Here is a 144,179-nt window from a genome sequence, read left to right on the forward strand (position 1 = left end):
TGAGTTCTTCCTGAATCTCGTCGTCTGTTAGGGGAGGATCAATCCCTCTGATGATAACCGAGAGAGCCGTCGTTTCACGGGGTGGCGGTGCTTGCCTAAATGCCATAGGTTCGAGACGCTTCATATTGGCGTGCTTAACAAAGATTTTAAATCTGCCTGATCTGCGTCCACAGAGCAGTGATAATTTGAATATAGACTTCGCACTTTGATGCCTTGCTGGGAAAGCCAAGGACGGATAAGAATGTAACACCAAAGACATGGCCTTCCGAGTATATCAGAAGTAATTAGTAATTGTTAGTGATAATTTCTAATTGAATTTTATTGTTTGCAACGTGCAAAGCTTTCCGCAGTATATTTGACATTTTTGCCAAGTAAAGAATAACATAACATGTTCTGCTGTAATCGGTCACGAAAATAGTTCTGTAAGTTTATGAACTGTCTGACAACAGTTACATGAGTAGCAGTGCTGGTACCTATTGTTCTTATATCCTAGCAGCGGATGTTACTAAGTTCTTACCATAATTCAGCGGTCATTCGTCGAAAAGTCTCTATAACACCGCCTGGCGGAAAAACGACCACGGCAGCCGCTTTGCTTCCGCTTCGGTGGCTTTCCGCTTGGAACCGAAAGCGGATATATGCTGGCAGTCATTTTTCCTTCACTTCGGCGGCTATCCGTGAAAAGGCGATAGCGGACGGATGATATTTGGCGGCACTTTGCACACGAGGAAGCCTTTCCGGTACTTGATAATGGAAACTGGATAAGATTTCCGTAATACTACTTTTTTTTTTCAGAAATACAAAAATATTGGTACTAATTTTATAAATTCAATGAATTGTTTCCTTGGGTCGGCGATGGGGTTGAGTAACTCAACCATCACTGACAATTAATCTGTAGTGACGAGGGGGTTGTCCTTTTGTAACAATACGGCCAAATCCCAAGCTCAATTTAACATTCTTGGGAACACGTCGAGGTACGTAATTGATTATCACAATTTAATTCAGGCTCTATATATTCAGGTAAAACGTCCAATGGTTTACGATATGGTAAAAGTCATAACGGCTAAAATAAAGGGGCGACACAAAATGTAAGATAGGAAAATGTCAAACGACTCTTAGAATGGTATGCTCTCTCATATCACAAGGTCCCTTATCATGGGGCGGTGACCTCAAAAACTGAAATAATAGTAAGGTGTGCATTTTTTCATCAGTGAAAAGAAATATGCATTTTCAAGTCTACTGTGCAAATTTGTGTGTCCAAACACAAGAGCAGTAATGTTAAGGTCTACACAGAACAAATTGGTTCATTGAGAGATAGACTACATGTGTTTTAATGCGAACAAAATATTCTAGTCTGAATCTTGATAAAGGTAACTTAAACAATAAATGGGATACAATAATTAACTGTCAACAGGAACATCAAGTATGATCAACACAAGTTTATTTTCACACAACTTTATTTCCGGCAGACATATTTATAATTTGAGTGCAACAGCTTACTAAAACTAAACCTGCAACAACTTACTAAAATGTAATCTGAATATTTAAAAATATTTTTAATTAATTAATTAATTACTTATTTTTTTAACGTTCAATTACCAGCAAACGATCTATTTTATTTTTTCTTTATTTTACACAATAATAGGCAGTAATACGGAAAGAACTCCACTATACTTTGTGTAAAGTAACCACTGAACGTATGACCAACTTTTATATCGTAAGGGAAATTCAAGAATGTAGAATTAATCTGTGGATTCTTTAGACAAGTCAATAACCAGTTGCAAAATATGTTGAACACATCACGTTAATGCTGTTTACAAGAGGAATATTGTAACATCAAGTGTACTTTCATAATAGTGGTTCTTATTTGTATTTATTTATTTACGAAATACAAAAATAAGAAACAATTGAAGGGTGCAGCATTTGTTGCTTAAAATATCAAGTTGTTTTGATACAATACTTCAGTACCTCAAGGACGGATGCTATGTGGTGTGAAACGTTACTGTAGATGTTTTAAAATGAGTCTCTGTGGAAGGCGAAAGTTCCCATTGAAAGTGTCAGAATTACTGTATGGTGCATGTTTATATTGTGTGTTTAAACTGGCTTACTGGTTTGTTTTAGATACTGTACTGATATTACGCTTTGATTGAATGAATTCTTATCTAAAGAGAGAATAAGAAAGAAAATGAACTTAGGAAGATATGTAGAAAGGATAGCGAACTCCGATCTGCAAAGCAATAAATGATGGAATTGGAAGTCAATTATGCATTACCCAGTAGAATGTACATTCTTTCGTTCATAAAGACCTCTACAATAAGCACAAACTTGTTATAGGAAAAAAAGAAGGAAGAAAGAAAAAATAACTCTTTATCCAACATTCTCTGTAAAGTACTGCATTTTAACCTATAGAGGGAATCCAGAAATGTAGTTTCTTACTAGGGAAGTACATGAAGTAGTACACGGGGATCTGCATGTGTTATATATCATTGGAAAGGTCACACCGAGTATACTTCACATGTGAAATAACTCCCTTGAATGAAGCCTGTCAGGGGCGTAGCGGCCATTTAAAAATCAGAAGGCTCGCTCCGAAACACCAGAAAACGTGGATAAAATAAGAAGCTATGACGTAATTGTTTTGAGACGTGGTATATATAGGTTTGAAAGGTAGCTGAATACGAATCTGACATCAAATGTTTACAAATCAAAATGGCGGATCCAACATGGCGGACACAAATTACAAAGAAACATGCTATGAATCTGAAATCAAGTATATAGAGATATTTGACGTCGCTGTGTATGAATCGGATGCTAAAGGTGTAAAATTCAATATGGCGGACAAAAGGTTAAACACTATTGGAACTAAAATCAGGTAGGTAGAGGTTTTGGTGGTCGCGGTATGCGAATTCAATGTTGAAAATGCAAAATGCAATATGACGCATCTAATATGGTGGACAAAAGGTGCAAAAGAACAGAATGGACGTATTAGTGTCCAGACGAGCCTGGGCTCCGTCTCGATCTCCTCTCGATTTGGAAAAGCACAAGAGATCGAAATTACTCTCGGTATCAGTACCATCCCTACTACGGAGAATGGACATTTATCATACATATTGCTCACAAGTGTACACGACATAATGTGAGACAGGAAAGACAGTTATGGAAGGATAATGATACCCAGTGCCATTATTTATTACATTCATTATAGCAGCAAATAAACTTTTAATTGCTTGACAATTTGGATTCAAGATCGAGTGACGATCCATGAACGAATTGCGGAAGGCAATGTGGACAATGTTGTTATTTCATGTGTTGCGTTTGTTACTTCTGTTCACGATACTAGTACTACGCATTCTTTAATGTATGAAAGTTCATGTTGTATTGCAAGTTTTATCTTTTTTTAATTAATAAAACTTAACTGGCGTTGATGACATAATTATACAGGCGCATATATCTCCGACAAATATGCACATTATATTTCTGCCTATGCACTATATCGGGAAAGAATGGAAAGAAATATGCTCATTTGTGGATAAATGTGATTTCAAATTATATGGAAAGGTTCTCTCAGAAGATTTAATTACAGAAGGCATTGTGCTATGTATCCATAAATTATTGCATAGTTTGGTCACCAGTATATAGATTATCTTTTATCCGCTTCGATGGAGCGTATAATAATAGCGTCGCAGCCAATTAAGCCAATAGTGGATAGATTTAGAGTATTTAGCCAATAGATCATTTTGTAAAAGGTACACTCCCACTTGAGACAAGCCATTACTCATGCATTACGAGATTTTCCCGTTTTCGATAGATAACTTCGTACTTTCTGTCTACAACTAGATTGGTGACTAAGTAATGCATAGACTATAGTCATCGTCTGACTGTATGTCTGAACCATCCACTTCTTCTCTGTTAGACAGTGATACACCTTCGTCTTTACATCTTTCTGAAGACATAAATTGTGACGAGAAAGTTCTTAACGTTCCCCAAAATGAATATGAGTCAAAATAATCTATATATTAATAGCGATGTCTGTGAATAAAAAACTTCAGATCCAAATGGAAAGTGATTATGTTTGTGACTATTATTCTCTTGAATAATCCGACCAATCTCGATCAAATTTTCGACGTAGATGCAGTTCTGGCCTACGAGTGTTTTTAGCTATTCACTTTGACGGTAGAACTGGATAAGCGGTTAGCGTACGCGCCTTTGCCGTGGTAGAGCCTGTTTCGATTTCCGGCGGTAGCTCATGTGCTTCGGATTCCACGTTAATCAGTAGGTCCACGTCTCGTATAGCCTCGCTGCTGAACGGGGCATTAAACACAAAATCAACTCAACTCATTTGACGGTAGAACTTAGGGGAGGTGGAGGAGAGTTAATTATAAAAAATAAATAAAACTTAATAACTCTGTAACCAAACGGCCAAAATCGATCAAACTTTCAATATAGATAAGGTTCGGACCTCGGATGTTTTCATCATTTTACTTTGACGGCACAATGTAGGGGAGGGGACGGGGATACACATGTAAAAAATAAAAAAATATAAGTGATACGCCTTTGTTTTTACATTCTTCTATAGATACAATGAATGAGGACCTCACCACAAAAGCAAGCACAAACATTCCACATAGTGATGTCGTTATAGACCTAGTTCCAGCGAATTGGCCTTTTAGTATAAATGGCTTTATTAGAGCTACCCTAAAAAAGAGGTCCTAGAGAGCAACTAGCCAAGTTTGACAACTGTCTCAGAGATAATTTCAACCGCTGCTTCACAGGTAACTGTTACAAGTACACATTATGTAATGGCGAAACTGTGTTCAGAAAGTAGTTACTTTATTCAGAAAGTAAGAATGATGTTTTCTATTTTTGTTGCAAATTATTTTCCACAATTATCGTTAAGAGTTAATAGCTATAACAATTGGCTCCATATCTCTGAAGCTTTGGCTAGTCATAGTAAGTCTCCTATTCATCTTGAGTCGGAAAGAAGATAGATTGAGTTTTGGATAAGACTGAAGTGTGGTCTTATAATTGACACAGAACACCAGAAAATGTTAAATGCCGAAACAAAACATTGGAGGAACATAAGAAAAGTAGTTATATTAGTACAGTTTTTAAGTGCACAATGTCTACAGTTACGCGGAACATCAGATAGACTTTACACAAGTAATAATGTTAATTTTCAGAGACTGGTAGAACAGGGATATCTTACTTCTACGTAGCACTTGAACGCCTTCTATCAAAATAAGGTTAACGGGCGCCATGTGAAAATACCGCCCAGGGCAGCAAAACTGATAGCGCCGCCCCTGTCTGAGAGTAAAATATTTTATATTGCACGATGTCTTTTTACATGATTCATTATGAAAATACGCCTTCAAGTGTAAAGTACCTTACATTGTAACGCGTATTTTGCTTTACAATTTTAGGAATATATATTAATTTACATATAAGGTGAGCAAACAGACTGCCACTTTTTTTTTTTTTAAAATTTACGTGTGAATTTTTCTACAATGTAGGTATATGCGCTCGTCATTGTCGGGTCTTAGTTCAGTACCTAGAAGAAAAGACTAAGGACCCGTCGTTGCCAACACCTGACTCAGAACATCAGTTAAAAAAGAAGAAACACACTGGATAAAAATTCTGTAGTTTAAATTGCCAAATATAAATGTAAAATCATTTATCCTTATTTTGTAAGTTGATATACATTTTCATAGATTATATTACAATATTTGCTGATCTTCTTTTACAAATTTACAGGAAATTTATAAGAAAATATATTTTTATTGATGAAAATGTAATTTTACACCATTTCATACTAGTAATTTTACTTTATAGGTGTAAATTGATTTACATAGAGGTGTGGAAAACAGATTGGCACGGGTTTTTATTTGTTTATTTGCTTGTTTTTGTAAATCTACTTACGCTGTTTTTTACAGTGCAATCCTTACTTTCTCCCCGGTATTTATCCTCTGCTGTTATATGAATCCACAGAACCATAGGCAATGCAGGTATAGTGTTACCAGAAAAGCGAGAAACCTACATACATTTTCACCTTCCAATCCGAAAATAGAATAAAGGGCTTTGTGTGGAAATATGCCTACTGAAGATCTGTCTATGCACATGTCTGATGACAGACAGGCAGGTAAACAAATACACACACAGTATTTTATTGTATTTATAATCGTTTTTCTTTGTCCGTTCTCCGTTGTCCTGCCAATGAGTATTTTTTCGGAGACCTGGACTTACCTGGGTAAGACGTTGAAGGACATACCCAAAAACGGATTACAAAATCTTTCCCAAATTGCCCGCCGGTCTCAATAACGAGATGAGCATTAGGCACCGAGAGGTTCGGATGTTTCGTCTCGAAAACGTCACGGACGATCAGTCATTTAGACTACAACGCACACAAACATTATTCATACATACAACAAAAACCCACTGAATTAAATAACACTTCGCTTATTTATTAAAATACTATAAAAATAACGTAGAAGGAAACAATCACAACGCTCGACACTGAATATATATCATTATTTTCACTAATAAGATCACACTTCGCTTTTTATTAAACTGTATCCCTTTATCACTTTTATATATTAGAATGGAAGATTATGATTGGGATTCCACTATAAATATTTTTCTAACACCATTAATGGATTTAGGGGATTAGCACTGTGGGAGTAACATAGGGATGGTCCCGCGAAGTAGTATGATTGCTGCTCCAAAAAAAAAATCCTCGACGGTCGACATTAGTCTTCAGCAAAAATATAGTCACCAAAGTGGAATGATAATGTTGGATGGCGCGTTTATAACTTAGACGCACTAGGTATGTGGACCTGGGGTTTCACTGATTGGGGCCCTAGGTCTTGACTGGCTAATAACGTATGCCCCTTAACACAACATTATACTTGATACCCGACGCAACGTGCGTGTTTGCTGCTCACAGTTCCGGAGTAAGACTCATCGAATTTCGGGGTTCGAGATACGAGCTGCACTGATCGCCTGATCAATGTTGGCAGTTCATTCTTAAAAGCACTCAGGTTAAATCAAATGTATGTACATGCAAATATAATATAAAAAAAGAATTAACGTTAATTTTAATCCACTGGCCAGGGCGCAAAAGACATTGCGATAACTTGATGGTTGGAACATTCAGATAACGAACTGGTAAAGGAATATGGCTGGCGTTCTTCTATCGCTCAGACAGCTCATGTTCTCTGGGTTGCAGTATTCCCATGCATGGTTAGAAGATACGCTTAATTCAGTTCCAAATAATCATGAGAACATAGATTTTGCATATTAATAAGTCAGGGAGAACCACTGAGAACCTTCGTTGCTCACTAAAATGATCTCACCACAAAGCAACATTTTAAATGCATATATGAATAAACGATAAAGACTTTTTTGACCTGTCGTGTGCGAAGAAAAACAGTTCCCATCGAAGAAAGAACTTATTTGCGTCGCAGAATAAAGTATAAATCGAGAAATAATTACTGTCTTCACGAAATATACAGAGCGCTCACAAAAAATACTTCTATAACCTGGTGATGGTTATATATTACTATAGATGAAGTAAGGAGTACATTCACAACATGAGTCCTGTGAACATTTATTTGCACCACTTTGTTCAAATTCGAGCTACTAGATAGCGAGGATACGTTCTTTTGTCACAGGGGAAGCTTACTTCAACTCGCCTCGTGTTCACGTTTATATTGTTGAGAATGGAATCAAACAATTTTGATGCTAAAAATATTTTAAATTTCTTTACAAGGAGCCCAGTTCCGAGAATTTTCTAATGCAATGAAATGCATATTCAATGTTTAAGTTATTATGCTTCAATTATTTATAATATTTATTGTAAATATTTGTAAAATAAGCTTAAATACAATGTAGTGAGCTCCTTCTTCTTTTCCAAAAATGTATAAACGAAACTGTTAGAAAACATATTGTAAGTATAACGAATTATATATTTAAAAATAAAACACTGTAGCTTCCAGAAATGCATTTAAATATTTATAAAATTTTTAAGAAGTATCAAAACGCATTCACCTTGTGAAATAAAATGTATTTTAAAGTCCATCTGCAAAGAGTAAAACAGTCTATTTTAAAACTCTAGGCTAAATCATAAAATCGACTTATTCAATTTATAGCAATTTTAGCAAGTATTACGAATTCGGTTGAAGTGGCATTTGTATGTCTGTCCTTTTGTCTGTTTACATACTTTACGATAACGCCAGTAAAACTTACTCGAAAAGGAATGGAATGATTTTTTTCTAGTTTAGCATGGAACAGTTATAACTCTAATATATATATATTAGTTTAACATCCCATGGTTATAATCCTTAGGCTAAAGCAGATGCATGATTAATGAAAGTGAACTATTATGGAATTATTTTTGTGCTATACCACCGGAGATCGAGCCCGGGACCGCGTGCACCAACACGCGATAGCAATTAGACCAGGTCTAAAACGTTTGGATTTGAACGAAATTCGATATGCATCCTACTCCAACCCTCTGAAATGCGCTTCTTGTTTCAGATTGAAATGCAGTGAGAATAAGCTGACGAAACTGTGTAAATTCATCCCATGTAACATATTTGTACTATACATATATATATATTAGGGTTACCCTTATTACATACAAAGGATGTTCAAAAGGTTTTGCACAGTGATCCCTAATTTTTTTATTTGTTGCAGGAGGAGAATGATTTTTTTTGTGAACATACTTGGAACACATAGCTATAAGTTGGTATATAAAATTATTTTCTTTTATTTACAGGTGAGCCATAATGGACCGTGAAGTATATGTCAGGTTGCGACAACATTCGGTGATCGAGTTCCTCTTCATGGCCGGTGATGACTCTGCCACTTCGATTCACAGGAAGTTGCTCCCTGTTTATGGGGAGGACACATTGGATCGCAGCAGTATCCAGCGGTGGTTGCAGAGGTTTAAAGAAGGTGGTTTCTCTCTGTTGGACAATCCAAGATGCGGTAGACCATAGACGGTAGTGAGTGATATGAATAAGGACACAACTAATCAAATCATCCAAAATGACAGATGTGTGAGGACACGACAGCTTGGTAGTGTGGTATCAGTGGTACAGTCACTAGGGTACAGAAAAATCTGTGCACGTTGGGTGCCTAGGTTATTGACAAGAGAAATTAAAGAGATGAGGAAGGATATGTGCGAGGGTCTCATGACGACCTTTACTGAAGAGTGTAAACATTGTTTTGACGGCGTCATTACTCAGGATGAAACATAGTTGTTTTTGTTAGAACCTGAGAGCAAAACTCGTCAGAATGTTCACCTGCGCGGTAAAACATTTGATAGTGAGAAAGACCTTATTTCCTGCGTCAAGCGATTATGTAAAAGTCAATCCCCAGAATTTTACCGAAGTTTATTTACATCATGGAAAAATCGTTGGACCAGATGCGTCACAGCTGATGGAGGCTACATTGAGTAGTCTCAGTGTATAGCTAAATGTTCACAGTATGTTCCCAAAAAAATCATTCTCCTCTTGCAACAAATAAAAAAAATAGAGACTACTGTGCAAAACGTTTTGAACATCCTTTGTAGTTATATTTTCAAAATTAGTTTACATATCTAGGAACCCACTAATTTTTTTTACTAGTGATAAAACAAGTCTGCTGGGTGCTCAAATGCATATTATATTAAGAATGAAATCCAAACAGTTATTTTTTTAGGTTAGTTTCAATAAAGTGCAACCAGTTGGGAAGTAGTAAGCAGAATATCAACAAATAATGCAATAATAAAAAAAGCTTATATGGGAATCTAGTAGAAGAAGTAAACATTGATTAATTCTTTCAATATGAGAGCTTCAAACTGTCGACAACTTATTTTGTCGTCTGGGTCAGACAACAGCTGTCTGTTAGCTTCGACCACTTTTCTTCTGTATTTGTCATAAGTTTATTGAACTCTTCAAATATTACGACTCCACGCTCAGCTATGCCATTTACAACTTTGAGGTTTTTTTTGGTTATTTTCCCTCTAATGTAATGTGATTGCTGCTGCATTCATCCGAATGTATTTTCAAAAAAAAAAAAAAAACTTGCATTTATTTTTAAATTATCGTACATCTGAACTGATCTTTTTGAAGCAAAACCAGCCAAAACAGCTTGGTTAGTTAAATGAGCTCAGTCTCATCTTATCTTATAATCTACAGACTCACACTTCATCTTATTAGCAATTGCAACCTTGTTCTGATTGGATACTTTATTTGAGAATAAACTTAAACCAACTAGTTCACCCGAAAATTACTAAAGATGAGGTTTGAAGGTATTTCTCACAACCTCACTTACTTCAGGATCAATGTCATGGTATTTTGTCATATCATTCCACAGGGAAAGATCTGACCAAGAAGTATTTGTAGCCACAGGTGCTTCAGTACAATAGTTGACGTACAAAAGAGCTCCAAATTCCACAAAGCGTTCTAACTGAAATTTTTCCATTTGTGTGGTTTTGAAACTGTTTTAATCATGAAACAAGTATATTTTTATAGCGTATAACAGCTCCGCCACCTAACACGCGCATATACTGCACTAGCAGCTCTCTAACGAACTTCGACTGGAGTATGGCCCAGAGCAAGTAAAGATACCTCTATTAACTCAATATAGTCATCTCTAGGTTGGTTCTTGCTTCCTAAGGCAACTAATAAAACATTGACTGCAGAGAGTTGAAAATCATCACATCACTGCCAGGAATATATCCCAAAGGCTTATAATTTTATTGCTGTATATAATTCCATGCCGCCTCGAATCTTTTGAATTAAGATATACATATCAGGGGGACTGGAAGCTCCAAAGCAGAAAGTAAATACTTTACTGAGAACAATTTCTAAAATGTGGTGTCTGCATGCTAGCCATAATAATTCTCTCCCAACTTTGTGTTCCAGCAAAACATAAGCTTTATCTTCAATCTTGTGTTAACTGATGTAGTGTCAAAACGCATGTCTGCTATCTTTTGTACACAAACCACATTCTGTTAGCTTATTATAAACTGCATTCACTAGATTTGCGCCAGTATCATTTATAAGTTTTGCCAAACCAAGCAATTTATCTTTACCATCTGCAGATACTAAGACGGGAAACGATCTACTTTATCATTATCTAAAATTTGACGAAGTATTTTCCCATCTCAATGAACAATGACTGGATCTTCAAAAGAAAAAGATTAATTTATTCCTTCAAACGCGGCTTTCCTTTTGAGTTGAATAGCGCTTCATGATAATGGCAATGAACTTGGGTCATGACCTAGTGTTACTGGAACAGGGAAAATTAATCTTAAGGCTATCGGAAACTATTGCGATCTAATCCACTAGTGACATTTGTAGAAAATAAGGATATATTATTTACAATTGGTTCAGACTGCAAATCTATACACGATTTCCTTTTTTTAGACATGATGATGGCCTACACGTACTATACAGCTTTTCTTCTATTTAACTTTGACCGGATCAGAATTTTCTGATGAATCGTCATCTGAATTTGAAATAGTCACAGTTGGGGATGAGAGGGACGAGAAACTTGGATCTGTACCTTTTTCAAGTCCCTTTCGTTCTTTCAATTTTGTTTCAAGAATCCTTGCTTGTTTTTTGCTGCATTTCTTGTCTTCTGATGAAATAACCCTATTTCTTTCTGTCCTTTGATCATTAAGAACTGTTTTCATCTACTTTGCATATAGTAAGTGCTTCATTGTGATCAGTGTCAAATCTTATCACGCTGATCTTGAAATGATGTTTCACGTTTCTTTTGGTCATCATACAACCTTCCTTTATTGCTTCAACAGCAGCAATTCAGGATGTACTTTTTAAAGCTGATCAGCACAATGTTTTGTAAGTCCAACAGATACAGCGCCCTGTCACTACACTGAAATTAATTCGTTTATAGTGCTCTGTATTGCATTTCTCATAGATTTTTTCATGTAGTAAAAAATGGAGTTTGAGATGAACTTGCCTTAAAGTTGGTAACTGTTAAATCTAGATATTGGTTCTACGTCTCTGATACCTATCAAAAATACATTGTCCGCTTGACGTGTTGAAGTTGAAGACAAAACTATATTTTTACACTCAGTCCATATTCCTCAACAATCACATGTAACACAACTGTTATCACGGCAAAATATTGACAATTCTATTTTTTCTATTTTATACAGTTTTCTTGAAATTCAAACTTGCAACACAACAGTCCTCACGACCAAATATTGACAGTTCTTATTTAAAAAACAATCCTTATACAGTTTCCTTGATATTTATTTCACGAAAACATCATCTGGAAAAAGAAGTATATAATTAGAAATGTATATTTCAAAAATGAACAAAATAACGCAAGTTTCCAAGTTTGTAAGACGTTGAGCACTTCCTTCTACTCCACCTAGGACATGGAAATTCCTGAATTTACTACAATCGATTGCAGTAAAAAATGACATGTTGCCCAGGAGTGTGGGATAGACTTGAATATATATATATATATATGTTGTGCTGCCAAAAAGCAACACACTATAAGCAGATTTCAACTGCTTAATTTTCTCATTTCGTACTTCATTTATTGTTGCAAAATACAGGAAAATATGTGCCACTGGTACAATAACAATTTACCTTTGTTCACTGATGTACCGAATCATTCTTAAATGTTTTAAACCGCAATTCGTGACAACATTTGACAGGTGTTGAGAAAATACGCATCCTATTGCGTCAAAATCAAATTATATGTTATGGAATTTGTACTGGAAAATTAACTTGTAATCGCATTTTATATTCATTAAGTAGGCAAAGGCTTAGTTACTACCTAGTACGTTATGAAGTCTCCTCTGGATGGCCGAACTGCCTCATTCTTCGTGATAACAATGTTACAAGATCCTGAGAAATACACTAAAGCTATTAGCATTTTCTTGGTACCTCTGAAAGTCTTCAATTATATGATATGAACCCTTTTCCTGCAGGGAAATGCAATTTGCCGCTGAAAATGCCAATTGCATGAACGTGTGTTACCACTAACGCATTTCAAGTAGACACCGGCGTTATCACTACTTATCGAGGGATTCAATCTATCCCAACAATATATCATTTATACTATTGCACTTGTACCATCCCTTGCACTTGCTATACGTGATAATCCATGGACTCGCGATTTTTCTCGCCACATTGATTCTAGCACCAACACCAGACACGTAATTGTTATAGTAATGACTAATGTGTTCGATTCCATGTCGACTCAGGTCATAGTAAAGTTCACTTTCCAATGGATAGTGCCTGCCTGCTCAGAGTATGCGCGAACTTGCAACATGGAGTGCATTTTAACTTTATTCTTAATTTATTTCAATCTGAAACAATACAGAGGCTTACTTTCTAAAGTTTGGGAAAGGTACATGATAAAATTAATTAAAAATTGAATGAGTTCTACAACTCTAATCTTGGAACTGACAGACACACACGCCTGGTTGTCTCTAATGGAAGAAGCTCGCTTACCGATCGCTTTATTGCAAAGAACAAAAAAATGCGTCATATGGTTTCAAACTGTTATGAATTTCGAAGTTATTTCCTAAAACACAAAACATTGCGACTAAAGTAAATATAATTTCCATCGAACCAACATGCTGATCAGTTCCCGGGGTAGCATTTACTTCACCAAATTCAAGAATCATCCTGGGGAACCAATTTATAATTGCATATGTATCATTTAAATAAACAACAATATTATGTGAAAGCGGAAGAGAAAAGACGTAGACAAATGCTACATGTAAAAGTGCCATCTCACAATTCGCATGGTGCAAACGAGAACCTCAGTCACGATAGCCGGCAAAGGATATAACCCTGAATTTCCCATTACGAATTAAGAACATTATCCTATAGGTGCATCGTTCGTTCGAATTATTTTGATTCGACTACTAAGGAGTATGAAATATTCTAATCGCTACAGCATTGCAATTAACTTACTGATGTGCTATATGAATTCTGTAAAAGAAAGATAAAGTCAAATAAAATGTTTAGGTTAAACTTAACGTATTAATTTGAAAAATTCACAAAATATCATGCTGATGAGCACACTTGCAAATGAAGTATAATATTGTGTTAAGAAACATCATCAGATGATATCCGTACCACTATTAAACTTTCGTAAAACATAGTCACAACGTGGTTATATACTCACGTTTTCCAAAAGTAATTAAGCAAGAAGGGATATACCTTTCTTGTCCTGCTTGAAGATTTGTTTAAGGCTAGCCAAAGGCTAACGTACTTTTAGAGAGCAACATCCTCTTTTAAGTGACAGAATTCAAAGAATCGTTTGATAGAAGAGTAATGTGTTGGTGGGCTAAAAGTTATATGTTCATTTATTTCATTTGTTTATGTTTCTGTTACTTGAACATTATGATTGTTTCGATCGCAATCATAAATTATGGGTAGGTTGAGCTTTTCGTTGGGTATAATAGTATAAACGAAGACGGCTGAAAGAAAACGATATAAATTAATATCTTGTAGAGATAATAAGGCAAAACATAAGAACAAAGTGAACACAAAAATAAAAAAAATAATTATGTAGTTTGTTTTTTTTGGAGTTTAGTGTTCTTTCAGCAGCGAGATTACGCGAGACGAGAATCTACAGCTTAATGTGAATTCAAACTATATGAGGTCCCGCCGGGAATCGAACCCGCGATTACCACTTTGAAAAAGGGTACTCTATGTAGCAACGATGAAGCTTTATGATACTATAGATAAAGAATGAAACGGCATTACACATATATAGAGTTCTTGATTGTGAAGTAGTGATATTTAAACGATTGACAACCAAGTTGAACGAGAGCATAGTAAATACGATGGATGCAGTGATGTGCGATGTATGGAGAAACAATGGGTACATTAGAAATATAAAGAATTATATATTCTGCTTTGCTGATGAGGACATAAGAAGTCCTATTAGAACAAAAGGTGCAGTAAAAAATGCAGAGAGGTGAGGTAGATGAACATGAAGTTGGCAGTCTTCTAACAAGAGTAAATCTGGATGACTAGGTGGCAGAGTATAACAGTATAAAGTGAAAAGTAGACGCAATGGAGAGTGGGCGTAGCGAGGACAGACAGGGTGGAGTTCATGATAGCCCATAGTGTCCATAAGTAAGGGGTGCTGAGAAATATATCAGAAGTCAATGACTTTCTGCCTAAGAAACTCAATGTGATGTGTGATAAGATAAGTGATGAAATCATGGAGAGCTCAAATCGGACTATTGAGATGAATGCGGTATGCTATGTGGAATATATGACGTTCGATAATGCATAGTTTTCGGTAGATAATAGGGATGTTAAAATCCAGGCGAGAAAGCCGTAAGAATTTGACCCATGATGGCTTTGTATGTCCTTAGAAGTATGTTTGGTTGGAGGCCCTAGATCGTGTCAATGAGGCGCTCCAGAAGGTTCAGGCGTTGAAAGGTTTCGGTAGCGACTTTTTCGATATGTTGTTCTCATGTGTGATGGGTGTATGATGCCAAAGAGTAGGGTGGTGACACTTGGTGCACACTCTTGACCTACTGTGCATGCGCAAACTGTTTCGGTTCAGGTCACTGCTCCGATTCCGTCTCCTGTTCATATTCTGGTTCCGCTTCCTGTTTCGGTTCCGACTTCTATTTCGACTCCGGTTCATATTCCAGTTCCAGCACGAGTTCCGGTTCCGAATACACAGCACAGAAGCAGAATACGCAACGAGTAGCCTTTTTAGGACCTATTGTAGAGATTGCATAAGAAAGGCTACGCAACACATTCAAACTCCCAATCTAGAAAGCCTACGACCACATGCAAAAATGAAGAAGCGGCAGCATTTTTGTAGCCTTTTACGGCCACTTTTTTCAACCACTATAAAAGATTATGATCTATTTTTCATTCCCTAAATAACATAGTACATATTACATAGTCTACCAGTATTGTTCGTTCGCTCTTTTACGACAAAAAGATGATGGCACTTTTATTCGAAAAAGTGAAGTGGATATTAAAAAAAATTAGACCGCGATAAGTTTGTTTATTCAAATAGGTACGAAAATAATTTCTACTACCTCAGTTTCGGCGGCAATCAGATTAAATAACTTTTTGTCTTCTTTTACGATTCTGCAGTGTAAAGAAATAAGTAAAAGCTTGATCAGTACATTCATTTTTTAAAAAATAGACAAATCCTTTATAGTATAATATATTACCAAGCTAATGGTGTATTATACTGTAAAGCATTTGTTTATTTTTGTAAAAAAAATAATGTACTGATCGAGCTTCTACTTATTTCTACTCACTGCAGAATCGTAAAAGAGAACACAAATTACTAAATCCGGTTGCCGCCGAAACTGGGGTAGCATAAATTATTTACGTACATATTTGAATACTACGAATTAAAAATGTGGTCACCTCCAGGTCAAAGGTCAAATATTTAACTATGCGTAACTCGTAAAACGGTGCAACATATTGAAATTCTGTATGAAGATTTCGGTATGCTTAGAAGTTTATGCTAAGAAAGCGCAGCCTTTATAAGAGAATGGCACATTTGTCTAATCCTATTTAACAAAGCAGAGAAGGTGAGTGAGGTCACATGGACGGATTTAATCCTATTAGGGTTCTTTTTCTTCTAGTAGAGGTTACACAATTAAGACTATGACCATTCTAACGACCTATTTAACGTACCAAAATATTATATAACCAATTTAAAAGACTATATGTCTTCTGTTATTTTTAATCCTACAAAATATATTCTCGTAAACGGTACAATATACAAAACTTTTGTCTTCATATTTGGTTTGAGAATATTGAAAAGTGATGACCTTCTATATGTGATGTAAGCCAGACAGTAGGCAAGTTTATAAGAGGCTATTAGAAAGTAGTGACTACGAACCAAAATGCGACTTATGTTTCCTAACATCTCCTAATTGGAAGATGCTTAAATATGAATCCAGTTAGTTATCGCGTAACATTTTCAAATTTAAATATTAAGTACCTTAGAACTTTGTTCTAATGTGTATATTTTTGGACCAAAAAAGTGAAGAATGAATTATTTTGTGTCCTATTTACTTTCGCAGCAAACAGAAAAGAAGCAAAGACATGGCATTTTAACTAACAGGGAATTTTTATACCTTTTGTACTTTTCAAATAAATGAAGGAATAAATTTGAGTGACCTATTCAATTTTGTACCAAGCAGAAAAAAAGTAATTGCCACCTTTATATATCTCAGCATTTTATATATTTTGTGTTATTAAAATAAACGAAGGAGTAAATTTAGGTGGAATATTTATTTTTGAACATACAAAAAAAGAAGGAAATTATCACAGAATGGTGGTGTAATTGGTACTAAGGATCTAACTCTTGGTTCCCCACTAGCATAAGTAATAACTCCAATGTTTGTAAGTAAATTGTTATTGTGTAAGTTTTCCAGTAGTAACCATTGATTAATTGTTTCTGCTGTTGTTTTGTCTTCGCGAAGTAACTCTCTAAGAGAATAAAGTGTAGAAACCTCAGCAGCCATTTATTCTGTGTCTATTACTGCTGTTAGACTATAAAATGTATATTATAATAAACAGTTTAGAAACAGAGAAACTTAGAACATGTAATAGAAATAGACAATTGGAGAATCTTATGCAATGGAATTTATTTTTAAAAATGTTGTTATTACAGTTGTAAAACACGCTATTAATTGGAAAATCTTGCGTAATATAACCTATTTAAAACTACTGCAATTGCTCTTGTAAAACCTACTATTAATTGGTAAATTAACTGCAATATTACAGACTATTATTGGTATGGAAGTATAGTGTAATACCGCCGAAATCCTATTAAAGCCTGCTATTAATGGAAAATCTTGCGCAATATAACCTATTTTAAACGGCCGTTATTTTTCTTGTAAAAACTACTACTAACAGGAAAATTAATTGTACTACTATAGACTATTATTGTTATCGAAGTATAGCGTAATGCCGCCGAAATTCTCTTATGACTGCACCAAGTAAACACCTGTTTATTTAATTAGAAATTTTTAATAGTACATTTTTCTTGCCGTAATGGTTTAATCTGTACGTAATCTAAAATGAATTATTTAGGCTATACTTACCTAATGCAGCATGTTATGTTGCAGTTCCTTTCTTTTGGTTTATGGGTCCTTTTAATATATTCCCAAGCTAATGGTATGTTATTCTATAAAGAATTTGCTTATTTTCTTTTTAAACTAATGTACTGATCGACCTTTTACTAATTTCAACTCAATAAGAATAGTAAAAAGAAAACAAAAAAGTTACTAACCCTGGTTTCCGCAGAAACTTGGGTAGCAGAAATTATTTTCGTACCTATTTGAAAAAAGAAAATGGGCGTAAGAGCTACAAAAATGGCACCGTTGCTAAATTGGTTGTAATGTCTGCATTTCTGCATGTGGTCAAAACCTTTCAATACTGGGAGTTGGAATATATGTTGCGTAGTTTGTTGTTGTTGTGGCGTAGACTTTCTTCAGTAATCGCTACAATAGGTCATAGTCTTAAAAACCGGTCGTAAAAGGCAACTCGTTGCGTAGTCTGTTGCTGGTGTGATCAATCGGAAACGGAACTGGTACTGGAACCGGAGTAGGAACTGTAATTTTTCGGCGCATGCATGTAATTCTACTAAATTGGAACATTAATTTTACTACGCATGCGCTACCAAGTATATGTGTGTGTGTGTGAGAGAGAGAGAGAGAGGTGAATGAACAAATTTATGGCGTTCTTATTTTTTAACCTCCGCTCTACTATCTTGCCACATTAATTTCGTTTTAAAAGAGTGAACGAGTAATACTGGTAGACATTGTAATATGTGGATCACTCGATGTCAAATCACCTAGAGCACTGTGCTTCAATGTCTCAGATTCTCTTCAAAATTTACCATACACAAATACCAATGCAATTAATCTAAATTATTTTTATTTCGGTTTTCTGGATGATAAATGGGCCGGGGAGAATTTTTTTTTTGAAAAATGTGAACTTTGCTTCAATTTCACTTTTTGGCACTCAGCATCATGGAACTATATTACCATAAAATCCTCATTTTTGAAGTTATTGAGCTCATCCAGGTGTCAAATGAATGCTTATTTTTTTTTTTATTTTTAAGAAGATCTTAAGAAACGTTGCAAAAGATTACAGCGTCAAACATTAATGAGCAAAAAAAATAGTTTTTTTTTATATAGAAATTTTGCCATTGCTCAAAAGTTACAGCTATGAAACTTTTGAAACTTTTTAATAGAATCATCTTAGGACATACATGATATGGTTAAAAAATAAAATGGGTGCTTTTTGGTATTTTTGTAGTTATTATTTTTTGGTATTTTACATGTACGGAAATATACAGTTTTAAGTTTTGTTACAGATTGTGCCATTTCTCGTAAATTACAACTGTGAAATTCTTGAGACCTTTTTTATATGATTATTTTACCACATACATGATATGGTTAAAAATTTAAAAAAGTTTTTTTTTTTTGTAATTATTATTTTTGTACGTCAGAATGCAATGCGTCTGGGCCTTCTTCATTCTACTGGCCTGAAAATGAAGACTTTTTTGGACACATTTTAAAAATATCATCTTGGAAGTTGCTGTTCTATCTCTTACAAGCCAATCAGCCCGGACTTACGCAACTGAAGACAAAATTAAAAGAAAACATCATGTCATCAATGAAAAGAATGAGCTGTGAAACATAGGACACAACATTTTGTATGTAAATTTATGTAATTCTAAGAAGTGTTACTGGTATGTGTGTTTATTGTTTTTATCTATGAATATTAGGCTATTATTTCTTATTTCTGTTGAAAGAGTTTGTAATAATCACTCAACCCCTTACACTGTTAGGCCTACATTTTCCATTCACAAAACCGGAAGATTGTCACAAAAAAGGTATTCCTCTTTGTTATTCAATCATTCCTATTAAATAAAAATTAATCCTATAAAAAGTTACAAATGTTTGATAGTTGTAAGCGATGGTACAATTGTGAAAAAAGTTGAAAGTCATAGTTAATGTTCAAAAATATAATATTATGGTAATACCAAAACTACACATTACACCAGTTCTATTTTTATGCATACTTAATATTTGCTAAGATGATTATTTCAAAAAACATTCAAAATGTGACAGTCGTCAATTTAGAGTCGTCAGAGTAGGGATGACCAAAATTTTAAGGAATCGGAAATTTCACTTTTAGGATTTTTTCTAAATTCCAGATTTTTCCCAGATCGGAATTTTTCCGAATTCCGAATTTTTTCCGATTTTACTTTCCAGAATCCGGAAATTAAAAATTCCGGAATTGACCATCACAACTTCAGAGGAAACGCATAATCTATTAACAACAGTAAATCTGAATATTTCTGTACATTTAAAACACAAATAATAATAATAATTGCAAAAATACCAAAAACACTTTTTTTTATTTTTTAACCATATCATGTATTTGATAAAATGATTTTATGAAAGGAAGCTTCAAGAGTGTCATTGTTGTAACTTATGAGTAATGACACAATTTGTAACAAAATTTAAAACTGTATATTTCCGTACATGTAAAACACCAAAAAATAATTACAAAAATACCAAAAGCAAACTTTTTATTTTTTTAACCATATCATGCATGTACTAAGATGATCCTATTAAAAAGTTTCATAATTGCAACTTACAAGCAATAACAAAATTTGCAACAAATCTTAAAGCTGTATATTTCCGTACATAAAAAATAATAATTACAAAAATACAAAAACACCCTCTTTATTATTTAACCATACCATGTAAGTGTTAAGATGAATGTACATATAAAAAAATAAAAGTTTGATAGTTGTAACTTTCGAGCAACGGCACAATTTGTAACCCTAAAAAATTTTTGTATGCCAATTAATGTTTGACAGTGTAACTTTTTGCAAGGTTACGTAAAATCGTCTGAAAGAGCAAATATTAAGCTTTCGTGTGACACCTGGATGAGCCCAATAACTTCAAAAATGAGAAGTTATGGTAATTTTAGTTCCATGGTGCTGAGTGCCGGAAAGGGAAATTGAAGCAAAGTTCACATTTTTCAAAATTTTCTCCCCGGCTCATTTCTCATACAAAAAATCGGAAGAAAATAATTTAGCATAATTTCATTGGTATTTATGCATGGAAAATTTTTGAAGAGAATCTGAGACATTGAAGCATGGTCATGTTTTAAAATTATGTGATTTGACATGGAATGACCCATGTACTACGTTATTTAGGGAATGAAAGAAGTGGTCGTAAAGGGCTACTCATTGCGTAGTCTGTTCCTGTTTTCAATCGGAACCGGAACTGTTGCTGGAACTAGATTTGGAATTGGAACCGGAATGTGAAGTGCACATACACCACTAAGTGCTCCGTAAACCATGTGTATGTGTGTGTGTGATCCAAAATGCAATTTTTAATTCTTACGTCCCGCGAATATGCCGAAAAGGCGGTAATAATGAAAACGTGGGAATAAAACCCATGCACACCCACACGTGAGCTGAGATGTGTAATTGTAACCGGAACTGGCACTGGAACCGGGGTTGGGAGTGAACCACTGAGCCACAGCTGCTTCAGACTTATAGTGTTGTTATTATTTAATTTCTGCTCCACTGTGTTAAATAAGGGTGTCATAGTCTTTTGTACACATCAAAAACTAGTAATGCGGGTATGGATAGTAAGTTATTTAGGATCATAGTCTTATAACGGTAGAGAAGTTGTTCGTCAATGGTTACATTATCCAGCGAAATAAAAGCATCCTGAAGTGTACATACCCAAGAGTCAAATATTTCGCGAATTGGTTGCAGTTTGTCTGGGGACCGATTTTTGCGTCTTGAGGCTGCGTTGTCAAAACGGAGCACTCTGTTTATTGACTGAAACAGGTTACGAGACATTATACGGTTGAACACTGGGCGACCATCTTCAACACTCCACAGCTGGGTGAGTTCTTCATTTTTAGATTTGTAGACACCAATTTGAATCAACACTCCAACATATTTCTCAAATTCGTCCGGAGTTATACATTTCCAGTCAGCGCCATATACAATCTCCCCTTCTTTTTCGTACATTTGCAAATGCTGTCAATCAGAGAATTACGGAAGAAAAGCCTAAAAGCAGAAAGTTCATCATCCAAATTTCTTACTGTATAACGAGTAGGTCCTGATTTTTCAGAAATAACATTTACTTTTTTAGCACGACCGTGACTTGATTTCGGAGGATGCGATTGCCATACTTCCACACCATTTTTCGACACATACTCCAAATTTCTGGTGGGAGGGTCTAACATTTGGCCAGTCTTACACACTGCGACAGGGGAACATCATCAAGTGATTCAGGTTCACTTATAATATCCTCTTCTGCACATAATTTAATTCACCATCATCATCTGATGGCACGTACTCACTGTCGGACACATCATTGTCAGAACTCAACTCATGTAAATATTTTTCAATGTCTTCATTGCGTAGGTTGTGTTTTGATGCTGCCATTTTCACATAGAACATTTTTGTGTGAATGAATGGTACTTGTATGGATTCTAATACACGAAGTGCTGAAAGAAGTTGAATCGTTTCAAAAAAAAAAATGTGTAGCTTCAGAAACACTAACTAAAACTACTGAAGAGAAATTACAACTAAAATGAGCTCTAGCATTTAAGAAAAATACTATTCAATGTACATCTAGTGGCAATCACACTAACTAAATTCAGGTCTGTAAAGTGACAGCGCATGCCATCTATATTTTATGGTAGAAACACAAAATAAGCAAGTATATACAGCACATACATAATGCTATTTGACAATGGGCCCATTGGACCCGAATGGTAGACAATGGGACAGTTGAGGAAATTTGGCAACCCATGAACACGAGTGATGTCTTTCTTTTGTTTTTTATTCAGATTGATCAAAAAGTAAAAGTCACTACATGAGACAGTCATTGCTTAAACAGGAAGAGAATAAAATATTAAAATGTATAATCACGGGTCCAATGGACCCGCTTGGTAGTTCTCGGGTTGATGTGTTTCTAATAGCCAACGTTCAAATGTTTCTCATTTTCTCTCTTTTTAGAGCTCCTGTTTTCTTGTTGACCAGTTCTTCTCCTGTGTCTTATTCTTTGGTGCAGATGTAGTTTTAACGCACCACATTTTTGAAGATTTACAGGTAAAATTCAATACTTTGCATAAAAACACGTATATAAGGAACAAATTTCTCCAAATGACAGAATTAAATATAAATTAACAAAAGTGTACTTTACGTTTACAAGTGTAGGGTTACTAGTTCAAAATCATTACAAGTGCTTTACGACGGATATAATAAGTGTGTGCATATAAGGATGGTGCTGTTAGATGTTATTTCTCGCCGGCGGCTTATTTCTTCATAGTGTACAGAACCGGTACTTTATGTTTACAATTGAGGCGTTACTAGTACGAAAACATGAAAAGTGCTATTGAAACTCGTATCATTACCAAAATCCATTTCTTTCCACTACCCTCGCTTGCAAATAAACTCACCATCGCTGGCACGTCTTATCCATTCTGATGTACTCTCGCTGTAGCGCACGTGGGCCCACCAGATTGTTTGCCCTGACTCGAGTGAATAGCATTCATGCTTTTATATTGGCCATCTAGCACAGGTTGGTTAGTATTTTGCGTTGTAGTATTTACGATAAAAGTCTGAGAGCCATATTTGTAGACAAATCTTGAAAGAATTTTAAATTTTCAATTATTACTTCAGGTGGTCCTCTTGAATTTTATCTATGTAAAGTGAGAGATTTTCATGTCGCCCAGAGGAGGCCTTTTAGGGAACAATAAGAAGGTAATTAGTGAAAGAATTATAATTTTTTAACAACTGTTTTTAGTGGTGCTACAAAGTAAACCTGTACACATTATTTTTCTTGCTGACTCCTTTATTCACCTGTGTCTCAATCATTTGTTTGAATTCTTCCGACTTCCTTTCCTCCTTCACCTTCTCTTTTGTCTTTGCACGTCTTTATTATTCTACTGTCTATTTTTCTGTATTGTTTTTTTTCCTTTTGTTTCTTTTGTTAGTTCATTTTCTACGCTCACCTGTTACAATATTTACTTTCAAATTCCTCTATTATTTCTATTCTGTCCTTTTCTTCTATTATTGTTGACTTCCTAAGTATTCCCAGACTTATATTAAGGTCTTACGTTTCTTTGTCTATGGCTTGTTTCTGCCACTAGTCTATATTAGGATTAAAGTCAATTGATCAATTTTGAAAATTATTTGTGCATACTTCAACCTCTGGTCAATCTTCTCTTTTGTTGTGCAATTTTGATTTCTTTCTTTAGAGGTCTCTACCATTGTTGCAAACAAATAGTTCTGACATGCCTCAAGATCCACCACTGGTGTATTTTTCTTAAAGTTACAGAATATCTATTTGTATTGAAAATTAAGAGTTCTGTTGTTTGTCTACCCTTTGCTCAATAGTTTGTAGTTTGTATTTGTCAAGCAATTAGTGAATAAATGATACGAAGAAAGATGCAAAATCATCAATTTTTCTTTTTTCTTTTAGTTTCTTTCTTTTTTTCTTTTCTTTTTTTGCTATCACCCGAATAAATGTGTGGACAAGTGGAAGTAACGTAATGCGCTTGTCAATGCAAAAAGCTTCTTGACTTTGTCCAGTGCGGTCCAATCAGCCCGAAGAAGTATTTGGTATATCTAGGGGTCAAGAAAAAAACAAAAGAACTCGGTCTTGATTGTAAAGATTGTGATACAAAAAAAAGGGGGTACAAAAAGCACTAAACCATTACTATTACTTGCAATACATGGTAGCAACCTAACAACGATTACGGTGACATGTTGATTTGCTTAGAACCCGCCAACAAATTGTAGAAAAATATGTGCAAAAAGCGCTCAATTATTATTACTACTTGTAAATAAATGCCAGCAATTTCACAATGAGGACAGTGACATGGATGTTGATAAGGATATATTCTGTTCTTTCGTGTTTTGTTCACAGTTTATTCATTCATATTTTGCAGTGTAGTATATTAATGTAAATGTATTTGTGGTTAACAATGATTTGTTTTAAATTACTAAACGTAATTAATCCACAACATATACTTTGCATCATGCACAATCTTGGAAAACGTGACGATGACGGACAAATTGTCGTCGGCACGAGCGGAAACGTGAAAGAGCAGTACACAAGCGGACGAAGATTAAATCGATTGTAACATGAGGTCGCGGTGGGTAAGTGGTAGAGCGTTCACCTCTGGTACATGGAGTCCCTGGTTCGATCCCAGCTCGCGCCAAGTGAAATTTCTGGTGGACAAACACCGTGTGAGTCTGTTTCCTCGGCATTCTCATGTTTAATCCCATTTTCTTCATTCCATTCATTTCTCATCATCATCGTCTCCTTTAGCATACCCGGTATATCGTGGGACGTAGAAATTACATATTTCATTTCACTTCCACTGTAACAAAAGTTTAAGCAAGTCTCAAGAAAAAAATGACTTAAATACATCATTTCTTTCTTATACGAAAGTAATGAGAGCATGCCGTTTGCACAATTTGAATGTTATCAATGCTATGTACTTCAAGTTAATAATTTTATTTGATATTCCTTTAACGACTGTTTCTTGTGGTATTAATTGGACACCAGGAAGTAAATTTTCAAAAGGCACGATTGAAAGGCTGGGTCCGTTGTCCACTAGAACTGTTTATCTGCCTAATTTAATGTTTATAGACTTTGTTCTGTCATTAGAATTGTCTGAAGTTTTACTACTGGGCCTCTTTACAAGTGGCGGTCCTACTCTTATTTGGACGTTAAAACATGTAAAACCACAGTGCCCACGCTATCGGCATATTGCGCAGTGTAGTATTTAATTTCCTTTTGGCGAACTTTGTTGGTGGTTTTGTGGTGTCGCCTGTTTTCTTCTGCACAAGGTCCAGTTGTGATAGTTTTTATTTCGTTGTTTATTCCCTTGATTTATATTTCTGTTTTGGTTACGCAAACTAGTCTGAACAGTCTGAGAGTTTCAATTTTATTGACCCCTGAAGAACAATCGTCATAAACAGAAGTTTTCTGCTGGTGTAAAGATTCTACGAAGTTCAGGTTAGATTTCTGATAATTTTTTTTTCTCTAGTCGTGGTAGTGATATTGAAGTGTGCAATGGCGGTGTGGAACGATTATATTCAGAACTAGGATTTTGTCTAAGTACTGCTGGTTGATATTAACTTTATCCTGTAATCATTTAAGAACCAATTTCTCGACGGTAAGACAGAAAACCGAGAGATCAATGGTGCACATGTAGAAGCCACGATCAAGTTTCGTTGATCACTAATTTTGGATTCCAATGGTCTCATTCTTCTCTCATTAAATTAGCAGATAAAAGTTTATGGGAGCAAATGTATGGCTTTCATGCAGAGATAGAAGTAGAAAAAATACTGTAAGAGTACTATAAATAATTCAAGACACACGGATAAAAGAGTTATCAAAAAGTGGAAGCATACTATTATTGCTACCATTTCTATTAAAATTGACAACATTCCATATTAGCACAAGCTCTTGTTTGTTTCATATGTACTACGACTAAAACTGTAAAACAGACAAATTGATTCTATTTAACAAAAGGTATTATAATGTCCCAGAGAAACAGAAATTTTAATAATGATACAAAATTATGTCGTTCAATAGTATATTAGTCTCTTCATTTGTGCGTCGTTGCCAAATGTTAATGGAAGTATCATAAAAGCGTCCTAACGTTTTAAAATGATCCCTTCCTTGTCAATTTTAAACCTTTCGCTTTTTCCCTTTTATTAGTATATTTTATCATATTTTGCAGAATTTTTGCCCTTTAGTACTTGATTTACGACGTTATGACAAAATATTAAGTTCGATGGTAGAGACAGTGTCTCTCGTTTCAGAGTTTCTCGAACGCGTATACCTAATAGCTGACCTAATAGCTGACCTGTTTCCCGCTGACCTAATAGCTAGTGCGTGACTCTTCGGTTACACGTTCTCATGGAAGCATTAATAAAATCTGAACTATTACGGTGGTTCAGATTGCACCTTAAACTATAGGTCTTCGCCTCATACAGCCTGGGTGCTGAAAGGAAACGCTAACTGTCATCGAACAAACAAACAGATATAATCGCACTTTAGTCTCCCTATTCTATTTCAAAATGAAATTAAATCTTACAGTATAACGTCCCACGATTATGCCTTCTAGATTAACGGTGAGGATGGTTAAGGCAAACGAATCGCGATGGAAGAATTTGTGGAGTTAGAATGTGGAAGGAAATGGGAGTACTCCGATAAAACTCGTGGGAACGGTGTTGTCCGCCACAAACTAACTTGGCTGGGGATTGAATGAATGCGGTATTCCATTTGAAACGGAATAAAAATTCTAGTTTTACGTCCCATGCTTCTACCCTATAGGTTAAAATAGAAGAGTGATTAATGAGGCTGAATGATTATGAAATAATTGCTGGAAGGAAAACATGGAAGAAAGCTGGAGGAGCCAAGAAAGCAAGCGGCACCAATCCATGTGTTTCGTTTGCTACGAAGCTAACTAGTGTTTAAAGCAGTTGCTCTAATCGCGTTGCTCACATTTACTCACTGAACTAGCAATATACACATTTTACACACAATACGCTAGTTTGTTTGTAAGTATATTTGTTTGTTAAAGTTACTCGCTTTGCAAATACTCAATTGGTATGGGTGCTCACTTCTACGCATCCGGTCAAGCTCTCTATATTGCATTCTGATGCCTCTGGGAACGTAGCTCTATCGCCGACGCAACTTTTGGAAACGTATCAGGAAAATAGCTTCAACACTACGAGGTGAGATGTGAAATAAATTACATACTTAAAATCAATTTAACACTTACATTTTGTCAAAATATTCACCATTACACTGTACACACTTTGGCATCACTGCTTCCAAAAGTGGTTTTCGAGGATGCAAGTCTTGTTTTTCAAGTGTTGAAAGTTCATTCTCGTAAGCCACTACAGCTTCTTCAGAGCTGTAAAATATCTTCCCACGCATGTGATCTTTTATCATGGTTAACAGTAAAACATCACACGGGGCCAGGTCCGGGCTATACGGCGGATGAGTCATAAGTTTGACCTACGTAGATTCTAAAAACTGAATTGTGATGTTGGCCGTGTGTGCGGACGCGTTGTTATGATGAAGCAGGATCCCACGCAATCCAGTTCTTGGACGCAGTTCCTAAAGCTTCTGGAACACTTTTGTTAGGCAAACAGTGGTGTACCACTGAGCAGTAACAGTCCTTTGTTCTTCAAGTGGAACAGTTGCAACATGGCCAGATTTGGAGAAGAAAGTTGCGACCATCTTCTTCCCCACACTTCGCGGTCGCTTCACTTTCGTGGGTGGATTTTCGTCTGGAAAGACCCAAATTGTAGACCCGCGTTTATTTTCAGGGTCAGATTGATAGATCCAAGTCTCATCACCAGTAACAATGTCAGAGACGCGTCGAGAATTGCCTCCATCAAATCTTGCAAGCATTTCTTCACACCAATCAAACGCATGTGCTTCTACTGTTCAGTCAAAGTGTGAGGCACCCAACGAGATGAAACCTTCATGAGCCGAAGATGATCATGAAAAATTGTTGTTACTGCTGGCGATCCAATGTGCACTGTAGATTCAATGTCCTTGTAAGTTGTTCGAGGATTTTCTCGAATCATTCGTTCCACAGCGGCAATGTTTTCATCTGACACAGCTGTTGCCGGACGACCAACTCTCTTTTCATCTTTAAGCGATGTCCGGCCTCTTCTGAATTCACCAAACCACCGAAAAATTATAGCACGGGAAGGAGCAAGGTCCTCAAATGCCCTCTGCAAACGGTCAAGGCTTTGTGTCTCGTTCAAACCACCTTTGAAATCGTAAAGGATCATTGCCCGAAAATGTTCCCTTTCGAGCTCCATTCTAGACAGCCAAATACTGCTCACATCAACAAACAAATGAAGGCGATACGGCCACGCCGATAAGCGAGGCGAGTTGAAACTTACTTCGCTTCTTCGCTCTGGATACCACTACCGAAGGCAATTGTTGGAATTCAAATACTGTGCTACAACAATGCGTATCTCAAAGCTTTCGTAGTGACCCTCGTAAAGTAGTTATGAGTGCATACTGGGTTTTCCTATGGCCTAGCTCGCCTACACCTTTTGCAGGGTGCACAAACATGTGTGTGTTAGAGAGAGAGGGAGAGAGAGAGAGGTGAGTGAACAAACTTATGGCGTTCTTATTTTCTTAAATCTCCGCTTCACAAATGAAAATAAGGTTTTCATAGTATTTTCGTTGTAAAAGAGTGAACGAATAATACTGGTAGACATTATAATATGCACTATATTATTTAGGGAATGAAAAATAGGTCATAGTCTCTTAGAATGATTGAAAAAAGTGGTCACAGAAGGCTACAAAAATGCCTCCGCTTCTTCATTTTTGCATGTGGTCATAGCATTTTTAGATTGGGAGAATGAATGTGTGTTGCGTAACCTTTCTTGTGTAATCTCTACAATAGGTGATAGTCTTTTAAAAAGGCTAATCGTTGCGTAGTCTGCTCCTGTGCTAACTTGCTCTGCAACTGGAACATGAACCGGAGTCGGACCCGGAACAGGAATCGTAACCGGAACTGGAACAGGAACCGTAAAAGTTAGATCCAAAAGTGCATCAAATGTCATCACTCTACTCAAGGTAAGTAACAGTGCTACTAGGAAAAATAGGAGCACTGTGAACGGGAAGCGAAAACAACGGCTGGTTCCGGCCTAAATCTGGAGCACATTTGTAGAACATCGAAAAATAATCGACACGCATTTTTTTCTTTTATTTCGGCTATGGTGAGACTTTGTGTAGAAACCCCTCTTTGAACGTTAGGAGTGGTATCGAAGCATAGACAGAAAACAAGCATTTAATGTAGAAAACATACTACCATGGGGATTTTGGGGTAAGTGAATCTGAATCTGACGTCAAAATTGCAAAATTCAAAATATGAATGAAATGCTGTACATTTAACCAAGGACAATCATAGATGGTAGGGATTACTTCGAGGAGGTTGCAGCCTGATTTGAAACCCCTTTCCGTATTTATTTTAACTGATGCTTGATTAAAGTGCGTCTCAGCACCTTTACTATTCGAGATGCGTATTTAAAGTGAGTCGCCTTGCCTACCACTATTCGGGATGCTTATTGAAAGCGAATCCTCCCCCCTCTCACTAGTCAGTCCCTTCTCCTCTTACTATTCCAGGTACTTATTGCAGCGTCTAATGCAAAGCCGATTTTGTTGTTAGATTCGTGGAGTGGTCACAATTCATCAACTTTTGAACCTATTTTAAGAACAAAAGAGTACCTCAATATAGAAATCATTTCTGAATGAATAACTAGTAGGATGCAGCCTCTTGATGTGTTGTTCTTTAGGCGATAGAAAAAAAAAACTTCTTGAGACACTTTTCTGACTTCGCTCTTCTCTACAACTATAACATAAATTTCAGCGGCGGCTGGTACTATATGTTGCATGGTTGTGCAACCGGATATTTTTTTAATACTAAAAATAATTTTAAGTATTAAAGTAGTGTACCAGTAAAAAAATAAACCTTTGCTCTTGAGCGCAAAATAGTAATGATGCATTTCTGGAAAAAAGTCAATTAAAAACGGAAAGAGAGAGATATTTACATTTCCAGTGGCAGGGAACGTTGCCACTGCAAGCAGTAACATTGAGCATATGGCAGCGAGCTCCTATCTCTTAACATGGGGAAGTGGATTTATTCTTGCATCGCTCCTGTCTTCCCGTATTGCTCTCTTGCGGTTGCACTTTCTTCAGCAACTGAATAGCTTCTGTAATAGTTACGAATTCCTTCGCTTAGTAGCGCTTCACTCAATTGATAGGGTGAGGGAGATACAGACGCTTGGAAGGAAGAAGTTATTCACAAAACATAAACTCGCAAAGAACAAATATAAGTCTTTTGGCAGCAGGGACGGATCCAGGCTGAAAGTTTAGGGGTGGTCGTTCGAAGTCAATATATTTTATTTAACATTTATAATACAAAGGTGAAAATTCTTGGGATAAGTTTTATTTTTTAAAAACTCCTCTTCTGGGGGGGTCGATCGAGTCTAGAAGAAGAAAACGTCTTACTGCTGGTCTAATTCCTAGCTCTGTGTATTTCGTACACATGATTCCGTATTCGATTTCCGCCGTAGAACATAAATTAATATCAAATCATTCACTTCCAATACTCATCTGTCTTCTTTAGCCTAATTTGCTGGAATGTTAAACTATTTTTTTTTATTTTCGAAGAAAAACATCTTAGATTTCATGCTTCTTTACAGACAAAAATACTTGGTTTCTAAAATGGACCTTTTGTAACGTATATTTATACAAAGTAATGCTAACAAAATGCATATTGTCGGAGGAAAGTGGTGTTTCTGGACCCTAAAGAAAATCAAGCAGAAAATGTTTGCTTTAGCGATGCTTTCTATTCAGAGAAACTTGGCGAGCAGCATTTCAGATTTCAATAAAGTCATAGAAAAATTTGAAGCCCAAAAGATCGAAGAAAGACCTTTCATTCTAAAATAATGCATAGTTTATATAATTAAATAATTTTGTTTAACTGCGTGCATGCAATTTTCTTGCTTTTTTTCTTCCTTTCGGATTAACGCCATCATTCATGGCTTACAGCACATACTATATATTCGACTTATCTCGTGTTCAATAACATGAGTGTAGAGGTTTTGTATATAAATACTGTATAAACGTACATTGATAGTGGTTGTTTGAAAAAAAGGAAATAGCATATATTAAAACAATATTAGAGAAATAATTTAATCAATAATATACAAATAGAGCTTAAAATACTTTCCTCTTCATATTTCCTGAATACTTTTTGGATAAGACTCAAGAATGCTGGGGGAGGGGAACACTTGCGCGTACCTACATACCTTTGATATTGCAACATTGCAACTGTGCTTGTACAGACTACGGCCCGCTACTGATAAATTTACATCTCCCTAATAATATAATTAAGCTCAAATCAGGAATTCATAATAAGTTTTCTTGTCCCAGATTTGCAAATCTTACTAGGTATTCGTGGTACAAACGTGGTTATTAAAAAAACTGCATTTGAAAATCACACAAAGTTTTGTTTCAAAGATTGTGTAGCATTTTGCGATTTGGGCATATTTATTGCTGTAATAAGTTATGTATGGTGTAAATAATGTTTGTGCATCACACACTTTTTTTTTTTTTTTTTTACGGAATATCATTACTGCAAAACGTTTTCTCAATACATTCATAATTATAACAATTGAGGATATACTATGAAGTTCCGACATAATGAGAGGCGAGGGGACTCACTATACATAAGCCAAATGAAATGAAATCTTTGACGTTTACGTCCCGCAGTTACGCCGGCTAGGGTAAAAGAGACGGTGATGATGAGAAATGAGTAAAATGATGGGATGAAAAAGTGGGAGGAAACGAGAGAACCCCGAGGAAAACCACGCCCACGGTGCCTGTCCACCACAAGGTTCACTTGGCGCGAGCTGGGATCGAATCAGCAACCCTATGCACCAGACGTGAACGCTCTACCACCGAGCCACCGAAGCCCTCACTATACATAACCACTCTAAATATTGAGAGGTGCAGAGACTCACTTTAATCAAACATCATGTTAAAATAACGACAGAAAGGGGTTTCAAATCGATCTGCAACCTCCTCGTAGTAATCCCTGCTAACTATGATTGTTCTTCGTTTAATGTACAGAATTTCATATTAGACAACTTTCTGTAATTGTAATCGCCATATTGTATCCGCCATTTTTAATTTTGTAATTGTAACGTCAGATTCTGATTCAGCTACCCTAAAACCACCATGGTAGTACGTTTTCTTCTACATTAGATCATTGTTTTCTGTCTATGCTTCAATATCACCCCTAACGTTCAAAGGGTGGTTTCTGCACTTAAACCAGCATCATTGCAGAAATAAAAAAAAAAAAAATACGTGTCGGTTATTTTTTGATGATCTACAAATGTGCAAAGTTTCATTTAAATCGATGAGTGACACTTCCGTAAGTCTCCTTGCTAGTGCAGCTTCGAGTTAAACAGATAGTGGCTTCTTGGAGATCCTGATTAACGTGGCAATCAGTCTTTCTTTCAAGATCGAGAAAGAATAGTTGCTTCTGTTACAATATATATATATATATATATATATATATATATATATATATATATATATATTATATGATAAAATAGTTGGTTTTAATATAAAATACCACAACATATATATTTTTAATGGTTTCCTGATCGCTTGGAATTGAAATTCGTGTAGAATTAACATGTAAATTAACTCCCAATTAAAATGCATGCTAAGAAAAAAAGAAAAAAAATAGAAATGTAGATAAAAAATGTTTATCTCTGAGAATATCTAATCATCTCTACTAGATGGAGTTAAAGGCAGTGAAAAAAGAAAAAAATAAGTAAATGTACGCCGTCACCGATTTTTGCACAGAGTTCCTCGATTACCTTCATAGCAAAATATTTGATTTTGATACATGGTGGTGCATGTTTTTCTCGAGGTTTCCCACAGTTACTACTAAGCCAAGGAAATATTATCTATTATTCTATGCATGCGTTTTGCTAACATTTTTATTTATATTTTACCCCTGCATTAGCAAATAAGTCAATTTGAGTTAGCAAATAGCACGAATGTGACCACCAAAGCCTCATCTGCAAAAATAATCCCGAACTTGTAGATGCTAAAACTTATTTCCGCAACTTCAGACACCAATGAACCAAACTTTGGAGATATTGCAGAAGCGATAATATTTGGATTCTTCTGAAATCTGACCTCTAACTTGTCTTTAGCGAAACAATTTTAGTAGTTGCCTCGCAGAAGCAGGCAGTCAACTCTTTTTATTCCTCAGCTTTCTTGTCCCAAGGATTTAATGCCAGCCGTCACATACAGAGTGAGACTTTATGAGCACAAATTGGGAATTTCGAGTGGGAATTGGACATGTCGCATATCAAGGAACACTAGCATGAACTCAGAGATTCAAATGTGTAATGTTTTCTTGTATATTGTACAATTTGCACGTTATAAACGCTTAAACTCTTACAATCATCAACCAATGACATACTTACAGCACATCAGATCTAAAGCATTTATATTGCAACCATTTCGAATTTACACGCAAGAGAGTGCAAATGCGGTATTGCAAATGCCTTGCATCGCTGGGTTTCTCAGCATACGTCAACTGCTTCAGATAATCGTACAGATAGAAATCAGGGGATCAGTTGATCTGAAAAGGCATTTCACGAAACCATAACTATCAATCCACGTCCCTAGGAGTTTTGCATGGAGGCATTGACAAACACGAGGACTATAATGGTTAGGAACAACATCTTGTTGAAAATAGAAATGAAAGTTGTCGTCTCTGTTCAGGAGGGAACATATGTTCCTGAAGGAACGTCAGGTACTGTTAGTGCCGTAAAATGTCAATGAAAACTGGATCAATGGATTGTGGGTATGTTATATACCACATCTTACCATTACCTTTGCTGATGTCTACTCATTACACAGATAAACCAAATTCTTGTTGTCACACAAGTAGAACATTCTGCTGGTCGACCTCCCGTTTAAACAGAAATAGGCACCCTCGTTAAACAGTATGTCATATGTGAACAAGGGATCTTGTTCGTGTAGATTTGTTGCCAAAATGCTAAACTTTACCCGTTGATCTAGGACATCCTTATTCAGTTTACTTTTCATATGCAACTTATAAGAATGTCAATGATTTTGACATCCAACACATATTCAATACGGGAGTGGCTGATATCACTTTGCAACGAGAGACGACGAGTACTTCGTTTGGAACTCTTTACAAAAGATGCTAGAATCTACATTGCTGTCTATTCATTGATGGTAGTCTTCTTATCGTCTACCACGTGCCCTATCTTTAGCAGTGCCAATTTCTGAAAATTTGATAATCAGGTACGTTTCCATGCTGTGCCGTACTAGATGTCCGTCTATATGCCATTTGTCGTAGTTCTCTGCAATGTCTTTGGACCTTGTTTCCCGCATATTATGATGTTTTTATTCTTTTGTTTTCTCTCTGTCATATTATTTCAGCAACCATTCCAGATCACCTGAAACAGTAAGATATTATGTCAGTAACAATTAGATTTTTCAAACTTCCAATGTTCATAACGAAGAAACTATACACTGCATGAAGAAAACAATTACACATTTGAATTTCTAAGATCACACCAATATTACTTATTATCCAGCATGCTTCCCTCCCTACATAGCATTATATATCCTGTAATCAGGGTTGGAAAAAAACATTTTAAAAAAAGAGAACAAAACATGTATTTAAAACATAAAAATATGTTCAAAATGTTTTAAACATGTTTTAAAACACGAACGAAAAAATATATTAAACATTTTGAACACTTTAAAACATATTTCAAAATCGTGTAATAACTTATTTGTTAAGACTTTTTACTATTCACTTGCAACCAGTATTACAAATTGATCCAGTATATACTGATTAGTGTAACATTGATAACAGAAATAAAATCGTTTGACTAAAAATGGCTTTTATATAGTTGTTTGATGAATTTTTATTGGCCACTTGTTGTTCAAGATGATTTTGGAAAAAAAGATTAAATATTTTCGTAGTAGACTGGTGATAATGCACATTAATATATCAAATTTCGTTTTTGTAGCACGAGCGGTTTTGGAAATGACTTTTGAGTGTCCGTATCGGATTCAAAATGCTGACTTTGTATTTCCGTAAGCTGTCACTGATAATGCACTTTGTTTACCTAATTTAATTTGTGTAACACCAGTGGTTTGCAAAATGACTTTCGAATGACCATTGGATTTAATACGGCATTTCTACGGTATTTGGCTCAAATAATTGTATTGTTATTGGAATTCTACACACAAGTACATACTTTTTATTCAATTGATCACCTGAAGGTGGATGAAATTTTAGTTGCTGAGATTTGATTGCTATTGCGGAATTCTGATGCAATAAAATTATTTTAAGATAAGAAATTTTCGAAAAGTGGTGTTTCAAGCATAATTCATGTTGTGCTAACTTTAGAATATATTCTGCAAGCCTGTGTATTGGCTGCTGATTAAATCAATAATTGTACTGAAGAAAAACAATATTTGGGACATTCAGAGCACAATGGATCCAGGTCCATTTTCAATAATGTTCAGTTTTGCTAAGCAAATGAATGCTATTTCAAAACGTAATATCTTGGCAGTAAACAGTACGAAATAAATTAAACTAAAACCACGTGAAAGGGCTTGGGCTAGTTTCATATGACAGCCGTTAGGCAATGGCGTCAGTGCTGGGAGGAGGGCAGCCGCGCCCACCCCCACTCTGAATTTCAGATTTTGGGGGCAATAAGGCAGATTTAGAAACATTTTGATAAGCAAAGTCCGACAGAACAAGTGAGAAGTCCTTACACCGTATAAATACGGAAGAAATATAGATTATGAAAACTGGAAATTTCTTAGGCACAATTTTCAGAATTTTAAGCAGGCCCGATACTCAAAAGCAAAGCCACGTTTGAAATCCTTGGGTCAAAAAGAAAAGAAAATACAAAAGAGGAATATAAGCTTATAACTCCTTGCGGCCAATGGAAATGGATTTTAACTCATCAAACTCCAAATTTATTCGGTCTAAGGACTTCAATTTGTTTTCTGTTGGAATTTGCTCAGCAAAAGGTTGTTAAATCTGCATTGCTGTCCCTAATTTGAAATTAAGGGTAGGCGCTAAGAGGGTGGATGACCTCTAAACGGATGCCTCTCTCTAGCGGTAATCATATAAAACTCTAGATTGTACCTTGTCACGTAGTTATCTTTCTTTCTTTTCGGATTCGTGATTGCGAATATATGACGCTTTCCGTCGATGCATTCTTTTTGACACACCCTGCATTTATTTAATGTAATTATGGATCATTGACTATGAAATTGACTGAGAACCAACATGTACTGTATGTATTAAAGAATGCCTGCGATAATTTAATTTCAGAACCACAATTTAGTAAATAGCCCTTTGTCTTCTGAATACAACACAAAAACTTGTTTGAATGTTTTTTTTTTAAATATTGTTTAATATAATTTCTACAAGTAGTCCAACCTTCGACTACAACATTTTCTCGCAAGTTAACTCATAAGCATTTAAACAATACAATAGACGATAAAGAGAAAAAGGAAAAAGAGACTAAATAAATTGTGGATCACCACATCGACCTGCTGTAGCTACGAGAAATCAAAATATTCACACGGGAACAGTGTTGTCACAGTCGTAGCTCTGGAATGGGTTGAAAATTAATACCAACTCTAAACAGAAAGGGCTGTATTCATTATTTTATCACAGTGTAATACATGGCTCTATAACACGAAACTAAAACAAGTAAAGTTCTAGAACACTCTTCCTCTTTTTTCCAAGAGTCAAAATCAAGAAATTGCTCTTTCTAAAAACATCCAAATAGGAAGACCCGAACAAATGTGGAAGTAGACGAAACTTTTCTCGCACGTAGGAAGTATAAGGTGGACCACAAATTGAAAGAGAAAACAGTTATCATCTTCGATATGTATTGCAAGGAAATCAAATGCGTGTATATTTCAAAGTGACCAGTAAACCAAAACGGTGTTATGGCCATATATGAAAAGATATATAAAACGAGGAAAAAATCAATCAATCATGAGATGTAGGAAAAATCTTACTGACACTTTTGAAAATGTGACATCATCATCATCATCATAGGTATTCTGCCTTTATTGGCAGGTCACTTGCTGCCGCTGAGAAGCTTCCATGCTCCACGGTCCTCCGCTAACCTTTTCGTCTTCGCGTATGATCTTTCTGTTTTAATATCATCCATTAATTGTAGTCTCTTTCGGCCCCTCCCTCTCTTTACCGCCACCACACCCTCTACGACGTCCCTCATGATACAATCTCTTCTTAGGCAATGTCCCAACCAGTTTCTCTTCCTCTCCCTAATAATATCTAAAAGTGTTCTTTTCTCACCCACCATTTCTAACACTCTCTCATTCGTTTTCCGCTCGACCCAAATAATTCTTTCCATTCTTCTCCACACCTACATTTTGAAGGCTTCCAGTCGATTAAATGGTGTTGAATTGGATAGAATTGTACCATCGTACCAACTTTTTTTCTCAAAAGGGGCTGAAAATGCCAGCGTAGTACCAACGGGCCTAAGAATGTCAAAAAGGATGGATTTGGCAATTATACCAAGTGTGGCAACACTGTGCGGGAAGAAAATAGCCTTCTGAAAGGGATCACTTTTTGGTCATTTTCTTTCTTTGGCAGATTTTTTACAAAAAAATAAATAAAATGAAAATAAACATATGTTTAAAACAAGCCTTAAAAATACACGTGTTTAAAACAAAATATTTAAAACGTATATAAAATTTGTTTTTAAAAAAATCAATCGTTTAAAGCAAATTCTAATCATTTGTTTTAAACATTTTGTTTTAAACAAAACAACCCTGCCCGTAATACAAACGGAACATAATATTTTAACAGCTTCCTTTAAATTATTCAACTGACATAATGTAAATGCTTGAAAGTCTCAAAATAAACTTAGAAACCATCACTTCTGCTGAAATCTACTTTGACCAATACAAGAGTACAAAGAAATGTAAATAGTTTCGTTTGAGCTATTTGAGACAAAGTTTGTTAGTTTGGGGTGCAAACCGCAGTATGTTGTTGGTAGCAAAGTGACGTCAGTGAAAGCCTACGAAATATCCCAAGTTCATTAGACATTTGGTAAACAAAGCTATCGTTGTTAGATACAAGAAACCACTGGAATTTCTCCTTAGCGAAATCTGGAACTGAGAAATATACAAAACTTACCAAACAAAGAAAGAAAACCGAGATCTTCGTTGCCAAGTAGTTAACGAATCTGTGTTTGCTTAAACATAATTAGGTTCAATTTCAGGAAGAGTATATGTGATTCGCAGTGATGTCGTTAGGTGGGATTTTCTAGTTGTGCTGGCCCCCTAAGCCTCTCGTGTGCCCCCCCCCCCCAAATAGATTTTGATTTTTTCATTCATAATACGTTCTATTAAGTGTAATAATAATAATAATAATAATAATAATAATAATAATAATAATATCTTTACTGCTTCATTCATAAACAACAATAACGCACTAGCTAAGAATCAACTATAAAAGTGAAAACATATAATATTATATGATTACTTTTTGAAGATTTTACTGCAATTTGTCTCTTTCGTTTCCAATTTCTATTTTTTTTTTTTCAATTTTCATATATTAGAGACCAGTAAATGGCGATAAATAATGAAAAAAGCAATATTTAGACTGGGAATTGAAAAAGGAACTTTCAGAATCAGTAATCACTGAGTCAATAATACAAATTTTGTTTCGTGTTTGACAAATATAGATTAAATCAATACTTATGTTATTTCATCCATTTTCATAGCTCAATTACTTTGATCGCACAAACGAATCAACATATTACCACATTTTCCCAGTATAACTAACATAGGAAGAACACATTTCATGCGTTACATATATTAAATAGTAAGTTAGAGCAGACTAAATATACATAATATCGAGGTGCTAAGGTGTTATTTTCCACGTGCACTGACAGTAACAAGAAAGCAGGGTGTTTAGAAACAGCATTGTCATATTTTATAATGTATCTTTAGCAGGTGTGCACAATACCTCATATTTCGGAAGGTACTTTCCTTACCGATCTCCAATAAACGTCAATATGGTCATTAGAATATATAGGGTTGTTTTCTAGACATTGAAGTATCAAGTAATTGGGATTGTTTTTTCTGAAGCATTTCACCATTTTCAACTTTGTCCATTTTATCTTCTGTTGTAGCAACATTGTTTGCCTATTTATTTTGAAACATTCTGTGAATTCGTATAATTCTAATACATATTTTCGATTCAGACTTTACACATATATTTTTATAAACTCTTCCTAGTTTGTGCAAAACGAGATTTAGTTTGCCACATGTTTGGAGTTGTAATCTCGCTAAACTTGCAACACTAAACGTCATTTTTAGTATTGTATATTTTCTACAGGTATGTAGATTTCACAATTGTAATAACTTTACGCAGTGCTATTTTAAAACAAATACATTGATTTGGCAATACTACTCATTGGGTATAGTTACCTATTATAAACAAAGATGTTTCTCTCCTTCTAGTTTTTTCATTCAAAGTTTTGCTTGTCTCCTCATTGTAACTTCTAATTTATCATGTTTGGACATAATAAATAGTTATATATATATATATATATATATATATATATATATATATATATATATATATATATATATATGTATGTATGTATGTATGTATGTATGTATGTATGTATGTAGTGTATTTTAAAACAACACCGAAGTTTGGAAAGTGAATTCTGACACCAACATCAGGCGAAAAGTATAGACCAACCTGGGTGCATAAATGCTTCGTTTTGAAGTTATAGGCTGCCGAAAACATGAAAAAAAATGAAGATTCAGGGCCCATAGCTCCAAAACCATGCGTCCTACCGTAGTCAGGTCAAGACTTCACTTAGGATCTAACATCTGCCCTATCCACCAATACATGTTTCAGAATACTAAGGTACTATTGAGGAAAATTAGGAAAAGTTATGGTTGTTTAAAGTAACTGGATGGCAACACTGATTTACAGGTATACCTTAATAACTTCTCTTCCAAAGATACCACTTCCACATGTAGCATATCATTGTAAAGGCCATTCCATCATTTTTCACATCCTCTATGTCTCACTTCTGTGGAATAAGTACAGGGTGAGCAATAAGCAACAAGAAATCAAAAATAGTTTACAACCTGTAGCTCTCAAACCAATGAGATTAGGACCAATGTTCATATGTTTTTTTTTCGCTTAGAATCACCCATACTACCACTTTCCTAAGTATTGTCGCTTCCTCCTAGGACGCCCTGTATATATATGCCTGTACACCCTGTATGCGAGATGGGATATATATATATATATATATATATATATATATATATATATATATATATATATATATATATATATATACCAGGTTACCATAAAATAAGTATTGCTGTTCAGAGAACTTTGGAGACGTAACCATTTGACAGAATGCAACCAAACTTGGTACGAGAATATTTGGAACCATGCAGAAGTTATTTGTGTAGAAAATAAAGTTAATTCCAATTTTCGTTACTAGATCTAATTGTAGGGGCTGTACGACACCAAGTGAGTGCACGGTGGAAGGAAAACGACACTAGTGATGCTAAATGATAAGAAAAGCATTAATTACCTCTCCTCTCGGTCTCGGGACATTAACTACCAAAGCCATCAATACCTCGTGGTCAGTGGCGGATTTACAGTGGGAGGGGGTTTTCAGTTGAGTTGGATATCATAAAAAACGAAGTTAAATGTTAGTCTTTCCTGTGCCCCCCCCCCAAAATTTCAGAAAAAAATAGTGTCAAATATCACCTCCAAAGCTATTGTGTTTCTGTTCAGTATTGAGAACGGTAAATGTGGTATGGAAGACAAATGATATGTATATTCAAGGAAAGAAAGGCCATAATTATGTCTCCCGTGAGAGGAGTGGCATTGGTTTGTACTCCTATGAATAACCCCGTGGGTAGTGATGTGTTATGGGCGAGATGGTGATGTGGGGTTCTGCCCAAAGGCAGGTCTTTGACGTGAAGGTCCATGGGCAAGAAAACCCCATGGTAACTAGTACCGTATGATATGGTGATGATGACGTTCTAAGGAGGGACTTACAGGTTAACAAAGGATCCGACTCGCCTGTGTCTTAACCGAAAATCGAACCCGGGACCACTTGATTACCAGGAAAATATGTGAGAAGAAAAAGAAGCATAGTGGAACATAGTGGCGCTCAAACTCGTATCACTGAAACACATACGGACGTGAGTAAGCACCTGGAGATGTAATTACAGTCTTTCTTATTGTTTAGCATCACTAGTAACGATTTTCGTCCAAGTTGCTAATACTCGGCGTTGTATAGCGAAACAAGTATCTCTGCGGGCGAAAACTGGAACTAATTTTGTTTTCTACACCAATCGCTTCTGCATGTTCCCAAATATATGCCTACCAAGTTTGGTTGCATTCCGTCATGTCGTTACGTCTCCAAAGTTCTCTGAACAGCGATACATATTTTATGATAACCTCGTATATATATATATATATATATATATATATATATATATATATATATATATATATATATATATATATATATATATTGTAAGAACCCCCCATCACGACAAAAGCAATGTCAACACAACACGTGTTATTGATTGTAAACAGCGTAGCAGACTAGAAGCCGACACGAAATACACCGAGGAACGCCGAAAGAAGACGGACCTCACGAAAGGACCCAAAGAGAACAGATAAAATCCCAACAACCGAGTGACCTGGCATCTGTCGACCAACTGATCAACTAACCAACACCTGCCCTAAGGTCGCATTGGACTAGGGGTATACCTATCCTTACCCGAGGTCGCATTGGACTAGGGATCCTTACTACAACCAAGCCTCGAAAAGATGCCTTGGGCTGAGGGGGCTATCCTTCAAGACTCACCAGACCCAGCAGTGCCTTGGAGACTGCCTTGAAAAAAAAGGGCACCATGCAAAACACCTATTTCCTCTCATCTGGTCAATAACAAGATAGTCGCTATTATACTGCTTGTAACCAAAGACATTTTGGTATTTTGGTATGCGCGATATGCCGGAAGCGGGGACACGGTGCATCCATTTGTTATAAGCGCCAAAAAAGTTAAGGCAACCCCTTGACAATGGGGCCTACAGTCATTATCATTCGGAACAGGGATACCAAATAGAAACTAGCAAGCACAACAGCATAAACTACGAAATTCCTGTCACCATTAATCTGGAATTGAATTAGTCTCGTCGCAGGGGAAAAGGTAAAGGCTGACGGAGCGATACAGGTCACCTTTAACAATTGAAACAGAATTAGGTCCTCAGAATGAAATAATTGACACCGGTAGCACGATATCGCTCCGCTCAGCCTTTACCTTGTCCCCTGCGACGAGTCTAATTCAATTCCAGATAATGGTGAAAGGAATTTCAGGAAACCATATTTGTTTAAATCAAATAGCACTGATAAAATTTAAAATGCGTCAAACAACATTTACTCATTACTTTCTAATAATTGATAGGACAATACCAATAATTACAGGAATTAACTTTTCCAACGTTCGCATTCCACCATCGATTTAAATAAGAACATAATATCTTACTTTAAACGTCCACGGAAGCCACAACTACCAGCTGAGAGCAAAGAAAATACACCGTCAGCTTTTAAAGTTAGATAATATCGCAGACGGACCAAAAGTATTTGTACGTGACTAAGCAAATAACTTTACCTACACGCTCGCATGCGTGGCAGGAACTTGAAAATAGGTGATGCGGAATTCGTGTATATATCATTGCTTCCTGGAATACTCGAGAAATACAGGTTAAAACCTCTCGACCATAAGACAGAAACAAATAAATTGACAATTTTAGTTTCAAATCCTAATGGAACAGCGTCACTATAAAAGGAATACACCAGTTGCAGTTCTTGAGGAAGGGCAAGAATTTTCTTTTAACCCTTAGAAGAACCAAATTTTCTAGAAAAAGAGTAAGAGTTAAAGACAAAAGAAGAAACTGAAGAACGTCTAAATACACAAAGAAACTTTTCAATAAAGAACTCTTTGACGTCAACTCGAACTTAGACAGAAAGCAAAAACAAGCAGTTTATGATTTATTGTTCAAATATAGAGACTTTTTTACGTATGCCCTTGATAACATCGGATATTTTAGGGGATATGTTCATAAAATTAGGATTTCTAAGTCTGCTGTATTTCACGACCGTTCCCCACCAATTCCATTACACATCACAAACCAGGTAGACAAACAGATTCAAGAATTTATCAAGAAAAAAATAATTAGGCACATAGAAAATAATGAATACTACTCTCCACTTCTGGTGCTCAAGAAACAATACGCAAGAATTCCAGATAGTTCTTAAACTACAGAAGTGTAACAGTTATACCAAGTATTTATCCGTGCCATTTCAATCAACAGAAGACGTTCTAAACTCTATAAAGTGGAAACATTAGTAACAACGATTGACCTTTCGAATTCATACTACCAAATTCTGTTGCATCCTAAGAGCCCCAAACACATGACCTTCGAACTCAACCATAACAGTAAATCATATGAATTTTTCAGGTGCACAATGGGGCACAAGATGAGCTCTCAGTCACAGTGTCACGACGAGTATGATTTTGGATGACGAGTACGAGTATGACTAGCAGAAGGGATTACAAATTTTGCGGATGACCGTGTCAGCAGTGCATATAACTTTCCACAGCACTTGCAGGATTTGAAATTGCTATTTCAGAAGCTTAGCAAACACAATTTTCGGGCATCACCCAAGAAGACACACATAGGTTACCATGAGCTTAACGTATTAGGACACCTTGTTAGTGAGACAGCCATTAAAATCGAAATTTTAAGAGACCGACTACAAAACCGATTCTCAAAGTTTTATCAGACTATGTTTGCAAGTTAAAGTGCATATCAAAGATATTATGTTAAAAATCAAGCTTTAACAGGACTTAGTAACATCTAAATATACATTTAAATGGACAGAGATGCACGATGTTATTTTTGAACAATTGAAATAAAACATATTAAACACCCCATCACTCGCTCATTTTGACGACTAGCTAGAAATCCGTGTCTATAGCGATAGCAGTTTAATGCAAATAGCTGGAATACTCGCTTGCTATGACCTGAAAACTGACACTGAGAAGGTGGTTGCCTACTGTTTACGAAGATTGACGAAAACTGAACAGAAGGCTAGCATATCTCAAAAAGAATTATACACACACATATATTCTTTGCGTAAATTCTTCTATTTTTTTATATTTTTTTTTTTGCTAGATAGAAGATTTAGTCTATACGTAGACGCAAAGTGCATAGTGACGATGAACACACAATCTGATAAAGTCGCTAAATATACCAGGAACAAACTATTGTTGGCGGAATATGATTTCGATATACAGTACCTACCAGAGTCCAAATATCGAGCAGATATAACCAGTAAGCTAGAACCAACCCAAGACATCAAGAAGGAAGAATAAAAAGAAGAAGATAGTGAAGAAAAAGACGAAGATTATCATACCTTCTGGTCAAATAGTCTTCAAGTTAATATTATAGAAGTGCAAAATAACCTCCTCTCAAATATCGCAAGAGAGCAACGTAGGGACGACAATTATAAGGAATAATTTTTGTTTTAGAAGGGAAAGAATAGGAGAAGATCTCTACAATATAATCAGCAAGATTTTCTGTCTTCGAAACGGCAGATTATATAGAAAGCAAAACCATCCTGATTATGATTTATTATATCTTCTATGCATACCAAAATCGCTAGATAGCTTGTGGTTTACAACTTTCCAACGCAAAGCGACCAACCCTCACTTTGGTTTCTCAAAATCGTATAAAACCGCCATAAAGAAATTTTATGCCACATCTCAAAAATTAACGTGCTCACAAAATACGTATGTGCCAGGACTGGCAACGTCTAAATAAACTACCACAAAAGAAACAGGCCGAACTACTACATCACTCGGTGGGAGAGATAACAACAACATGGGTTTATGACGAACTCGGGCCCTTCCCAAGTAAAGAAGGAAAAAATAAATACATATTAGTAGGTACGAAATGAGCTACACATTATGTGGTTGCAAAAACAGTGGACGCAGTAAATGCGGAAAATATGATATCATTGTCAAATTCGGTATAAATGAGGAGATTTTTTTGGAATATGATATCATTCTCAAGTTCGGAGCATTTACAACGCTGTATTGGGACCAAAATCAAGTACATGGGGCGGCTCGTTTGCAACATTTAGCGCAGAAGTATGATTTCACCTATAAATACTCACCCGCATATAATCATGCTTCAATAGGATTAGTAGAAAAACCAACAAAATTATACAAAATTGTCTCAAATTTTTCGTACAGCGGTGGACACTTCTAAATGGTACACCTTAGCCGTAAATCTCCATATGGCTGTACCATTTAGAAGTGTCCACCGCTGTACAAGAACACCATACGGATTGGGAGAGATGGTTACTGCACGTTATTTTTGGCATTAAAACTTCTGTACAAGAAGGGACCAAATATTCAGTAAGCTTTTTGTTATTCGGATACGAACCTAGGATACCGACAGAATGTGCGCTCGATACAAAACAACACTAAATACAAATACCGGATGTGACATAAACATAGAGACCAACCATTAGTGAGCTGGTATATATTTATTAATCACAGTGATGGCACTCCTGCCCACTCTGAGGGAAATGATAGTGACAACTTTGATCCTGCTTAGACGGGACGGAACTATAGTATTATTACCGCTACACATATAAATATCACAAAAAGTTCCATAGTCATTTTACAGTGTATTATAGTGTTTATAGTGTTTTATACTGTCTATACAGTGTCTTCAAATGTATCACTGTTGTGGTGCAGATAACTTTCATTAATAACAATTTTGTATTAATCTAAAAAAAAATAATATTGCAGATTATTTTTTCCTGTGTGTGGGGTGTAAGGATCCTAACATCACGACAAAAGCACATGTCAACACAACACGAGTTATTGATTGTAAACAGCGTAGCAGACGAGAGGCCGACACGAAAGACACCAAGGAACGCCGAAAGAAGACGGGCCTCACGATAAGACCCAAAGAGGACAGATAAAAGCCCAACAACCGAGGGACCTGGCATCAGAGGACCAATTGGTTAACTAACCAACACCTGCCCTAAGGTCGCATTGGACTAGGGGTATACCTATCCTTACCCGAGGTCGCATTGGATTAGGGATCCTTACTATAACCAAGCCTCGAAAAGATGCCTTGGGCTGAGGGGGCTATCCTTCAAGACTCACCAGACCCAGCAGTGCCTTGGAGACTGCCTTGAAAAAAAGGGCACCATGCAAAACACCTATTTCCTCTCATCTGGTCAATAACAAGATAGTCACTATTATATTGGTTGTAAACCAGGAGCGTCATTTCAGATGTTGCTTGGGGGGCAAAACCCCTCGATATAAGTAAACTTTCGCGTTTTTCACTCATTTACTACTACTCTATTGATAAAATCTATATAAACCTAAAACTCAGGAGGGCAAATGCCCCTTCCTGCCCCCTTAAATGACGCCCCCTAAAAGACATTTGTATTTAACATTTTTATAATAAATTGGTGGAGGCGAAAAGACTAGACCAGACCGTCATTTAGCCTCTACCTATAAAATCATTACAATATATATGGATTGGTGATGAATGTGTACGTATGCTACCGTAACTCTGAAACATCGCCAGCAGTTTCCACTAAACCTGGTACACGTATGACTCAGTCTGGAAAACATACTCTGAGATAAGACACTCCTAGCACCCGTCTAGGAGTGGAAAGGTGGTGGCATATGGAAATAATCGAAAACGAATCCTCAGTTTGCTAGTCATTGAGTAACACTTCCGTGGCACTCCGCTTTAAATCCAAGTTCAGCCTTCATTTGCATGAAGAGTTGGACTGAAGTTTGTGTCGAATCCACAATTTTCTGCTTCAAAAATCTGCTCATCCATTTGGAGTGACTTTTAGAACATAGTTATTACCCATCTCAAGCTGGGTGTTTGTCCATCTCTAATGAAGTGTAGGAGACTAATGGGCGCGGAGCTGGGATCGAATGAAGAACACCATGTACCAGAGGGCTGGTACATGGTGTTCTTCATTCGATCCCAGCTCGCGCCAAGTCACCTTCCTGGTGGACAAACACAGTATGCGTGTGTTTTTCTGGGTTTTCCCGTTTCCTCCTACTTTCTTTAATCCACCATTTCATTCATTTTTCATTGTCGCCGTCTCCTTTAGCCTACGTAAAACTGAAAGATTTCATTTTCAAGGAGGGTAAGTGTTTCAAAATGTATGCCAAAAGTAAAGTATCCTATGGATTTTCTTACTGAAGTATTTTTCCATAAACCTAGATTCCCTTACAAAAACATGCATTTCAGCTTGTGTTGTTACTTTTAGAACATTAAATGCTATTAGGAAGCTGAAGATCGAGAAACATGGAAGAAATATTTCCATGCCAAAATCTAAAATTGAAGAAAATAATAAGAGAAGTTATTTGTCCCAGGATCTGCCAAAAGGCAAAATTCTTAATAATAATAATAATAATAATAATAATAATAATAATAATAATAATAATAATAATAATAATAATAATAATAAATGCTATTATTTGTAGTAGTTCAAGAAATAAAATACAAAGAAGAAACGATAGTTTTAAATTAAAACCATCGAAGACTTTTTTTTTATTTACAAAACATAATCATGAAAAAATGAAACATTTGTACAGTATTCTGTTATAGCTTGGAAATTTGTTTGCAGATGCAATTAGATATTCTTATGAAACTCGTTTAACGCTAATCAAGATAACCTTATATGCAGCAGTAAGTGCCACAGATGGACAAAGAATATAAGCCAAATACCTAATATTGGTACTTTCAAAAGCACTACAAGCCCATCAAAGAGGATAATTCAGTGACAAAATTTCAGATTTATAAGTCAGCTTTCGTTTCTAAGGTTCTAATTAAGTCTCTGGTGCGTGTGTATATTGATAGCTATTTTATTACAGAAATGCCGATATAGTATAAAAGTAGTCCTGGCTGATTGGCTGACTATAGTACGGAAGGTATAACGTCGTTGGCTTCCCGCGAAAATTTGTAGTGGCGTTTATGAGTAGTGCCCAGCATTGTTACTCGTGGCCTAGTGAGCGCAGTAGACGGTTGGTGGTGATTGGCTAGCCTCTTACCACACCCCCAGTGACGAGCAGTTTCAAGCGCGGAAAGCCAACGACGTTACACCTTCTGGACTATAACCATACTTAAGCTAGGAAATTGCAACGTGGACAGTACATAAGCTATGTGGCGTAAATTACCACTAAAGATTGACTTTTAAAAACGAAGTAAAATAGGGAAAATGGGGGTTAAAATTATTCTAACTAGGTGTCTACAGCAAAGAATGCCTTAAGGTTACAGTAATGAAACATGATATTTGCACTTTTCACTTAAAGCAATTAAACTCATATTTGAATGTTTTCTGTTTTCTTTTTTTTTAACCTAGAAGGAAGGAAAAAGAAATGGAACAGTTTAAGATTTAGAAAAAATGGAATTCGATCTTTGCGATCTTAATTTAAAATAACTAAACACGTGATTAAACAAATTGTTGGGGTAGAACAGTAGACTTCCATAGGGGTGTTTGAATTTCGTGCGAGACTTTTAAGTTAAGTCCGAGTCGAGAGTTAAGAAGAATTTTATGTGAAAGGTGCAAAGAGAAGAAAGCCGAATATTGCTTGCCAACGGCAACACGCGTGTGTGCGGGGGGGGGGGGCGGTGGTGATATTTACCTTAAATTTGGAATAAAGGCACTAGCAAATTTTATTACATTTCATCTGCAAACACTGTTAGTATATTTCGTTGCCGCAATTGAAGCAGAGTTTACTTCATTTAACATGATTAAACTGGACATAGGATGTAGAAAGCAACTGAGAAGTCTTTTATGAAATATGTGATAAAAAAGTATATTAAACTATCAGAATATCCGTTCTTTGCATGGGGAAAATAGTTTCATTTTCGACATTAATGGGTGAATTTGGCTTTAAACGCCATCGAAAGTGCCATTGTTCATCTCAACGTCCCCGAAAACTGTGGATTTGACACAATATCGATCATCTTTGATCATGTGTATATATATCTTCTATTACTCCTCCTCCTGGGCTGAATTTGGATTTAAACTGCATCGGAACTGTCGCTGTTCATCTCGGCATCGCTGAAAAGTATACATTCGACACTAGAATCGATCATTTTCAATCATTTTTAAATATATCCCCTTCCCGTCAGTTGTACTGTCAAAGTGAACTAACATAAACCATCCCAGGCCCGAATCCCATCTATGTTGAAATTTTGTTTAAGATCGGTCGGGTGATTCAAGAGGTGTTAAGTCACAATCGTAGTCACTTTCATTTTTATATATATTTTTTTTATATATTTTCCCACTCTCCTCTAAGTTGCACCGTCAAAGTGAAATAACAAAAAAAAAAAAAAAACTGTCACAGGCTCGAACCTAATCTATGTTGAAAATTTGTTTAAGATCGGTCGGGTGGTTCAAGGTAGTCATGAACATAGTGACTTTCATATATATATATATATATATATATATATATATATATATATATATATATATATATATATATATATATATATATCGATATAGATAGATAGATAGATAGATAAAAACACGTAGATTAATAATTTCGTATTGAGTTGTACTTTTCAAAATGTGCATATTCAATTTATCTTAATCCTGCAAACCTAACACTGTCTTGCATATCTTAATCTAAATCTGATAGCTACACAATTTCCGTTTGAGAGAAAATGTTTTGAAAAGTACAGAATACCTTCTCCCTCTCCGTACCCCTTCTAATGAAAAGAAAAACAAGGGTGAAAAGAAAACTCGATCGAAGGGGCCAAAAGGCACGGAAACTACTTGATCGCACGTAAAAGGAATCGAATTTGAAAAGCTTAATTGAAAGAGAAAGGTTGAGACTTCAACCCTTTTCCTTCTTCCCATTCTCTAAACGGGGTTTCCTTTTTTTGGCTTCGCAGACTTCGTGATTTCCCTTTTGCCCTCCTTCTCGTTGATCTCTATAATTCTATTTCTGGAGTTCTACAAGCAACCAGCTCTTTAGTGACAGGTTAACCTTTGCCACGCCCTGGCTTTTCTCTTCCCGACAGAATTCTGCTTACTAGTGGGATTTCTCAAGTGGCTTTATTACCCTTTACACCTACCCTGAACGACTTTCACCTGTAAGTGAACGTATTTTTCTTGTTTTTTTATCGTTCCTCTCGAATTCCTTCATTCAATGGAAACAATATTCTTTGGCACAAACTGAGACAAAAGATAGCATATATAACATTTAAGGGGAGTATTATCTATATATGTGAGTGTGTTTTGTGTATAGACAGTAATTTATGAGGTATTTATTTTTAATCTAAGAGCCGAGATAGTGTGGCTGATGATGCGTCTACCTGTCAACACGATTATCCAAATTCCATTCATGATGAGGATGGGAGGTTTCATCTCGTTCTAATCTCATTTCAATATGATTGTGAGGTTTACTCAACCTCTTCCAAATGTGTAACTTGGGAACCTTGAAGAAGTAAAGAAGACCGAAGTGGTGCTGACTAAATTGCCTACAAAGATACCAAAGTAAAAAAAAAATAATAATGTGTGCCCTTTATCAGTACGCATAGCTTTTGTATCGGTATCTCCCCTCGCAAAAGGAGGGCATCCTTTACTTTTTACTTTACATTGTTTTTTTTAATCTGTCTAAAACATGTTGAGACCAAAGAGTCCATCGCTGCTTCCTAACCAAAAAGCTCCTACTAAAACTTAGCTAGGGCCATCATAAGTTACAAAGGGAGGATCTAGTTCTGATACCTCATGAATATTACGAAGATGATAATATGCATTATAATGTCCCAGCCATACTAGTCTACTGATTCATGTGCGATTACCGAAATCAAGTTGTGCTGAAATGGTCAGTACCTCGATGGATGACCATTAGAGAATAGCATATGGTATCCGCAGTGTGAATTTTACCTTAAATCGTGAGGTCAATTGGGTAGCTACATGAAATATAAAGTATTCCACACCTGTCAACAAAACCAGAAGCAACAACTATAGGTCTTGAGATGCCACCGCACATCCTATTATTTCAAATCGAATAAAGCTCAGCTCAAACTCCTCAGAGCTTCGTTTAACAGTGTTGAACGTTTAAATCTTTTCGTTTAGATGTACTTCTGTGCATTATAAATACCACAATGACTGACACAGATAATAGGCAAGTAATGCATAACGAACATCAAAATAATATTCACCCTTTGAATATGCATATAAAGGGTTTCCCACTTGGAGAAGCCCTTTTGAAGAGTTACCACCACGCTCCTGGATCTTCTCTCCCCTAGTTGCGACCCTGTCGGTTACTGTGACGTTAATACTTGTCATGCGTATTTGACTCAATTGTGTGACATTTACCAGTGCGATACCTGAACCTCTTAGCACGTCAATTCATCAATTTTCTTTACAGTAATACGTATATGCTAGTTTGCTGCATGTAAGAGAATAGTGGATAAATAGCTACCAACATGGCGTATATTCGTGACAGGAAAAAATAACCTTATTGCTGACGTCCTCATTAAACCTCAATCAAGCAATCAGTCAACATGAACTACATCTCCTTTAATAGTGTATTTGTTATGCATTCAATAGGGTAGCAGTTTATGTGATATTAATGATGTTGACATCGCAATTTCACAGTCGCTTCTGCTTTATTTGTTATAAAATTCACTATAGCCGAAGCCGTAACATACAGTGTAAAGACAATGTTCTGACTTCACATTGGATGCTCACTTCGTAACCAGAATCGATCCGGAGTACCTCATGTTTGTTGTCAAACATTTAGCATTGCACTAGTAAAGTATTGTATGAGTGACAGAACTTGGTATGCAATGGCCAAGCTCCTTACAAGTTTCGACTACAATGACCATGAATAAAATTTCTATAGCATTCTTGAAGTGTCGATATTCTGCTTGCAGTGCAGAGAAGTACACGAAGCAAAGCTGATTTCTCTGATATGGAACAGATCTAATGATACAAACTACTTCAAGAAAAAAATGACTAGTTAACGCGTAAGCAACATACATCAGGCACAATGAATTGCACTGTTTCCAACATTAGTTAAATCTAAACAGGAAATGCTGCATATTAATCACTTCAAACTTTGCTTAAAGTGTGAATTTGCTAACGCTCTAGATAAATCCAGAAGAGGTTATGCGTGGATATGAAGAAAAAAAATCCTCACTGAACCGAACAACACTAAAAGAGTCTTTATAGTTAATATAATGTACATGGGTTCACACTATGTGCACACCCTGTATCTCAGGAATGTAACATGATATACAAATTATTATCATTCCTTTCAATTACTTTGAGTTAGTAAGGAAGACTATTTCATTCGGAGTACTGAAACAAAACTTAGATTTACTCCCTGGTGTAATGGGCGGTGGCAAGTCTAATAAGCGCACCGCAGTGGCCTCTGATAACAGTAAATACAATATGATGACTGCTTACATTGCTAAAATCTGACATCAAAACTATCGTATCTAACTCTCCGTCTCCAGAGTTATCGCGCGTCCTCTTTCGCAAATAGCACGAATACTAAATCCTGGATATATTTTTTAAAGTTGAAGCAACGATATTCACATTGATAGCATATGAAATGACTTAAGTAGTTAACAAATATATTCCCCAAACACATTTATTCTTAGTTTTGAAAAGCCAACTCACTGTCACAAAGTCTAAATGAGATAGATTGTATGTATCTAAAATATATATGTTCCTTACAGTAAAATGCATGCGTATATACAGATATGCAGAAATATATATGCAGTATTTCTAATTTTGTCAATGATGTTTTTGATGGGTAGTAACTTTTATGTATAATTTTGAATGAAGCTAGGTAGGTTTAAACCCACTTAGTTGCTTAAGAAACAATTTATTATCTATCTCACAAAGTGGCTGTAGTAAACCAATCATAACATGCACTTTTAGTGGAAGTATGATAAGCTTTAAAACGCATTTATGACGCAAGACATTAATGAATTTAACGACTGATGTTTATCTTGTTCATAAACTTTGATCGCTAAAAAAGCTATTTATCAGAATTCTAACTATTGTCATGGTTGGTCTTAAAGAGATCATATATATGACCGTATCAACAAAATGTTATTTGTGAAGAAGCCCTGCAGACTGTTGAAAATGGATTCCCAATAAGATAAAACTCAAAATGTAAAATAATTAACAAATGCTTGCTAGAATTAAAATAGTTTATCAACATCTCACGATTTTTCATCACTGAACGAGTTAATGGATTTTACGCAAACATGTACCTTCCAGTACGGCACAAAAGCTTAGTGTTAGAATGCTTACTTTTCACTAAAAACGTAATTATTTCGATCCCAGATCACGATATTTATGGTGAGTAATATTGTGTCTATGTGTGTGCATCTTTTGTTACAATTTCTTCTGCTCATTCCACCAATTCTGACGATATCATTTGCATCATTCGAATGAAAGTAATTGCAATTGAATTTGTTTATCCTGCAGAGATAATGTTTTCACATGTGATTTTACAAGGTGATATTGATTTAATCAAACTAGCAGCAAACACCTTTAATATCATATTAGTGATAAGCAAATGCAAGACCAATACCAAAACCAAGTCTTCGTCTTGCAGTGTAGCCCTTGGGTTTAGTCTTGATCTTGCTTGTAAGAGTCTAGGTATTAAAAATAGTATGCTTGTAACAGATATTTTCAGCGAATTTAAAAAGTTCGTTATTGAATTATCTATGTCTCTCTGTGTGTAAGTATGTGTGTGTTGGTGTATGTTATTTGCGAATTTTTCAGTTTAGAAAACCCTCCGTTCCATAGAGCATCAAAAGCTATCTGAGAAAGTAATGGAATTTTTCGCGTTACTCTTACCCATCCCGAGATATTGGCCAAAAAATGGCGGATTTCGGGAGATTTAAGGAACAATATCTAGGGATTCTTAAGACATAGAGAGATCATATTGGGGTTAATCAATACCTAGGAGGATGGTGAACATTTTGGCACCAAACTGTAACTGGTGGTCACTGCCTAGCTGACCACTGTTTCCCTGATATAGACCAGAAAAGTTAGAATTTTTAGAGATATAAGGAGCCATATCTCGGGAAAAGTAAGTCAGAAACAGACATTTTGATTTTTTTTAAAATTTTGATACCTCCATTTTTAGCATGTATCTTCGTAAAACAACATATCATAAAAAGTTTTAACAGAACCTTTAAACAAAACATGTGGAAATCAATAAACCAAGTAATCAAGAAATCAACAAATTGTAAATGGATAGATATATTACAAGAATTGTTTAATGAGTATAATAATAAAGTACATAGAACAATTGAAAACTTTTGGGCAAAAACCCGTCAAGTCCAAAAACTGAAAGTGTGAACGAGATAGCTTCACAAGAGTTTCTCATTATCCGATTTTCTTCAAACTTGGCACATATAGAAGAGATTGAAAATAAATCGACACGTATTTTGTCTTTCGTTCGGAAAATAAAGAGGCAAAGGATACCTTTTTTTTTTTTTTTTTTTACAAAAGCCCCCTTCATTAAAAGGAACACATTGAAGAAATGAAACCCTGCCGAAGCAAAGATGACTTATACGGGTTTTGTCGTTTATACGAAAAAGGAATTGTAGGGGGCAATGTCCCCTTCAAAATGACAAATTTGTCGAGATTAGTGCAAGCGTCCACAAATTGTGACTCCGGATCATTGTTTTCGGAAACCGTTTGGTAGATGGGAAAATCGGCGACAATGCATTATATTATGTTTTGGGGCACACGTTTTGAAATAATATTTTGATCCAGAGTACCCCGCAAGGTCCCAGACGGGGTCTAACGCAAAATTTGTAAATACACAAAGAAAAATCCGTTCTCCGGACAGCGGTATATTGTACAAATATACGTTATCCTCTTCCTTACTATAGAAATCAGTACGGAGCATACGTTATCCGTATGCTACATAGGCACTGCCCTTAGATGTTACATCATGCCGTTGCAGGATGTCTGACATCTAACAGTTTTCCGTATATAACATGTATGTACTTATGTTACCTTCGTCAGCTATATGTTATATACGTCCATTTGTATATGAGATCCTGACCGCCTACATTGTTTCATACAGAAAGTACGTATAGATGGAACACTTATACATAAAGTATTATAAAACATGCGTTTTCAGTTATACGTCTGCTGTACGTTAAGTCCAAAAACTGTAGGAATTACGCATGTAACCTATCTTTTTATGTACGCCACCTACATTTTTTGCAGTGTAGAAAGAGGAATGAACTAGCACAGTATTTGAGAGTTGTTAAGTAAGGAAGATGAAGAACATGTGTTTGTGTTCTTCAGAAAAACACAGTAAGAGGGGAGCCAAAAGAATCCTTATCCAGGGACCCCAGAGTTCAGAAATGCCCGATGATGAACAAACGAAGTTCTGTTAATGCAAAGACAACCTACAATATAATGTTAAATATTTTGGTCTCCAAATCATTCCTGTCCACAATATTCGCATCTGTTTTGTGGGCATAACAATATTAGCAGGAAAGGTCATGCCTACATGAAAGGTTTCTATAACCAACATACAGTTGTGTGACAGGGTTGCGTTGGTATTGATGAATATTTGCATTTCCTTGGGACACTGTTTGTGTCTCCTGTCTCCTCCTAGATTTCACTTTTTGAATAGCGCCGGTTTATTCACCGAAGTATTTAATTTTACAGGCTTCAATATCGATTTCGTCATTTCGTCCCCACATAGCACGAAAAGGATTATGTTTTCCCGTAGAAACAACAACCCCTGCCTTCTTCATAATTTCCGGTCACCTGTACTTAGGCACAGTATTGTTTCTCTGTGTCGAACTGTGTTAAATATGGCGTCCATTTTATTCAGCTGCTGGAAGTTATACTCTACCTTAATCTATTTTTCCCTAGACACCAGTTGCATAATTATGACGCGTTTATGTTTTGCGAATATTTTATGTAGTTCTATCTTCTCGTTTACAGATATTGCATGACTAGAAATTTATGCATTTTTTTTTTTCATTCAAAAGAGGCGTTCCTCGTAAACACACACAGAAAAAATGTTAAGTGGTTTTAGGTCGTCTCTACAATACCCTACTTTTGAAAGTATGGAATAGTGTTTTCGTGTTTTGACATCTGTATCAAAATGTGATTATTCAGATCTATAAGAGCAGCCATACAGTTTTCGGCCAAGTTTGTGTTTACACGTTGACCAGCCATTCTATTGCACAGGTATAGAGAGTCGAGTCTTCCTCCAGCTTCTTTCACTTTATAACAACTCGGAAAGGACCCTTTTTTCAAAAAGGAGCCCTTTGACGCCCTTAACCTATTTTCCGACGAAGCAAAAAATACGTGTCGATCTTTTCTCGGTTTAGTATATATGTGCCAAGTTCGATGAAGATCGGGTGAAGAGGATCCATTGTGAAGCTATCTCGTTTACACTTTCAGTTTTTGGACTTCACAGATTTTTGCCCTAAAGTCCTCAATTGTTATAAAGCCTGCAGAAGTTAATAAGAAACATTTATTCTTTTAGAGTTCGTTCTGTCAATGCTCTTAGAGCATTCTCAAGTAGTTTTTACTGAATGTAAGAAATAAATAAGCCAGCGACCATATTATGTCCCTGTCTGAAACAGAAGTGAGGCAAATTTGTTTCTAAATGCCCTTTGCGTAACAACAACAGATTCAGTTCTGTAAAAACTTTTAACAATAAACTCATTTTGCTCCAAAGAGTACACTATTCTCACTGACCCTTATGCAGAGACGTTCTGACGCGTGATTAGTGCCATACTAAAGAGTTCGTCAAACTATGCTTCCTGCAGTAGTCAGGCCTTTAGTATGACGCTAATCATACGTCAAAACGACTCTGCATAAGGCCCATTGTGTCTTGATTATACTCACACAATAGCTCAAAACTGTACAGCACAATTCAATATAACGACCGAGTTTCCTGTTTCTTATTGACATTGGCGAGGTTGCCGTCTAACGAAGAAAACTAAAATCTTCACACCGCACCTCCCCTCATTCCAATTGTAAAGTAGGCTGGCGAATATTTGCTGTTTTCCTTGAGGCGTGGCCGATATTATCTCGGATGAATTTAAACAAATAAACATAGTTCCATAAATCTTTCATCCTTTCTTGATCATTTGCCACAAACCGCATGAAAATCGGACTTCAGTTAGAAATTTTAGACCAAAATGAAATCCGTAAGTTTTAAAAGAATCACCCTGTAGAAGTTTGATACTATATTTTGCTTTAGTTCCAGAAGAATTCCACTAACATGTTTCGTTAGTATATTTTAGTATATTTGTTAGTATATATGTTAGTATATTTTAGTATATATGTTAGTTAGTATATATGTTAGTATATTTTAGTTTATCTTCTGTCTTGAGCAAACAACTATATTTCGTAAGATTTCACACAATCCAATCATGACCTATCGTAAATGAATGAAATGATGGCTAAGTACATCAGACACTGGAGCTGGAGCCATGGACTCCTACAGGGAAGCAATAGCCCAATCGCTCCCTCCCTGGGTTTTCGAAAAAAAAAGTTAACATTTACAGGTCTTCTGGTGAAGAAAGTTTGCTTTTAAAATCAGCATTCAAGTAAATGATTAAGTATAACAGAATTTAGAGAGCCCATTCCCAATATTTTAAGCTACTCCCCTCCCCCGTATGACGTTTTATATTTTTCTTTCAGTAATGATTATATTCAACCTTATGAATGCAATGGCAATGTACTTTAAATGATTGTATCCGTCAGTTCAGTTAAAAAGATAACTTCGCTCTTTGTTGTTGCTTTTGCACATGTGGTGCTGATAATGAACTTTTCTTTGTTGGGTTTTATTCTAGCAATTACAAAGTTAGAAAACTGACATCTAAGTTAAACATTCAAGAATACCATTTTCAAATATAAGACTTCATTCCTCAGGACCGAATAATAATAATAATAATAATAATAATAATAATAATAATAATAATAATAATAATAATAATAATAATAATGGGCATAACTAGGCCTTGAGAGACGTTGACTTCCATATACAGCCCCTACCGATTGGAAACCAGGGGGGCTTAGGGGGTGTTTACCGGGATATGTAAAAGTAGTAGAAAATGGCCGATATAAGTGTCAAATTCATAATTTTCGCGGTCGCTGAAATCAATGGTGAAACTCCGATTTCATTACCTTCCAAATTTGCTCCATTCGGCTGCGGGCTGGGGTCATCCGGGAGGGATAGCGAGAAATGTAAAAAATAATCCAAAATGACCGATATTAGTGTCAAATCCATAGTTTTCGTGGTCGCTGATCAATGATAACACTTCCATTAGCGATGACTTTCAAATTCAACTATCATTGTATGCGGGCCGGGTCACCTACGAGGGAGGGATTACCAGGACATGTAAAAATAATCCAAAACGACTGACACTAGTGTCAAATCCATAGTTTTCGCGGTCGCTGAGATGAATAGTGATGCACGCACAGGCGTTTTGACTTCCAAATACAGAACCTATCGGCGGGAGGCCAGAAGCTTTTTTTTTTCATCGTACCAGGGGATCTCAGCGGCGTTTACAGGGATATGTAAAGTATTAGAAAATGACCGACATTGTTCCCCAATTGTCAATTTCATTGTTCAATTTGTTTACATATATATTTTACCTGACCCATCCGAAGAATGGGTGTTTCAGCTATTTTAGAATATGAAATGAAATGAAATCTTTGAGTTTTACGTCCCACGTTTATGCTGGTTAGGCTAAAGGAGACGGTGATGATGAGTAGACCCATGAATGAAATGGTGGAATGAAGAAAGTGTTAGGAAATGGGAGAACCCCGAGAAAACCCACGCACACGGTGTTTGTCCACCACAAAGTTCACTTAGGGGGGGGGGCTGGGATTGAACCCGGGACCCCAAGCACTGAGCCACTGAGCCACCGCGGCTCCTATTTTAGAATATACTGCTACTACTTCTCACCGTGGATTCCAAGTGATGCTTATGGTTTTGAAAGTAGCCTACCGGTGTGCAATACTCATCCTTTCAGACAAGCGGATAAAGGATTCTGAGTCCTGGTTATCATATGTCTCTATTCTTAAAGGATCTGTACTAACGACTTGGCGTTTTATTAAGTATAAAAACTTTGAGGAAGCAGCACGATGTCACATGAAATTTGAATGGTATAATGAGTCACTTGAAAAGACCAAATGCTTTACAGGTACGACAAACAATAAACCAATAAGTGTGGTAGAACAGAGGGATTCTCGACTCAGAAAGTAAATTGAACGTAACAGAAAAATCTAATTCCTATGTATATCCCATCTTGTTCTGCGCAACACATGTACTACCTCCTCGAGGTGAAAAATCGGACTCTGGCATGTTCCATGACCTGCTAGGCTTTCGTGTCGAGGCTGGAGACATTATGTTTTGAAGGAAAACTTTGAGACATTATCGAACAAAGCGAAATATACTTCACGTCGAATTCAAAATGAATTGATTCCAGTTTGTGAAAAGAAATTTAAATATGTGTTAGTTAAGAAAAAAATAAGCAAAATCATTCTCATTAATTGCTGATAAAGGAATGACAATTCTGGTGTAGAGCAGTTGTCAGTAGGATTTATATATTTAGACTCAACTCTAAATTAACCCAAAATTCGAGAAGAATTCTTTGGTTTCGAGGCTCTACAGGAACTGCAACTGAAGTTTTTTTTTTCCAAGATGTCACCCTGATATGATCTTTATATGTCGAAATTGTGTGAACAGCGTTATGACGGGTACGCCATAACGACAGGAGCGGAAAATGATGTGACCAAAATGGGATACGGACAAAATCTCCCTGCCAAAACCTCGCAGCCCAAAATTTCGTGTGGCCAAAACCTCCCCACCCAAAACATCCTGAGCCAAAATCTTGCCTGGTCAAAACGTCGCGGACCAATATCTCGCTTGGCCAAAAACTTGCGGAATGAAATATTTCCTTAAAATTTACCCAATGAGTTTCTTAATATGCAATTCCATATTACAAATAATAATAATAATAATAATAATAATAATAATAATAATAATAATAATAATAATAATAATAATAATAATAATAATAATAATAAGGATATACAAATCATCGTGTGGGGGGACTTTCTCGGGGTATTCCCGTTTTCTCTCACATTCTTCATTTCATCATTTTCTCCATTCTTATCATCTACGTCTCCTTTAATGTGTAGGACATAATTGAGGGACGTGGAAACTCACGTAATATTTCAAACTTTCATAAATGTTATTCGATTTTGTTAGAATTTCCTAAGACCTCCGTCAAAATTAAATAAAAAAAACATTAAAGGCAAAAAAAAATAAAAACAACTATATTGAAAATTTGATCGAGACTGGTCGGGTGGTTCGAGAGTTATTAAGTCGCAAACGCAGATACTTTCATTTTTATGCATTTCTGTATGTCTCCCACTTCCCCTCTGCCAACACGTCAAAGTGAAATGATAAAAACCATCCCAGACGGTAACCTGATCTGTCTGGCAAATTCGATCGATATTGGTCTCGTGGTTCAAGAGTATATATACGTGATATTGCATATATATCCCTCCTTTTCGTTATGCCGTCAAACTGAAATTACAGAGGACATTCCAGGCACGAACCTCATCTATGTTGAAAATTTGGTCGAGATCGGTCGGGTGACTCAAGAGGTATGATGTCACGAACATAGTCATCTTCATTTCTACATATACAGATTTTCAAAGCACGCTTGAGAATATTTTCTTGTCATTATTTTAATGCAATTATGTGTTATTTCAAAATATATACATATAGCAATATATAGAGCATTCCATATCAAAGAAATCGCTGTGACGAGATTTTATACTGATTACACTAGCCAACAAAATTTCACTTTTTTGTGTAACTAGCATGAGAATAGCTGATCTTTATGTTTTCGGGTGTGCAGATAACGAAAATGTCAATGAAAACGCAAGATTAGGTCTCGTTTTGAAGTTATGATAACTTTACCGTATTGCCTATATAAGCTTATGCAAGTATTTACGTTGTTGTTTTCCCTCGGAAAAAGGTCACTGAAGGCGCAACTGCCTTGCCTGGCGTTTGTAGTTTCCTGCTGGCGTCCCAGATTAGTGTCCAGCATTAATCCGCTAACATTGATGCACTTCACTTTCCTTGTCTCATTGTTGATATCTCATTTCCATGTCCGAAATTTGCTGGTGGAAGCTTTGCTCGTGCTCGTCGCTTACAGCACCCTAGTTGTCAGGAAAGAAGTCCAAGTGGGAATCTAAGAAGTGTGACTTTGAAGAGATGTTGCACCCAAATCTATCGTAGCAGTGCAGAAGATTTACCCCAAGTCCCTTACAGTTTTCTGCCCACTTATTTCCTAGAAAGTTTGTTGATACTTGAACAAAGGCAGGTGGAAGAGGAACAGGCAGTCCGTCTGGCTGAGGTACTGGTCGTATGTCCGGGAGTACGTTAGGATATGTGAAGGAAGACTTTTTCTTCTTGAAAATACCATGTATTAGTGGAGTTGTCATACAAAAGTAAAATATGGTTTGGTGGTCCTCACCAGATCATGTGTATAGAAAAGCCCATGATGACCTTTTACGATACAACCACGATTGAAGACTCGAGATACAAAATTGCAACATACGTGAGGAATCCAGGGCTTGTCGTGTTCCCCGATTTTACAGCCGAAGTACGGTCTGTACGCCTCCCTAACATACAGGGTGAGTCAAAAGTCCTTGACACCTGTATAACTTTGAAAATTGACGGGAAAATAAAAAGTGATGATGGGAACAGAGGTTTGATGAGGGGCCGCAACTTTTGGAGTGTACTTCATTCATGGCCGCCATCTTGAAATCCGCCATTTTGGATTCAAGTATTTTTTTAAATGGGAAGGAGGTGCGTGATCCATCAAATAACACTAGCTTCAGCTAAGAAATTTAGTGGTAAAATTTGTTTTTTTCTATCTTGTACAGTTTAGAAGTTATTAACGTTCAAAGGTGGGAAATTACCTTGATACTGACCCAGTTCTCTCTTTGTTCCAGGTGATCTAAAATGGGTCTGACACGTGAGCAGAAGATCGAAATCATACTTATATCAGGGTAACGCAGCTACCGAACAATAGCAGCTGAATACAACAGACGGCACTCAGACAAAGAACCGGTATCGCACCGGTATCGCACAGCACGGTGGCTCACGTGATCACCAAATTCCGGGAGACGGGCTCTGTTCAAGGTAGGCACGTAGTGGGCGACCAAAGACTGCCATCAATCAGGAAACTCCAACGGCGGTTGTTGCGTCGTTTGTGAAAAGTACCCGCCGTGTGTCCCTAGCATGTGCAATAAGCCAATCCTCCGTTGTCCAGATATTGCACGCCAATCAGTAGCATCCTTACAAGCTGTACATGCAACCTAAACTGAACGAGGATGACCCTGATGCTTGGAGTTCTGCATGTGGGCTATTGAACAACACGAACTGGATCCTGCGTTTGCCAAGGGCATACTGTTCAGCGACGAGGCGTATTTCACTTTGAACGGGGAGGTTAATCGACATAATTGTCGATACTGGTGTGACGCAAATCCGAACTGGGTTAAGCCAAGTCGAGAACATAGTCCAGCGAAGGTTATGGTGTGGTGTGGCATATGGGCCACCCGCATGATTGGCCCATTTTTCATTTACAACACCTTAACTGCACCACAGTATCTGATGCTGCTGCAGGATCTTGTGTTCCCTGCCACACTGAACGCTGACGGCATTTTCCCATCTTATTTTCAGCACGATGGAGCCCCTCCATACTATGGACTTGGTGTACGTGAATGGTTGGATGAACAACTGCCAGGGAAGTGGATTGGTCGCTGTGGTCCCGTGGAGTGGCCGCCCAGATCCCCTGACTTAACGCCCCTTGATTTTTATCTATGGGGACATCTTAAGCAGATAGTGTATGCTAAGACAATCCGTGATTTGAGACACCTGGAGGAACGCATCCAACAAGCCTGTGACCAAATTTTATGAGACATTCTCCTCCGTGTGCAGTCAGAGTGGTTGCGGCGACTATAGTTGTGCATTGCACGGGATGGACAATACGTATAACATGTGTTGTAGCATTCAGTATCAAGGTAATTTCACACATTTGAACATTAATAACTTCTAAACTGTACAAGATAGAAAAAAAATACAACTCTAAATTCCTGAGCTTAAGCTAGTGTTATTTGATGTGTCATACACCTCCTAACTAAACTAACTAACTCTATGGCCTATGGAACCCGGAGGTTCAATGCCGCGTTCACAAAAGCTCTCCACTGACTTCTATCCTTTGCTAACTGCATCCAGTTTCTACTTTGTATTCCAATCTCTGCGAGATCCATCTTAATATTCTCCTCCCATTTGCGGCTAGGTCTTCCATTGGTCGTTTTCCGATTGATCTTCCAGTCAAGACTTTGAAAGCGTTTCTACTTTCTTCCATTCTATTTACATGACCCGCCCACCTAAGCCTCCTAGACTTGACGACCCTAAAAATGTTGGGCAAACCACATAAATTATGCAGCTCCTCGTTATGCAGTTGCCGCCATTCCCCATTCACGTTCCTCTTGTGTCCGAATGTTCGTCTCAGGATCTTGTTCTTAAATACTTTCAGTCTATGTTCTTCCCTCAGAGTAAGTGACCATGTTTCTCAGCTATACAAAACAACAGGGATGATTATCGTTTTGTATATTTTAAGCTTCAAATTCCTCGACAGAATTCGCGACGACAAGCGATTTTGAAGCGAATAGTAACACGAATTTCCTGCCTTCAGTCGACATTTAATTTCTCCGTGAATAATATTTTCCTTTGTTAATATTGATCCTAGATATTTGAAACTATCAACTTTACCAAAAGTATTATTTAATATTTTAACGCACCCATAATTTGCTGTATTACGGTCCCGACGCACTTCCATGTATTTAGTTTTCTCTGCATTTACTTCTAAATCCATGTCCCTTCAAGCCTTTAATAAGATCTCTGCATTTCTTTCCATTGTTCTCTTATCATCCCCTATTAAATTTACATCATCGGCATATGCAATAACCTGGTGAATACCGTTCAACTTTAGGCCCTGGTTGCTATCTTTGATTTTCCTTATAGCGTATTCCAGAACGAAGTTAAATAATAATGGCGGCAATGCATCTCCTTGTTTCAGGCCATTTTTGACGTGAAAGCTCGTGGACAAAAATTTTCCTACCCAGACTTTACTTTGGGATTCATTTAAGCATATCTTAATTAAAAATCCAAAATGGCGGATTTCAAGATGGCGGCCATGAATGACATACACTCCAAAAGTTGCGGATCCTCATCAAACCTCTGTTCCCGTCATCACTTTTTACTTTACCCGTCGATTTTCAAACTATGCAGGTGTCCAAAGACTTTTGACTTACCCTCACTGTACTATGGCGTTATTGGTATCATTTGCGATTTTACTGTAGCCTGTCCGCAACTGTAGCAAAATTTGTCAGCACTGTTTACGCATTTGTGAGGCATAATGAATCACATGATTTAGTGACCATAAGCACTAACTACACTTCAGTAACACATTTTTCCATAAAACGAACAGAACACAATTTGTAACAGAGTGAAACTACGCTTAAATGAAACATGCTCCGCTTCTGCCTTCTTCCTCTTCCCCTCCCCCTAGTTGCTATGAGCCCGGGCTAAAAATAGCGACAAAAACACACAGGTATTGTTGCCTGTAAAAAACGTAATCATTCTGTATACCAGCAGCGAAATTTTGAAGCCTAATTGGAAAGGCTTCTGTTAGGAAAGGAAAGGAAAGGAAATGAAAGGAAAGGAAAGGAAAGGAAAGGAAAGGAAAGGAAAGGAAAGGAAAGGAAAGGAAAGGAAAGGAAAGGAAAGGAAAGGAATTATGTGCTGAAGGTAAGAAACATCATCATTCTAGAATAGGTTGCTTTTACGTAGAATATCAGTTACTTGAGTTCTCCCACTTTGGACTACTTACCTCATGTGGTAAATTCAAAACAATTTCAATTAAAGACAAATACATTGTGAAACTTTTCCGCAATTAAATATATACAGGGAAAATTAAACGTTTAATAGGCAAATCTGTTATCAAAGTGTCTAAGAAAGTAGATAAAAGATTATCTAGTGATAAACATTGTGAAACTTTATAAAATTCTCCAAATTAGAATTAACATTTACTGGAAAACATTTGTTATGCACCAGTGAGCATGTAGTGAGTAGTGTGCTCAAGCGAAATAATTTCGAAACTGTTTGCAAACAAAAATTAGAGACACTAATGCAAGTGCCAAAACGACATCTTTTTCTTTCTTTGGTATCTTCATGAGTTTTACACATACATGAGTGTTACATTTTGATTCTTTCCAACATAAAAAATAAATAAAATAACCATGGTAATAAAAATGACAGTGGATTTCGAACTAACTACCTCATACATGCAGACTCGTTGCTTTAACTAACTGAGCTATTTGTTTCCTTACGTGAATTGACACTGTTCTACGGTAACGGTTTCTCATTACGATTGTGCTACCAATTCGTCCTTTTCCATAGGTAATTTCCACTATTTGCTCTATCTATACGTTAATACTTAACATATATTCATATTTTTCAGGTTCGCAGATAATTCACGTAATAAGACACATTAGAAATATTTCGTTAAAATTTTCGTTTGTAGATATAATCCACATTTCTCTCAATGACATAGATTTCGCTGCTTCGTGTTGAATTGCTGAATTCCCTCGCGTTCTAGAAAATTTCCCATTTTAGCAGAGTTGGTAATTCTCGAGATTTCTGTCGATTATTTGTTGTTTGCTTCTAATTTCTTTATTTTAAGCTATTGTCTAACACAAATATTAAAAACGGATCTGTTATTAACCTGCCCCGCTGGGGAAACCTTCCGAAACTTAGAACATATAAAGAAAACGTAGATATTTTCAAATAAACTTCAGAATAAAGAGACGCGCCATTTATTTTGCTCACCGTTGTACACTTCACATCAAAAAATTGCGACAGCTAACGCCGTAAATTTAGGCCACCCAATATACACGTTCTTATCCCATAATCCTGCCAGGTAAATAAACCCACTCTCTCTCCTCCTTTCTTCTCACTCATACTAAAATTAGCTAACAACATGAGCGCAATTCTAATTTCAAACTACACATGTATTAGTTTCGATAAAATGAAATAACAAAACCAAGACGAAACAAGATTCATAGGTTGATATAGGAAGAAACTTGAACACAAATAATGAAAAATTGAAACCAATGAATGTCTATTACACAGATTCAGAAATGAGGCAGAGAGAGAGAAACAGAGAGAAAGAGAGAGAGAGAGAGAGAGAGAGAGAAAGAGAGAGAGACAAGAGGAAATGAGAAGAAAAAAAGAAAAGGGAGAACAGATAGAACGGTGGAATTCAAATGTAGAAAGAAAAGAACCTAACATTATAAAGTTCCGTTTCCAGAAATCCAGTAGTAATATAGAAATAACGTTTAATTTTACATATTTTTCAGAACTATTCGAATATATAGAGGATGCTTTAAACATTCATTATGCCACTTTTATAATGGATAGCACACTCAATTTCCAGTAGAATTGTATATCCCTGAGACACATCTAGGATAATGACAAAAGTTTAACACACATGCTTTGTTTCCACGTGGTTTGATTGCAAATTCGGTAGTGTTCATTGGAAGTACTGATCCAAAATACATTCTAATATACCCAGTAGATAGCGTTGGTCATATCCTCCATTGCAGACTAAAATGAAAACTGAAAAAAAGAAAAGAAAAGAAAAAGAAAGAAAGAATGAGAAAATTGAAGAGTGCTGTTTTATTACTAAATTCCTATCAGAAATACCCTACATTAAAAGTTCGAACTGTATCGTAATGGAAAGTTCCATGTGTTAATATGAAAAAGTTTATGTTCCTCATAGATGTGGCATGTTTCAAATTTCAACGTGAATAAAACACATTGAATTATAGAATGGAAACAAATCTTCTGTCGAACTAGTATAAATAAAATTTTGTTTTCAAATAACCAAAGAGGTTACCATTTTCTAGTCTTTTCCGAAGATGTATCTATTCTGAACATCCAGCATTGATTTAATCTCTTCCGGATATAACTTAATTTACACAGATCGAATGAACACGCTAAGAGCTCAAATGGAACATTGTGTCAGTCGGATGATGTTGGTTAGCTTGTAGACCACCACTGGGTAGAGGATTCAAATCCGTAGTGACCTGATAATTCAACTGAGACTCGGTAACCCAGAGAATAAAAAGGAACTTTTACTTATTTCCTTGCGTTTGAACAGTATTTCTGTCAGAGATGACCAGGACTGGAGATGTTATCCCCAGAGCACCAAAAGACGACGCCACAGTTCCCAGTTAGTTAGATTCTCCAGACCAGGTATATCGCGCTCCAGCTCCGCTTTAACTTTGGAACATGAAGTATGTGTGTGTGTGTGTGTGTGTGTGTGTGAAAGAGAGAGAGAGAGGGAGAAGTGAAAGATGCAAAGACAGGATAGGAAAACGTCAAGAAAGAGAGAGAGGGAGATGCGAATATAAATATGAAACATACTTATCATTGTAATGTATGGTGTAGAACGCACAAACTTTTTAATCGAATCATCGCCAGTGATTCTTTGTAAGTTCTCCACCAGAAGATAAATCTATGTTTGCAGTTATTATTTTAAGCGAAAAAAATCATACTACCTGATGAGGAATCGAACAAAGACTTTTCATTTGGTAGTCTAGCACGCTACCACTGCACCACAGATTACTATAGCCAAACTTTGATCAACGATAACACGAAAAGTGTATAGTACAGATCAATGATGTCTTTGGTATGTCCTGGTAATTCCCTTGCCTTTTCCCAACCACCATTCGTAAATCGTTTCTATCACGATATCTTGTTTCCAAATTTTTACGTATTGCTTGTCCAGTATGATAAGTCGATTCTTCACAATCACTTTGCAAAATGTTAAATCTGGCGTAAACAAGATTTGAACCCATGTTAGATCGCTGTATTATTGATAACACCATTACGTTACCCCTACACTATCATACCACCTGAAATAACAAGCCAAATATTACTTACTTCGGCCTGATCTTTGGAACGACCCGGCTTATTCCTTTAACGTTATTTGAACCAAAGTGCGCAACGAGATTCATTTATTCGACGGCCTAGAGACAAATTAGTGCCCACTAATAAAGGAAAAACATACTATCCAGGAAAAAATAGAGAAACAAAACATTTTGCAGTAATTTAGCCGTGGAAGTTCAAAAGTACGTGAATAATAATAATAATAATAATAATAATAATAATAATAATAATAATAATAATAATAATAATAATATTAAATGTTCATCTTTACATTATAGTTGTCTATTATTATTATTATTAATAGTAGTAGTAGTAGAAGTAGTATTACTAAAACGCTCTTTGATATCGGTCATTTTGCATGAGTTTTATATATTCTTTTCCCACCCTATGTTGTAGGGCACGGCATTTACAGTGTCATTGTTCATCTCAGTGAGCCGGAAAACTATGAATTCGAAATTGATATTGGTTATTTCGATCATTTTTATGTCTCCCCCTCTTCCAAGTTGCGGGGCTGAATTTGGATTTAAACAGCATCAGATGTGTCACTGTTGATCTCAGCGACTCCAAAAATTATAGATTCGCCACTAATACCTGCCATTTTTCGTTCTTTTTTAAATGTCGCTCTCATTCCCACTCCCGTAAGTTACACTGTCAAAGTGATATGACAGAAACCATCTCAGGTTCGAACTACATCTAGATTGAAAATTTGATCGATATTGGTTTGGTGGTTCGAGTCATTAAGTTTTCATTATTTTTATATATCTCCCTCTAACATTCATCTCCCCAAGTTTTCCTGTGAAAGTGAAATGATAAAAATAATCTCAGGTCCGAACCTCACCTATGTTAAAAATTTTATCGAGATTGATACTTTGTTTTACGAGTTATCAATTTTATTTATTCTTTTAACTCCTCCCTCCCCTAAAACCCTATCGTCAAAGTAAATACATAAATGCTATCTTAGTCCCGAACCTCATCTATGTTGATTTTTTTCGAGATCGGTCGGGTGGTTCAAGAGTGATGAAGTCACAAAGACAGTCACTTTCATTTTCATTTTTTCTTTTCTTTATTTTTTACATATATATATATATATATATATATATATATATATATATATATATATATATATATATGTATGTATATATATCCCTCTCTCCGGACCCTACGTTCCACCGTCAAACTGAAATGACAAAAGTCGTCCCAGATTCGAACCTTATCTATGTTGAAAATTTGATAGAGGTTGGTCTTGTACTTGAAGAATTATTACGTTTTATCCATTTTTATATATCAACCCTCCTTCCCTCCTTAGCCCCCTAAGTTCTACCCTTAAAACGAAATGATAAAAAAGCTTCCCAGGCTTGAACCTTATCAATGATCAAAATTTGATCGAGATCGGTCGGGTGGTTCAAGAGATTAGGAGCCACAAACATAGTTACTTTAAATTTTATAATATAGGTTATTATTATTATTATTATTATTATTATTATTATTATTATTTACGTACTTTTGAACTTCCACGGCGAAATTACTGCAAAATATGCTTTATTTCTCTATTTTTTCCTGGATTGTATGTTTTTCCTTTATTAGTGGGCACTAATTTCTCTCTAGGCCGTCGAATAAAGGAATTTTGTTGTGCACTTTGGTGCAAACAACATCACAGGAATAAGCCGGGTCGTTCCAAAGATCAGGCCGAAGTACGTAATATTTGGTTTGTAATTTCAGGTGGCATGATATTGCAGGGGTAACGAAATGGCCTTATCAATAATACAGTTATCCAACGTGGGTTCAAGTCCTGTTCACGCCGAATATATTTTTTTACAAAGTGATTGTGAAGAATCGACTTATCATACTGGACAAGCAATACGTAACAATTTGGAAGCGAAGTGTGTATCATGATAGAAACGATTTACGAATGTTGGTTGGGAAAGGGCAAGGGATTACCAGGACATCCAAATACATCATTGATCTGCAGTATTCACTTTTCGTCTTATCGTTCTCAGAAACAAACACTACACCATTTGCTAAACAAAGTATGACTGCAGCAATCGCTGTTGCAGTGGTAGCGTGCTAGACTTCCAAAGGGAAAACCTTAGTTCGATTCCCTATCAGGTAGTATGATTTTTTTCGCATAAAATAATGGCTGCAAACAGAGATTCATCTTCTGATGGAGGACTTACAGAACACCACTGGCGATAATTCGATTAAACAGTGTGTGCGTTGTACATCATACATTACAATGATAAGTATGTTTCATATTTGTATTCGCATCCCCCCTCTCTCTTTCTTGACGTTTTCCTATTCTGTCTTTGCATCTTTCACTCCTCCCCTCTCTCTCTTTCACACACACATGTACTTCATGTTCCAAATGTTCCAAAGCTAAAACGGAGCAAGAGCCCGATATACCTGGTCTGGAGCATCTAATTAACTGGGAACTTCGGCGTCGTGTTTTTCGTGCTCTGGGGATAACATCTCCAGTTCTGGTCATCTCTGACAGAAATACTGTCAAAACTCAAGGGGATAAGTAAAGTCTCATTTTTATCCTCTGGGTTACCGAGTCTCAGCCAAATTATCGGACAACTATGGATTTAAATCCTCATCCGACTGACACTGTGATACGTTTGAGCTCTTAGAGTGTTCATTCTATCTGCGCAAATTACGTTATATCCGGAAGGGATGATATCAATGCTGGATGTTCGAAATAGATACATCTTCGAAAAAGACTAGAAAATGGTAACCTCTATTTTTATTTGAAAACAAAATTTTATTTATGCTAGTTCGATAGAAAATTTGTTCCCATCCTATAATTCAATATGTTTTATTCACGTTGAAATTTGAAACATACTACATCTGTGAGGAACAAACTTTTTCGTTCGAACATTTGGAACTTTTCATTACGATACAGTTCGGACTTTTAATATAGGATATTTCTGATAGAAATTTAGTAATAAAATAGCACTCTTCAATTTTCTTAGTCTTTCTTTCTTTTTCTTTTCAGTTTAAATTAGTAGTCTGAAATGGAGGATATGACCAACGCTATCTACTGGGTATATTACAATGTATTTTGGATAAGTACGTTCAATAAACACTACCAAATTTGCAATCAAGTAACGTTGAAACAAAGCATGTGTGTTAAACTTTTGTCATTATCCAGGATGTGTCTCGGAGATATACAGTTCTAGTGGAAATTGAGTATGCTATCCATTTGTAAAAGTGACTTAAGGAATGTTTAAAGTATCCTCTATATATTTGAATAGTTCTGAAAAATATGTAAAAATAAACGTTTTTCTGTATTACTGTCGGATTTCTGGAAACGGAACTTTATAATGTTAGATTCTTTTCTTACTACGTTCGAATTCCACATTTTTATCTATTATCTCTTTTCGTTTCCTCTCTCCCTCTCCGTCTCTCTCTGCCTCATTTCTGAATCTCTGTGTAATTGACATTCATTGGTTTCAATATTTCATTGTTTGTGTGTTTCAGTTTCCCCTTGCATCAACTTATGAATCTTGTTTCGTCTCTGTTTTGTTATTTTGTTTTATCGAAACAATTACATGTGTATTTTCAAATCAGATTTGCTCTCATGTTGTTAGCTAGTTTTAGTATGGGAGAGACGAAAGGAGGAGAAAGAGGGAGTCTCTTTACCTGACACGATTATGGGATAAGAATGTGTATATTAGGTGGCCTAACTGCACGGCGTTAGCTGTCGCAATTTTTTCGATGCGGGTGTACCTGGGGAACGTGCCTAGTAAGCATCAATGAACCACAAAGTTACACCCCCAAAATATGTTAAATCGTTTATATGTGTAATCTGTTTACATTAAGGTGAGTCTAAAAAAGACTTTAAACAAGGAAAAAACATAGGAAGCCGGGCTGGACGCGAACTACGAAACTTTGGATTACTAGCGGCGTACTTTACCGACTTGGTCACGGAGGCTTTGAAAACAATGTCGCTTGTTGAAAGATAAATTATTGAGATCTTTTGAATTTGGCTAATCAGAGCAGAGATGGGCACCCTCACTCATTTTTGCCCTCAAGAGGGCCGCCCTGACACTCACTCACTCTCATTTTTTGTGGATGGGGGTGAGGGTGAGGGAGTCGACTGAGGTTGATGGAGTCCATTGAGGGTGAGGATGAGGGAGACGATTGAGAGTGGCTGAGGGTAAAGGTGAGGGAATAGACTGAGGGTGAGGGTGGCTGCGGGCGTGTGTGAGGGAGTCGATTGAGGGTGAAAGTGGCTGAGGGTGAGGGTGAGGGAATCGACTGAGGGTGAAGGTGGTTGAGGGTGATTATGAGGGAGTCGATTGAGGGTGAGGGTGGCTGAGGGTGAGGGTGAGGTAATCTACTGAGGGTGAGAAGGCTGAGGGCGTTTTTGAGGGAGTCGATTGAGGGTGAGGATGAGGGTGACGAAATCGACTGAATGTGAGGGTGGTTGAGGGTGATTGTCAGGGAGTCGATTGATGGTGAGTGTGACTGAGGGTAAGGGTGACGAAATCGACTGAAGGTGAGGGTGGTTGAGGGTGATTGTCAGGGAGTCGATTGATGGTGAGGGTGACTGAGGGTAAGGGTGAAGGAATTGATTGAGGTTGAGGGTGAATGAGGATTATTTGTTTGGAAAATGGTTGAAATAGCACTTTCCTGCGAACTTCAAATTGAGTAGCAACCAGATTAGCACATGTAGCGTTCCCATCCGCCGTCAAAGTCAGGAAAACTGCCAAGTGTCCAACACACATGGATTAGTAAAAGGTCGCAAGATATGTTGATCAATCAGCAGCACCCCCAACCAACTACAGAGGGATCTACACGAGCTGATGTCCTTCCATGGTATCCAAAGCAGGAGCAGGCAACAATTGATAATTCAGCATTCAGCATCAAACCAGAAATACCACAAATATCAAAGTACCTTAAATCTAATAAATAACAACAGACACAATTCAACTTAACAAATATTTATTAACAATTTATTTACAGTGTGATATCTGATCGCTCAGATATCCAATAACAACAATAAATTCGTCGTTGAAATACTATATCGTAGATTTTATGTTTCAGCTCCAATTAATTGCGTTCAATATCAATTTAAGTCGATAACAAGTCAAATATTCAATTCTCAAATATTATAAATAATGTCCAAATATTAAGGTATTTATTAAATTCAATTTTCTATTAAGGAGAGAGGTTAAGATTCATAATGCCTCAGTATAATCAATATCATGCTATTCATAAAGTACTTCGAAAATGTCTAAACTCTGGGGGGGGATGAATACTAAATGCAAATTCAAAATAATACTTCTTATATAATTAAAGTATTAGTAAGGGTCTTCATTAGCAAAAACTCAAAGTCGAACCCGATAACGTCGTATCCCATTCAATAATCTTCCAATTAAATCTCAATCTAATCAATGAATTTAATCCAAATCTAATTATACTATAATACCAATATTTCAGGAATCGAATTATATTTAAGTAATAATAATAATACCACAAATATGAAAAATAATATCGGCTCACAGCCAAAAAATGTTAAATGCTGAATTATCAAAATCTTGGAAATTATAAACGTATGAGTGACGAATCGAACCACAACAAGCAACAATGGATGCAAATTAACAAACCACACGACATAAAACACACACGACGGACAAACCAAAGAAATAATAAATAGTTCAACACTCACCTCACACTTCCTTTGGGTTCATATTTACCTCCTTATACCTTAGACCTGGGTCTGCATGTCTTGCAAGTGAAAAGGAGGAATCGAGAATAATTTGGTTGTTGCTGTATAATCAGGACAGGAAATATTAAGGTTTTGACTATCCTTAGTCAATTTGATTGAAAACACAGGGTTTCAGTCGGCATACAAGTTGCTGCACTTTGTAACACTCCCTTGTAAGAAATTACAATTGAGTGACAAATATTTAATATTCCAAAGAATACTTTAATTGGGCCCAATGAGGATATTTCCAATATAGATACTCCTCTTTCTAATCAATTGGCTTAGTTTCTGGCTCGTGACTTCCCACATTCGCATTCCACCACTAGCAAAAACGTCAAGTTCTAGCAAAACAAAGGTACTTTCCTGAGATGGTGGGAATAAACCTTATTAAGACAAAATAAAGGTTTAATTGCCATGCGCACTTACGCCTCCCACATCCCCATTCCACCATTCAAAAATGAATCCACAGTATCTCATTGAGAACTAGCATAAGCGAGTTGCATTCAACAAATAACTCTTTGGAATGCTTAATAAGACTAAAGTGGGATCATTCAGCCTGTTCATGCACAGGTTACCCACGTTCTCATTCCACTAAAAATAGATAACAAAAAATGATATCAACGAGGGATTTCCTCGAACAAGGTAACTCGGCGGTTTAACTAGACTTAGTCTAATATGATTCTTTTTTGTACTCGTTCTGAACTCGGCAGACAAACGAGGAACAAAAATGATTAAATTAACTGAAAGAGCGGAAAGGAAAGAAACTCCACTCGAATGGAATACACAATTGGGCACAAGCAGCACTAACATACATTCACAAAGTAACCCTCTTCTTTCACTTCTTTCACTGCACTTCTTTTCTGAAATTTTAATAAAACTACTTCACAGCAACAATTCACTATTCTCATTCCTGTTACTTTACACACAACGATGAAATCCAACAAGGACTTTAGTTAGAATCAAACGATGTACTAAGTGTCCTATTAACAGAAATCCGCTTCTACCATAACGAACGCTAACAGAACAGACGTTCTCTTCCCCTCGAACAACGAAAACCAAGGCACCTGCATGCCCTAGACATCAAAACCAAGACATCTGCACGTCTTCGACACTACATAGTTAGTTCGCCGTCCCTACGGACGGACGAACCCACCATGGTTCCTGGCGCCACAATCGCGTCACGGGATACACACGTAACGTCCACGGCCTTGAGGCAGTATGATTGAATACCTCCCCTCTCTCTCCTTAACAACTCAAGCTGATAAACAGCTCGCAATTACAAACTCTTTCATTCTTTTTCCTCTCTTACCTTTTTTTTAAAAAAGAATCAAAGCGAAAAGATACATAAATTTAAACAATCTCTTTCATGAGAAAAGCTTGATTGACATTGACAAGATGTTTTTCAATTCTTATCTTCTTATTTTGCCCTCTCTCCACAGCTCATCGTAACGAGATCGTTACACACAGTGTGACGTAATTAGGTCATAAAACACAAGCTGGTCCAGTGCACCAATTGACGGGGAACGTGAAAGGGATATTCCCTGTGACAAAAATTTAGTTCCCTCCCTGAATAACATCTTCATTTTCCCCCTCTCTAGGATTTTTTTCGAGTGGTAATATAGATAGAAAAGATAGCAACGTAGTTTATGTATCCAAACAAAAACATAGCATTTATATCTGACTTAAAACAGGTTATAAACATTTTTGGAGTCGTTAGAATTTCACATTTTGTTTCTTGGAATAGTTACTCATGCGGAAAACATGTTATTTTTGTCAGAAGCAAACTATAGAGGCTCGATAGGTGTGGAAAGGTCACGAAAATTCTGTGATTCTTGGAAAAGCATTCCTCGTAAGACGTGTCATAAGTTCTCATAAGATTCGTTGTAACGGATGATCAATAATTTAATAGTTTGACGCATTAGCTTCTATGTGTCTGTTTAGCAGTATATACACAGGGGTAAAAGTGGATCTGAAAAGGTAGGGAGACGGTAGGAAGCGTCATGATGTCACGCCTTTCCCCTGCCTATATTTGCTCATTGTAATTTTTAGGAACTGGGGGGACGTCTTACATATTTTTGGAGGTAAGAGACGGCGTCCTCCCGCACTTGTATCCATATATATATATATATATATATATATATATATATATATATATATATATATATATATATATATATATATATATATATATATATATATAATTTTTACCACTGAACTTAATGTATTTTAAGTCTAATTCATAAGTTTGAAATCTGGCTGCCTGTTTAAATATACAGTACACATCATGTTTTGCCACTCCCGTATAAAAATAAAATTAACGGTTAGTTAAACTTTAAACAATACCAACTTAAACTACTGTTACTTATTTTCTAATCCTCTTCGACGCTACCCTAGTGATTAGCGTGTGCACCAGTGGTACACAGGATCTCAGGTTCAACTCTCGGTGAGCGAACACAAGGACTTAATTTTACCATTATTCATTTGCCTTAGTCGCCCGTCTTCTTTAACCTTTATCCGGGCAACCGGGGCCTCCCAGTCCAAGTAGCTTCATTTTTCTAAAATTTCTCAATAACCATACATATTTCGAAGACATAAAATACTGAATTTTCTATCTTTCGTCGAAGTTAAAATCATGAATATATCGAGTTGGTAAAGCTTTTTTTTTTAAATTTGAAAATCTTTTCCTGACGTAACCGGGCAATCGGGGCCTAGGAGGCCCCGTATAACTTTAGTGAAATTCCTGTCAAATATAAGATCAAATTGTCGCATAATTATATATTGAACACGTGACTTTTGTAACCTTTAGTCGGAACAGTATGCGGCAACAGACATTGAATTTTGAGTGTTCTGCACTTAAAATATATACTGGGCTTGACAGGCCCCGGTTGCCCGTTTACGTTACAAAAATGTCTGGACCGGATTTGCTATTCTGCTTGGTCGGCTTACAAAAGCGTGACACGAAGTTTCGCTACTTGACAAAAATATATACCGGTACATTCTAGACTAGTCTGAACAGCAAGTGACAATAGGCATTGATTTTGTGTATTCTGCAATTAAAATATATACTGGGCCTCACAGGCCCCGGTTGCCCGTTTACGTTACAAAAATGTCTTGCCCGGATAAGGGTTAAACTAAAGGGCATAGTCGTTTAACGTTAAACTAACAAATTTCATTTCGTATTTAAGGAGCTTGGCTTATATTTATATATTTACTCTGTGTGTTTATCCGTTCGAAAGACAAATAATTCAAGAGCTACTTGAGGAATTACCACCAAATTTGCTCAGAACATAGATTGTGAAAAGTTAGGATTCTAGTTCATGGATGGAACTGGAAATGCAGAAAAGGGTTTGTGTACGTGTTTTTGGCACAGGAGACCAAGGATCGATTTCACGTTGGGAGCTCATGTGCTTCAGATTTTACTTTAACGTATAGGCTCATGTTTCATATTGCAGAAAGTTATAAAATGAATGAAAGATAGTAAGGTCATTAATTTATTATTCAGGAAGAAATCGGTATTCTGACGTACGCGATATAACATATGGACACAGACAGAAGATTCTATAAATGGATTATGTTAAAGATTATAATGGAAACCTCTAAAATTGGTAAGCGACCAGTCATGGTAGTGTCCTTTTCTCTGTCGTAGCCTATCCCTTTGTTACTGTTCCACAAATGTAGTGACACGTTTGTAAATTAACTTGAATTTATTTTCTCGAAAGTTGGTAGTATTAACGTTGAAATAGACTAACGTTATATTAAGATCTAGTGATCATTATATGTATTTCGTGTAGGGATAGGCACGAGCGAGTTCGAGCGAGTTTTCTTTGAGAACTCGGCTCGAAAAATTTCCTCCAACTCAACTCTAATTTGGTTCGAGTTTCGAGTCGAATCGAGCCAGAATGAGCCAACTCGAGCAAAACCCTGTGTGTAGTTTCAAGTACTCTCTTTGATTTTCCTACATAGACAATATAATTATCAATGTTACTACTTCTACTACAAATTATTATTATTATTATTATAAGAATGCCGTGTATAAACATGAAAGATAGGCGGTTTGTATCTGAATACTAAACACTAATTGACTGCCGACCTCTGTAGCAGTGCTTCTTTCAGAAAAGAATGTCCGGAAGCACACTTAGCACTTGGAGGGATACATATTATTTTCACACGGTACTATTCTATTTATTATTATATTACAGACATATTATTTCGGTCTCCTCCAGGGGGGAGGACTCTCAGAAATCCAAGAAGCAGTGCCCTTCCACAAAACGAAGAAACAATGCTCTGTAGTCTTGAAGTCTAAGAAGCAAACGTTCATGAGGTTCTGGGTTTGAGTTCGAAGGAGCAACTATTTGGGCTCGAGCCAAAATTTGTTAAAAGTTATAGGGAACTGGACAAATATGTTCAAAATTGCTTGGCCCAGGCTTATGGCTGTCAACAGCTTGGCTCATTGCTCATTCACTATCGAGCCGAACCGGATGCACACGAGTCGAGAGATGTCTCAAATCACGACTTGATTCGATTCGAATTCGAGACGATATTCGAGTCGAGACTCATTTTGTAAAATTCGAGGTAAGTCGAGGCTGCTTGTAAACATCTCGAATCGACTCGAATGTCTCGAAGATCTTTGCGTATTTTTTTAAATTATTTTGAAGAAACTAATCACTGAGAAACAGTTATTTGCCTTGAAACTAATACCAGCATTTTTTACTTTGATAAGGTACAGAATACGTAAACTTATCACCAGCTACCTTTAATTTTCATATCATTTCAGTTAATTAAAACTAATAGGGCTAATTATATGTCGTGATATTTGATAGTAATTTAAATATAATAGCAATACTTAAGTATCTATTCAGATATCTTATTTGTATAAAACTGTTGCGGTAAAGTGAACCTCATGTGAGCAATTGACAGTCTATAGTAATTGAACATAATTGCAACTATCGTCCTTTTCTTCCCATGAACGCAATAGGCCTACATAACAACTTCTATACTATTCACTTACCCAACTAATGTGTTAAGCATATCATCAGTAATGGAAAACGCATGATGTAACATTTGTTGTACATCACGTATTGTTATATGGATATAAAACTATTTTACATAGCTTATTACGATAAATGGACCATTTTCATGCTAAATAGCCTGACTCTGAAAAAAAAAAACTAATGTTTACATTTACTTCGATAAATATGTATCTTCTTAAAAATATTTTTATAAACAGTAAATTATATAATTATAAATTAGATAGTTGATTTTCATTGCCAGCATGAGAGAATTCTTAATGAGATACTGAACTTTAACTTTCACTGCTTGAATATTGCATTTTTGAAAACCCACGGATACGATGTTGTCTACCACAAACTTGCTTGGCTGGTGATCGAACCAGTGACCCTACGCTACCGTGGCCCACAATTTTAATGGGCTTAAGGTTTGGAATTAATCCGTTAAAAAATTAACGATTAAAATAATCAATTTATTTTTTTTGTTAATTCTAAATTTAATCAATTAAGTTTTTAGGAGTTAAATTTTAATTGATGTTCGTTAATAAAGTTCGTAATGATTATAAAATTAATCGTTACTTTTTAAAATCACAAACAATGCATAATGGTTATTCTACAAATAGTTTTTTCAAACACTTCATGGACATTCCTGACCATAACAGTAATTTTTAGGTTTTCCAAAATGAACATTTCAACTCAATTTGTTCCTGTCAGTGTCCCCTGAAAGGAGGGAAAACCAGTTGCTCACGCGCTAATGTCTTGCAGGACAAAGAAATATTTCTGTTGTTTAACCGTGGAGTTGTTTGCCATTTACTACCTTTCAATCTTTCTCTCTTTCCAATGCAATGTGCTTTGACTGCGTGTCTAGCCATCTGCTAAAATAAGAAAACGGTACAAAAGGGACAAATGGTGTTGGTATCACTGATCTTTAGGGTATTGTCCTCAATATACTCTAAACAAATAGTTGTTTCTATTCCTATAAAAACAGAAAAATAAATAGGAAGTGTATACCGGTATACAAGCTCCTTTCTTGAGATTTTAGTAGTTTTCATAGTATTTATCAGGTAGTCAGACAAAGCAATGCCAGCTTAGAAAGAATAAAATATTTTTTATTGTGTTGTGTTCGCCTCACATTTACAGTTCTTGAAGAGACAAGTACGACGTAAATTTGTCATTTCTCACTAGTACAATAAAGAATATTTTAAACCTAGATAGTAAACAATGCAGCACTTCCGAAATGTTTTTAAATGTATTAGCAGGGGTGTTGTATATTTTTGTTACATCCCAGAATTTCTTACATCACTATTGGGTGGTATGAATAAAATGGAGCCTAGACTCTGCTCACTTGAGATGAGCATGCTCTATTCGTGAGCAAACTCTAAAAATTTCGTATGAATAAAAACTATCAATAGTTTTGAGAGCTTACTCTTGCAGAAGCCGAGCATGCTCATGGAGGTTGCTCCTGGCAATATCCTGGCAATTTCATTTCTGCTTTGTTTCCCATGTTTTCTCACGCGCGGGATGCCCTCGTTATCCTCTTCCATATCGTCATCGTCTTCAAACGCTCTCTCAACAATTTAAAACTCGCCGTCTTTCAGATATTTAGCCACATTATGAAGGACAAAACAGGCTAGAATCACCGAAGGCACTTTGTTCGTCACCAATCGTATTTTATTTTCCAGTATAGGGAATCGCTGCTTGACTTGACCGAAGCATCTTTCTATTATAACTCGTTCTCCTTTGAAGCAGATGTTGAATTCTCTTTCTCCTTCTGTAGATGGATTTTGGAAAGGAGTCATAAGCCAAGGAGAAATGGCGTATCCAGAATCGCCCAGAAGCAAGGCTACTGACCTGTTTTCTGTCATGACCGCACGAACAGCTGAATTCATCCATATTCGGGAGTCGTGCACCGAACCTGGCCAGGAAGCATCAACGCTCGTGAATTCCTCATTATAATTACAAGTGGCTTGAACGTGCAAGGTGAAACGTCCTTTACGATTTATGTACTCCTCCGCGTGTACATGAGGTCGTTTAATTTCCATATGTGTGCAATCGATGACCCCGATGGCGAAGGGAAAATTGTATTTTTGGCGCCACTTATTCATTTCTGCCTGTTGTTCAGCAACAGTTGTTGGGAACTTTATCCACAGGGGAGCCTTTTCGATTATTTTGTCTAGAATATTTGCAAATGTCACGGACACCGTACTCTGATCCACACCTATATCCTCCCCTATCCCACTTTGAAACCCTGGATCACTCAAATATCTCCAAAAATATCGCATTATCTGTTCGTTAGTAAGTGCCCCGCCTCTAGTTTCATTTGTTGCACCTAGGAAATAATCACTTAACCACTCCACGTTTTCTTGATCAAAGCGATCAGAGTTTTATAGTCTACTTCCCACGTGTTTCTGCGCTCCTTGTATATTTTACGTCGTTGTAAATTCATGAATGCAGTCATTTTCACAATACACCTTCACTGCACGGCTTGAGTCAGCTAATGAGGTGACTCCAGATTTTTGGCGACAATACTCCGAAGTGCGAGCACGAACTCGTTTTTATTCATATGAAATGTGAGCATGCTCGATAGTTTTCAGACCATGCTCCAGCACTGAGTAACCTCTCCTTGAGCATGCTCTCTTTGCTCCTCTTTATTCATACCAAAAGGAGTAAACTCCACAAATACTGGAACATGCTCACCTTGCTCCACTTTATTCATAAGACCCATTATTGGGTATTCACATTTTCGTACTTAGAAAGATCTTGAAAATAACTTTCAGTTTATTTAGTATTATTGTATAAGTATTAAACCTCCTACTTTCCAAAATTATCATATGAAAACAACTATTAATATTATTTTTAGAAGCAGAGCAAAATATGAAATTTCAATTTTTAAACCATGCCGCTCACACCAATAAGAACAATAGTCCTAATGTTTCGTGGTGTGTTGAAGCGAAATAGCGTGTTTTAATATTTCAAATATGATAATATTTTTATAGTTCGTAAAAATCTTCATATGGTGCTTGTGCCAGTCTTCGACCACCCCCTAGTTGCCGACCACTTTTCACTTCAAAACCACACATCAGGTTTATTTTCTGATTAAAAAAAAGCATGCTTTTCCATTATAATTGAATTGCAGTTTATTCTGAACCAATCACAAAGATACTGTCAAAATATATTGCACATGCATTCGGTAATAGCCAATCAAATGTATGCCTACGGAAGACGCACTGAGTTTTCGACAACTTTAATCTCTTGCAAATGGGAACGACAACGCCCTGCTTTTCGTGCTTTTCCATAGTTTTACCTCACCAGGTAAGAAATGCACATATTATTCTGTTACATGGAACTGTAGAGCACGTTTTAGTAATTAAATATTAGTGATAACTGTAAGGTATAAGGAATAAATCAATAAAATGTAGTTGTCAGACAATGACTTATGAAATATTCTTTGTTAACTAGTGTTCGACCACAGGGTGGTCGAGCACTGAAAAATTGTAGAAATATCAATAACGGTTAACTTTCGATTCACCTACATGAAATGAGTACCTAGTTACCAATTCTGAAGTTATAATGGAATACGAAAACATTTACTAGCGTTCGACCACTACTTTTCGTAATGCATTTATACTGGTCGAAGATTAGGTGTTTCTTTCTCAGTGTCCGACCGTGCTTTGCGTTTGTATTTCTCGGAGAATTTCTTGATTCAAACACTAATTCAGTGATCAATTTACATTTGTATAATCATTTGCTGAGTCTTACCGTTAATACATGAATATTCACCGAATGGCGGTGGCTCAGTGGTAATGGTGAAGAGGCAATCCACTGAGGGTTCGAATCCCTCTCAAGGGCAAGGGTATTTTTAATTGTCCTCGATATTTCTGTTCTTGTGTCCTTGTCAGGATTGGATTACCTCCAATTGGCTCGAGGAGCATTCAGGCTTAATGTCTCGGCTGAGACGAACTTTGAAAAAAATAGTAAAGTGTTGGCTTAGCATTCGGAAGGTCCTCGGTACGATCCCAGCGATCGACCATCTTGACTGAGTTCTTTCGGGTTTTTCCTCAGTCACACTAGGCAAATGCTGGGATGGTATCTCTAAAGGAGGCCCTGGCCGTCTAACTTCCAACATCCTCTCCCCCACCCTATCCTGGTCGAAACCGTAGATGCCTAAAGGCTATAAAATAAGTTCAAATTCAAGTAATTGAATATTCATGTAGTTTCCCAACATTTTCATGGAAAATTAACGGCATTGTTAGGGTATGAAATTTAATTTGAATAATACATTTATTATATTTGGTGTAATTCGTTTAATACTGAACTACACTATTCTCGCTTCGTCATGAAACGCATTCAAATATTGTTAGCGGAATAGCTACTATCAGCTTACGTTTGGAATACATCTGTTTTCCTTACATATCCTTAAGAATTTTTGTTTCTTTCAGAGACAATGGGTGGTATGAATAAAATGGAACCTAGACTCTGCTCACTTGAGGTGAGCATGCTCTATTCGTGAGCAAACTCTAAAAATTTCGTATGAATAAAAACTATCAATAGTTTTGAGAGCCTACTCTTGCAGAAGCCGAGCATGCTCATAGAGGTTGCTCCACTCCGCGCTGTGGCGACGAAGCAAGCAGTCTATCAGGTGTCGTGGTAAGAACAGCGGTAAAAATGAGTGATATGGGGGAGGATGAGTTTGAGAAAAAAGATGAATCTTTGTCAGCGTTTGTGGGCATTATAAAACAGTATCCCATCATATTTAGTAAATCCATGTTGCCGGATGCAAGAGCAGAGAAAGCGTTTGCCTTTTCCACCATCAGGAAAAAATATGAAGAATTATTCGGTATTCGTACAACTGAAACGCAGTTCAACAAGAAATGTAATAACATTAAAACCAGGCTTAAAAGAAAAATTGACCTGAGGAGGACAGGAAATAAGTCTATAAAATTGAATGAGTGGGAGAAAAAACTACTGGAACTAATTGACGGTGATACCAATCCCGTTATTAATAAGACTGAAGGTAAGCATAATTTAGTATAACGTCATATATGCTATTTTTGTTATGTATAATCATTCACAATAGAGTCCCGGTAGTTCTTATCTGGGGTCCATGAACCCATAGAGGCCACGGATGCATTTGAAGCGCCTTCGTGCGAATAAGTGAAATGAATTATAAATTAAATTATAAATGAAGAATAAAAATCGTTCAACACAAACTAGCACAAAAAAGTTAATTATACAAAAATGAGACGTGGGCCCATTGGAGTAAAATGTTTACTTTTAGGACCCCCAGGGAAGCTCCTTGCCGTTGGACGGGGCACCCATTGTAATACATTTTGATACTGCATATATGAAATGAACTTGAAATAATAGGGGGTCGAATTTTCTCTAGGGGGCCCAAATATTAGTGCTTGCCCCCCCCGGAAAAACTCTAAGTTACGGCAATGGATAGGGTAATTAAACTTACGGTAATTTTACCGTTTTTTTCTGTACTATCTTCAAAATAGATATAATTGGTCGAAAAGTGTCAAGCGGGCCCCATATTATTTAGCATGTGTTAGCGTTCATGAGTCAGCTGATTTTGTTTTGCAACCATTTATAGGCCCAGCATATTTTTGCAGGGCTACCAATGGCTGCAAAATGAAAGCAGCTGAGTGACTTATGATAACGGTATCACATACAATTGTCTAGGGGACCCACTTGACACTTTTCAACTAATTTTATTGATTTTGAAAATAGTACAGTAAAACGGTAAAATTAGCGGTAGTTTAATTTCGCTCCCAAGGGCTCTTGATTGTGCCGATTAAAGACAACAATAAATAGACTTGAATGAGGTTTTAATAAGCTTCTTTTCATTTGTTGTTTAAAGGAGTCGTAAGCTGTGGTGTGAGGCTTATCCGGAACGAAGCTTCTACGTCTGCCGAGTCATTCGATTCTGGTAAAACAATTCCACCACCTCCTACACCGCCAGCATCTCGCCGTCAAAAGTCATCGGCATCAACAGTACTTGAACAATATGAAACAGAGGAAACAAAGAAATTGTCGATAATTGAGCTACAAAGGCTCGTATTATCGCAGCAATTGGCCACTCTAAAGGAGCAGATGAAGTATTATCGAGAAAAAAGAGAAATGTTAGCTCAAGCCGGCAATACTAGTGCTAGCACAGGTACAAGACAACAATCAGAGCAGGACACGCTTACTCCATGTTATTTCCACTTGTATCTTATTTTTACATATTTGTTCGTCATAACAGCTTATGCAACTGCACTTATTTCTGCTATATTATTTTTAAAAGAATAGCATGTATTGTCATTTATTTTAAGAAGTGTCAACAGATATAAATGAAATAAAAAAAAGAGAGAGATTTATTTCAAGAAATTTGTGTTCAACTTTTCTATAAAACCTCATAGATACTATAAGATTTATAAGGATTACTAGGTCTGTAGTATAACATGAATATTTTATATTAAGTATTTGACAAACTACTACTGTAAATAAACTGTACTATTCATGAAAGTTCTTACATTTTAATGACTAACTATCATCCTGGCAATTTCATTTCTCCTTTGTTGCCCACGTTGTCTCACGCGCGGGATGCCCTTGTTATCCTCTTCTATGTCGTCATCGTCTTCAAACGCTCTCTCAACTATGTAAAACTCACCGTCTTTCAGATATTTAGCCACAATATGAAGAACAAAACAGGCTAGAATCACCGAAGGCACTTTGTTGGTCGACAATCGTATTTTATTTTCCAGTATAGGGGATCGCTGCTTGACTTGACCAAAGCATCTTTCTATTATAACTTGTTCTCCTTTGAAGCAGTTGTTGAATTATCTTTCTCCTTCTGTAGATGGATTTTGGAAAGGAGTCATAAGCCAAGGAGAAATGGCGTATCCAGAATCTCCCAGAAGCAAGGCTCCTGACCTTTTCTGTCATGACCACACGAACAGCTGAATTCATCCATATTCGGGAGTCGTGCACCGAACCTGACCAGGAAGCATCAACGCTCGTGAATTCCTCATTACAATTACAAATAGCTTGAACATTAAAGGTGAAACGTCCTTTACGATTTATGTACTCCGCCGCGTGTACATGAGGTCGTTTAATTTCCACATGTGTGCAATCGATGACCCCGATGGCAAAGAGAAATTTGTATTTTTGGCGCAACTTATTCATTTCTGCCTGTTGTTCAGCAACAGTTGTTGGGAACTTTATCCACAGGGGAGCCTTTTCGATTATTTTGTCTAGAACATTTGCAAATGTCACGGACACCGTACTCTGATCCACACCTATATCCTCCCCTATCCCACTTTGAAACCCTGGATCACTCAAATATCTCCAAAAATATCGCATTATCTGTTCGTTAGTAAGTGCCCCACCTCTAGTTTCATTTGTTGCACCTAGGAAATAATTACTTAACCACTCCACGTTTTCTTGACCAAAGCGATGCAGAGTTTTATAGTCCACTTCCCACGTGTTTCTGCGCTCCTTGTATATTTTACGTCGTTGTAAATTCATGAATGCAGCCATTTTCACAACACACCTTTACTGCACGGCTTGAGTCAGCTAATGAGGTGACTCTAGATTTTTGGTGACAGTACTCCGAAGTGCGAGTACGAACTCGTTTTTTATTCATATGAAATGTGAGCATTCTCGATAGTTTTCAGACCATGCTCCAGCACTGAGTAACCTCTCCGTGAGCATGCTCTCTTTGCTCCCCTTTATTCATACCAAAAGGAGTAAACTCCACCAATTCTGGAGCATGCTCCCCTTGCTCCACTTTATTCATAAGACCCAATGAGTGAGTAGGTCTAAGCTTAAACTGCCAGCTTACTAAACGAGGATCTACAAAAACCCTTGGAGGCTTGTGGAAAAAACGCTCTATACGAAGGGTATCAGTAATCTATGGAATTCCTCGGGTAACGCTGTTGGATAAATTTCATGGTCACAGTCCCAAAAAGCGAAAAATAGATCCAGAACCATACCTAACACAGAAAGAGAGCTTTATACAGAAGAAATACGGTCTTTTGAACAGTGTTAAATATTGTCGATTCAGAGAAACGCAAAACGCCGTTCAAAGACAATCGAGCTGGTGAAACTTGTTACTAGACTTACTTGAGGAGACACCCAATAATCGTGTCCCAAAATTTTGAACAAGGCGTAATACGCTGTAACCGAGGGAAACATTCGTTTGTGGTTTTAGGACCTTGAGAAATACTTGATACAAACGAGAAAATCTTATATTCTAAATGATTCTGAGTGAATATTTAATGCTGATGAATCCAGGTTTCAACTGTGTCACAAATCAGGAAAGGTGTTGGGGTCCAAAGCGTGGAAAAACATGTACGAGGTGAAGGGCAACGAGAAAGAAACATTAACACTGCTTCGCACCTTTTCCGCAGTAGGAGAAATTGTATCCCCGATGGCCATATACCTGTATGTAAGAGATCTTTCAAAGGACGTCGTCAGTGGAGTTTCTTCAGAGATTTTCATAGGCAGGTCAGGTCAGATAGCGGCTGGATGCGAAGTGAAACACTACGAATGGATAGTAAACGGCTTCCTAGAATGGGAGAATAATCCCTCTATTAATAAATCAGTCCTTCTGCTAATCGATGTCCACAAGACTCACTTGGCAATGGAAGTCAGCGAATTTTGTTCCAGCCATGCTATAGTATTCTACTGCCTTCCACCAAACAGCACACATATTCTTCCACCCTGCGACGTATCAGTGTTCAAATCGTTTTCGAGAGTTCTACATGGAAACTGAGTAAAATGTTACACGTGTTGTTTCTGCACTACTAATTAAAAGAGTGATATACAAGGTAGCAACAAAATTAGTAATTTAAAACGAATTTAGAAGATGGGGTTTATACCTCTTTAACCCAGAGAAGACGAAGCATGTTTAGTGCTGCATTCCACTGGACCTTAAATTAATTTTGTGGTCCCTTTCTTGACAAAACTATCACAAAATTACTTAATCTCAGCGACTATTGTGCGAAATTGTGAAGTGATACCTGAAAACTAATGATGTAACATCTACAGATGCTATTAGCTTGGTAAAGTTATGCTTTAGCCTTCATACTGTAATTAAAAGCACATTAACCGAGTAGTGGTCGATGACTAAACTAGGCGGTCAAACATTAACGAAAAATGGTCGAACACTGAAAGAAATCAGTTACTGGTCTTTCTTCAACTAATATTACATAAATGGTATAAGTTATCTCAGTTTTGAATAAAGTGTACATAAAATATAGTTTTAGGAACACGTGTGAGCTACTTGCACCCTTCTAATGTGTTCCATTGAGTGAAAAACGATTAAGGACCATAAGAAAATGTGTTAGGTGGTCGAGGACTGGCACATTTACCCTATTTTCTATATTGTTTGCCTAAACTTGTCTTTAGCTTCGTTGAGCTCAGTGACCTTGAATCAACTTAAAGAATAAGAGCACTTCCCCTCTCATATGTACCGTATGTCTATCTAAGATTTTGAGTGTGACCTATAGAAAGAAAGAAAATTATCAGACGAAAACTGGTTGTTGAAGCGAGCGTAGTGAGCTTCTACAATTCGACTCAACCGGTACGTGTAAAAAGCGCGGGAAACCTGGGTTCGATTCCCAACGGGAGCTCATGTGGTTCGGAATCCACCTTAATCAGTAGGTCCCATCTCATTACCTAGCTGCTGAAAGGGACGTTAAAATCAAAATCAACTCAACCGGTATGTATGTATTCGTCCAACTGTTTCATGTTAATACTAGAATGTAACATCATTTTTTAAAATTGCGTTATTGCGAAAGCTTTACCATAGCTGGAAAACTGTGGGTGCGCAATCTTTTAGCATTATCATGGGTTTTGTCACAAATGTTCGCACTGTTCTTAAAGATTATACATAAAACTATAGATAATCCTCTGTATCATAAGAGGAAACTGGAAACTGGGACTGGACTGTATAATAAGAGGTTTTTCTCTTTCCGGCAAATTATAAAAGGCGACCATATTTAGTTACATCAAATAATGTGTATTCAAAAGGGGATGCAAAAATTTGTAATTCCAATAAACTCCCCAATATTGAAATTGAGCAAGTATTGTAATAAACATTAGATTTACAGTATCATTGTTTAGAAAACCCTTATTTATATGTCTGGTTGAAACAATATATAGGCCTATACGTAATCCCAGAAGACATACATACATTAAATTCATCGAAGATAGGCAAATAAATTTTAGTATTAATTTTAAATTTCGAAATGTTTTGAAAACTGTAGAAAAATGGTGGCGCGACAGATAAGCATCAAAACATCAAAATTTCACATGGCACAAAATATTTCTAGCACTGAAAGTTGGACAACTCTACAGCCAGAAAAATATTGGTTCATCAACTATCTTTTGCCCAAGTGTCAGTTGCTTCTCGTCATAACTTGTGACATTTGCTGCAAGGTAATTACAATCTTGCTAACATCCTACATTTTATCTAATACTATATATTTTTATATTACCTCGTACATTTTGTCTCCACTCGAAATTTGAGTCGAGTTGAAACTTGTTTTCAATTTTGAGTCGAGTCGAGACAGAATCCGTCGTGTCGAGACAGGAATATGTTTTCGAGTCGAGACATTGTTTTCTCGAGACGAGTAGAGACAGTCTTAAATTTCGAATCGACTCGACTCATGCGCATCCCTACCGAGAAGTGAGCCGAGCCAAAAGCTCATCCCAACCGAGTCTACTCGAGCTGATGGCTTATCCCAATCGAGCAGGCTCGAGCTTTTCACTCAGTTGAAGCGAGCCGAGCCGGTTGACATCACTATCCAGGTTGGGATTCTGCTTGGGCTCGAAAATTCGACCGCAACACTAAAAGTATTCCACATTATTGCTTACATTTCTCATAGCTTTCGCTTTCCAGTTTAATCACTTAATCAATCCATGATTGCAAAACGAGCTAAAACGTGCTGAACGAGCGAGCCATTTATCAAACTCGACTCGTGCCTATTCCTAATTTCGTGGCACGATCTCACCCGATTTTCACGGGTTCAAACGAGCTTGACACTTCCTAAGCTCTGAATGAGACGTAACGTTTCCAAAATTCTCCCATCATTCCTAAAGATGAAGAGATCATATGATGCTTGTATTTTACGGTTGAAGGCACACTGCATAGAAGGGAGTGAGACAATTCTTGGAAATTGCTATCTATTGTCACAGAGCAGCAGCATTTTTGCATATGGTTTTGTTGTTCATATTGAAGGATAGTATGAATTAATGTAAAAAAATGAAATGAAATCTTTAGTTTTACGTTCCACGGCTATCCTGGTTAGGCTAAAGGAGACGGTGGTTATGAGAAATGAATGAAACGATGGAATGAAGAAAGTGGGAGGAAACGGGGGAACACAGAGAAAACCCACGAGCACGGTATTTGTCCACCACAAAGTCCGCACGGCGCAAGCTGTGATCGAACCAGGGACCCCAAGCACCGAAGGTTAACGCTCTACCACTGAGCCACCGCGCCCCCATGAATTAATGTATGTAGCTAGAGTTTCGTGGAAGATTTTTTTTTTTTTTAAATTTGAAACTGCTATAAGCAATGAATAAAACTACAGCAGCATACAACCTTTCTTTTCTTCTTCTTGGTCAAAAACTACATGAATACTACATAATTTACTTTTAAATTATGGAAAAATATTTAGAATCATCCACGTGCGTCTTCCGTACACTGTGTCCAGGGTTCAAGTCCTGATCAGAAGAGCCTTGAAATTTGATCGTAATACGTTGCTTACGATTCTACCTTAAATTGAAGGTCGCCGTGTCATATAACCTTGGAACTCAAAGGGATGCTCGAACGATTGCAATAAGCAGTCCTATCAGCTGGTGTAGTGGCTAGCGCGTGTTTCCTTTATTGTAAGTGTTTTTAGATTTTATTCATGGTAGGAGAGCACAAAGTTTAATTTTTCATCATCACTCACTTTCATTAACCATTTATCTCCTTCAACCGAAATACCATAATGGTGGGACGTTAAATTAAGAAATTTGCTTCTTTTATTATTTGTTTTATTTAATGAGCAATCGAATAGGGTTTAGTCTTTGAACTATATACATGGAAGAATAAGAGTTTATTCAAAATATTCAAAATGTATATCTGAAGAGAAATGTATTTGTTATCACAATCTTCTGGTAAGTTCAATAGTTCTATTGATCTCTAAGAGTTATCAAATATTCTACAGAGATATATTGTTCTATTAGACTAAACTTGAGCTTGAATGTCATCTGGACTCTCATCAATTAGCTTAGAGACCCTTAAATTGTGGATTTGACATGAATATAGGTCGTTCTAGATTATTTTTACATGTCACTCCTTCTATCCATGGCTAGGGGGACTGGAGATGTCTTATCCCTACAATATTGCTTTCTGATCGTATGTCATATATGTATCAAACTCCATTGAAATTGCTCCTAGCGTTCCAGAATTATGCTTGAACACAACATATTCTAGGGATGATACCGAGACCGACACTACTCCTAGTATCTTGTTTCTCGTCTTGAAATTTTGAGACGACACCGAGTCCGAGACAGACTTTAGTAAATCGAAACGAGACCGAGATTCAACATATCGATCCTTACTCGAGAGTCCGAAACAAAACTGTGAACGAGAAAGAGTCCAGCATCTACCTACATAGGAAATTTACCTACAATTAGAAAAGCAGGGGGTGCCACTAGTAATAAATTTTCTTGGAATACAAACTTTGGTGTAAAGTAACCCCATAGTTGAGGATACTTTGCACTACATACAAAAAAAAAAAAAAAACGTTGAAAATACAAACATAATCCTCCTGTGCAATGTTTACCCTTCAGTATTTATACATTTCACTTTGTACACAAAATTGCACGCAATCTACAAATATTGATAATAGAATTTGGAACTGGTATCAGTACTTTGTATGAATTATCGATATTTGTAAAGAAAATTATGTATCTTCTGGTACCGGCACAGGAACCACATTCTGATAGTTTACCACATATCACACAAAAATGTCAACTGAGGAACGAAAAAAAAAAAAATACACGTGAACTTATTTCCCTTGGTTTTTCTGTGTGTCCAAGAATATAATCTCAACCGTAATCATTGGAAGATTTTCTGGGTTTGAGGATTTCAGGCTGAAGCCAACCCAAATTGCAGGATATCTTTTATAAAAAAAAAATAATGTTGGTAATTCCTATGCGCATAAGCTTCAAGCCCCAAAAACTCCAGCGATTTCTTAATAATAATAAAAAAAAAAACGAAGCCTTTCTGAGTGAAGCCCATCTCAAATTATTATTTCTGGATCTGCCACTGTTCGTAATTTACTTTCCAACAATAAATCCATTCCAGCATCTACCCACATACGAAATTTACCTTAAATTAGAAGGCAAGAGTTGCCAGTAGTAATAATTTCCTATCTAAGGGTTTATTTTGGACCGGCGTAAAGTAACCCAGAATAAAAGCTGACACCCCCTACTCCCAGTTTTATTTTTTCTATGTAAACTTCGAGTATTTCTTGCAAAGATTGTCCGCTAAAATACACCTCCAGGAGGAAAATACGGAATAGTGGACATTTACAAGCATAAAACTTACATTATTAGTTTTGTTGCATTGTATAATCTGAATAAAAGAAAATTAAATCTTCGAATTGTATATGGTGTACTGTGTACGCTAGTTTACAGAAGACGGCGATGTTGATAATGAACAAAGTGGTAGAATGAAAAAGTAATAGGAGGAAATGGGGCAATTCGAGAAAACTCATGTACACGGTGTTTGTCAACCACAAAACCGATTTGGCACGACCTGGGATCATTCCAGAGACCCCACTCAGAAGAAATGAACGTCTACTAGTGAGCCACCTCGTTCTAAATAAAGTTTTGATGTGCGTGTCGGACATAAGCTCACCGCCAGTCTTATATTACAGAGGCGGACAATAGCTCACTGATAGCAAACATAAGCTCCCTTGAGGGACTTGTAATAAAATTCGCCGAATGTTGAAATTTAGGCTTTGCTTACTTCCTAATCGGAAAATGGAGCTACTATTTTATATGACTTATCAGGTATTAAAAAAAATAATAAGGACATTGGAGAGTTGCGTTGTATTAAACGTGGACAGATCTTGAGGAACTTGTAACAAAATATCCTGGATATTAAAATCTAGCATTTAACTGCAATTACAAATAGGCCTAATAACTCAGTAGAAAGTAGAGCTACTAATGTCGTATAGCAGTTATCAGATATCAGAAAAAAATAGCTATGTTGCAAGTTTAATGTGTTAAACATGGGCGACAGTAGGCCTAATTTTCGCCCTGGAAATTTTGGAACCAAATTTTTCTTATAGGCCGTACAATTCATCACTGCATTACAATGATTCCTTCATTAGGTATGAATACTCACATAATAGAATTTGCTTACTTAACAGGATTCGTGATTCTGGTTTGTGACTTTTTTTTTTTTTTTTTTTTTTTTTTTTTACGAATTCATCATACTTACAAGGGACATCACCCAGTTGTCCGGCTCCGATTTCAATGAAATTTTTATTGCTGATAGAGGACATGTATTCATTACTTGTGATGACAGAAATTTTTGCCATCGTGCATGTTTTCTATTTTTTAATAATTTTTAAAGGTTGTGATCTGGTTAATAGAGATTACTGCAGAAGTCCCTTACTACCCTTTGTAAACGGAGTGTTAATGAAAGAACAACCATGTAGATACGTATAGGGCCTAGAGGAAAGTCGTATGGTACGTATGACCTTGAAGGCAGCCATCTTGAAATCCGCCATTTTGAATTAAGGTCAAGTTTTTTAAATAGGAATAGGGTAATATGATACATAATTTCGGGCTAGAATTTAATCAGGAAAACAATGGTGAAGTTAGTTTTAAGATGCGCTCATTTGGTGAAAAGTTACAGGCATATTAATTGTTTATACTTACTATGTGCCTAAGTCCCTTATCTCCGCTTCTAACCCGCGCGTATTAATGATTATAAGTGGATAAAGGTTTCGGTAATATATATTATGCCTAGAGGGAAGTGTTACGATAAGGGTATCATTGACGGCAGCCATCTTGAAATCCGCCATTTTGAATTAAAATGAAGTTTTGAAAACTGAAAACCATAGCATGTGGCACCAAATTTTAATGGTAAATTTTCCCCAAAAGCCAATGGTATGCTTAGTTTTGTTCTATAGTTAACTAGTATGAATTTATGACTCTTCTAATGTGCACGAAACGTCCATTATTCGATCTTTCAAATTGGCAACACTCTTAATTTTCATCGCATGTTTTAAGATTCCAACTGGCACTTTGCAATTGTTTCCATGGCTCATGTTTTCTAAATTTATTACATTTTTTTAAGAGTTGCGATTTTTCAGTTCATGGATAGTGTTGGGATAAGCATCCAGCAATCTTTCTGAATTTTGAAGACTTGCCATGTTATTATTAATTTCCTAGGCAGTGTAATTATTTATTTTAACCCAAAGTGCATGAGGAACCTATGGACCTATGTGATGTAAAGAAATACAAATGAAATTATAAGAAATTGGTGTAACACGAACTCACAATTATCATGAAATGTAGCCTACATGTTGCGGAAACGACAAACAGTATTTTTTTAAAAATAAATAAATAAATAAATAAATACAACTTTACAACTTTAAAGGAACACCAGCAATGATAGAAAATATCAAAGAGACGTAATATGACTGTTCCTAACACAGTTTGTACCATGAACAAAATACGAAAACAGGTAACTTGTTTATAAAAAGGTGTAACTTAATCGAGTTCCCGATCAATACTGATTATAAATCTTACAAACATGAACCATCGACAACAATAACTATAAAACGAATAACTTTTTTGTCTGACTAGCTAAAATATTGCCATAGAAAATAAATAAATAAATAAATATACAATAAACAAATAAGTATAAAACAAAACAAAAGACCATTGATTTACACAACAGTCATATTTCGTTTCCTTTTCTGAAGTGAATTTTCAACTTATATCTCGTCTCATCTACTATCCATTACAAGCTACGTCTCCGGCATTATCTGAATGCAAAGTTGGAGTTCTTTCGTTCTGCGATGATTCATGTCAGTAAACAAGTTTTTGAATTGCAGGTATAGGAAATAAATAATTACATTGTCTATGAAATTAATAATTACATGGCAAGTCTTCAAAATTGGCTTTTGGGGAAAATTTACCATTAAAATTTGGTGCCACATGCTATGGTTTTCAGTTTTCAAAACTTCATTTTAATTCAAAATGGCGGATTTCAAGATGGCTGCCGTCAATGATACCCTTATCGTATCACTTCCCTCTAGGCATAATATGTATTACTGAAACCTTTATCCACTTATAATCATTAATACGCGCGGGTTAGAAGCGGAGATAAGGGACTTAGGCACATAGTAAGTATAAACAATTAATATGCCTGTAACTTTTCACCAAATGAGCGCATCTTAAAACTAACTTCACCATTGTTTTCCTGATTAAATTCTAGCCCGAAATTATGTATCATATTACCCTATTCCTATTTAAAAAAACTTGACCTTAATTCAAAATGGCGGATTTCAAGATGGCTGCCTTCAAGGTCATACGTACCATACGACTTTCCTCTAGGCCCTATACGTATCTACATGGTTGTTCTTTCATTAACACTCCGTTTACAAAGGGTAGTAAGGGACTTCTGCAGTAATCTCTATTAACCAGATCACAACCTTTAAAAATTATTAAAAAATAGAAAACATGCACGATGGCAAAAATTTCTGTCATCACAAGTAATGAATACATGTCCTCTATCAGCAATAAAAATTTCATTGAAATCGGAGCCGGACAACTGGGTGATGTCCCTTGTTAGTTGTATTTAGGCCTTGCTTCTTAGTGCTGACGTCATGTTTGCAGTCTAACACTCAAAGAAATATCTTTCTTATTTACTAACACTAAGCTTTTTCTTTGGTTCATCAGTTGTTTTGTTTTTAATAAATGAAATAGAAAAAAATATTCATTTGATGAGTATTGGTCTGCAAGTATAATGACAGCCTTAAGACTTGAACTCTGCAACATTCTTAATATTTTATTCTTATGTCTGATAACTCCTATATGACATTAATCATATAGCCTACTTTCTATAGAGAAGGTAGGCCAACTAGTAGTCAAAGCACAGATTTAAATATCTGGAGCATTTTATTACAAGATCCTCAAAGCCAAACCACGTTTAAAACATTAAACCCTGCGCCATCCTTATTACTTTATTCTGATATCTGACAACTGATATATAGCATTAATAGGTCCATTTTCTATTCAATTAGACCTACTACTAGTCAAAGTCTACATTTTAATACCTCCTCATACCCACCATACGTTTTTCTAAAAGGAGGCCGCGATGGCTCAGTGGTAGAGCGTTCACCACTGATGCTTGCGGTCCCGGGTTCCATCCCAGCCCCCACAAAGTGAACCTTGTGGTGGACAACCACCGTGTGTGTTGGTTTTCTCCCACTTTCTTCATTCCACCATTTCATTCATTACTCATAATCACCGCCTCCTTTAGCCTAACCGGCATACCCGTGGAACGTAAAACTCAAAGATGTCACTTCATTTCATTTTTTTCTAAAGGAGAATGAAATATATCTGAGTTGATTTCAGCCATAGTGAGAAAAAAAAAAACATAACAAGGAGGTACCCTTCCACCAAAATTTCGTTTACCAATATTTCTGTGCTGTAAAATTTCCTGCATCGAAAGTTTCAGCACAGGGGAGGTGGTTGGATTGCTTTCTTCACTAAAAGAAAGTAGTATTTTTTGTTTGTCCAAATCTGTTTTCAATTCATATTTAATATTCAAAATTTACTTCATATTAATATTCAAAGTCTGGTTTACATTTTTGTCATATTTTCCGTTTGCCATTTTTCCGTTGCTTTTTTATTTTATTCAGGTTTATTTTCCTTTGAAATTAAATTAGTTAACCTATAAATGTATGTAATTGTCATTATTGTACTCTTTATTGCATTAATTATCTTAAAATATAAATATATTATTAGTTGTGAGCTTATGTCCGGGCAGCTTTTGTCTGCTTTTGCATTAACAAAAATGAGCTTATGCCCAGTGAGCTTATGTCCGCGACCTTTTGGTGTAATCAGTGAGAGATGGATTATTCTTTCTTGGCTTGGTGAATCCGAGCGCGAGTTTAACTGAGGGAACTGAGCCCGAGCGTGAACCCAAGTGAGCATGAGCCCGAGCGATCCCAGTGCAAAATGGGCATTTATTATATATATATATATATATATATATATATATATATATATATATATATACAAGTATATGAAATATAAATAATATTATACCGTAGATATAATGTATATTTACGTATATTACAATATATAAATTTCAATCACTTGAATGAGAATCATATTTATCCTTACTTATTGTTTATTTAGTACATGAAAGCAACTGCGAGTGTGAGGGAGTTGATTGAGGGTGATGGTGGCTGAGGGATTCGATTAGAGTGAGGGTGGCTGAGGGTGCAGGAATCGATTGAGTCGAACGAGTGAGTCGATGTACTATTTGTAATGTGTTATATTTATCCAGTTGAAGAGTGTTTGACATTTGAGGCTGGTGTTTGTATTTGTTGTTTTAGTAACAAATTCCATTTTTTTTTTTTTTTTTTTACATTAAGATCATAAAGTAAGGAAACATCTTGAACTTCCGAGGTAGGAAATTTATATACTAACAAGTAATGAAACTGTGCGTTCATAGAAATGTCGAGCGAAATACGTATTATTTTAATTGTAGGTTTTATAAATCCCAACTAATAAGAGTAGCACTTACGAGTGATGAATATCGACACCATCATGGTTTCTCATGTCATTAATTTATGTGAGGAAATATTCTATTTATTCTTTGAAATAAACGAGAATTCTAACAAGTTAATTTTACTGATTTCTTCTTGAGATCTTTAAATGTATAGGTCTACTATGCGAAATTTAACTACTGTATTATGTAATGTATGTTTTTTTTTAACGGAACGGACACTTAAATAGGCCAGAAGACGAAATTAACAAAATCAAACAATCTAAATCCCGTATATTAAAAAAAAAAAAGTACTTTCTCTTATAAATCAATGGGCTAGAAAAAAGTGGTAAGTCAACATCCAAGAAATCACAGACATACTTCCTTTCATTAAAGTCTTTTTTTCGAAAGCTACTGTGAAACAATGGTGTGTCGTTTGCCAAAACTCGATTTTTTCTTACCAATATTTTATTTAAGGATATATTAGTTCCTATTCGAGTAAAGATTAGCACATACCTGACAAAACAGCTAAATGTTGCAGGGCGCTTATATTCGTATTGATTCCTTGCGAATAAGTGTTGATTGTTCTTGCCTTCGGGACGAGAGAATTCTCATATAATCTCGCTCCTGAAAAAATATTTAGCTCGAAATGGACACGAAACATCCTAAATTTCACGATAGCTTCGTAAATTGACAATTGCATTTCTCTTTTAGCGGAGTCCTTCATATTAACTCATTTTATATAATGTACTATTTTTCCGTTATATTATGCAACTTAAGAACCGGCTTTTATATACTTATAGATAAATCGATTTATCGATAAATTTTAAAGAAACTTATAGATAAATCGAAAACTAGAACCACACTATGGTTATCATTTTCAAAAGTATTACACATAATTTTTAGACTCAAAGGAGTATTATGACGTAAATTTCATATTCACAAACATCTTACTTGAGCTTTCATTCATTTAAATTTGTGTTGTTTTAGCAAAATACAGGCTATAATCAACTCCCGCTTTTAAATTTTCTGTTCGTGAATTCAAATTAAATTAAGAGATGTTTATATTCAATGTATTATAGCAGGACAATACGTTCTCAAGCACATAATTAAAAGTAGAGGCTGCTCTTGAGGGAAGTCACACCGTTAAAAAATTAGTTTTCTTGCTTCAATGTTAGGGGGAAAAGGTAATCCGATTGAATTAGAAGGTGTGGGGCATGATTGGGAACACTATTGCGGGGTCCCAGGATATGTATATGAAAGGCTTGGTGCAATATATTGATAAACCACATATTGTTCCCAGAAAAGAAGCGAAATTGTCCAGTTGCACTACCATACCAATTAATGAAAACAAGAACAGCACTTGAGATATTTATTGGCACTTATTCTCCATTCTTGCAAACTTGTTAACAGCAACTGGTCATAAGATTTTTTTTTTTTTTTTTTTTTTTTTTTTTTTTTTTTTTTTTTTTTTTTTTTTTTACAAATCTGGCTTACCACATAGGTGTCCAGTCTCGACCGCGACGCTTTCGAGATCGTCACTCGAGCTCAACTGGACTCGGGCTCAATAATTGAGAGCGAGCCCGAGTACTAATAAAATAAGTCAGAGCAAACCTAAATGAGGGAGGCTCAGGGAAAAACGCCTAAGCGCAAGCGAGCGCGACTTCTAATAAATGAGGACGAGCCTAATTGTACTTGAGCACAACTGACAGAAGTGAACCCGAGCGATCCCAGTGCAAAATGGCCATCTATTTTGTACATATATACAAATATGGAATATACCGTAGGTATAATGTATATTTAGGTATATTACAACATATAAATTTCAATCACTTGAATGAGACTCATATTTACCCTTACTTATTTACCTTTACTTTATTTCATAGTTCCTCATTATTTGCTTTCAAATGATCGGCGACAGGTGTCATCTAATAAATTTGGTGTGTAATCGCTCAGAAAAAGAAGCAACAAATGCATCAAATGTGGGAGATGATTTTAAACCATCTAAACGTAGCATGCCTAGCACATCTTGTGCTGTTAGAGTATCTGAAACAGTATGATCCTAAAGGACTACGTAGAACATGACAGATATATGTGGCAAGTGACGACATAAAAACAAATTAATGTTAGAGTGCGAAACTAAGCCAGGTATATAAATGCTATATTTGTAGTACATAGTTGCAAATATCAATTAGATGTAACAAGTACTTAAAACTGTAGGTAGCTGAAGTACATACTTAGCACATGAATATCATATGTGTCAAGTGTTGGGTACCTAAAAAAGTAGCTGGGACACCTAAATGGCACATGCCTAGCACATCCTGTGCTGTTAGGGTAGTGATGAATGCTAAAACTGGAAATGATTGTTTTTCACCACTTCCAATATGAATACCATCGGCATAAAATAAATCGTTTCCTAACCTTTGGCCCTCTACATCCTGGCTAAATAAAACTGACGGCAATACATCAAGTAGTTCTCGAGATATTGCGTGCCCGGACGGACGAACAAACACCCGGAAACACAGAGTAAATATGCAAGAAAGTTTGATAACCCGAATTCTTTACAAAATTATGATGCGTCAAGGTTCTATCTATATTGGCTTTAAATATATTACAAGGCAAAGCAACAATATCTGAGCGTGAGTATTCTCGTATATTAGTTACAGTCGTCGACACCTAGTCAATAATTCTTGCTCGTTTCCCAAGGAAGGACCTTTCTGCGCCAGAGATTTCTTGTTAAAACAGATGACTTGAACGAGAAGGAGGGAAAACCATAATTTTAGAAGAAGGAAAATCATCAAAGATCAAGCTTCTTTGTCGATTATTTACGCTTCTCTTTCTCTCTTGATATAAAAGATAAAATTTGCATTATGTAGTAAAAGGTTATACAGCATTGATTTCCTTTTGCTTTTACTCTGAAACAAGAACACTGAACTTTGAAAGCAAAGAGCGCAGAGCCCGAAGCCAAGGGAATCTTCGCTAGCAACCCCATGTCAACGTTGACGCTCGATATTGAATGCAGGCGGTTGCATTGCTTTCTGTTGAGGGAGGGATATTGACAGTTGGAGAATTAGTGGAATGCCAGGCATTCGACGGTTTTTATGGCAAACATCGAAAGAGAAGAGCTTGAATAAATTTTGTCATGAACGTTTCCTTGATCAAATGTTCAATACAAAAAAAAAGTAATCACAGATTAATTTAATTCATCATTTTGTATGTTTGACACATTTGAAACTCAAAGCAAATACACAAGTGGCAATGTAAACAATGAAATATCGCACTGAAGTTGTTGAAAGTTAATTAATAGGAAGTAAATATTATGTTTGTGTGTTTGTTCGTGCATACGTGTGTAAATGAGGCATTTTTTCTTTATAATTACTTAAATATAAACATTTAAAAAGGTTAATAGGTTAAATTATTTATTAACTATTTAATTTAGTTTCTAAACCTAAAAACATGAAACTGAAATATAGAATATTTTAGGAAAAGAGTAATGAAGTGTATTTACAAATATCAAATATACAAATATACAGGAAACTTCACAACTATATATATATATATATATATATATATATATATAGAGAGAGAGAGAGAGAGAGAGAGAGAGAGAGAGAGAGAGATTTAAAAAAGTTATCAGATAAGGAGGAAAACGATCACATCCATCTAATAAAATTCTAATACATTACTATGCATAAGAATGATCTCTATACGATTGAAGATAATAGACTTTTGTAAATTATTAATTAGATTGATAAATAATATGTAATAAAATGTATAAGCTTGTGACTATAGTAAACACATATAATATGCATGACTATACTTTTGGGGAAAAGTAAGCTCATATATGACAAAATAATTTGGCCATGTACATGTCGTAGAACTATCAACTCTAAATTTACGTAGATGTGCATTGCGAAATGACTTTTAAGAAGTCATTAGCCATACCCAATTTGAAAATGATTTGAAGTAAGCTGGAATGTTAAGTTTTGATATGATCGTGGATAGGTACATTCATATTAGATTGCTTTGAAACTAAACCATATATGCACATTTTTTCGATGACCTTCTGACATTTTTCCGGCAAACACCATAATTTTGTCGCTATAGAACTTCTTAGGTGTATGGTAAAATAAAAAAAAAAAAGACTCTTGGTTTTCACAAGCCCCTTTTGAAGTTAACACAATTCATTGGAAATCTGCAAAAACTAAATCAAAGGATAGTTCAAGGTGCCAGATCAGGCTATACGATGGACAAATTAAAACCTGTAGCCAAATTATCATTTTTTTTACGAGCACTTACAGGTGTACGTGATCTGGCGTTGTCTCTGTGGTATACAATACCCTTTGTGTTGGCCAGCTCCAGGTGCACCCAATTGTTGACACTACATATCCGAGTCTATCGCTATGAATGACAGCAGCAGTTCATGATGTATGATGCCCTACCACCAAACGCACAGCATAACCTCCATGGGCACCAGTGTGGGCATTGTCACAGATTATGGAACTTTCTATCGCTTCTACTACGATATTTTTACATTTTTTCATAGATCATCCACTTTTCGTCACTCTTGATAAACTGCATCTCAAATGGCTCTAGTTAACTACTTTTCATTAGAGATTCACAGATAGAAATTCGATCAAATAAGTTTTTTGAGTCCGATTGTATAACACTCAAACGTCTAGCATGTTTTTGTATCCAACTTTATCCAAATATTTCAACACTGCTTGATAATGGATATTAAGGTTACTGACAATGTCAAGACTTCTTAAATTGTAATCTTGCTCCACTTTTGCGAGAATCTCTTTCATTTTTGCTGTGATTATTCACTCGTTGCGAGGAGAATCTTAGACATCAGATTTCCATATTTGGTTCGTGCTTCTTATGACGTATCTTCCCCATAAATAACATAAATATCTTCATATGTCTATGCAGTGTTTGCGCCTTTACAGAAATGTAATTGTAAAGTGTGGTGCAATTTTGCGGAAAAGTCACTCATCTTCACAGCATAATACCTGACGTATAATTATAAGAATTCCAACACTTTTTACGCATCTACTAGGTGCTATCGTTAGCTGTCAAACGACCTTAGGACTGATCAGCTGCGATTTATGTATGCTGAAATTTTAGACACTAATACTATTTTGTGCCCAAGAGCCTAAATACGTTTCGGACTACCTGATATATGTTCATTGTCATTTCGCCAGTATCTATTGTTAGTTTCAATACGTTATTTAGTTTTCTTTAAATTATTTTAACTATTTTAGAAGAAAGAGCAATTAACACATGGGATTCGGTTTTCTCCCACAACCTTTAATTACGAAAAACTTTTCTGTTATAAAACAATGCAACACAGATTCACTAACGTAAGATCAATAGAAATTCACTAAGTAAGTAGGGTAAATAGGTGTCCCAAGGCTGAGGCAAGCTGAGTGGAGGTGGGCTAGGATTCTTAGTGCTCCACGCAAGCAAAGGAGGTTTTAGTCCCGCAAAGCTCTAGGAGAACTGAACGGGGAGGTAAACAACGAATCTCCACGCAAGCTGGGTGATTGTGGTTAGAAATATCTCAGAGCTCGACGCAAGCTAGGATACCAGGTAAGTTCCCCACAACGTTCCAGGCAAGCAGAGTGGTTACGAGGCCTCAGAGCTCCAGTCAAGCTAGGAGGTTCTGAGTTAGGGAGGAATCTCTCAAAGTTACAGGTAAGCTAAGAGAATGGATTTGACCAGTCGAAACTAATGTTGATTGTGGCGATGCTATAAGTTTATACCTTCTGATCAGAGCCGGTGCTGATGTTCCTCTTCCATCACATGTTAAGATCGTGACGATGATTCGTGTTATCTGTTTCATGTAGTAACTCGTAATAGAAGAGTAAATGGGTTTGTTTATAAACAAAAAGCGCATGTTGGTGTTCATAAATATAACCATGTGCAGGATATTGCAATATTATTTTGAATAAGTTTTAAGAGACTCTCCTTACTATCAACATTGTCTACCTCCATTAGTCTAAGTTTTCTTGATAAAGATGAGTAACATTATACAAGAAATTTAGAAAGATCAAGCCCGGTATTGACACGTGGAATTTCCTCATTTTTTGTTGAGAATGTTAATAATGCTTCTAGGCAACTCGATATAATCTGTTGGTAGTTTTCAGTCTTTGAACACCAGGATATTTCATATCTTTTTTTTTCTTTTCTAGCTTTCTAATACTTTTTTTTCAGATTTTAAAACTACATTTACTCACAATTCTAAAATATACTTTTTAATTCTATATGTCCCCTTCTTTCTTTATATATCTAACCATGGATCCAGAATTTGCCCTAGCTGTGTGCTATATTGTTCGTATATACAAAACAAGTAGCACATTTTCAATTATTTATTTAAAAAGATAACTTTAAAAAAGGATGTCTTTGTTTCAACATGAACTATTTCATCGACTCAAGCAGTGTTTCTTAACATATTCAGTTTGTAAACCACCTTTAGTTTCACGAGATGCACATTACTTCTTTAAAATATCTGTATTGTTTGGGAAACAAAATTTGCTTCTCTGAACAGTTGTTCAAATTTAAGATAAAGCCTGCTTTTTTGCTCTCAATTGACTTTCCTAGAAATAATAAATTGTAAAATATGTACGCGTATATCTTATGCATTCAACGGAACTCATCCCAGCTTGATCAAAAATAGCATGACGGTAATCCTTGAAGTGAATCGTACATGAGTAAAATATTAGGGCATGCAAACATTTGGTCCCCGAGTTATTGGTCACCAAAGATGTGTTTGGACTTCGTGCAAAGATATTATATAGCACTTGCTATCAATGAAATTTAGTCGATCTTGAACTTATTCGAAGTTTATCATATTGATATACCTCAACAACCATATCATTCGTGTGACATAACCAGGTAGTCTAAATATGTGTTGAGCCTTTTGCGCGCGAGATGACGTCTCTGTTCGAAATCTCAGAGCATGTGAGCTGCAGTGGGTCAATTCTAACGTTATTTGACAGCTGACGGTTGAAGCTAGTAGATGTTTAAAAAACTGGCGAAATTCCTGTGCGCAGACATAAACATTGCACCGTGAAGATTAGCGAACTTCCTGCTAAACTAGTTGCATTCTACATTTTTTTTTATTTATGTAAAAGCACAAATGCTGCACAGCTCCGAGAATAGTCTTTAAAATTAAAAGAAGAACAAAGCATTCCCTAATCCCTAACCCTTTGCTATAAAAAAAAGAAGAAAAACGTACTGTTTATGGGAAAGATATGTTAAAGCAACAGCCAAAGGAAGTTCAACTGCTTTCGTACTGAAACTTCACCGTCAAAGTTGCTTTCCGCAGTGGTCGAAAAATCATAGTAAAAGTGGATTATATTCTGTCAATGCTCGGTAAAGTGTAAGCAGTCGTGACATCACCAAAAACCAAAACACCCATCTCCAAACAGTGCTGAACTATTTGGAGAAAGATAACTAAAAAAATAAGCTCGACGTTTCGGTGACACATGACCTAACTGATAAACATTTGAACCGCTTACTGCAGAAAGGAAAACTGTCCACATTTGGTAACGTTGCAGGAGATGCAAAAACTGAAGAAAACAAACTTTATGATATTCTCACCATAACATGTATTTTCCTTTAATGATAGAAGTATATGTGATTAAAATACACATGCAAAATTTGTGTATGACCGTAAGAGGATAGAGGGGGGCACTGGTTTGTGTTTTCGACATGTTTCATTTCTGCAGTAAATGAACTGTTCAAACAAATTGTGGATTGAATTGATTAAAGAAAACGACAATGAAACTGACAAACACTCTTTATTGGAAGAAAACTTAGCTGTTAAACATTTCTGAATAATCTGTAAGATGTGAAACTACAAATTAATCATCTTTGTCGTCAGAACGTGTTTCCGTTCTCATAGACCAGACTGCTATTGAACTCCAAAATAGCATTTTTCTAAAGTTATGTAGACCAAAGTTCTTTTATGTCATCCATTTTTTTGTTATTTATGGGCAGGCTCACGGGTGTCTCTGGCGGAGGGACAAGGGGATCGCGTCCCCCCAATATTTTGAAGTACAAATTATTCAATATTTTATTATAACTTAATTTATTTACCATCGACAGAGTAACATATAAATAATAATACTTCTATTTATTTGGAATATAATATTCAAGCTGTGAAACGATTATAACAAGAGTTCTTGATATACCTCAGGAGGCCCGTGAAGGTAAACAGAACGGTAACAAATTGAATCGAAGACAATAAACAGGTTGGGCTGGGTAGTACCATTTAAATCACTTTCTTTGATGCTCCCCCCCAAAAAAAAATATACATGCCAGAGACGCCAATGGGCAGGCTTGTCTGGAAGACAGGTCAAAGTGTTTAGAGGAGTTCCTCAGCCTAAAAGTATCCACTATCAAACCACCAATTTTCAAAGTTACACAGAAAATTATGTGCAGTTAGAGATTAGAAGTGCATCTCATGATATTTTGAAATGCTGAAAGTCGTTTTTAGGTGTTTAGGGACATTTTTGCTATAAGTCATCTCTCAGACACTTTCTTTCTTTCTTTATTTCTTTCTTTTTAATTCACTCTACCAGGTACTGCAGTCAATAAAATCGGAAACTTGTTGGAGATGGTCGAGGATTTTTTTTTTTTATGAGCTCAACAATGTCATCCGCTGTGTAGTGTCTTTCCTCCTTTCTCGACTTCTCCCGTATTATCGCGAAATCCCTATCATTGGGCATGAAGGAGTAGATTTATAGTTTAGCGTCCCTTTCAGCGGCGAGGCTATATGAGACGTGGACCTACTGATTAACGTGGAATCCGAACCACATGAGTTCCCGCCGGGAATCGAACCCGGGTCTCCCACGCCAAACGCGCATACGCTAACCGCTTAGCCACGGATGAGCTCAGGGCATGAAGGAGTGACCTCTAAGGTAACAAGTACAAAGTCTTATTTACTACTGATAGGGAACTCCTCCGGGACAAGTTTCCTTTCAGCAGTAAACGGAAAATTGAAGGCGTCGCGATGTCCATTGTTATTGAGTGGACAATGTCATTTCGGTGCTAAACTAATCACTGACCTATTGCAAACCATTATCGTCACAAAAAGGAAATGTTTAAATGTTGTACAAATTTGCTTTCTGCAGTAGGCGGCTCATTTGCTCGATCAAATATCTATCTGAAATTTCTACTGAAATATAAGTAACTCGAGTCATTTCTGAAGTGGTTGATCACGAGTGATTAAAATAGAAAAACTACGACAACAAAGTGAGAGAAAAGAGTTTGGTCCACATCATAAGCTTCACAGTGTGTGGTAAGGCCCACACTGATGCACAGAAAAAGTTACACTATGTATTGTGGTGTTTAGAGGGCATCGTACATCCCGAGCTGCTGCTGCGGTGCAACACGATGCAGTCAGACCTGTACTGTCGATTATTAGTCGCGAGTAAATCTAGGAATTCAAAAGAAACGAACGGAACTGGTTACTGTATATTTAGTTTTGCAAAGTCATATTTAAACTACAGCAAATACATTCTCAATTTTGACCTTCGAACACTTAATATGATTTAGGTAACCTGATATAGTGTACAGATATTTGGTACAGATACTGGGAAACCAAATATCCCAGTTACTGGCGATCAAATTTCGTTTATAACTCAGTAAACTCAATAAACTTCACGAAAGTTTGAACTCATAAATTGTCATCAAAATTGGGTTTTGACTCGACAAGTTTCACTAAAATGCGATTAATGAAATTAACTCTATTTTCAGCAAAATTAGTATGCTTGACGAGATTAAAGTCCAATCGTGGAAGCAGGTGGCCAAGAAATCTCGAACCAAGTACGCAGACGACATATTAATTCATATGCCCCATAAGCCCACCAGTATCTAGCACCATTTGAATATGGTCAAGTGGAGATCTCTAGTTCCTGAGGTACTAGCCATCAAATTTGAGGGTTGTTTGTAGTCAACTTTTCGCATAAGAAATCACTAGACATGAATTATATAACTCATACGACCAAATTTGGCAAGGCGGTAGACCCCTATGAGTTTAATATGCACATAAAATGTTATTGCCAGAGAGATCTTCTATTCCCGAGTATACGACTATCAAATTTTGAGTTGGAACTTATCGAACTTGTAGAGGAAGTAAGTGAAGTGTGCACTTACAATAAATATTTGCTAAAAATCAATTGCGCCGCAAAACAATTTTCGTCCGCTACATCGTAATAAAAATAATAATAATAATAATAATAATAATAATAATAATAATAATAATAATAATAATAATAATAATAATAATAATAATAATCATATATATTTTTTTTATTTGCTCACGGCAAGTGAAGTTCCATAGTTGGCGGATACTGGGAAGGCCTCCAAATATAATAACCAACAAACACCCCCGAAAAAATGAAATGGAATTTTTAAGTTTTACGTCCCACGGTTACGCCGAAAACACCCCCCAACCAGAGGGGTAGAGGTCAAGGCATGTGATGGTTAGGGTGGCACTAAGACCTTATCATCAAGCACAAAAAAAAAAAAAAACAATTCTCTAATTGTGAAATGGCCAGCATGTGCCATCATCAAAAAAATCACAGCTCCCTCAACATCAAATGATCAAAAATGCAGGTGAAACGATACCCATATTGAGCGGCAGTCTTGTCGTTGTCTGTATCTCCATATTAGACGCGGTCGTAATGAAATGTGACAGTTTGTATTAAATGCGCCCACTCGTCAATGATGGAGATGATTTCAAGAAAAGTTAGTACAAAAGTGCCGCTACTTGAGCATAGTCCAGGGCACTTCTGGAGTTAACATTTAAGTGACAGTAAGCGACACGTGGTGGTGGTTGGCTGTTGGATTGGTTGGCTCCGACCGGTCAAGATCCCGAACATGTAAAGCCTAAAATCCAAGAAGCAATAACCAGCCACCAGTTTCGCCCGCAGTTAGTGTTTTAAAGGCTTAAATAATGCAGCAATGACATCAAAATGAGTAATGAAAAGCAATGTATCACATTGACCATATATATGAATAAATATGTCATATATTGCTTTCTAAAACGGACCTAGAAATCAACATACTCGGCTACAGAAAATGAATGCACCAGCATTCGTTGAACTCTGCAATATCCAGAGATGCTAGCGAGCGAAACCTGGTACACAGAAAGAAAGCAATTATAACCAACAACCTCTTCACAGAAATAGAAATGAACAAAATCCTAAAATAAGTCAATGGCGCAAATGATGAAGAAAATAATTTACATAAGATCAACGATATCTGAGAACTCAAGAATACTCGACATAGACACACAGTTAACGAAACACCAAAAACGGAAGACCCAACATTTGTGAAAGATATCCGAACAGAATTTACAACAAATATCTACATATATGAACATGAGTGAAAAGCCTCCATTAAGAAAAAAAAAAACACTAAGGACATATTCGCGAAGGCTATTCACTACAGAAACACTCATATAGTATCAAACTATATCAGTGAGTGTGAAAATCTAGTACCACTTCATAACACTACATGTTGTGGTAGAGCTAAAGTAATGAACGTAAAGCGGATACAAAAAAAAATCGAGAAGCCAGCTAGTACAAACACGACAAAGGAAACCCAAGCACACAGTTTACCCAACTGATAAATTCGGCTTGTAAAACGAAAAGGTTTATTAAGACCAACTTCAGTAACTGACACAATATAGAAAGGGACCGCAAGTTAATCAATCTGAAGAAAAAAGTTAAACACATAATTAAGTCATTATAAATAGAGAACATAACTGATTCCAATATAACGTAGTTTTTGAGTAGACAGACAATAACTAGCTGCATATATAGGAAGGTTACGCAGATACAAGAAAACGACTGCTCGAAAGAAACAGAATTATGATTTTCAAGAAGATGCAAAACAGTTCTATCGCAAATTCACGGACAAGAAAAATCAAACAGGCCTTCCAGAGAACAACATAACAACTAATTGCTGATCTCAAATCTGGAAACAAACTCAAACAAATTACAAAACACAAACTTACATGGCAAAATAAGCAGTAATCTTAAGAAGTAATCCCAAAAAGATCCCAAACAATTTAACATATGGAATCATTTTGCATAACGGAAACAGATGTTAAATAAGCGGTTGAAACCTTTGAAAATTACAAATCCCTGGACCTGCAAATTAAAAATTAAAAATTAGAATTTACTAATTAAAAATTTACGACCTGCAGGGACACAAACCTGGCCAGTCTAAGTATAAATACAATGTGGTAACCTTTTGCCTACTCCGCCCAATTATCTAACGTTGCACAAAAACTTATAGCTACTTGAAAATCTATCACGTAAAACTAGTCCAAACACTAACGCAATAGGTCGGGGAATTAGCTATAGGTAAAACTTGAGCTCAGATCTTTGTTTCGGGAAATATCCTAGCCAATATTGATGTGTCATATATATCCCTTCTATTTGAAGAATATTGTGTGATATGCAATGTTGCCGAACCGAAGTTGGCTGTCATAATGCCCGCACCCATATTCAATGAAGTTTCTGCACCAATATCAACCTACGGCATTTACTTTTCCTCCGACAGCAAGTCTCGTTATCACTGGCCTGTCCCGATGCTTCTGTCTATTACAAACAAATGTCAAACAAAGCACATATACCTCGTCAAAAAATAATGATAGGTAAAAAATGAGTTCGGATTCAGGTTTGTTGGAAGATTCTAACCTAAACTGATGTGACAAAAATATTATTTTCTAATCAAAAATATTGTTTCCAATGTGGCAAATCCAAGATATCCACAGTCTCACTCAATGCAGTTTTAGCATCAATACACATTTGCAACATTTTCGTTTCCTCCATCCATGAGTCTCATTATTAATTACCAGTCCACATGCATTTGTCTACTAGATACAAACGTCAAACGTAGCACAACCTATCTCGTAATGAATGAAGATAGAAAAAAATGAGTTCACATTTTCATTTGTGGAAAGTTTCTAGCCTAAATTGATTTGTTACACTTACCCCTTTCCCTTTGAAAAAATATTGTGTGATACCAATATGGTGGAATATAAGGCATCTGCCATGAGGTAAATACCTCATTCAATGCACCTTTCGCATCAATACCCACATGCGCATCAACATTTACATTTCCTCCGTACACATGTATCGTTGTTACTGGACTGTCGTAATATTTTTGACTTTCTCACTTTGAATGCAGATCCACATATATTCTCTTAACACAAATAAATCAGGTGCTGTTTACAGAATATTTTTTCATATAATAACCATTTTTATACTTTCCAGGATTTACAGGCAATATCTCAGGCTTTGGCGATGTGGGGCTATTTTGTCATGGGGCCCTTTTGATGCGGAGACCTTTTGTCATAGATATTTTGACTTGGGCCCTTCTGACGCTGAGCTTTCTGACCTGGACCATTTTGACACGCGGACATTTTGATTCGGATCTTCCTGTCCTCGCCCGTTTGTCCGGGCTCTTCTGACGTGACAACGAATGGCACTTCCCATGAAAGCTGTTGGTAAATTAAAACTCCAGTAAGAAAGGATTAAAACCTTTTGCAATATTTCATATCATCCGTTTCATGCAATATGTAATGCAGACGCAAAAGTAACATCGATCCATCTAGCAAAGACCACAAACTATAAATCAGATGAAGGAAAAATATAGTAAATGAAGTGAGAAAGTATTTCGTGAAACTTTCAGAATCACTTAGGAGATAGTAATATAAATAAACACAATCAAATGCCTTGTTCAAAAAATCTGGTCTTTCTTCGGGAACATTAGATTTATAATGGTCATCCCGGAAAGACTGATACCAACCCAAAGCTAAAGTAAATGCATATTTAAAAAAAGAAATGCCGGATGTAAAATGCAGAAATTGTGGAGACATATCAGAAACGTCACATGAACATATCAAAGGTTCATGTAGCATAATGGCTCAGAGCCAATCTGATATGGCACACCAACCTTGGACAACTATTCACATAACATAACATAATTTCTGTCACAGAACATGAATTAATCACCGATACAAGGGTATACAACAAACAGCGGCGTGCCGTCAAGGGGACTAGGCGACTAGGCTTGTCCCCTGGCATTTTAATTAAAGTATTTTGTGATAAATATATACCAAAGAAAACGAAAACATTGCTTGTATTTCTCTATTTTCGTAAAATAACACTATTTCAATAGACTGGAATAGTGGTGACGTCATTTCCTCTCCGTTACCATGGTGATCGCCATTTTGTTTTCTATACAAACGTGAGTGTGTAAATGAGGTGTTGAGTAAGCAATGGCTGTGAAATTATTTAGAATTTTTAAATACTTTGAGAACGAAGTAAAGTTGGTGGAAAAAGGCGAAAATGCTCTTGAATCAAATCACGTGTCTTCCGTAATGTATGATGGTGAATTTAAATATTTAAATGGCAGAGTGGAGGCAGGCATGAAGAACTGAAGTTGAGGTAAGTTTGTATCCATTATTTGTTAATATAAATGCCTCGATGTATTGCACAGAAGGGGAACAAATCTTATGTAAAGATCGTGTTGATTTGTCTGTATCATATAATATTACAATTGTGTGTTCTGATCGAATCATATTAGCTCATTTATTTTGCCTTAGTAATTTTACGTTTACGATTAAGAATTTTATGTTGCCTACAGAATATCGAAAATCTTTAGTAAAGAATTCTAGGATATTGCTTGTTCCATTTCTGCTCAATTACATTAATGCTTACAGTCAAATACATAACATATCACCACTTATGCGTTATTTCTCAGCCTTCGCTCGTGTTTGTATAGAAAATAAAATGGCGATCACCATGGCAACGAAAAGGATGTGACGTCACACTGTTTCAGTCTATTGTCCTGACACAACTATAGTCAGCGCCCGTGTGCTGGGTGCGACAGCAAAGTGGAGATCGGAAACGCTCGGGTTTTAATCGGCTTTTCTCGGGGAAGGGAACAGGGTCCTGCCAGCTAGTCCTCATATTATGTTGTCTAAGCTCTAAGCACGGGCGTTCTGTTGTAAGCGAATTTAATGCTCGCTTGCTTTTTTACAGTTAATAATTTTAACGCAATTAAATCTACAGTATTAATCTTGACACTTTAAAAAATCAAGTGAAGTGTGAACTTTTTAGATTATCAATATATTTTGAAAGTGGCATGAAGAGTAACGTATGGAAAGGGACTAGTCTGAGAAATCGAGTCCCTTGCAGCAAAGCGATGGCGCAAGCAGTGATATTACTTCAATTGGTATAAGGGACAGTAGGGGTGGGGATCGGCCGTTTCAGTCCTGTATTCTGGACCATTGGATTCCTTAATTTTCAAGAAATGCAACAAATAATAACCAGTGGTAGAACAACTCCAAGCATTTTCATTCAGACAAAAATGAAAGATTATATACATAATATCAAACCGAATTACTTTGCTTCTTCGAAATAGTTAACTGCATGTAAGACAAGAAACAAACTGTATTGCTAGCCTTGTATTCTGTTCCACATACAAAAGGACGTTTGGAAGAACGATGGCTTTTGTGACATGAACAATTTTCACAAACCGAAGTTGCGCCAAGAAAAATGTTATTCACACCTCTCCACAATAACTAAATTGAAAACTTTCGGGAAACCAGAATTGATTTTCAATTCAGCAAGCAATGCAGAAGTTGATTCAAAACAAGAACTAATGAACTGATTGATTTATTCCTCTTGTTTTATGGCTAAACAAGAGCTATCATTTAGAAGTCATAACAAACAGGAAGATTCTGTCAATTAGGGAAATTATATTGAAGTAATTCAGTTACTTTCTAAGTACGACACTAAATGGACTTGCAGGGGCGCCTGAAAAAAAAATATCTAGGCAGGGGCCATCTCCATGATTGATATGTTGCGTCTGGTATTTCTGGTACTTAATATACGTGGTTTGCTATATTACGTATACATTTTCGTAAGCCAGAGGAAGGTCCGGGCCCCACCCTGCCCTCTCGTTCGGGTGCCCATGTTGACTTTCATCTTCACAGCATGGGAGTGCTTAAAGGAACATCAAACAGAATTCAGAATTATATTATTAAATGTGTTGGTGAGTAATTCTGGATAAAATTAAGTCAGAAATAAACAATACACTTTTTACAGCAATAATGTTGGACAAAACTACTGACATTGCAAAGATCTCTCAACATTGAATCGGTACGTGAAAGACGGCAATTCATGAAAGATTTATTTGTTTTGCAGATATTACAAATGATTGCACTGCGACTGCTTTAAGTGAGCATGCTTTCCAAAATCTCTCATTGTAATTGTAAGCAAAAGCTTGTAGCACTAGGCTATGGATGGAGCTGCCACATTTTTTGGACATTTGAACGGTTTACAATCTTTTGTGAAAAGGAGTTTGAGTGCACTCACCATATACTGCTATCATCACAGACTCAATCTCGTTGTTCCACAGTCTGTTAATCACATCAAGGAATGTAATATATATATATATATATATATATATATATATATATATATATATATATATATATATATATATAGAATAAGTGGCATTCCAAATTTCTTTTCATATTCATCGAAACGCTGTAACGCGCTTGCTGAATCGGAAGTAACTAAGCGATTTCCAACTGTTGCCAATATAAGATGGAATTACAATTCCAGAATTGTGAGTGCAGTAAATGAAAATCAAATATAACTCTTACGGTGTTCTGAGAACATTGTAGAAGATTCAGATAATTGGGACACCGGAGCTTTCATGGCTACAAAAAAATGTGTGAGTTATCATTGAAGGATTTTGATTTTGCATTTCTACTAAAAGTTTTCAGTCATTTTTTTTTTCGCGCACGGATATACTATTCAACATTCTTTAAAGTAAAACCTTGGATGTGAAATATTGCATCCAAAAAGTACAAAAGATGTTATCTCAACTTAGAAATGCAAGAAACGATTTTGAAGACTTATAGAAAAGTAGAATTGGATGACAACGGGAACCTTCTAATAAAAGACGTAAAGTAGATGACTCAACAGATTCAGAAATTAAATACGTGCGTCTCTTCAATGACGTTATTGATACTGTGATTTCAAGATCTCAGTGAGTTACAATTTCTTGAGCTGTTAGATTTAAAGAATTTTCAGTGCTTGAAATCTCGATGTCCTGATTGCTTGTTTTTGACCTTAAATCAATTTACGGGAGTTTTTTTTTAATTTTAACAATTTGCGGAGTGAATTAATATAGGTTTGCAGACTTAGATTTTTCAAATAAAACTGTGACTGAAATTATCAATTTCTTGAAAGAAAGAACCTTGGTAGAAGAAGCGTTTACAGAAACATATAAATTGTGATATTTGGTATCAACAATACTACTCAGGACCTCCACTCTACAGCACACATTCTCTTCGAACCTAGTCCCCTGTGAGAAAAGTCACGGCACGCCACTGACAACAAATATCAGCCAAATCCAGTTAAAACTACTAATACTAACTATATTAGGATCGAGAAATCAGAGCGGGTGTAACAGTATTGGAATCTCTCTCTCACACACACACACTATATATATATATATATATATATATATATATATATATATATATATATATATATATATATTATATATGTGTGTGTGTGTGTGTGTGTGTGTGGTTGTCTCAAATATCCCCTGACATAGGGTAACTCTGCTATTATCAGAGCTACAACAAAATGTATGAGGGGAAACCGTCTCCAAATATGATATTTTCAATCGAAAGTGAAGGATTATTTTTAAATCGGACAAGCCGTTTGAACTGTATACTCTTTGTGCGCCCAATGTTAACCCTTTAACCGCCATGAAGCATCAACGCTATGCATCACTGTTTTTTGTAAATTTATGCAGCGTGGCACTTATAGATGACTGAAGTTGATTGCTTTTCTATACTGTGTGAACACAAAAGCCCAAGGGAATCATTTTAATGTGTTGAAATCTTTAAGTAAGTAGCCCCATAGACCTATTTATGTATTTGGCCTCTGTAAATTTAATAATTTCACAATACATTCTATTATGAAATAATTCTTGTTGCAATACATATGAATTTCGAACGTTCCAACTACATAAAATGCACATTTGTTTTGTCTAGTATACAAGCTTGTAGAAGGACACTTTTATAAAAAGAAATACAAAAAAATAAATAAAAATAAAAATAAAAACACATTTCTTTCGTTTTACAAATATAAGAAAGTTGAAACTCCATTCTTTAATATACTTGGAACAATTGCCATTACAATATTTATTTCTCCTACAAAGTGGAATATATACAGCATATATATCAAACTACATGAGCTGACAAATTATTGAGCACTTCCTGTAGAGCTACAATAATTAAATTTGGTATGATTGTAGCTTTCCGAGACTAACCGACAGCAAAATTGCCAAAGTGAATATTTTTAATTTTTAGGAGGTCTAAAGGAGGGATGAAGAATTTCCCCGTTATTTAAATGGATGTTTTTTTTCTTTTTTACCTAATTCTGATGTATTAGATACTTGGAATTAGAATAAACCTTGAAATTCGGCATGCTTGTACGTTTTCGTTAGCGTTAACTAAGTAAATAAATAAAATAAAAAAATAAACTGTAGAGTGGTTTTATGGGGGACTGAAAAATCTTTTCCATGTTATTTATATGGGACACCTTTTACACATCCAAATTATTGGGCACTTCCTGTAAAGCTACAATGATTAAATTTGGCATGACTGTAGCTTTCCGGAACTAACCCACAGAAAAATTGTCAAAAGTGAATAATTTTAATTTTAAGGGTGTCTAAAGAGGGGAAGAAGAATTTCCCGATGTTAATTAAATGGGCCTTTTTTGAACATATAATGTTATGTTTTAAGTACTTAGAATTAGAATAAAAACTTGAATTTCGGACTCCTTGTACATTTTCGTTAGCGTTACGTAAATGAATCATCAGAAATAAAAAAATCCAATCGTAGAGTGGTTTTATGGGGAAGTGAAAAATCTTTCCCATTTTATTTATATGGGAGGTCTTCTAGATCCCAAAATGTTTACGTACTTCTGGCAGGATTAGAATGATGAAATTTGGCATGATTGTAGCCTCCCGGAACTAACCGACAGGAAAATTGCCAAAAGTGAATATTTTTAAGTTCGGAATATATATTGTAAGTTCGGAAAAGATAATAATAGTTCAATATATAATATTATGTTTTCTATCATGTTTGCATTTCTCTTTTACGTTCAGTGGTGTAGTGAGTATTTCCTCAAGATAACCTTATTTTACCTTCGCATCTGATAAAACGTAAACTTCAAAAACGTACGTTTGAACTGTGTATACAAAATTGACATTTTTGTACCCACAATTTTCGAAAGGGAGTGGAGGACCCACCGGTGGTTCTTTGTCTCCCAGGTTTTGGGTGGGAAGAGAATAGTAGGAACAAAATCGAAGACACAATGTGAGTCTGTCAGTCCATGCTTCTGAAACATAGGTAGAATAACGTACCCAGCGTGTTTGAGAATCAGCTACGGGCAAAGGGATTAATGTTTTACCATCGTTTCTGTTTCTATTATTCTACCATCCTCCCGAGAACAGGAAAGATAAGAACCGTTCATCTAAACCAAACCCTTGGTTTGCCACTGCCTCTCAAATATTGTGGATTGCATTTTGAACTCACAGTTCTAAGTTTCAGCTTCTGCAGTGTAAAAGTGTATAAAACAAACATATTTCAGATATTTTATATTAGCTGCTCTATACTATGTTAGAATATATAGAATCACAATTACTTTTTTTTTCTATAGTGATTTTGCACAAAATCGTTGTTCACATCCCACGCATTCCCATTTCGTGCAAGGAGTTTATTTTTATATAGCAACTTTATTTCCTTATTCTTGCTTTAGGTTTCCATAAAAAGCAAAACAACGTAATTTTGATTTTGTTTTTTTCAGAAAATGATTCACATTCTCAGTTTCTTCTGAAACACTTTCAATACTCAGCAACAGTTTCAAAATCTCGTGTTTTCTGAACGTCGTTACGAAAATCTTGCTCTGAGTCACCTCGTTGTATACTAAATAATCATTTAAAATTGTAGCACCCAAAATCAATTCTACGGCCAGCTTTCTGTGCCACTTTACTCCTCTCCGTAGTGAAGCACTCTAAGACTTCATTTCATCAGATTAGTGCGAGTGTTTAGCTTTACCCTGTATGTCCTATTACAACAATTGTTGGAATATCAAATTTTATGAACACTTGCTGACACGTACGTAAGTTATCACTTACCGTTACATTATCACTTACCAAAAACATGTTATACTGTTATTATGGAATGAGCCACAACATTAATGCCACGCGGCCTGTTCCTATAAATTCCACCTTAGGGTATAGCGTGGCATCAACCTGATACCTCAAGAAACTGCAAAAAGTGAATTCTATTTTTATGCTTTCGAAGATTATACACATACAGCACGTATAATCTCTCCAAATTAAATTAGAAAAATCAAAATTACGTTTTGGCTCCAGAGATATAGTTTTTTTTTTCGATTATATTGTGGCAGTTAAAGGGTTAAATGAAAGTGGAACATTGACATTTAACTGAACTCACAAGAAAAGTGAATGAAGTTACTGTATTTTACGCTAACGTGTCGATTGGAAGCCTCCACTTCAGTATTTGGAGACGGTTTTCCCTATTACAGTTTGTTTGAAAATAACAGTTACCCTATGTCAGGGAAATTTTGAGACACCATGGATGATCAACAGCCATGTGCTTCCTCTCACGGTACCCGTGTCAGTGCAGTGTGTGATGGGCAAGACGAAGACCTGAGTGCATTTGACCGTGGTCAAATCGCAGGGGCCAAACGACTATGTGGCTCGATTTCGGAAGTGGCTGTGACACTCGGATTTTCAAAGGCAACTATGTTAAAAGTGTATCATGAGAACCTAGCTTTCGGTGAAACCACACCCGCACGGTCAGACTGCGGCGGTCATAGTTGTGTCAACAACAGGGGTAGGCGCCGACTGGCCTGCATCGTAACAGCCGAGAGACTTGCCACAGTGCTTCAAATCGCGGAGAGATTCAATAAGGACAAAGATGCCGTGTTAGCAGTCACACAATTCACAACCACCTACTAGCAGTAGGGTACAGAAGCCATCGGCCCACTCGAGTATTTTTTTCTAACCACACAACACAGGAAACAACGTCCAACCTGGACAAAGGAACACCGGTACTGGACCATGGAAATGTGGAAAAGGGTTACCTCGATAGATGAGTCACTTTCCACATTGGTACATGCAGACGGACGGGTACATGTGCGTCACCAACCGCACGAGACAATGGATCCATCGTGCCAGCAAGGAACTGAGTGTATATCTGTCGTGACCACAGTGATGATACGACCGGCTCTCGTTTGCACACTTTCGAGTGTTAGAAGATGACTATTAGAAGCATGCTGCCAGGTAGGGAATGCATAAGAAAGTGTGGAGAGGACTATCATCTGAAATATGAGCACGCGGACCAAATGAGATATTGCACTGCAGCGAAATACGGGGTACAATGCCGAGATTTTGTGTAATGTTCATTGCTTTCTATCTTTGATGTGTGGGGCTAACGTTAGCTCAAGACTTGACTGGTGTCTTCTGAGAAGCCAGCTTTATAGTTAAAGTAGGAGATGGCGCCAGCTTATCACAAAGAAGGGTAGTGGTGTACCTTGTAAATGGTATGTTCTTAGAGCAATGCTCTAAGTTCCTAGGTTATTAATGTGCCTCTTCCTCCGAAGACGAAGCACAAAAAGTATTTGTTCGCTGGTAGAGGTGCCTAAGTCGTCAATTGATTTCGGGTATTTCTGCCTCCGAAGAGGAGAGTACGAGATCATATCAAAAAAATCGTAAAGTCAAAAGAAATAGCAAGGTCAGAATAGAAATAGTCAATAGAAACAGTTAAGATCAATTACGGTGCTTAAAATCAACTTGACGATTGTTTTCTTGAACCTCAAAGGCAAGTAATCCAACCGTATATGAGAATTTCACGATTCAATTCAACTAATGGAGATGGAAAAACTAAGTGATTCGCTTTTTTTTTCAGCTAGCTACGAATATCCCATTTTTAAAAAACCTGGTTAGAGCTCCAGGTTGCCAGTTCTCAACACCGACCTTTATTTATTTATTTATTTATTTTTTGATAAGAGGATTTGAGTTTAAACAAGGAATGTGTTTTCTTATTGGATACAATTTTATTGTAGTATTTTTTTATTTATAGGACATAATCCATTCTTTTAGTATTGATCATTAATTAGTTACATATTGAACTACCAGCAGAAGGTTACGCCCTCTATCTCGGGAAGTGATATGCTGAAAACAAGCGTAAACATAAATAACGTTAGTTGGCAATGCGATATAAACAAAATAGCTATTGCTAAATAGAACAAGTACATTCAAAAGTGCTGAAGTAGATTAATGTGCATGGACATAAATAATAAATAAAAATTGTATGATATTGAACTGTGGAAAAGATATATATCATCAGGAAATTATTAACAAGAAATAATCGAAAAAGGGGAAAGTACACAGTGATAAAGGATATATAAGAGTACATGTTGGACATAATTGGAATTGTAATTACTTTGTCATGATTGATGAAAGTGCATTATATGCCTCAACACAGTGAATTTGTTAATAGCAACGAATGCATGCTATTCTTCTGTCTTGGAGGCGTTTCAAGACTGATGTAGACATGGGGAGCCCAGATTATTGGTTAGAGAGAACAGTGCAGCTATAGAAAACAATGAGGGACAGTTTGATTAATGATTTGACGTTGAAAGAATCTGCGATGAAAGAGATTCATAGGAAGATTGTTTACGTGATGTGTGATCAAGATACTTAACGGTGTATGACAATATTTGAAAGAGGAATCCTGCTCAGAGTCTACGAAGATTGTGTTTAGAAAAAAATATTTTTATGATATTCTAGGCATTTGGCTATATATCGTTTACGTAAGAATGATATATGTTCTACAAGTGGTGAAAAGTGTCTTCGATTCTATAGTTCTCGGTTATGATATAGTAGTTTGATGCGGTATACTAAGAGTACTGCATGGCGCTCCATAATTTCGAGTCTTCTGTAGAACTTAGATTGAGCTGGAGAGCAAGCAATATCTTCGAATGTAAGAATGCTGCGCATGAATGCTTTATATGTGTTGATAAACAATTTTGAGTTTAGCTCCTAATGCTGCCCTACCAGCCTATGAAGTAATTGCAGCCGAGTTTTTGCTTTAAGCACAAGTTTCTGGAAGCGAGCAGTCCATTGTAATTTATTATCGTACGTTATTCCTAGACATATAACTGATTTAGATGGTTCTAATCTCTGTGTTCCGACAGTAATATCAAGTAGATTGGGATTACGGTGAACTTTGCTGCGGTATTAAGGTGGTATGAATATTAGGGTCTGAGTTTTCTCTTCCTTGACGGTGAGCTTGCATTTCGTACACCACGAAAGAAAGTTATTAAGGTATTGCGAGTTTTAAGGTTCTATTAATTTGCTGTACAGTTGTTACGATAGTAAAGAAAGCGGTGTCATGTGCATATTGGAATAAATAAGTAGGAGGAACAGTTGCTGGTACGTCTGATGCATATAAAATGTAAACAAGAGATGACAGGCTGGACCCTTGACACACCCCGGTATATGGAAAGATAGGATGAGAGATGGAATTGTAGATACAGACATATGCGATTCGTTTGAGGATGAGTGATAAAATTACTCTAACGTAAGTAAGTGGAAGTCCAAATTTAAGCAATTTATAAAATAAACCATAGTACCAAATTCGATCAAATATTTCTTCAAATCCGCTAAAATTAGAGAAGACGGTAGTGATCCGTTATACTGGTTTACAAGTGTAGTTGTTAGGCGAAACAATTGATCAATAATACTATATAATGGTCGAACTCCGGTTTGGAAAGTGGGAAGGAGTTGACGGTCATGTAAATATGGATGTAAACGTTTCACTAGTTTTTTTTAAATACTTTCCCCAGTGTTGCAGTTAGTTGTATCGGCCTATACGAACTTACAGAATTCGGTGGCTTGTTCAGTTTTAAGAACGTACAAACTTTAGATACTTTCCATTCAATTGGATAATATCCTGTAAGGAGAATGGAATTATAGATAACAGCAAGAAGATGAGAAAATTGCACTGAGCATTCCTTGATAAGTCGATAAGATATTTGGTCAAAACCACGCGCTGTGTTACGTTTTCCTTTGATACTCTTCTGAATTTCGTCAACGTTATAGATACTGTAAACGGTTGAGTCCTCTTATGTAAGATATGTATAGTTGATGGTTGAAATAGCTGAGCTATGTCTTTTTTTTTTCAGAGAATCTAACACTATCTTGATGTGGTTCTACAGGTGGAGTGAACACAGCTTGTAAGTGAGAGACAAAAGCGTTGGCTTTATCGTCATCTGAATGTAAAGGATCGTTGTTTTGAAACAGTAGATATCGTATTGTTATTTGCTGTCCTGTCAACTGATGGAACTTTTTTCCATAGCGTGCGGGCTGAGTTTCATCGTTCAGTTGATTGCATATGTTGTGCCACGTCAATCGTTTATGGGCAACAATGTAGTTATGCACAGTATGTTGCTATCTACTTACTTGTGTTAGATATTCAGGATTACGAGTACGCTCATATTGCCTATAATAACGACGATATTTTCTGACTAAATGCAAATATTGCGGAGGCAAAATAGGCTGATAAGTTTTACTGTGAAAAGTAGGAATATTGTTACGTGCGCTGGTAGTGATGACCTTCGTGAGTGTAGTTATGGTTGTGCTAAGAGTTTCCTCTTTATTTGGGAATCGTACATTTTCTAAAGCAGTGTCAATATCCTAGCGATATTTCTGCCAATTCGTTTTGTCATATAAGTACATGTATTTGGTACGTTCTGCTGTATGAGAAATATTTTTACGTATATCGTTGACCGTGATTTTTGCCGCCAAATGATCATTACCTATGCAATCCAAAACTTCGATGTGACACTTGTCTATGAGTGAAAATACAACATGTGGTGTAATCTATGGTAGAAAGAACAACATCTGGTGTAGTCTAGCTACTTGGTCTGGCACCATCATGGTCACGGTCACTGTCACGTTAAGGTTGAAGTTATGTGAAGAGTATCGGATCGAAGCCCCTGACTCCATGAGTAAGATAACATAGAGAATATATATAGATGTGCAGCTCACTTGTTGGATATTACTATTGTTTTGTTGTGTCTGGAAGACTACATCTGCAACTGTCGCAGAGTAGCTGATGATGATGACGTCATTACGAGCTATGGAAAGATATTAAATGCGTGGCGTGAGATGAAACTTCCGTAGAGCGCATTCGGTGCCGAAGGTAGCTATAGCTGGATTAGCATGTATTAGTAAAATATGTCAGAACTTATCATGGAGATGGTATAGAACTTCCCTAACAGTAGGCAGCTCTAAATCTTCTAGAATTTGGATGTTGCGTGTATATCTGTTGTGACCAGTGATGATACGACCGGCTCTCGTTTGCACACTTTCGAGTGTTTGAAGATGACTTTTAGAAGCATGCTGCCAGGTAGGGAATGCATAAGAAAGTGTGGAGGAGGGAAGTATCATCTTGAATATAAGCACGCGGACCTCATGAGAGATTGAACTGCAGCGAAAGAAGGGACACAATGCTGAAATTTTGCGTAATGTCCGTTGCTTTAAATCTGTGATGAGTGGGGCGAACGTTAGCCCAAGATCTAATGTCACACCCAGATACTTAGCGTGCGTGGCGTGAGGATTGTGTGTGTTCTCATATATTAGATTTCGAGGGGCGCGGATGCGTTTTCTACTTTTGTGCAACAGCGCAACTTTTGTCGTTATTGACTTTAATTCTCCAACGTCTGGCCCTTTCCTGAAAACCGTCTAGTTGACGTTGCATATAGATCTAACATGGTGCAAGTGAACTACCGGTACTTGTTGTGAAAAAAGTGGTATCGTCAACGTATGTTGCGAAAAAAGTAATTTGGTAGAGTCGGGAGATCTAGCGTATAGAGATTATATAAAAGCGGCGAATAGATCGTCCTGTGGAACACCTTCTTTAATTGACCTAGACGAGGATTTGACACCACCAACTGACGCATAAAAGGTTCTGCCAATGAGATAAGAACAAAGAAAATGCCGAAGACGATCTGGAAGTCTTTAGGTGTATAGTTTATATAATCATCCTGCTAACCAGAGTTTATCAAATGCTTTTGACACATCCAGGTATACTCCAAGGGTGTGGTGTTTTCTATTGATAGCCACTGTCAAGTGATCAGCAAATCTTACGAGTTCCGTAGTAGTGCTATGTTGAGCATGAAACCCAAACTGATGGAACGGTAGATGATAACTATTGATGACATACTGTTTCAGAGGGAAGCACGTTCAAATAATTTAATCAAGTGTGACAGGAGACTTATGGGCCTATAGTTTTCCGGAAGCAGCTGATTCTTTCCAGGTTTAGGGATGGTGATGATAGGAGCTTCCTTCCAGGTCTTTGGAAAGTAGCATAATTGAAAGATAACAGTAAATAAATATATTAAGAAGACCAGTAATTTTCAAGTTGGATGTTTCAGTAGTTCAGATCGAATCACATCAGGCCCAGATGATGTCTTTGCCGGTAAACATTTGATGTGTTTTTCTACTTCCCAAGGAATAACTAGGTTATAGCATTTTGATTTCGGATACTATATATAGTAGTTCTAATGTGCTGCTGGAGATAAGGATCGAGTCGGCCTCTATTGGGCTGGAACTGTGCATGCAGAGAGTCGGCAAAAGTAGCCACGTGTGACTGAGGGTCTTGAGTCAGTTCTTGTGTCCTTGGAGGATTGTAGCTCTGGAAGCATTAGTAGCTCGCTGGAAGGGTTTGGCGTACGTCCAAATTTTGCGATCGTTTACTGTGAAATTACAAAGTATCTTCTCAATACTGTTGATTTTGTTGGTGAGTCAGCATCTTCAGCTTTGCACGAAGTTTATTTCACAGTGTCTTGTATGCTGGATGAAGTGCGTGCTGCCAACGACGTCTAGCCCAACGTTTTAAATGAATATAGAGTTGCAGATGTAGACTGTCGCATTTTCCAGTTTGCGTTGGAGAGATTGTGTTAGTGGAGCTTGCTGACTCTGCTGTACGAATTGCTAATGTAATGTGGGAAACTGCTTTATCGATGTCCTGAATGATGACGGGCCGATTTATTAGATCATCAGTGTTTAACTCTAGTTTAAACACATCCCAATCAGTTTCTATGCTCTTGATAATAGCAGCATAATGGGCGATGCTACAGTGGTGAAAAATGACTGGATCGTGGTTTGAGTTTGGGTCCGAGATGGCATAAGGATGAATACTACAGAATACTTTTTTTTTTCAAAGAGCAACGTCAAGCACGTCAGTTCGTCCGCCGAATTTTGGATGATGAGTTGGGTATGATGGAGCACTGAAGAAGTTGTTTCTGAGGAGATATTGTTGTAAAGCTTCTCCAGCAACATTTGGAGTAATCGAGTTCCATTCTTCATTCTTAGCATTAAGATCTCCAGCTAAGATGACTTTTGGCCCTAAGTTAGTTATGATACCGAAGTATGTGGGGTCTAGTTGTGTTGCCGGGGACTTGTACCCAGTGACCAATATTAATGGATCTCCTGGAGTTATTATCTCAACAGCAAGTGCCTCCAAAGTAAGTAAGGGTGGTATTCTAATCAATCTGACTGGGAATGCATTTTTAATTATAAGCAGCAATCCTCCTTTTTGTCTGTCCACCCTGTCCTGTCGGTACACAATGTAATTTGGTAGTCGCCAAGCAGTGATTTGAGCAGTAAAGTGTGTTTCCTGTATAAACATGACATAGACTCAATGTCGGATGAGAAATCTGATAAGTGTATGTTTCTTTCCTCGAGACCATCTGCATTCCAAGTAGCAAGGATAAGTTTGTGATGTAATACACTTGATTTAGAAACAGTCATCGTTAACTATTTCCGCTATTGTTTCTATTACTACTGCAGCCTTGGAAGCTGATTCTGCAGCTTGTCAGAAACGAGTGATACCACGTTTGATATGGGTTAATATTTTGCGGAAACGTAAGCACTTGAGTAAGGAAAGAACGGACTTTAAGTCCATGCCTTTTTTAGGACTATCTTGTTAAAGGGCAGTAATTGGCAGGGTGTGGGGAAAAGTGAAAGGTTCAGCGTCTTCGGTATTAGTAATCACGGGTTGGATAGTGTCAACAGCGGGAACGTAAGTTTTCTCTGCTGATGGTGTGTAGAAACTTCGTTTGATTATATCCGGTTGTTTCTTTGGCTGCTGCGCCAGCAATTTCAGAGGTTCATAGTAAAATTTAAAGACAGGACAGCCACGGTAGTTTGCCGGATGATCTCACTGACAGTTTGCGCAAGTGGCAGATTTGGATTAGTGCGTTTTACTGCAAGACTGTGTGAAATGTGATTGCCCACATTTGAGACACCTCGAGTGGGCTTGGTAGGTGTCTTGCAAATGCCCCAAGCGTTGACACCTGTAACATTGCAGAACTGAAGGCGGTTTGTATGGTTCAATTATGACTTTATAATGTAGCAAGTTATTAACTGCGTATTTCTCTTTGACAGCTGCAGTTCTTTCTAAAGCAACCAACAACAGTAGCATCATTATTTTCTGATCATCCAACTTGCTTTTGAGAGACATTTGTGGACGCTTGTTGGTTTGTAGCCGAGTCGGATGAATTCTTCCTTCAGGTCGTCTAATTCTGTGTTAATAGGTAGTTTTCGGACAACTACCTTAATAGGTCCTTCATTTTTTGCCACATCTGTGGCGTACTCGATGTTCGTTTGCTCGCAATAGGTTTTGATGGTGTTATAACCATCTTTGTTGGACGCTTGAATTCGAATGCGCTCTTTATTTGGCTGTGCTAAGGGAGGCTCCTTCAATGCTCGTGGCAAAGTCTTTATAAAAGTGTATGTGTTTGTAATGCTGTATATGAAAATCGGAGGAGGCTTGTAACTGGACGGCTCCTTTGGCGGAGCAGTATTATCGCTGTCGTTAGCATTATATGCTTGTATGGAAACCAAAACATCACACCTGCTGCTGACTGGAAGAGGCGGATGTTCGGAGGGGGCATTAGTGAGGTGTTCTGCCTTGTTGAGGTTTTCCAAAAAAGACATACGTCGCTATAGTGTTCCCACTACTGTAAAATCCATATCTTCAGGCTTGTTCGACGTTGATGGTTGTAAGGTACTTGATTGCTTAAGTGTAGTTAGTTTTGGATTCAGCTCCGCTGCAACGGCTATTTGCTTCTTTTTGTTCAAAGGAGAATAAAGTCTTCTGGTGTGAATGTGGCTCTGATTATTTTGTCCCTGATACCAGGAATCTTGGTTGATTGAGATTTTTTCTCAGATTTGATCGGTGTCTTCTGAGAGGCCATATTTATTGCTAGAGTGGGAAATGGCGCCAGCTTACCACAAGAAGGGTAGTGGCGTTCCCAATAAATGTTATGATCTTGGAGCAGTGCTCTAAGTTTATAGTTTCCCAATGTGCTTTTCCTCCGAAGAGGAAGCACGAAAAGTAAACACTAGCTGGGAGAGTTGCCAAAGTCGTCATTTTTTGCGGGGAGTATATCTGCCTCCGAAGAGGAGAGTATCGAAATAAATCGTAAAATCAAGAGAAATATGAAAGTCGTCTAGTTAAAATCAATTAGATGTGCTAGAATCCGTGGAGGTTTAAAATCAACTCGACGATTGTTTCCTTGAACCTCATGCAGGCAAGTAATCTAACCGTATATAAGATGTTCGCGATTCAGGAACTAAACCAATGGGGATGGAAATACTAAGTGACTCGCTTATTTTTCTCCGCCAGCTACGGATACCCTATTTTTAAACCTTGTTAGAGCTCCATATGACCAGTTCAACACTGAGCTCATCGTCTTGCGAGCATATCAGAAATAACTAGCTACTGGCTGTGAGAATTTGTATGGTTTGGTACAAGCAAAGATTTACGCAGTATCTTTGGCATCTATACTAAGTAACGAACAGTGCCGTAACAAAACTCTTCGGGGTTCCAGTGCAAGAGGATATTTGTCCCCCCCCTCTACAAGCGAACGTATTTTTCAATATAATAGTAAAAGCAGGAAACACAATATTACACACAAACTGGAACACTTTCCTCCAAAGTAATCTAAAATAATTGAATAACATAAGATAGAAAGGCTATATTTACATAGTTACAAGGCTATATTTACATACAGCATTTTACAATTTACGATAATTTTGCACAGCTATTAAAAAGCACAGTTCCATATCCAGAGTGCAAAGTAAGTGAAATGTCTTTTCAATATTGTTCAAAATGAAAAAGGTATTAATCATATACATTTTTAATGGTTATTCATAGTGTATCATAGTTATACACACGCTATTTACAGAAAAGAACATTAGAATTAAGAAATAAAAAGAGAATATCAGGGATGTTGCATAACTACTGAAATAATTTAAAAATAAAGTTACAGTAATGAATTCAAATATTCAAACATGCAAAGTACCATACAATACAATAAACTTTTAAAGTCGTTTCAAAAAGCTTTTTCCTCTAGCTTTAGCATCAGCAAAATCTGAAATAATCTTGTCTATGTTTAGTCTGGAAGTTTATTTTCATTCTACGTTTAATATAGCAACATTTGTTAACTTTTGTTGTGAGAAACTATTCAAGTATTTCTTTACGAGTTTTAATTTCGAGAACGACCGTTCAGCAGAAGCCACACTTACTGGTATCGTTAGAAAAAGTACACACGCGGTAAGCACATCAAGAAAAGCCGTAGGATACATATATTCCACTAAGAACAAAGTTATTTACCTAGTTGTTCGAAGGTTACACATTTCAGCCCTATTGTAATCTCTAAATACCAGTATTTGCCATGGAAAATATGAGTTTACATCAGTACTGTACTTTGTGGCAAAGTCATATCCAAATTTCTGGAGGTCTTCCTCAAATGCAGACAACAATGTTACTGGGGTGAGAAAAGAAAAGCTATTGAGCTCTTCAGTAAATCCGTGAAAACGGGTGCTAAGTTATGTCACAATACAATCGAGAATAGGATACAATATAGTGACATGAAATGTATCTCCCGACACATCTAGTCTGTAGGTACCTATTCAATACTGAGCAATAAAAGTGTTCAGTGGGTCCCTCAGTTTGGAGGGCTCGAAAACGGAAAAAAATGTTCAGAAAATTACTCATAATTTATAATTTCACAATGATTACTTCTTCCACATAAGAAATAAGTAACAGAATATAAGTATTCAGTACCGAGTAATAAACGGGTTTAGTGAAGCCCCTTGGGCTTGGGGTACCCAAAAACGAAAAAAAAACAATGTTATGAAAGTTACTAGTAATCTTGATTTTCACCACAACGATTATTTCTTACACATAAGAAATGGCATTATAGGCTTGGGGGGTCCAAAAACAAAGAAAAATATTACTAAAATTGCTTGAAATTTTAACATTGACAATGATTTTCTTCCCACACGTAAGAAGTGAATAACAATATAAGTATTCAGTACTGAGTAATAAACGGCTTCAGCGATGCATCTAGGCTTGGGGGCCCCAAAAACAGAAAAAATAATACTAAAATTGCTCGCAATTTGACAATGATTTTCTCTCGCACGTAAGAAATGAATAATAAAAGATAAGTATTATTCAGTAGCCTACTGAGTAATTAACGGGTTTGATAGGGTCTCCTAGGCATGGGGGGCCCCGGTGCGTTGCACCGCCTGCACCACCCATTGCTACGGCACTGGTAACGAATAGCGTTATATGTTTTATGTAGGTCTAATCTATCTCAATAATAGTTTTTAAATGTGTGAATTGTCTGATAAAAGTTACACATTAACACTGCTTCCATCTGCTTTCCGTATCTGTTATTCTTGTGTCGTAGCACATAAAAACGATATCTTTGGTTTGTCAGAGTGTGGAATTGTGGGCAGGCCCGCAACCAGAGGCGGCTAGGGAACATAAGCCCCTAAATTTTTTGCGGCCCCTTCAGACCTTAACATAAAATGCTATTATTAATAAAAAACACAATTTAGCTATTTGTAAGAGCATTTTTAATGACTTGGCACCCCTAACATATTCATGCCCCCCCAAACCTCTGTAGCTAGTTGCGGGCCTGATTGTGGATAGTAGAAATTTTGCGTTTCTTTTTTTCACTTATTATAACAGGAGTAATGCGTTACTGTCTCTATGATAATATTACAATAGCATGACAATACAGACTTTCATGCCAAACAACTGCATGATTACACAGAGTTTCAGGACGTTTCTCCCATTACTTACTGTAAATTACTCGCTCTAAATGTATTTTTGTCTATTTTCTAAGATTTATAACATTATAACGACTTTCTATTATTCATTTATGTACTTTATTTGTCGTACTTTCCAAGTGAAAGGTCAATTGTACGTAGAAATTGTACGTAAACATCTTCTCGTTAGACTACCTTTTAATGGTAAAGATCAAACAACTTATCTCTGTTTATAATGTCTGAATAGTACGAATGCAGTGTAGGAATGGGTAGGTCTCATTATCATGACAAAATTTAATTCCTGACGTGAAATTTGCACTTCACTATAAACGTCTTCACATTATTGAGTCCTTTTTATCATTATAATCTAAAAAAATGCATTGCAAGGACAATTTGTTCTTCTTTCTGCGACACTTTCCTTACTCATGTCTAAAAACGCGTACTGGATAACCATAGCCTGTGATATTTTCATTCTTGAAAGACATTTATATATCTTGTAAAGACATGTATCTGAAATGTATTCTGAACATTGCAGAAGTGAAAAGTTTCCTGTCGTTACGGACATTTATTAGGAACTACAGATTTTTCGTAAAAGACAAAAATGCATCATATTGTATTTCTACCTCGACACATGATACATTATCATTATAATGGTTTCAAGTCAAAATTTACGTAAGTACGAAATCAGGAGAAAAATCAACTTTACATGTCGTTACTGTTGAATTTTCGATGAAAATTTTTCTCAGTGCGTTACCTAAATTGGGAATTTTTAAAGGGAACACTGAAGGCATTGTCCACATATCTATATATCTATATCTATATCTATATCTATATCTATATCTATATCTATATCTATCTATCTATATATATATATATATATATATTCAAGTAACTTTGGACGTCTAGAGTTATATTAATCAAACTTGATAGACGTACAACTTTCAACCTGGAAAAGAAAATATATTATGGAAATACGACATCCCAAAGGGTGAAGTTAGAAGAAATGATATGCGAAATAACACAAAGCAATTTATATTAGTGTGCAATCCATAGTCTTTTGGGGGACACTGAAATGAATAGTGACGAGCGCAATTAAAGTCCAATTTCATACTAATCAACAAAAGGGGGTGAAGAAAGACACTTCAAAACTGACTTGATTTGTGTTAAAATCATAATTTTCTGGGCCGGGAAACGTTTTGGTCGTTTGAAATGTCGTTTGGAAGATAGATAGATAGCTTGGAAGATAGATTCAAGTTGAATTCTTTAGGAATATTCTGAGAGGGTAAGATATTCTAATATTTATGAGAAAAGTATATTATCTTCAGTATTTTATCATTATACTTTCATTGAAGTAAATGTTCTAAGGGGGAAAGGGATTCAGATATTTCCCAAGAACATATTCTCCTCGTGCGATGAACGGGCATTTCAGTTAGTTATCAATAAGTATGTTCAACAAGTATCTCTCACAAATGTAGAAGTGCCACTGGCTCATTAAATAGTGCAACATTTAAGAAAAAAATAGCAAGTATAAAGTCCTTGCAGATGAAATAAAAAATATATATGGAAATGTCAGAAAGTTACAAAATGACCCACCATTTTGTCAGCTTAGGTATTGTCCCTAAAAGTACAATGATGGAACTGAAAGAGATAAAGGCAAAGCGTTGTCTAAGAAACATAGAACCACGTGGCACGAACTGGGATCGAACCAGGAACCCCACAAGTCAAAGGTGAACGCTCTACCACTGAGCCAACGCGGCCCCGAGTAATAGTAGTAGTAGTAGTAGTAGTAGTAGTAGCAGCAGCAACAACAGTAGTAGTAGTAGTAGTAGTAGTAGTAGTATAAGATACTGAATGGTAAATCTGAAAGTGCATGAATATAATTCTGGACTTGGATTTCATTTAAATTCCAATATATATATATATATATTGGATATCATCAACATGAAAACATTTTTAGATGACACATCAAGTAACTAATAAGCTTTTCGTTTCATGTTTATGCGAAATTATATATAATTATATATATATATATACAATTTCGCATAAACATGAAATGAAAAGCTAATTAGTTACTTGATGTGTCATCTAAAAATGTTTTCATGTTCATGATATCCAAAATAGTTGTTAAGCTAATGTCAGAGTTTAATCCTAAATGATGAGTTATTGTTTCCTACGAAGTAAACAGTCTTTCAGGACCCACCAGTTGGTTTGACCTATATATTTGGAATCACTTGTCTACGTTGAATCAATATTTCTACTGAAGTTAAGAATTAAGTAGCTTTTATGAGGAAAATACAGTAATTTCAACCAGAGAGTCAAACAATTCTTAGAGAGTTTAATACACTATCCCGAAGCCCATCAATCAGTAGTTATCTTCCCGTATGGGTTAGTATACAACGCCGCACGGACAGCGGTAATCAGTAATCAGAACACTAATGCTGTTAATTCCATGTGTTTTTGGTTTAATTGTGCATTGAAACGTATCACAATTATGGTAATGAAAGATGCGAGTATCATGTCTGGAGTGATTCCGATTACCTAATACGGACACGGCAGGATGAGTAATCAATATTGATTGAAATGGACTTGAGATGTTGTTGCATTTGATTGCGGCAATAAGTATGATCTATCTCTCTCTCTTTCACTCACTCATTCGCTCACTCTCTTTCACCTGGTTGCTCGCTATAAATGGTTGATTGTTTGTTCACGGTGATAAAATAATCCTATAAGTTTCAACTGTAATTCAAAGCTGGTGTCATTCATTTAACAACGAAACATCCTTTCATACATAACAATAAACTCTGGAGAAGACAGTAAAGAGGATCATGCAAATAGTTGAAAAAAACAGTTTTATCACAATTGGACAAAAATGTATTCATTCAGATGAATGTTTTACGGAGCATATCCTACAATGCTAGATAACCATTGATGAAAATTTTCCGGAACATTTTGAAACAGAAAATTTTGCGATTCATAAAAACATACTCCACTTATTCCTACATCGTTGTTTAGCCATAATGTGAGGTGGAAAATTTTCTTCTATATTTTTCCGGAAGATTTTCTGTTCTAAACAAATTGTTAAAAAGTGAAAGATCGCCTAAAGAATGTGAACATTTTCATGGCTCAGACAATTTTCAGTACTATGTAGGAACAAGTGAAACAATTTTTAATGAATCGAAATATTTTTGTCTTCTATGGAAAAATTGAAAAACGCTTTATGAATCGAAAAACTTTCATCATTTTGAAGAAAAAAGTGAAACAACTTTTTGTGAATCGGAAAGTTTTATTGCTCTGTAGAAACAAGTGAAATGAATTTTCATTGCGATGTAGAAACAACTTGAAAAACTTTCATAAGCCGGACAGTTTTGGATAATATGCGTAGTGATGTTAGGTGGAAAATTATTTAACTGCACATTGCGATATAAAATTCAATTCCTGTAGAGTAAAATTAGAGAGCAACATATTATAATTTTCCAATTAGCTTTCGGGAACCAGAAAATTTTGTAATATTTCAAGTTGGGAAGTAAAATTCAGACAGTGTTTCTCTCTCTCTCTCTCTCTCTCTGTCTCTCTCTGTGTGTGTGTATGTGTGTATGTGTGTGTGTGAAGTGCTGGGAACATACACGGAGTTTGTAGAGAACAAATATCCCATTCCAATATTTAAAATTTAACAAGAAATCAAAAACAAAACTTTGTGAATTTATCAATTATTTGAAAAACAGAAAATTCCGCTATTTCTTCACACATAGGCCTGGGTATGTAATGAAATAACTACATATAAGTTCCTTATGGAGATTATTTTTGTAAAAGAAAATAAGATGAAATGCTTTGATTTTATTGTGTTTAACACTCGTAAATCATAATATCAATATTGGAATTTTGTATAATGAACATCTTAGAGCAGATATTTGTATTGTATTTGGTCTAGGAATTAATTCGTGCGGTTGGTACGCACACATTGAAGCTGTAGTACAAACACAAAATACATAAATACCTTAAGAAAAATATTGTCCATCGCTAGCCACCACTTTCGCCCATCTGTCAGGCAATGTACGGATTCCGTGGCGAAAGAAGTCCTCATCCTTGGAAGCGATCCAGTCAGAGACCCATGTTTCGATATCTTCTGAAGAAGTAAACCGCTGTCCAATCAAATCGTTGTTCATGCAATCGAACAAGTAGTAGTCCGAAGGAGCAACGTCTGGTGAATACGGCGGGTGGGGTAAAACTTCCCATCCGACATTTTCTAAATAGGTTTTGACCGGTTTTGCGACATGTGGGCGAGCGTTATCATGTTGAACAATAAGTTTATCATGTCTGTTCTTCCATTCTGGTCGTGTTCTGGCCAGAGCTTGCTTCAAACGCATTAATTGTCGTCGATAACGTTCTCCATTCATAGTTTCACCCGGTTGCAGCAGCTCATAGTACACCACACCTTTCATATCCCACCATATGCACAGCATAACCTTTGCACAGTGAATATCTCGTTTTGGTTGTGATGGACCTGGTTCACCTGGTTTCACCCAGGCCTTTTTTCGTTTAGGGTTCTCGTAATGGATCCACTTCTCATCACCCGTAATAATTCGATGCAGAAACCCCTTTCTGCTCTGTCGTTGAAGCAGCAATTCGCAAATGGTTTTTCGTCTTTCAACGTCTCTGTCTTTCAATTCATGTGGAACCCAATGTGACATCTTTTGAATCATTCCCAAGGCTTTCAAGCGTTTGGAGACTGTTGTTTGATCAACGCCTAATGCTGCTGCAAGTTGTTCCTGCGTTTGACACGAATCCTGCTCGAGCAATGCTGTCAATTCTTCGTCTTGAATTTTTTTGGCTGTCCAGCTCGCTCTTGGTCTGCCAAGCCGAAATCACCACTTCTAAACCGTGCAAACCACTTCTGACACGTTCGCTCAGCTAGAGCATGGTCACCATACACTTCCACCAAAATACGATGACTTTCAGTCGCACTTTTCTGCATGTTAAAGTAATGCAGCGGGACACCCCGCAAAAACACTTTATCAGGCACAAATTGCGCCATGTTCACTTAACTACAAACTGGTGTTGTTGACGCTTTAATCCACTGCCCTATACTACGAACGATACGCGATGACAGGGGTTTGCAACACATGTGTGGATACACGGAACTGTGGGACGCTCCGTTCGTTGCGCCATCTCTTGTCCACCCGCACGAATTAATTCCTAGACCAAATAAAACTAAAACTAATAGACTTTATACTTATGTATAAAAATGTATTGGAAATAATGACGATTCGATGGAACAAGTACATACATATATAAAAAAGAAATATGTTATTTTATTTAGTAAATTATCTGAAAATACTTGTTGCTTTTCGAACGCAGGCTAATAGTGCAGCTTTTTACGTTTCTTTTATTATTTTATTGGAAGAACTACACAAATCAGCTCCCTTATTAGTTATATTTCACTTTCTCTTCTGAATGAATATATAAATAAATAAATATTTATTTCCAGAAAATGGTCAGTATTTGTTTTCATGAGTTACTTAAACTCGAATTTTGGATAGTAAAAAAATTACAGTAGGCTTTTCTTTACTTATTTATAAATGTTGCAGTATGTAAATCTAGGAAAGTAGTAAAGCTATGAGAAAACTTCGTCTTACGCATATTAAACTGACGAAATATAATTTTGTGAGATCAAAAGTGGATTCTGAGGGAAGAACGCATTGAAGGCTTTGAAAATTTTTTGAAGAAATGAAGAATCATTAGATTTTCACTTCATGAAATTTTTAATACAATATTTATTACCAATAAATTTTACGGCTAACCAACGATGTACGAATAAGTGAAGTATGTTTTTATGAATCGGAAAATATTCATCACTTTTAATAAATTTGCATTTTAAATAATAGAATGGGATATTTGTACTCTACGAACCCGATGTATGTTCTTCGCATTTTACACACACACACACACACACAGAGAGAGAGAGAGAGAGACAGAGAGAGAGAGAGAGAAACTCTATGTAAAATTTTACTTCCCAATTTGAAATATTAGAAAATATTCCGTTTTCCGAAAGCTAATTGGAAACTTATTTGTTGGTGACTAACTTACCTCTACAGAAATTCAATTTTGTAGCTCAATGTGCAGTTACATACAGTGGAAAATTTTCTAACTAACATCACTATATATAATCCAAAATTGTCCGGCTTATGAAAAGTTTTTTTTTTCACTTGTTTCTACATCGTAATGAAAATTTTCTGATCTACGAATATTCCTTCTACTTGCTTCTTCAGAGCAATACATCTTTCCGGTTCACAGAAAGTTGTTTTATTTTTGCCTCAAAATGAGGAAAATTTTCCGACTCATAAATAGTTCTTCAATTTTTCCATAGAAGACATAAAATATTTCGATTCATGAAAAATTGTCCCGCTTGTTCCTACATAGTACTGAAAATTGTCTGAGCCATGAAAATTTTCAAATTCTTTAAACGATCTTTCACTTTTTAACATTTCTATACACGAATTCAATCAATTTTATGATTACTAAGGAATTGTTACTTGATTACTGACATTTTTTTAGAACGGAATTTTCCGAAATGGAAAAATTTCAGCGGAAAATTTTCCACCTCATATCACTATAGATAACCTTCCTAATTTTGATATAAGACAAATTGCGTATTCGTAAGAGATTTAATTATGGGACGTGGATAGTTATCCTTAAAGTCATCAAGATTTTAGCGAATTGGCTCCATTAACGATATCACTTGAGATAATTGCTTTGTCTATCTATTGCAAAAAGTAAAATTTAAAAGTTCAAAATGTGTTCAAAAATTGTTGTGTTCAGTAACTGACGGACGGACATACAAACAGTACAATACTATTAGGATGATTTAGTGTAACCCTTATAACGTGTGGGGATATGCCCAAAAGTGAATATACCCAGCAAGATATATGTGGTTTAAGTCCTCCGTTCCCAACCCTATTATTTTCAATTTTCTGTACACACCTTATATTACTTCATAATTAGTGTACTTCTCTAATTGCAATTTCAACACGAAAGTAAATAAACACTAAAAATTGTGTCCACCATGAGAAATATAACATGGAATCCCATCCACTACCGAGAATGTATTTATTGATATTATGCACAGGTAAAATAAAATATCGAAAAATACAGCTTATTGTTGTTAATGTTCAATATATATTTGTTTTCATTTGTGTTTTTTGTTATGAAATAGTAGATATTTTCCTTGTCAATAATATGATAATATATATATACAGTACATTAGGAGAAGAGAACATAATTCATAACTAATATTCGTAGATTTTTATAACAAATTCAGCGGTATAGACTAACAAGGTTAAGATAGCAGAAAAACTTTTAAAAAATCAACGTATATTAAAACCTAAAGTTTTCTTGGATCTTATTGGAGTTTGAAATTATATTAATGAATAGGCATCGCTCATTTCTGTAATTCCCAACTCAACACAAATGTTTCAATAATAATAATAAAAAACATTACTGTGACATAAACATTGTTGGTATTTGCAATTTCTGTCAGTTATTTAAGAAATAGAGATCGCGGTGACTCAGTGACAGAGCGTAAACTATTGTTGCTTTGGGTCCCTTGTTGGATTCCACCTCCCGCTAAGTGAGCTTTATGATGAACAAACGCGGTGTGTTCTGGCCTCTGGAAATTAGGGATGCGCACGAGCCCAATCGAGTTTAAGACTGTTTCGACTCGTCTTGAGAAAATGCTGTCTTGACTTGATAATTTATTCCTGTCTTGACTCGATGTGTTCTGTCCCGAGTCTGCTTTTGATTTTTCACTTGAATATTTGATTAGAAACATACGTTTACAATCTGTAAATAGCATTAAAATTTCTTCTTGCATTGATTCTCGAGGCAATTATGTCGTTATTCAGGAATCGGTCGAGGCGAATTCTTCTCTGAATGAAAGAAGTATATTACGTCGCAGTAGCAATGAGTTGGCGAAGACAACTTTAACAAGGTAAGGGATGCAGAAGTAATTGAAAACCAAATGTAACTAATCACTCGAGAACGTGAGTTGAGTTGTCTATACACCTGCAAAGCAAAGTGCTTTAGCAATTGAAATGACAAAATCTTGAGTCAATTCCTGAGGCACGGTCTGTGAAAATTATACCTTTGCGTATTGGTATGTACCCATAAGGAATAAAACACGTGATAATCAAAAGCAGCCACAAACAAGCTGTCTGATGCCAGGACAGTTGATAAAGCTTCATACATCAAAAATATTGTTTCTCCCGAAAAAAGAGTCGGTATGAGAGAGAGAGAGAAGGAAAACATTGTCGTGTGAGTTATTGCTGACAACAAACAAACGGTTTCGTTAATTACAAAAATAAAACACATTTATGTTCCTTCCCAGAAATAAACTTTCCTTTCAAGACAGATATGGCGAAGGAGAAAGTGTTGACAACTATTTTTTCTAAATTTATTTATCTATTCGTCTATATTACCCTGACGTATTACTTATATTGTGTGGACATCGGTACATTCCCCAAACCTCACAGTGTAAGTTTGCGTTATATTTGTGACGTTACTTTATTCAAAGAAGGAGCTCTCAAACATTCTTGTACACTATATGCATCACTGAACATGATAGGGTTAAAAGTAGAACGAAAGGAAAACTTCGAATGTCTTCTGAAAATCACACAATCTGAGTAGAACTTCAGCACTATTTCACTCTGATATGGTCTTCCGTCTCCTTTAGCCTAACCGGCATAACTGTAGGACGTAAAACTCAAAGATTTCATTTCTAATATGGCCTAGCTGCGTTATTGACTGCAACTGTTTATTTCTTCATACATTTCTTAATCCAAGAATGATGAAAACAAGCATTTTGTGGTATCATAAAATATTATAATAAGAAATATCCCACAATTTCACTTCCTACTAATTGTCTATTTCATGTATTTAGTGTTATCGTAAATACGACTGTTGTGAAAAATCAATTTCCAAAAGTATCGGCATTTATAATAACACATTTAACAATGCAAATGTTAATGAATTCACAATTTAGAAATCCTGGTGTGCATATATGTATTAAACTAGTAGTATGTGTGGTCTTCCAATAGTAGAAGAAAAATGAAGCAACAGAAAATCTCATTTATTTCTGTGCAGAAACGAATCTATAACAATTTGACGGAAACGACAGTGAAGCAATTAGCTGCGGAACATTTTTCACTATTAGCCTCATGCACGGTTCATGCCAGTAATATACATTTTTTTTTCAATTTGGAACGTCTCGTTTAAGCATACAATTTGCGAATTCCAATTATGTATTATCCAAATAGAATACATACACCAATTAAATGATTGTTGAGCAATTATAAAATGCGTATTATGAAATTAGACAGGGCTATTCACCGGCTGATTGTAGTTCTACATTAATAAATGTGTTAATGAAGAACTGATGGAATTTAGAACAGAAAAGACGATCAATATTGCATTACCGTAAATAGCCGCTAACTACAAAGATATTATTACCGTAACAAGCTGTGAAACTCTGTCTGCAATCGTATACTATAAGGGTGACATATGACATTTTAAATAAATATTCTAACTAGCTTACGAAATTGAAACGAGTTTGCGGCATATAACAAACTTTTTATGTCATATACACTTGTGATCTTATTTGTATACAATTAAAGGTGAAAAATGTGTATACTTTCTACCCAGAATGACTTCAACTACTGATTGGGTGTATGGCCGATTTTCTAATTTTAAGAACATACAGGGTAATTCGTAATTCCCTCCGGAGTATCGAAGTAATATTGAAATAATCACGACAAACAAAACAAATTTGTTAATATAGAAAGTTGAAGAATTTATCTACGTTTAAGTCAAATAATAGTCGCAAATTTAGCCATTAGAGGGAAGACAACAATAACAAGAGACACTGCGGAATTAGCTGGTAATGAGAAGGCTTACAGCGTCTTTAAGTTCGATAAATATGAGTAAGTTCTGACGGTACAACGACAATTTCGTGGCAAATATCACACTGAAGCATCCACAAACAAAACAGTTAGGGTGTGGTCTAAGAAGTTCCTGGAAACTGATTGGTCATGCAATATAAAATAAAGTGGTAAGCAAGAACTCCAATACAGCACTGGCATATGTGTTTCCGAGGTTGCTCATATCTAGCACTAGTAAGGTAATTAAGAATCTTAGAGATCCTGCAACTTTCTATGTGAATAAATTTTTATTATATATCATGGTTGTTACAATATTATTGTTCGAAAAGCGAAGAGAATTATGAATAACCGACAGTTAATAAGCCAATAAAATCAATATTAAGTTTCAATACACCAGCAAATGAAGGTCAAGTTAGGCAATCATTGTACAATTTGAACCTGTTAGTTCTGATTATTTCTTTAAGGTTTATACTTAAAACACTGATATTTGGGCAAATTCAACACCAAGTGGGATAGTGTAAATATATTTAAATGTACTATGTATGATGAGTTTTAATACACCGAAAAAGTTAAAATTTCAGAAATGCACAACACCTTTAACTCTTCAGTATACAGGTTGTGCCTGAGAAGCACGCAGCAAGCAGTAGGAATATGCGTGTTTCTCTGCTTTCTTTTCGTTTTTTTTTAATTGATGGCAAATAGATACCATTGTGTCAGTCAGTGTATCTTTCTTTGCGGTTTTCGAGAGTCAAATTGCTTATATTTGATAGTTGGTGCTTGAGTCGTGTGTGAGTGGGAAGATATTGTTTTTGTTCTATGTCTGTAGGCACCACCCGTGTACTTTCGTAACATAGAAAACATTAATTGAAAATTACTTTGGGACACACGTTATTTGTGTTTTGTAGAAAATTTTCTAAGAAACTGACAGTAGAAGAAACGATAAATTTGATCGAAACCAGTGACCTGTCGGAACTCCATTTTTGGACGATAATTTGGGCAATGATCCCACGTTTCAACTTACCTGTCCCATAACAGTGAAACTGGCATTCAAAGCTGCAGCTTGGTTTCTAATGTTCCGGAGAAAGGGAAATATGTAGTGTTACTTTTGTCAATGCAACACCATGACAAAATTGACAATAAAACCTGTGATATTAGAAAACCTTAAACTATAACATTTTACGACAGGACGAAGTGAGGGGTAGATTCATGCGATAGATGCAATGCGCGAAGAATATGACGTAGATAGAAATGTACGCCAACCGCCATTGTGTTTGTTCTATGCACTGAAGAACATTTCTGGAATATACACCTATATTGTGTTTCGATTAAATACTATAATCTAGATAATTATATATCAAGAAGGCAGTTTCTCAAGAACTTAGGATTTAGTTGCCGAACAAATTAGGGAAGGAGCACAGCTACTTTATCTGCCGCAATATCTCAGGAGTCCGCTTCAAAACTGTCAGGTTTTTACCACAACAAAAGAAGACCCACTGCAAGGAAAAAGGCAGAGGTGCTGCAAGCGCTAAAACAGTAGAGCAATGCACTTTTGTACGTTGCAAAAAGTGGCTGTGTCTCAAACACTACGAAATGTTATGTTTGAACGGAATGAAATGATTACAATTTATATGGATAAAAATGACTTCATTTTGACCTGTGGTTCAAACAATACACAACACACTTGTAAGTCTCACTATTACTATTAAGTAAGTTAACACACACTATTCTTCATATATCATGTGTGGAATTAAATGTCATTTCTCAGAAGTCATAACTTTACGGCCTCATATCTGATCGTATCCGTTATTCATATAGTAACAGAAACAAGTTTAATAAATATCGAAAAGGAATATATAAATAACAAGTTTCGTGTTTCCAACATTATATATCAGTAAGTTATTCATGCATCCTTTGAAACATAAAGGTATTTTATGTAGAAAAGTCTTTATGCATTTTTAACTAAATTAGATTTTGTAGTGCCTCACAGCAGGGTTGGAAAAAATACAGTTTTTTAAAAGAACAAAACATGTGTTTAAAACATTAAAATGATGTTCAAAATGTTTTAAACTTGTTTTAAAACACACACAGAAAAAGTGTCTTAATAAATACGTTATTACATGATTTTGAAATATGTTTAAAAACATGTTTTAAACTGTTCAAAATGTTTAAAACATGATTTTAAACATATTTCAACATCATGTAATAACGTATTTATTAAGACTCTTTTGCTCTTGCAACCGATCTTTTCATTTATTTTATTCTCGTTAAGACTGTGTAGGTACAGAATATTTCAGTATAGAGTAGTAATTTTCAACTTATTTCATATCTCGACTTTCTTTTATTACACCCTCTTGCCAGTGACTCTTGCAAGTACTTTCTTGGTAGAAATTAGCTTTTAGGTAGATTTCAAAATCTACCTACTATAGAGATTTCACACAATCTGTCAATATTGTGATGATTTATAGGTAGAGTCGAAATAATGGTCCGGGCGAGATTTATTCCTTCACCAAGTTTATTACAAAATTAAGTCTTTTGTGTCTACAAAAGTTATAATAACAAAGTTTCTCTATAATGACCAAGGTTTGTAGGCTATAATGTTTTGTACGCGTAACCCCTTAGCTTTATAGCAGCCTCCAGGGTTCCCAAGGATTCGGTTCTAGGAAACCTCAGCTCATAGCAGCCTTTACGAGGTATGGTGCTGTTTAAGGTGATCCTCTTAGCTTCATAGCAGCCTCCAGGGTTTAGGATAGGTTGCAATCAGTTGGTCGACTGATGCCAGATCCCTCGGTGGTCCCTCTTTTATTTGTCCTATTCTGGTCCTTTTGTGAGGTCCCTCTCCTTTCGGCTAACAACGGGATCTTCCATGTTGACTTATTGTCTGCTTCTTTGTTTGTAATCAATAGCACGTGTTGTATTTACGTGTGTTTTTGTCGTAATGTGTGGATCCTTACAATATACATAACAAAACAAAAGTCCTCACCATCCTTGTGTATTGAGAAGGGGTTGAGGGAGAATAACGAAACTTGGAAGTAGTCTGACACATCAGATGGTGCTATCAAGCATCATGGTAGAAGTAGTATTGGCTGCACTTTGCCTAACTTTTTGGCCCCTGGGTCCCTGCCTCAGGACCCATGGTCCCTGGCCGGGGTCAATGACCTAGGGGTACATAGGACCACCCCCTCTAAATTTTGGCAGGGGTACCATGGCCCACCCCCTAAATTTTGGCAGGGGTACATAGGACCACCCCCCTTAAATTTTGGAAATTGCCAAATCTAAAAATTTGGTATGGTAGCCTAGGACCATAGTATGTACCTCTATCAGTATTGGGGGTCTATGTCGTTCCCTTTCATGGGTAAAAAATTGCCAAAAAGTCAAATTTCGGAGGTTTTTGACCTAATTTATTCCCTTGGATGAGGTGTTATTACCCTATATGGTTATATGGGCGTATACAGGGGTCCATTCCCTTTCATAAGACATGGGTATATTAATGCACCCCTTGAAAAATTTGGGAGGGGTACCTTGGCCCACCCCTTAAATTTTGGAAATTGCCAAATCTAAAAATTTG

Source organism: Thermobia domestica, chromosome 6 (genome assembly GCF_964235325.1).
Source record: "Thermobia domestica chromosome 6, izTheDome1.hap1.1, whole genome shotgun sequence".
NCBI classification, from domain to species: domain Eukaryota; kingdom Metazoa; phylum Arthropoda; class Insecta; order Zygentoma; family Lepismatidae; genus Thermobia; species Thermobia domestica.